This window comes from Saccoglossus kowalevskii, chromosome 22 (genome assembly GCF_978046115.1).
Source record: "Saccoglossus kowalevskii chromosome 22, keSacKowa6.1, whole genome shotgun sequence".
NCBI lineage: Eukaryota > Metazoa > Hemichordata > Enteropneusta > Harrimaniidae > Saccoglossus > Saccoglossus kowalevskii.
This window is the reverse complement of record NC_140662.1, coordinates 3,708,554-3,817,897: the sequence shown is the minus strand read 5'-3', so window position 1 is coordinate 3,817,897 and position 109,344 is coordinate 3,708,554. Positions and strand designations below refer to the sequence as shown.

The following is a 109,344-nucleotide window of genomic DNA, read 5'->3' as shown; positions in this document are numbered from 1 at the left end:
GTGGATTGGATTCGGCAACGTAACATTGGTGTATTCATGCTGCCATTTCTCTCGTAAAAATACGGTCACGTGATACATTGCATTTCCCGTGAAAATAACTCTTATGTCACTATGAAACTATAAAACTCTATGAAATACTGAAAAATGTTGCTTTCCTTCAACTATTTTGCTCATGTGCATGTGTCGGTGTACGAGAGCTTCACGAACCCACAGCGAACGAGTATATGTTGATGACGTAATTGATCACGTGTTGATGACGTAATGGATCACGTGCACAGGTAACCCACAAAAGCTCAATAGGGTTGGAACAGCAAGTCCAGCTGTTTTGTAATCAATATACTGAGTTTTTTAGTTTAATAATTCAGATTTCGTTGGAGATTTTCCAATATAAGTTACAATATGCACGTCAATGGAGTTTACTAGAGATAAAAAAACAAAACTCCTCGAATACAGGACTATAAACTTACCATGCATTGTTTACAACCATGTTGAATGCCATTTTGTTTTGTTTTTGTAAGTGTCACGTGACATCAAAACCAGCCAATACTAGTAGTGTACACCTGCATCAAGTTACCATGACCACGCACGTACCATTGACGCCGCACTAACATGTAAGTACGTCCATGACATACAATTATAGTAACGACACAAAACAGTTTTGTTATTCTGTAACATGCGTTTATTATATGGGGGGAATGAATGTACTCTTTTAAAATAAAATAAATCGTCCTGCATATAACGCAGAGAGAAAAACATCATCTATGTACACGACCTTTAACCCCGAAATGTACAATTTGTGTGTAAGATAATTGTCATCATTAATGTACAATCCCGTGAATAGCTACGTACAAGGTCATACATCGGCACAAAATAGTAACTTGATCTGTCTCAAGACTGAAGAATACATTAAGTAACAATGAATAAATACTTATGACATTAAGTTGATTAATTGAGTATCGTAATTTTAACTACATGTATTAACAACTAAGTCCCGGTATGTGAAAGCGTAAACTTGTTTCGATCCACCCTGATTTTCAACAGCTGTGAATATACAACAAATATAACCTGTTATTAACTGTCAGTGAGTGTCCGACGCCCCGGTAGGTATTACCGTGGAAACAAATCGGTATAGTTGAAACGCATGTACCTCTGCTACATACTGATACACAATATGAAAATGAAAATTGGTTCGTTGCAATGTGTGCCTAAACGCGAGGACAGAATAAAATAACGGTTTCTTGTACTACTGACTGTGGGACGCTTGTCAACGAATTCTGATCAACGTAGTATGAAAAATATTAATTAATCGTCGAATATCCCAAACATCGTGACGCACACAACCTGTGTAAAAACATTCAAACGCGCTGCGTTAATTGATACTCAGAAAGCCTTACCTGTCCGAATTTGCAAGCCAAGTTTTTGAAAAACGATCCATATATCTCTTGGTTTCCTGAAGGGGAATAGTTTTCCATTCGCCGTTCTCCTTGTATCGTAGATCGTCTTCTTTGTCACCATTGAAGTTTCCTAAAATACCGGTGACCTTTCCAGACAGCTCGGCACTTGCATTGATGTTCACATGACCTTCATAGCCATTCCAGACTACGGAGAAGACATTCGGCCCGAAGTTAACAAGAACAAATTTTTTATGTAGATTTTTCCATTCAATCGAAATGTTCTCGAACGAGGTTGGACGTGTTGATAGCTTGTCAGTCACGTTCTTGCCATCGACCTAGCAAGATAATTAATACACATACATATTCATTACTTACTAGTATGTAAATATTCTGTATGGGCCCTAATTAGTATTAGTATTCTCTACAATAAATATATATAATTGGGGATGTTTTGGATTTTGCAAATAAAATACGATATTTTTTTCTACTTCATTTGCAAATTTCAATTGTTTGTAACAATTTAAACATCAAACTTTAACGGAAGTAGAAGAACTTAAAGCGGGAGGCTCGTCACCTGCACACGCGCGGGAATTGAGTCCCAAGCGATGATAACAACACACGCTAAGAACGCAAAGGCTCATGGGTAGACGCTTGTTTGTAAACAATGACACGCTATTGCGACTCCCCACTTTAACAGAACATTTATAAGCTTGGAGGGATGCATGCATATTTCTGGACACACTGTTCCTATTTCGACGATTACCTTGATTATATTCCCTTCTTGAAGCTGCACGTGTTGACCGTTAAAATCAACGGCAACATGTCCGATGAAGTACGCCTTTTTCCCTAGTATTGAACCACCCACGTGGCGTGAGACCACGCGGAAGCTGGGTTCCTCAACGTCTTCTTGAAACATGATATACTCACACGCATCACCCTCGAACCTGAACCTGAATCCATCGCCAGTTTCCATTATTGGGTCACCAAATCCACCAGCGCCTGTACGCCGATTTTAATTTTATAAGTAGCACATTCATACATATTTATTTCATGAACGAACAAATAATGATCACGTGCGTTGAAAAATATTTAAGTTGACCGCATCGATTACTTACTGCACACATACCATATTTTATTTAATCACACACGACAAAAGCTAATACAATTTCAATCTCATTACATGAGAATTGTTTATGCATTCCAATTAAAACGTATATAAAATATTTATCTTATTGTCAATGTGAAAAAAATGAATGTAAGTATGTATAACTATCCTGTTGTCTTTAGAACAATGTCGCATGGCTACTCACCACCTCCATCACCTACATCAAAAAAATAAAACGGAAAAACGCGTTTTAATATTTTGCACTATGTTTTCCGGACATAACATGGATATACAGCGATTAACAAATCCGAATTCACATTTAGTCCGACTTATTTTCAAAGTTTAACAAGAACAATATTGTCGATCATTGGAACGAGAAAACAAACGTGAACAATTCACTCACCGTGGCCTAGATTCTCTGGAACAGTAAGCCCTGGAATATAATTCACAATTATACATAATAAAATAAATGACACTGTAATATATAGTTCAAATATGATGTTTTCATAGGATAACGACTATGTATGATTGTTTTGGATTGTCTCTTCATAAAATATGTAATTGCGTGCCAGCTGGGGGTAGGTGTACTAACTATACGTCGTTGGGAAATCTACGCCAGCGTCTGTGGTATTTTCGCCTACCTCCAAGGGATTCTCCAAATGGTGCCAAATCATCTGCAAGATTGGGAAAGGGAAGATCAATTAATCAATAAATGCAGTTAGTTAACTTTTACTTCAATACGCAAACACAAATCCCGAAACAGGGCAAACTGTATAATAATATATCGTTCTATCGTATACACTTATTCAATGCTTTACCTTTAACTGCTGCGCCCTCTCCAGGAGGTCCTGCCATAAAAAGTCGACAGAATTAAAAGTTAGTTGAAGCTCAGACAGCTTGCACCAGCTCATGACACATATTCACAATTACATACAGTGTGTAATCCGTGCGTGCACGAAAAGATTTAGCCCCATAAAGACTGCGAATTGTAAGGCGATGGCCTAATAATCCTGTTATAGTCTTTTCTTTGAATCATTATGTATGTTTCAATTCACTTCAAAATGTTTTGAATATGTGTATATCCTTGAAGCGTAATAATTGAGTACAAAACCAATTGTGCCCGTGAATTGTCCGTTGGACAGCCTGTGCAAAGATATTGTGCACATGTACCTATGGTACAATGTTCGTTATAATGATCGCTACTTAAAGGGGAATTACGTTGAAACACATGTTATGATTTATATGTGGGATATATTTAATCTCCCCCATTACCAGCATATACATTTGTATAAGCAGAGATTTGACCCAACTTTGGGAATCATCAATTCATGTGTATTCTACTGCAAGTGTTAAATGTGCACCATGCCAAGCTCACCTGTTCCAGTGGCCTCGGCAGCAGTTTCGGGAGGATCTGAAAATATGCAGGCGGCATTTCAATTGACGTACACTTGTTCTCGTAATGGTATACAGCCAGGGACAGAATAGCATGTTCATTGCATGTACGCTGCGAACCTGTTTGAACGCGTGCATGAAAAAATACACGTTATCAGTACTGACTTTCGGTTATTTACCGCCACGTCTCATTTACGCGGCAGCGCTCTTGAATGCCACGCAAAACACCCTTGGTTCGCGAACCTTAGAAGTGTTTATAGAGTACGGGATTGACCACACTATTCTGTCCTCGATTGTATCAATGTCCAATACAACACTGTAACAGTGGATGACGTAATAATGTAATATTGTAACATATTTGATTTAGAAATGTCAAGATTCCTGTGAATACGTTTTGTACAACGATATTATATTCTACGTACATGAGACAGGTTTGCTTAAAATAAAATCACAATCACTTTAATGTGAAGCACATGATCGGTAGCTAGCATACGAGTATCGTATCGAGTGACATATTTAATAATAATTGAAAAACAAAGACAGTTTAAAATGGTCTAGCAATACGTACTCTCTGGATCTATTGCTGGTGTTATTTCCTCTGCGAAAAAAGTAAAATAAAACATACTTATCATTACACTGAAATACATATAGATATATATTGTATAAATGTCACCGAGGTGTACACACACGCATATGACAAATAATGCATCTGACTCACCTCCATTCACTTCAACAGGGTCCGGGTTGTAGTCTGCAAAGCAGAAATATAAGAATTAATATAACTTGTAAACGTAAATTGATTTGGTCGTAGACGGGAATTTATAAGTCGGGAAACCACAGAGGCAAAGGCCTGACTAGCGTTCCACAAGCACATACATTATGAATATATAGTATACTTACACCCTTCTCCAGGAATGCCTATGTAAAGATACATAAAAGAAGTTATTGTAATTTACATACAATAGTCTACCGATTGACCATAGTTGCAAATGGCCGCCGAGGTCTCGTTGATATTCATTCCAGACGAGATCTCAACGAGAATTTGCCTTTATGGTATATTGGATAAAATGTTATTCTATTTTTCGCTACTTTCCGACCATAGTGATAGTAACAAAACAATCGACTTCATTCTGTAATGATTGGTTGAACACGACCAATTAAATTATAAGAGTATCGCCACTCACGTCTTGGTTTACAACACTCGCGTGTTTCTGGCCACCCTTCACAGAAGGCAGAGTCATCAAGGGCTACCATAGACTCCTGGCATTTGGGGTAACAAAATGCTCCAAAATGCGACGTTGAACACAGGTCTGTAAAATAACGACAATTAGACCAGTTGCTTATAAGCTCATGCCTTGTTTGGAAATAGTGTGGTGTCAGTAGTAATGGCTAGTGGAGCCCACCTAAAAAATTAGCATACCAATAAAAACAACCCTGAATAACCTATTGAATAATAACTTAGGTATATACGATATATTGTACGATCCGGAGGCGAACACATTGTCGACTGTATACTACTATCTACTCTACGTTCATTATAGTACTATTGGGAGGGGGTGATTATTGTTATAATAATTATGGAACGCGAATATGCACGCGCATGTTGTTCTGCCAAGTCACGTAGATGATCTGAGTAGATCAAATTGCATTGATGTAAACAGACCACGCGTTATTCATAAAAGAAATATGTATATAACAACTTACCCGTTGATGGATGGCAGCAAAAGCACTCTTTAGGACAGAGTAGTTTATTCATAGCTAAATTTTCGCCCTCTTCACATGAGGATTTGCACATACCACCGATTAGTGAACACTCTGGGGTAACAGCTTTTATGAATGTAAATTAAATCAGAAAAAAATATAGTAAAGCATGGAAATAGAAATTGAAATGACAGCCACGAGACAGAAGTCCGTCATTAAATCATTTTTAATACCAGTGCCACTGATCATGGGAAATTGAGCTGTCTGGCTGAATGACTGATGATGGAAAATCATATTAAAACGCATTATATGGCTTTGCGAGACTAGTTGGTCTTCACTGGTCGAATAAAAGTAAAATACTCACAGATTAGTATAGTAACAAAGCAAACAACTATTGTTTAAATTGGAATGAACAAGATAAACACGAATATTCACCAACTAGTGGTTATGAAACAAATACTACGTGGTATAAACCTGCAGAATTATGTCACGGGACCCACTACCTGCTTTCAATTAAAAACAGAACAGTTTTCATAAATAACAGTCTCACCTGAGGCTGCGCATTTGTCGATTGCTGCAACAAAACAAATTGCATTTTGTAGAATAATTAATTAATATTATACGTTTATGATTTGTTGTATTTGTATTTTTTGTGCACGTACGTGATGTTCGTCTCTATAACGCCAGCAATTTGTATGCAGTTCCTGGGCACTGGGCTTTGTTAATCATGCGACTAACATTGTGTCATACTTCGCTACAATCAGATATATCTCTATTTTTTCGAAAGATTGCTAATTCAGATATATCATTTTTTACGAGAGATTGCTAATTGTGGAGGGCCAGTACCACAACGCGATATGCTATGAAAGAGGAGAAAACATACTTGGATTCCGGAACCCGCACACACGTGACACCGAAACATACATATAGGCTACACTTTCAATATCACTGAAACTGACATGTGAACACTGTTTATTAAAAACGAAATATGGTACTCACGTGTACAGGTAAATCCATCGCCCTCATATCCATCACGACAAACACAAGTATAAACACCGTCCACGGGTACACATGCAGAGTTTTCATCACATTGAATATCGGTACAATTACTTCCATCCTCTGTGCAGATACATGTATGGGTGCAGCTGGAGTCGGTCCATGTCTCATCTCTCTAAAACGACATAATGGCCACCAATGTATTAGTCGTTTCTGACAGCTTACATTTTATACGCGCGGCGTCGTGTTCGACATCAATCCCACACAAAGTACACGCCCCGGGGGGGGGGGCAGTTGATACATAGCTGGGTAGGGAGCTGCCCCTGAGTGCTCAAAAGTGTGACCATTTTTATACCTGGATAGTGGCAAAATCTGTACCCATATTTATACCAAATTACTATTTCTGTCATCACTGTTTATTCCAAATAAAACAGTTACCGTATTGCTCTATTAAAAGAGCATCTCCAATAGAAGCACATGTAAGCCAATTCACTGAGGAATGTGCGCCCTCTTCTAATTCGTGTTAAATCTCCGTTTAAATGCTTGTTTGATTTCCAGGTTGATGTGTATATGGATCTGAGGCCGGGATCTAAGTTGGAGATATTCGCTCATATTACTGATATTTATACCTATCTAGACCAGAAATAAGACCGATGCTTATACCTTAAATCCAAAAAAAGAGACCAATTACAGGGACACGTCCCCATTAGGCAAGTTCTATGTATTGCCTCCGGGAGTACACAAAGGTGTAAAACTTGAATACGTTAAAATTCGAAAACGTGCTGCGCAACAAACACCGCCATTCAAATACAGAACAGTCTTGTTCATCTTATATTATTGATATTTGATTTTCAGAAAGAATAATTTAGTGTGCCATCCCTGTCGTTAGCGACCGCTGTCAACAATAGACTTGTACAACGTGAATTGGTTAAAAGAAGTTAGTTGACAGCTTCGAAATTTATTTACGCGATTACAAATAATGTTTTTGAAATTTTTACTATATTTTAAATGCCGTCATTACTTTCCGGCGGCAGGTCACGGCGGTTCTGTCCAAGCCTTCTATATGGCAGTACTGGTCCAGAAACACTAGTACTTTTCCACTTTTTAATCCCGCATGAAGAATTGGAATGTTTTAGTTGCATTACAACAGTGAGTGCGCCTGAGTGAGTGCACAATGTTATAAGCTAAAACTAACCACGCGATATATGTTATCGGCTCCAAAGCAACCACACTCAGTAGAAGGAACACACTCATATCCGCTGCGAACATATCCCTCTATGCATAAACACATCTCCATATTCTTGTCGGGACAGGACTCAGCAGCTGTCGGCTCAGCACAGGTATTCTCACAGGGAGGTGCACTGGGGTTGTATACACTGTTGTTTGGGCATTCGAGCGCTACAAGAAAGAGACCACGTTACCTAATGAAATGCTGTAAATTATATGCAATTTCAGCTCCAACAAAATTCAAGTTCGAGTTGCAAGTTTAGATTGAACATATGCCGAAAAACTGCAAATCGATATATTCTTTCAAAATGTCCAATAGTATACTATTTATTTATGAACAGTTCCTGGCATTGCGTAAAGTTGGAGGGAGTCCAACTATTGCATAGTCAAATCAAAATAACATATGCTTTGAATATTTTACTTTGAATACAATTGCGACGATGCTGCTAAGGTAGTGTATATACCTAACTTCCTGAACGCTAATATTCACGCGAAAAAGTATATGTATATATATATATATATATATTTGATAGTTTCTTTGTTCGTTTAAGACAAAGTTTGTTATATGCTATACGTTTTGCTGAGAACTGTTTGAACAATATTGAGTGAAGGTTTTCTTCTGTCTTTAGCGTTCACTGGGATAAACAGGTTCAGGTGAGTATGACGGGGATACTTTTTTCTTATATATATGTATTATAATATTGTATATATATTTCAGCAAAATAACATCAATACAACTTACGACAAAATGTGGCAGATCGGAAGGTCTCAATCTCGATTTCATTATATAGACATTCGTCATAGAAGGAACCAATGCTTTGACATAGCGTATCGTCTCCGCCAATGTAACACATGTCATAGATACAGTTTTGCAGGAATTCGTCAACAACTTCCTGACCAAGGCCGTTGATGCAGTTGGCGAAGTGACCCGAGGTGTCTCCTATCTTGCCACACTTATCGTTCTCACCGTAAAGAGCCACGCGTTCTGGTATACATTCATCAACTTCCTGATCGGTATCCGGACAGCTACGGTCATGGAAAAAAATGGCAAAAGCTCCGACTAAATGAAAATAACTTAAATCTGTCAATAAATCTGACTGGCGAGATATCCTCTATAACTCATGGCCATACCATATGTGTAAAGTTAATATTCTATATATGTAATATAATTTCATAATTGTGAAAACATATGACGGTTCATTATGAGCGATGGCTATATTCCTGTTGATATGGGACATTGCCATTCGGTATAAGACGGTTCATTTCTATTTTCCCCGAGTCCGTAGTATTAGGGAAATGTGTGTACAATAAGTGTATATAACCAACGCCACACATGTGCTGCATTTATGTTAAAACACATGTATTCACTCAAAAGTGAAAATACATCAATTCAGTTGCATGCCGATCAATACTTTCTTGTTTCACGGAAACACGTAACACAAGGTTATATAGCTGATTTGTGTACCCGGGCAGCTTTCTCGTCTACATCATGTAAGATTTCAGTTTACTGAAACGCGCCCACGGTAATTTCTCATGAATCCATATCACAATACGATGGTTTACACCTCTCGTATATTGATCTGGGTGAACTAGTACTCACAAGGAACACAAACATTACTAACATTGACGCTCACGCAGATGGATGCTTACTTAACTTTACGCGACCAGGACTGGCTAATCACATCGCATAATTAGTATACTCGAATTAGTTTGCATATCTTAAATCATAGTTACTTACCTTGTACCCGATTTCCAACTGTTCCCATACATATTTGAAGTTGAGGTGAGGCTACCGTCCGGGGCGAAGTAGTCATTGTCGGGATTGCCATCACAGTTTCCACACATGCCTCCGATGTTGTTCCGGTACTCTGGTGGTGCTCTCATTTCCGTGCGGCTCACGAAGTCCCAAGTCATCCAAAATCCAAACACTGTTTGAAGCATTATCTTTTTCCCAACTGAAGTCAGCAGTATACCTTCTTCGGGATTTGACGGTGGTGAAACATTGACTCCATTGAGCTGTGGATAAACCCAGACACTACTTTCAATATCCATAGAACGGGAATAGTCGCCAAGTTCGCGAGCGAGATTGCTACGCGAATTGTTTTTATGTCACCCGAAATGTGTTTCATCTCTCCTGTGATTGTATCAATTGTTCCAATCAGGAAAACAGTGGACGAGACCGCGGGCGAATGAAACATTATTTGGAAGACTAAAATACGACTCCTGGCTCTCTCTTGCTTTCAACGCGGCCTCGGCGTGTATATACAAAATGCCCAAAGATGAGGGATTATATAATATGTAATCGATCATCATGATCATGAAGTCACACTGATGTCGTTCCAGGCCAGCTCAATAGTTTCTAACTGACAAATGCCAAAATCAACTAAAACAGAATTATTGGTGGGGGGGGGGGGGTGGCAATATAAAATGCTAAGAATCATTAGGATTTGTGGATAATACTTCGGAGTACATTTGGAGTACGATACCTCGGGCTATTGGACAGCTGATTGAAAGAAAACAATATAAACAAATCAGTGCAGGAAAAAAACACAGAGCAGGACACAGCCATAAATGTATTCGCAAAATGTTATTATAGTTCCAAGTTGATTGGTGTGTAGTAAACGCAATGATTTTATATTTCCCAAAAGCAGAGGAAAATGTGTTTTGTCGCTTTTTATAACCCTTTATGTGGTGCGCCATTTTGGTAAGCATGTCAATATTATGTAATTGGCAGGAAAGAGTGCTTGTGAGGAGATAAGATAAGACTCGTGATCTCGGAGTTTTTGATTACATGTAAGACATAAAATTAGCTAATTAAAACCAACTTTGAACAGAAACCTCCATACAGATGTCATGAGAAAATCCATTATTTGCTGCATTTGAGTTTAGCACTTTTAGGTCGCCTGTGTATGTCGAGCCAAAACGTTGGACATTAACAAGATGTGTATAATTCGCACTCTCTTCAATTATATATTTGGTCGGATCAGATATATTGTGAGATGTTTATTATACCGCCTCCACAAAACGAGTATAACGGGTTTATTGTAGATAGGATAAAAGCCAAACGGATTGTTGAAAAGTGTGGTGAGGTATGGTAGAAAAACGTGTTGTGTGGCGTGGTGAGGTATGGTATAGCATGGTGGGGTCATGGGAAGTATGGTGTGATGTAATGCTGTGTGGAAATTCAATGTGGTTCGCTGAGTGTGTGTCTTATGGTTTTGTGGAGTGGTGATGTGTGCGGTATGGTATGTGGTCGGCATGATGAGGCTTGGTAGTTTGGTGTGCGTGGTGGTATGTGTGGTGCGATATATTTGATTGTATATGTAATATATTTTGTGAACTCACGTGCACGACGTTGTCCCTGGAGAAACTGAAAGTATAGCTCTGAGTGAAGCTTGGGTGAAATATTTCCACGGTAATATGCTCCTGTAATGTCACCATCTTCTTCTTTTTCGGGTCATACGAGTTTTTAGCCATTACTTTGAAATATGGTTGATCAGGGTGTAAGTTGTCAAGAAAAGTTATGTACGTGCAGTTTCCTTGAAAGTCATGTTTTTTCCCATCGCAGGTCATGTAGTGAGGGTCACCGCTTACCATACACTTGCATCCGCCTGGAAATAAAATACACCGGCTTTTTACTTTTTTTTCATAGTATGCTGATATATGCGTACGTTCTGTCGTGTTCATTGTAAGCTTTAATCGGGATGTCAACATACTCAGGAGATGGATATTGCATATTATAAAATAACGTTTTATCATTTTTATGAAAACAAATTACCTGATTCCATTGCGTATCTATTTTGTGGCGTGTTTCCTATAGCGAAAAAAATGAAACACACAAAAATATGAAGTTAATAATACCTTAATTGAATCTAACTTTAAACTGTTTAGATTTCCTGCTGGGGCTATCATGTTACTACACCACTATGGCATTACAATGGGGCACCAGTCGGCAAATGACTGAACCGTGACCACGCGTTTTTAGTCACTATTCCGACAAGTCCCGACAGCGACTCACATTGGGTATTTGAGCCAGCCGATTTCGGAGCGTGAAGCGGCGTTTGAACAAATATAAAATCAAATCTGTGGAAGAATTTCTATATTTAATCATCAACAACACTCCATAAACGTGCATGTAACACTCACCTCTCTCACAGATGAATCCTTGATAATGACCTCGACATTTCAAGTTAACAAGATAATAGTCATCATCGGGGGACATGCTTCCGCAATTGCGATTTCTTTTACTAGTAGGTTTCCCATGAACCCAGTACTTGTTTTTAATTTTTTCCCCAGTGACCCACCGCCACTTGTGGCGTTGGTTTATAGCTCCTGTCCAGTAACTTAATCCGTCAAGATTGGGATCCATTTTTATGGTATCTTTCAAGAAATCGAATTCTTCATCCGAGGAGAACGAGACCAATTCGCCACCATAATTTTCACACAAACCTTTAGTGACATCGCCCAATACCTTTTCCGTGGAAAAAAGGTAACACTTGTCACGGAAAAAAAATTCGTTTTCCCCACATGCTGTAAATTGAGTGACACAAATATGAAATAGAATACGATTAGTTTGTAACATGCAACACTTATAAACGAGTAATTGGAGAGCCGTTACAAATATATACTCATTATTTGCATTATGTGATTTACCGATGAACTGGTTTCATATTTTAATCTTGCGATTCTTTTGTTATATTAGAAATATCATAATATTTCATAAGAATTGTAATTCTTCCAGCGCATTTAATTAGGATGCATTTACAGACAACCGATCATATATACATCACAACGCTGGATTCGAAATCGTGATTACGCCACGCGCCGCGCCACACCATTTTAAGCAGACATGCGTCTGACCACGCAGCAAATGTCATGTAATAAGCATGGGCCCATGGCCACTTACACTAGCCGACTTTCGAACGAGCAACGTACAGTATATAAATATACAGATATAAACCTTGTTTATACGCTTCATTACGAACCCGGACAGTTAATGATTATTCTTCGGGACAGCTATGTTCTCCAGAGAAGACAATCACCTTTTGACATATACGTTTTTAATAAATTGATCAAATAACAAAAGTGATAACTTCATGAAAATGTGCACACATTTCATTGAGTTAATATATATGAAGGAATGAATGCGAAATTTACAGTTATAACACTAGTTTTATTTTTTTTATAAAAATTAAACTTTATCATCGATGCGATTGACAAAACCCATTTCACCAAATATTTGTTCATCATTTAATATACTGCATAAATATTTAATTGCAATATTGTTCACATTTTTATAATTTTACAATATGCTTATAAACATCACGAACACGATTCTTCCCATTTTTGACAATGGTGTGCGGAACATTTACCATAACAAGTTGTCATACGTAGTTACATGATTCGTATAAAAGAGTAATTTAACAGTGACAGCATGTTTATAATGAATAACCCTTTCTCGTATGACTGTGTTTAATCTTCCATTTGCGAAAGCTCGCGCTTTCAATTTTTATAGAATTAGTGCAACAGATGTTGTCAAACAAGAAAAAAAAGTTTGACATTTTTGACCGCACATTCAAATAATCAGTGGGTAATTATAATCCTTTGTTGGATTGGCAAGGATTCAGCGGCTGTTGCCATTTTGTTGAATGCGCTCTTATACGTGGTAGGATATACTGTTCAAACATATAGACTGCATCGGAATACTAGAAAACGATATAACCGATTTGTGATTGTGTGTGTAAGTGTGTGTGTGCTGGAATGAGTGGATTCATTGTTAAGTCACTTGTTAGATAACAAGTTGCGAGTAAGTTGTGGCCAAGTGTGTCAACTGTGACGCCAATGCGTTTATGCTTGCACGGCTAGAACCCGTTATTTCTCCCACAGTAGTAAGTGACTATCGCATGTACTACATGTATTCGACGTTTGAGTTATTACCGAGCGATGCGCAATGTTATTATCAAAATAATTTTAAAAATTTAGTCTCGAATCACTATTGAGCAAGTTACCTTTTCCTCGAAAAAAACACGCTGTTCTAGTAATTTAGTGAAAAATATGTTTCCAGCTTGACTTTTTGTTTTTGATAAAAAAAAAAAAATAATTATCGTTTTGGCAATAAATAAGAAAAAATATGTTGTCCGATTATAGACAGCTGCAAATCGTGTAACGTAATATAACAGATTTTAATGAGGTGAAATTAGACAGAAAGTGAATACATATTAAATATCAAAGGAATAGCAATAATAGCTTACAAGACAGTGACGTCATGATCCTGTGCACTCACAAGTCAACTGTCAGCAGAGCTAACATTATAAAAATCCAATACGCAATTATTTTCAGTTTATCCGGTAACATGTCATTGTATCACATTCATGTAATTGGACATGACTCAATCCGATTTAGACAATATCCTAGTTTGGTTTTAATTTTTTCTCATTTTTCTTGAATATGTTTTTATTTAATTATTTATTTGTATTATACATGTTCTTTTACTTTATTTTATTTGATTCGAGTTTAATCAACAATGACTATAGAAATCACTTTCAAGCCACAGACACTCATAGCTAGTCTCTTATATTGGCCGACAGCATGCTCATGGGAGAAACAAGGCACGTGAAAAAGAGAGAGTGTTGCATGACGGGAATTTTATTTCGAAGACTACCACCTCAATTAAAAAGTTCGAAACTACCAGGAAAAGTTAGTCAGATACTACGGTCAATTTGTCTATTGCCTTTCATGTCTAAGCTCAAGAATTTCCATATGGGCTCGTGGGAGTAAACTTATAATTAACAAAAAATGCAATGCACAAGAAAAAAAAGATCTAGTTGCGTGACGGGGATTTGTATTTTGAATACAACCATCTCAATCAAAAGTTGACCGGCGGAACTACCAAGAAAAGTTAGTTAGGCACGCCGGTCAATTTTCCAATTGCCTTATAAGGCTAAGCTCGAGAATTTCCATATGGGCTACTGCTACCGTTCCGTTGCTCACTATTGCGACGAGCAGTATAATATTACATTGACTGCTGTATTTTAGTATTTTCACTCGTACCCCAAATTGGTAAATTGAGAGACGCGGACACTTCTTGCAGTTTGGCAAGATATTCGCGTCGGTATTGGTGATAATTTGTTGATTTCTGTCATGTCGATAAATTTTCTGCTCCATCAATGTTGATCTATGATAATTATCACCATTGATCAGTTAGAAGTTCGATTCGCCCCAATAAATTGGTGAGAATTTGGATTCTCGTATTCACCTGCCTTTTAGGTTTTATTTCAAAATTTCACATCACCTCCATGTGTGTCTACAGTTAAAACAACACAAAAAGCGATGTACGCAATAATAATAAAAACAATTATGAAATAATAAATACATATAGTGAAAATAAAATTAACTATATAAAATAAAATTAAATTCATGCCGTACAATACATCGGATTTTAATAAGATTAAACATGACACTGAAATAATAAAAGCGTATAAAGTTAGCTCACGTACGCTATATTACGCAGATAAAGCCATTTTAGAATGTAATGTTTAGTTAATTAATATTGCATTGTAAAAGTATTCTAAATGTTCTAACATTGTAATGTCAATCTCGATATTTATGTAACATATTGATAATGTACTTACGTAAAATACTAACTAGAATCACAACGCAATTAAAACAATATGTCTGGGTGTATATATATACACCCCGGTTGCATGATGCGTATAAGAAAAAAAAACTAAATCTGTGCAAAAGTAAATTAAATTGTGCCTATGTTGAAAAATTGAATAAATTGTAAAATACTAGTTTATGTCGATAGTGCAAAGAAAAAGAGGCCAGAAGCTATTGAACGCGACTGTCAAAATTAGAGATGAGACGTTTGTCGCAGCTGTACAAGAACCGGAGTACTGGGACAGATGCTTTCGTTAAACACCAGCCTACAATGTCGCGTTTTGGTGCACACTAATTTGCACACCGAAAAATAAAAAATCTAAACCTGTGCTAGTTTTAACTTTTGTGCTTTGCATATATACATACAAATTAAATGTACAAGTTGATAGGGCGATTGACATTCGAACTAAGTTTACTAGTGTTGTTGATTCATGGGATTACCTGTTGAGCAACTGAATGTGAAGACGACATAACCAAGTATATCGACAGAATATGTGTAAATTTTGTTAATTTGACACCATTTGTCCGCCGATATCCGCTGGTGTTATGTCTAATCTTTGCTTTTAACCAGAGTCGTCAAAGGTGTTTCAGAATTGGTTGCATGTTAACTCAAATTGACGCTATCATCACGCTGACCGTCTTTGGCAATGAACATTTTTTTCCAGCGATCGTTTATCATTGAGTCTCTTTTCGATATATATATATACAAGAGATGTTGATAGCTGTTTTGATGCACCACATTAAGGGCACATTTTTAAAGACGGCTCAATTTATAATTTATAACAATCGATGTAACACACGCTAATGTCAGAATGAATAGGCAGTAGGGTTATCTCAGAAACTTGCGTCAAATCATGTTCAATCAAAGTTGGATAAGGATAAGACCCTGACATGTGTAGTTTTTTTTGTAGAAACGTGATAATCCATGTGAGATTTTGTACAAAATGCAAGACACTTACACATTAGCCGTTTGGCTGACATGAGTGAACAAGTACATTTTGCGTATTTTTAAATAACTAAAAATGAATACAAATTAGCAGCGTATTAAAATAAAGGAATATAAGCGATCTAATACCAAATAGAGTGATTAAGTTTTTCCACCAACCCAATCTTTGTATAGTCAATGGTTAAATTCATTCCGCAGGGTATTCTCTGGACCTTGGTGTCGATGTATCAAGGTAATGGAATGTTATTTGACACAAATCTTCGGGAATTGAGTAATTAGGTTGATGTCAAAAATGGACGATATGATTACAAACGTGATAGTTTGCAGTTTGAATTTGTTTCTATTCTGGTGGTGTGTATTCTTCAATCTTTAAAACAGCATGGTATAAGGAACTATTATTTTTATAATATTGAAATCACTTTGTATATATTTGCTTGTATAATATTGTGGTGTACCGTTATATATGTGCGGTTAATACAAATATATGAGATAACATATATCTTACCAATATCACTTCGTTTAACTCTCGATGCACCTGAAGAGAAATACACAGGGTAATAATTTTTCATTATAACTGTACATGTTGTACTTTTTGAGAACTTTAATTGAAATTGCATATCAGTAGTACAGAGAGCACTAAAGGAACAATCGGTTATGTAAGGACATTTCGCACACAATTAATGAGAGCACGGATGCAGTTACGTATTATTAAGGATAATATGTTCAAATATGCCGAGTACTTTATACTACAGGTTATAATATCAGCGCGTTATTACGCAGACACGTCCGTGAACTGCAACACCCGCAACAGCAAATCAACAGATTCATCCATCTTCGCAAGTAACTGGTAGCGATTGGAGATTTGCACGTGTGGCAAGTAGGTGTATTATGATTTGAAGCTTGCCATGATATACACCGATATTTTCATAGTCGACACCTTTATGTCGCAGTACGATGCAATTCTCGCGTATTAACGACACTCTCTCACTAAATTACACCTTAATACACATGAATATATCACATACAACACTACGACATGCATGCATAAACACAGTATATTTACGTAAAGTCATCAAGTCCAAACTTACCTTCCCTTATTCCTCTTTTCTGCAAACAAAACAAAATAAAATATCCACTATAATGTGTGTAGGTATTTGTTTATTACATATATAACAGTAAATTCAATGATACACACTGATACCCTGCAATTGATTGTGTAAATATGAACTAAGACAATAAACTGTTCACCAACGTGTACAGATTTTCAACAAACAGCTTTTACCTTGTTTGACGAGCCAGAAACGGCCAGACATGCCACAGCTAGAACTATTAACTTCAGCATGTTTGCATTCACCGGCAATCATTCAATAGTTGTTTTCTTTTCAGTTAACTGGCTGATCGGATTTCCCAAAAAACAGACCACTCGCTGAGAGTAGTTTTTTCAGTGAATGACGCGACGCATACGGTGATTGCGTTGTTTTATTTGAATCATAGGGTCACGTGATGTGATTGGTGATTTTAGTAGTTATTCTTTTATGGAAGGTCTAATCACTGTTTATACATTTAGCAAGTTGCCAACAAAGGGTAGCTCACCCCAGCTGTGGTTGAGTGTTTGTGATAGCATCTACCGCGAGTGACACCTAACTTCACATCGAATTAGCATCACCAAAAGTACACGGGAATGTTACTAGTAATTTATTAATACATAAACACAACGGGAAAGACTTTCCATTTTCGACATTGTGAAATTCTTTTGTTTTTAGGAGAAAAAAAACCCTGAAAAAACTAATTTTTAAAAAATAATTCAGAACTTTACATTAAGAGTAATTAATAACAAAATGTATTCTCTATGCACCCGTAAATAAATGTTACAATTACTGATTACACAATATAAATATAAATATAAATATAAATATAAATATAAATATAAATATAAATATAAATATAAATATAATTTGCTATATTATCTATATTTGTGCCATTTATTTGTCTTGAATCGTGACTGAAAGGAGCTGGATGAAATTACAAACTATGTAGTGTGTTCAACAACTCATGTATGAACAATAACTTCAATTAATATGATTTTACTTGATAATTTTTTTTTCTGCATAAAAACGAAAGAACTTCACAATGTCGAAAACGAAAAGTCTTTATCGCAGTGTTAATACCGATTTTTTACTCGTTAACCCCTTTTCACTACATTGTGTTAACAAATAAAAAAAGTTTAGCTATTACGAGAATAGAATGGGAGTTTTTTAAGCGCAGTGCAAATTTTCTGTAATTCAATACCAGTTAATTTGTTCATTAACAACAAACGAATGACTTCTTACAATTCGTAGTGTAACAGCAGGCATTGTAAATAACGAAAGGAAAGTTCCTCTTGCTCATTCTGTGGTGAATAATATGACTATATGTGTTTTATTCAAAACTTGTCATATTAAATGTGATCACAGGTAAATAAGCATCGTTTTTCAACCATTGTAGCAGTAATCAGTAACATCAACTTTCAACTAGATTCATTGCTCGTCAAACATTCGACTGAATTTATTTGTTAGCATTTTTGTAGTTATTTTGTCGTACAAAATCGTAAAACCCAGAGCCGTCGCTATAAGTCGGGCATTGCTAATATAATATATTACATGTCACCTGTATCATATTCTCGTAAAAATAATGGTTCACAGGCTCCCGCAAGCCTTTTAACAAAATTGGGTTAATCTGTATATACTATATTTATATTTTCTTTTAGGAAAAACAACAAGTTTCAGGAATGTAGCATTATTTGGTAAATACCCACCCCGGTAATGATGTAAGTTTGCTAATATTGCTAATCGTTCGTAATGCTCATAATTTGCGTTTTAGCACTATTTTCATAATCTCATAAACATAATTTCTAAACTATGGTTCATTTATTGTTTCATTAATTTATTAACTAAATACCTGCACGCTAAAGCTCCTTCGAGAACTTGCATGAATGGTAGGAATAACTATGTCGCATAAAACAGCTACAATTGGAAGAGCGCACGAAACCAACATGTCTCCATTCGTAGTACGTCATTCTCCTGAATCTGCCACTGAGTGAGACGTCGATTGAGGTATTTGAACCTACATCCTTCCTGGAGTAGGTCGAAAAAAAACTAACCCCTTGTCAATATTGGCCATAATGGTCTCAGTTACCTGACAAATGAAACGATAATGACAAATTGAATGACTACTTATATGAAGACAACATAAAAAATGGCAAACTATGATTACGTAATGACAGCAGTTACAACAACATTAATTTCACTGATCCCCAATTCCAGCTGTGACATCAACCATTTTCAGGTGCCATAATATTTTTCTATGATTTTTTTGTTTAAAATTTATTATTCTACCGGGAAATTATTATACCAGAAACACTTGATTCAATTGACGCATCTGTGAGAATTTTCTTTTTCATTTTTTATCTATATGCATTGTAAAGTGCATTATAAGCTTAACAATAGCATCCTTTGTCGGTGGTGAAAGGCATTGTATTATTGAGCAATAAATAAAAAAGTATTTTACTAAATATGATTGATTTGATGCACATACTGACTGTTGATGATGTAGTATGTAGAACAAAACGAATGAATATTGTAGCTATGTTAGACGGGACTCAGATATGATTTTTTAAAACAAATTTATTTTTGTGAAACATCTATCAGTCAAGAAGACAAGATTTGTGTGTGCATTTACTTATACATCATTCGACCGTAACCTTTCAGGTCAATAACCTAGGTTGTTCAGGGTACATTAAAAGATATTTTGCCCCAGACAACATTCAATCCGGTGAATAAATTTGATTTATTCAGAAACACGACAAACCTTGTTGTAATGTTGTATGATGTAATACTCGGAACCAAATTCTAAAATAACATGTAACCTATGGCGCTGAAAACTACAATAATTTTCGTTATTGTACTTATATTGTACTCGAGATATTGAGATATTGACCTCTAGAAATGATCAATTAAAACACAGACAAAATAATCGCGGATCGAATATGTCGACACGTACAGTGTACAAGAACCTGAATTCCGATATTTTATTTTTGCACATTTTTTTTGGAAGAAGGTAAGCTGGAAAGAAAGGGTCAGCTAAAATCTCGATTTCAGTTTCAGAGAAACTTTTCCACCAGACGCTGTCAGAGACGTATTCAAAATTTGCGCAATCGAAAGCACCACACAACTGACTTTTTCTCGCTCGATTAAACCAGAATGATTGTTCTCTTATGCTTCCATAAAACTATTTACCAAATGTATTTCTGCAGTCACGTTGCGAATATATTCAGAAAGTCATATAACGTGTATATAAATCATTGACAGTTTTCAAAAAGTTCTACAAACGCAGCTTCAGACTGCCCTGTTTAGTTTTGTATTGTCTATTCCATGTGCGTATAACAATAAGGTTTTACACAAAATACCGGAATATATGTCCCCATGCATGTACCCTACGATATTGTTCAAGACGCTTATGCATAACCCACAACGACAAAAATCCCAGTACTGGCGGGGAGTGGTAGAATTACAAAAAATGTTCAATATCACTTTATTATTCAAACGAAGGATGATCTACATATATGATTTATGGATGCTGCATGGCTATTGAATTGTTTCACATTTAGCACTGAAAAACATGGTCGTATTGGAATAATTATTGTACAAAGCTGTTGATATCAAATACATCGATTATGCGTATGTATGTACAGCGGTGACTAGTCACATGTTCATCTGAACCCAATACACGAGTTCATTTACAGCAAGTCTCAGAAGTATTGGGGCTAGCGAATTGGCTAACTGCTTTTGTTTTGGCTAAACGGTTGGCTTTCGAATCTCGATGGCGCCGTCGTGCGGTCACGCCCACTTAAGGCGAATCTATGTAACAGTAGAGGACGATCCTCATACTTAAGGAGCTAATCAGCGACGGTTTTACAGTTGGATGGCGATTTCGCTTTGAAATATATACCAGGGAAAGTGTTCTATGCTCGTGTTCACACAAAAACGACGAATGAGGTCGATTTTTTCCAGCGGTTGGCTTAATGTTACCCCAACGGATCGTTTTCGTGTGAAAGTTTGTTATTTTCTCCTTGATTTGTAGGAAACTGTATCTCAACTTGTCTATTTAGTTTCAATCAGTGTTCAAGATGGTTACCCTAATATAATAAATATCGGTGGATTAATCGCATTTATAATATTATCACGCCAGCTGACTGTGACCATTTTCGGGCTCAAATCATTCAGGGGAATCCAGACATGTACCAGCCTGAGGATGCATAAAAACATTCTATGTCTCCTCATGCATTATAGACTCGCCAAGAGTGGACGCGATCACTAACCGGCGCCAGCGATATTGGCAGTTAGCAGTTAGCTAATTCGCGAGCAAACTGGCTGCCCCGATACTTCTGAGACTTGCTGTAACAGACTTTTTTTATTAACACACAGAACAGGGTGATGAATATATATATAACTATAAATAAATTGTTTCACTTTCAATCTTGCTTCATCTGTGATTTGTCAGCATTTAAATCATTCTGTACTATGTTTGTGCGTAAATGTAAAATAATTGTCTTTTTCGTTCTCAAGATACCTTTTCAATTACCTTCCTGATTGTGGTGTCGTTACAATCGATCTATGTCGATTGTTATAATAATAAATGTTTGTTTGGTACATAGATCCATGGATTGGTTCGTGATGGGTCAATCCACAATTAAGGGTCTTGTGAAATGTATAACATTTGTAAGTAGTAAGAACACAAGTAGCTAACCCAAGTATTTTTGTATTTAAACAAAGTACGTGCTGTAATATATCCTTACAATTCACAAACAGTGTTGAGATTGAGATTTGAGATCATATACATTGTATACATTGGGTATGCTTCTGCTAATATAGTTCCGGGTAATCTGACAATGCACGATTAAAATCGATAAATATTAACATTTCGAAAAGTGAGGCCTTACTGTAAATACCAAACGCAGGGTGTTTATAGGTACCATTATAAACTTTATAATTGGTAGAGGTATATTGGCTAAGAATATGACAACATAGCAAAAAACAATAGATATATGTATTGTATTCACAACTAAAAGTTGACGCTTAAAATTCGTCAGTTTTCAAAATCTCTTAAACATTTTGGTTTATTATGAGACTTTTTAATTAGTGACATTCGTGATTTTAACATCCCATCATTCTGCATGCGTTGACCTCCAAGTAATGCTTTATTGCGATATTATATACAACGCAATGGCATGGGTCAGTGGATAGTGTGAAATTGTTCCACCTCCAAAGTTCTAATATCAATATGAATTACGGTGAAAACATCAAAGTTTTATCCGCATGTCAAGTCTTTAATCAATTGTGATAGTACGTGTTGTCACTATGTAGTAGATTACATATTATATTACAAACACGCAAGATGATATTCGAATTCGCGATCACGGAAAAGCTTCTTGTAACTGGAAGCAAAACGCGTATATGTGAGAGATTTATGCATGTGTAACACATTCAATATTGACGTGTTTACGGATAGGCGCAATCAAATGCGTACACACTGACAGCACATGCGAAGAAAATAATTGGAAAGATGTAGTTAATACAAAAAGATCAGTATATTTTTCAATTTGAACATTAATCACTTCTCCCATCAATCTAAATGCATTTTTTTCTAACCTTAACCTTAAACCTAAATCGATTAATCATGATTCAACATAACGATATCTGTCTAATGTATTCAGTCGCTCGTGTGGCAATGTGATCATCCTTATGTTGTTCGGATTAGTTTCGGATTCGTGACAACATTCAAATTTCTATATTCTATGCTTTGCATTGACGGCTTCCTAAAGTATTCTTTGCTCCCTCTACCCCAAAATATTTCTCATATGACGCAGATAACATATGACATTGGAAATACCACTCTGCGGCTAGCGTGTCGTCAGCTGGCTTGGGAATGTATCCAAATCATATGTTGCAATTATTATTTGACACCAAACACAATAAACCAAACTATAGAGTCGCCATTTGGTTTATGTGCTTCTAGTTTAAACGCTGTCAAGGACACTTCATTGTTTGTGGAATGCCGTAAACGTGCAAACTAATTTCTCTGAAGCGTGTGGAATTAGTAAACGCTGGCGCCAAAATGAGACATTGATACTCTAAATGTAATGGATCTTCACGCCGGCACGTTCACGCAACAAATACATATTTTTACCTATTGCAATTTTTTTTAATTTGATGGACTTCTATGCATGAAGTCCTAAACGCCCGAAAATTCGATAATGGTACGGTTCAAACGATTTTACTTACGTTTTAACTTTTTCCAAAATAGATGCAAATACGACGAAAGCACCATCGCTTACTGATTCAATAGCTATATTTGTAATACCTTCAATGTCATATGTTTGCACTCGCAATTGCGGTAATTGTTTATAACCATTAAATGGGCGTCACATTGATTGGAGCCCGAATATTTGTCTTCATTCACTGATCTGACGTTTTCTTGGTTGCAATTTTAACATACAAGTCGACAAGTAAATACATATAGCCGGGATATCATTGCTGACATTGTGCTCCAGAGTCAGACTATGAGTAAGGTAGAAGCCGTCATACAGCAATTCCGAGATTGTTTCAGATGTACATACGGTATGACATTTACATTAAAATATATTCTGCACCAGACAACATTTAATCCGACGAGTATATTTGATATTGTCACAGTGCATACTTGTCGTTTTAGAAATACGATTTAACTTGCGAGCAGATAATTGAATATTAATATTGCTATTCAATAAAATAAATAAAACTGAACTTATTTTCTATTGTCAAAGCAAAATAGTAATCCAAATTATGAAATTACAACATAGAATAGAAAACCCATTTTACGAAACCAGAAGTTGGGAGTTACCGCAAAGATATCTTCATGTAAACGGCCAGTTGTAAACTTTAAATCTCATTCACCACGATTGCTTATCGATACAGCTAGAAGTAATAACTCGTTTCTTTGAAAGTGAATGCACTATTAATGGCAAGGGAAAGCCATGATATCATTTTTAAGTTATAAAATAAATTCTCTCAGCATTAGGTGAATATTTTTGTGTAATAATTACATCGATTAAAATTATCAAACATAACTAATATATTAGTGGGTGAGGAAATAATCGCGTGTCCATTTTCGATACATGAAAAACAACAAAATGACCCCTAATGGATTAGAAAAATGGGAAATTTCAGAACTCTTTCCTTTTAAGGAGTGTGATTGCCATCCACCCAAACTAAAATTTGTACATATACATATATTTTCAAGAAAGCCGTTCATCGTAAAATGTCAGATTTGTTAATGATGAAATACTACAATTGATTGACCTATGTAATTTATGATATCCACTGATCTCACATGTTGTCTTGGTTATAAATACAATTGAGACGACAATTTACATAATTAACAGCTCATTCATAAAATGGCGTTATTGGAATGATTTTATTCTTAAAAATTAGTTCGTTCCCAATTGATAAATAAATGCACGTATTCCGATGTAACTGTGCATTTTACCTACACTCTAATGCTCTAGAAGTACAATGAACTGTACCATGTTTCGCGACGTAATATCAGCTGTGCTCGGCATGCAACAGACCGCAGTGACACTGGTATTGAAATGTTAGCATTCTCGTCTGCACGAGACCCTCGATTTAACGACGTGTATGTATACAAAAACAACCACATATTCGTATCGCGATAACCGGGAAATACTAATATTACAACGTTTGTTTCTTATTCACATTAGGCATATAAAGAACGTATCTCCCACTCACTGATAATTCAATACGTGCCACATCGAATGCGTTTTGTTTGCACCATTTAAATTTATATTTAAAACAAAATACCGCCCTCTATCGATCAAGCATTCTTATAGCGTTAGTGGTTTGATCTGTTGGCTGGTTCCCGCCTCAAGTGTCATGGCGTACCAAGCCACAAGAGGCCGGTAACTAGTAACGGCACCGGCATTCTGATTGATCCGTCATTTTCTCGTTGCTTGTTCTATTTCCCTTGGTTACCTGACGTCAGCGCTTAAGGTAGCGAGAGGGGAAACATAATTTATAGTTTAACGGAGTTTAGGACTTTCCTCACCAATTACTAAGCATGCAGTTATGGCAATGTATATGTTTTCAGAAAGCTGAGATATAGCAAAATACGATCATATATGTTTCGTCTTGATATTTGCACAGGGGATTAAGTTACGATCGTTCGAGTTTTTTTGCGGGATTGGCCGTTTCTCGGTGTTCCTTTTTTCTATATTTCTGATCTTTGAGAATGCGTCTCGAAATTCGTATGTGCCCCATAGTTCTGGAGATAAAGCCTGTTGAACTTTGTGGACTAACTTTTACGAACGTCTTCCTGTTCCCAAGGCCGTAACTCAACGTCAACGGCTCACATAAACGTTCATGAGACATCATATTTTAGCCAATTTTGTGGCGAATAGATTGTGTAATTTATACATCGTTAGCGTAGAGAAAGTGTTGAAAAATGACATCTTCAATAGTTATAATAGTCAAAAATTAGTTTCCGTAAAAACTCAATAAAACGTTTTTTCGAATTTGGCCACAGATAAACAGCTAATTAATGACAAAATGTCGACCATTTCGATCATACTTTGTAAATATACAAGTATCTGATATGCGTGGAATGTTAAATCGTGAAAAATTGGTCGGTTGTTTCCTAAAACGTGACAAAACTTAGCAGTTTCGTTGAAAGTGGGTGCTAACTTGAGCAAGATGGCGTACCGCGCAATTAATTTATTCAAGTCCCTTTGTTATGTTGAACAGCGTCAACAGTACAATCGGTTCTCTAAACACAGGGCGGGCCATCATGACAGCATATATTTACTTACGTGATATACATGCCTTCAAGTACAGATATGTTTGAATTACTCTCAGCCTATACAGAGTGTACCGTTATCGGATTTGTTATAATCAGTTAGCTCTAAGTCAGCACTACCAGATTCGGCCGATACCCCGCCCGGGCGATCTTATGGAGGATTCGATTTTTTTTAGAAAAATGTGGACCAAAAGTACGCCCGGGCGATGTTATGGCAAATATTACGAAGCCCATCTTGTCTGAAAAAATAACCCTGCGTTGATAAAAATGGTCTCAGAAAATGTTTAGAAAAAATAATGTTTCGCGTTGACCAAATATAATCATTCAAAGTATAAATTCAAAGTGTTTTAATACGTTGGTGAGAGGTCGCATTTTACGTGAACAAGAACATGCACTAAGCAGGAAAAGCAAGCCAAAGTCGAAACGGGGTGCATCATGGACATGACATGACACAACACACGATGCAACAACTGAGTGATCAGTGACATCATTTTGGGGTGCAATTGAACTTCAAGTACTTCTTTGCGAAACTTGCTGCGCGGCGATGCTGATGTCATGAATTTGTTTTTGCGTATCTGTTGACCGACTTAATTAGCTGATTATTAGCTGAATTGCTGTGTTATGTCTGTCATCGTTTAGGCCTATTTGAAGTTTTGGACGGAACTTGGCTCAGTGATTTGGAACTAATTACGAGATAACCGTCGCTATTCTGACAGTTGGTATCCGTAGTTATTAATGTAGTGAACGATTAATCAAAAGATATGACGTATTCAGTACTTAGTGTGATTGGCTTTATGATTGAAGGTTACGCCCTAGAGTCTTTTTACTGTTTTGTAATTGGTTAGAGTTTTGAAAATGAATAAAGAGAGTTTGAGTTGGTCTTGGGGAGCACAGCACGATAGACGCAGTAGGGAGAGTCCAGTCCTGGAGAGCTTTGGGGCGAGTGTTGACGCAGTCTAAGAGAGTCTTGGGTCAGCCTTGCGATAGTCTTGGGGATTTTTCCCCAGGGCGCTGTGTCTTATAGAGTGCTCGATTGATCGACTAAGACGAGAGCTGAAACGTATTTCGTTGTGTGTGTCTTATTAGATTGTAAAGTTAAAGTGACTTTCCCGATCCCGTACCTCAAGGGGACGAGATATAGAGACGAGACGAGATTCCCCCCTGGCAAGTGTGGAGAACCCCGATGAGAAGAGATTTTCCCCGTGATACTGACATCAAGTGTATGTTGACCGAAGTTTGACCCCAAATCACGCACTGAACTGGCGCGTTATCTTAGCAACTTTTTTCTTTCATGCTCCGCGGGTCGATCTAGTAAACTTATATCCGACGGTACTGTAATTACGCAACTTGTATGCAACTCTGTACTTTGAATATATCAACATCGTTTACTTGGTGCACTGCTTTTCTAATTACGCAAATTTGTTTACAATATTGTACCAGCTCTGAATATTTCAACTTTGTAATGTATTGCTTTCATGATAACTACGCAAAATTCATTTTATCTTTGACTATTGTTAGGGCACTGACCCGGGGTATTGGGTCTGTGAATATTTCAATATTACTGACTTGATAATGCATTGCATTCGTAATAATTACGCAAACATAAACATGGGCGCATTTAAGTCATTAAAAATGATAGTAGTCGGGTATCTACGGAAAGTCAAGAAAATATTTTAAATACTTGTGATTCATTGATGTTCCAATGGTGAATTATTTTATTCGAAATGAAGTGAACATGTAATATAAACCATACCGTGCGTCATATTAAATTTTATCATAATATAATAAACTCTGGGCAGCGCACTTCGATCGCATTATTCACGTACATTTCGACTGAATTCTACTAACCACGTGTTTGAATTACGTGCGGCATTGGGTAATGACCTCCAGAGTTCCCGCACTGATATTTGAATTCGGACTGGGACCACCCAACTTGACCCGTCGACAGAAACTGCTATATCCACGTCTATCTCCGCCAATTTTGTTTTGAGTTTTCTTATTTCATTGGCGGCATCTTGAAATTCTTGTCCTTATAGTCTTTTAGCAACGTCTAAAACTTTCCGAGAGTTTTCTCTGAATGTGGTTCCAGATATAATAGAGGAGGCGGTAATCCCATATAGCTACTAAATTTACGCATTGCGCGACTACCCTTTCCAATGCCACGAGCCGCGATCACCAGCTTACGATTCACATCAAAAGAATGTCCACTCTTTTTTGACGCAGGAAAAATGTCAGTCACGGAGTTACATTTTTGATTCCACTCTGCGAGCTGACTGTAATATGAGCCTAGGCCACTTTCATTTAGATATCTTTTAACGGCGTCAGACATTTTTCGGCGACCAGTTTTTTTTTCATCTTAGAACTCCTTCCCACGATATATTAGTTTATTAAAACACCGAGAAAATCTTTAAATACTATAGTGTAATGTTTGTTTGTGCTTCGACCGCGTAACGACACTACTTATAGATTACACAGGATATAATAAAGCCGGATGGTCAACAAATCAGTATGCAAATTAAATCCTTTGTCTTCAGTCTGTCATTCAACATGATATGTAAATGCATGAAGGACGTGTTCACCTACAACTAAGTTTCCGGGAATAAATTGAAATTACTCAACAAATGCATCGTGCACTGTAAATTCGGACCAAAGATAAAGAAAGTACACAATATAAGGTTGCATAATCCGGGATTTTTAGAAAGAAGTTTTTTTTTTTCTAGTTTTTCCCCTCTCGCTACCTTAAGCTCGTTAGATCCCTTTACTCTCGAAAGTTGGGAGAATAAAAAACTGTTTCTTTTGTTATAAATTTTCACAGAAACAGCGAGGAATGTCAGAAACATCTCAAATATGTAAGTCTAAGCAGGCATAATGTATTGGTTCGGCGTAATAAAGACTTTTTTTTTTACAAAAAACGAATATTAGAATGTTTTCAAATTACGTCACTTAATCACGTGATTTTGGGCCAGAATCCTGGCCCATTGGAGCAATATTGCGATTACTAGTACCTGCGTCCTACCTGCCATTCGCAAGGGACGCCGGGAACCAGCGAAAGTTAGTGGTTTGATCTGTGGTTCGCAATTACAAACTAATCTATTTGGGGAGTCGTTCTGTATTCTAGATTACGAACGTATACGTACTAACCAAACACAGATGGCGCTGTACGTGATATTGTTCCCACCCTTCTACGTCATGATTTCCTCGTCATTTGAGAATACGACGTCTTTGAAAAGTGTGAATCGTTTGCGGATATTCCAATATAGCCAGTATTCCGTTCCTTCAATTCTCCTCAACTCCAACTTCGCGAATTGCGAAGTACGTGTACTATCTTTATGCAAATAATGCTTGATTGAACATAATTTATTCATAATACTAATACATAGATATAAACATCTGATGTAAAATGTAATCTTTCACCCATAGTACAACAGCGCCCCCTGTATGCTAATTAGTTTGTGAGTTTACGCGCGTAATCGTTTTAGTGAATAACTTCTGAAATAGAGGGTTTATGCAATGTATATTTAAAGTAGTTTTTTCAAAGTAAATTTATAGACTATTTAACCCCCCACCCCAGCAAGTTTTGTGACTCACGAAAAAAAGAATTGTGTCTAACATGAGTTTCACAGTGACGTACTATACAACGCTAGTTAAATACAATATTTATTAACACGCAGACCACCGCCCTTTAACGGACACAATAAAAGCAGTTTCCTGTAAATCCAATCTGATTAAAATAAGATTCTGGTTGGCTTATTTTTTCTTTTATATAATTACTATAATTATTATCTATTTTAATTATTTACTATTATTTATTATAATTATTTTTGACGTTACAATTATTTTACTGCAAGAATGGTTTAGTTCTGAAAGCCACCGGGAGATCAAGGTGGCTTTCACAAACAAAACCATTCCTGCAGCAAAATAATTGTAACGTCAAAAAATAATTAAAATAATTAATAATTATAGTAAATAATTAAAATAAATAATACTTGTAAGTAATTATATAAAAAAAAAAATTAAGCCAACCAGGATCTTATTTTAATCAGATTGTTGTAAATCGCGCCCTCTTTTGACGACGTAAAATTGTGCATGGCATATGTAGTGTTTCGTTTTGTATACATTTAGCATTCCACATGTAGGAATGTGTCAACTCCATAGGGGTGCATTATTACAGTTGAAATTGTAACTTCCCTAGATACAACATTGTTAACTTTTGAAACGCAGGTTATTTTACACCAATGAGGTTTCCAAAATTCGAATAGTAAATAAGATCATCAAAAATGTTAAAAGATTTTTACGAATTACTCATCTGACGCTTATACGCTGAACGCATCGCTTTAAATAATAGTATTTTATATCATATCCACACCTGCGTCAATGACGCCAGCTGCTGCTATTGTTCGCACATCAATGCATTTATTGAAACCTTTATTTGAACAGCGCCGCCACCGTCACATTTGCCGGATGCAGTACTATAACATATTTTCATATTTGTTTAACAGCCATTCGCTATATATCAAAATGTTTGCACGTACAGTTCGCTTCGAATCATTCCAGCGAGAATATAATCAGTTATTTTGATTCTAACCGCAGATTACAACCTGGAAGATAACCCAATAAATTCATGTATTTTTGTATGTGTACATCGCCAAAACATACGACCATGTGATTACATTTGTTAATTAAAACTCGAATTCAATGTACAATACTATAATTTAAACTGTAAGCATAATATTTGTTTCCACTTCGACAAATGTACATTTTTACATATGTGTCGCTCGTAATGTTATTGAACTGCTTCTAGAGGGCTACGTTCGAGACAAAAACAAAATGCACAAATGCAATAATTTATATTTTATTGATCTGAATGTTTATCCGATATGATTGAAAAAAAAAATCACTCCCACCACCTTCTCATCGACTACGATATATCATACACATATGAACTATGACGTGTTTTGGATTTCAGGTATTGGTTTCAAATATTTACATCTTATTCTCTGGTTCACTGCTGATTTAAGAACAGCTGTTGAAGAAAAAAAATACCAGGCTTATAACAAACAACATACATAATAATGCACGTAGAATCAAGTACACATACTTCACGCACGTGGAAACTACCACAATGTTGAATTGTACATCTAGGAATATTGTTTATAGTGAATGTTATGTAACTGTTGTATGCTCATCCGCGCGCGGTCTGTCTCCGTATTGCGATTGTTAAATAGCTGAATACTAGGCGATTTCGTAAACTCGTGTTTACTGCTTTTATGTATAAATACATTTCAATCGATATTAGACAGAGAAACATCTCGCTAGGTTAATTAGAGTACTGTAGACCAACCTGTTAGGATCCAGAAGCCAGCCGCTTGCAAACGCCGCCATGTCTTCGCTGGAAGCGTCTAATGTCAAGGTCTTCCAGACTCCATTGTCTTTGTATTGTAAATCATCCAACTGGTCCTCATTAAAATTACCAAGCAGACCAGTTACTTGTTTGGAAAAGTCAGCACTCGGGTGGACGAGCACGTGACCTTTGTAACCATTCCACACAATCTCAAAGAGTCCAGGTCCAATGTCAACGGTCACGAATTTCTGTACGTGGTTGTTCCAGCGCAGACTGATCCCATCAAAAGATGCATAATCTACTGTGAGATCGGCTGTGACGTCAACCGCGTCGACCTGTAGTTAGTGAAGACAAAGAATTTACTGTGAATAAGATGAAAGATAAAATTAAAACCACTCAAATTACCTAGACTCAATAGTCAGACTTCATACATACAACTAGATTTCTTTCTTTTTTTTTTACATTCATATTATTATTCCCATTAATACAAACAAGACTTTAACACGTCATAGCCTCAACATTCTGACGTCACGCCGTCTTACGTCCACTGACATACGTCATCTGCTTGTTTATATCACTCCCGCGTTTTGTGCGACTATTAATACCACGTTTTAGCTCAACCACAAAATTTATTACGTTCAGACACATGTATGGCACTAACCTTAATAACATTACCTTCCAAGAGTTCTACAACCTGGCCGTTATACTCCACTTTCACCGACCCGACAAAACTTGCCTCCTCTCCGAACACTGTCCCACCGACATGATTGGTTATTACTCTGAAACTCGGAGTTGCGGAGTCCTCCTGGAACATAATATACTCACAGGGCTTGCCAAGAAGTTTGTATCTGAAACCATCCCCAGTAGTTACAAGCGGGTCTCCCTGTTCACCGGGTCCTGTAATTTAACATTCAAATGTGGAAATAGGGTTGAACAATAATATGCAACATGGCACGACCGGGATCGCATCACCAAATATGTTCTGCTTCAAAAAAAAACAAAATTTGTTATACTTACCGCCGCCTTTGCCTGAAAATGATAAGAGAACCGACTGTTAATACTACATACACATTCACGTTGTTTCAATACTACTGAACCATTTTTATTAATATGCTACATTATATATGCATTACATATATCAGGTTTCACGCTTTGTCACAAGAAATGTATAAATATATTTTTATATATTAAAATGTGAAACTCACCACCTAACGAAAACTCTGGAATGATGATTCCTACAATAAAATAAATCACACATTTAGTAAATTGACCTTAAACACTTCCCAGTTATTGTATAATACGTGGGCGGCACGTGAAACCGATTGACCAATAATATTTTAATAATTAGCAGCGCAAGATATTACAACTATTAATGAGACAAAATAACTAATAATCAAACTGCCCATACCTGCGATAATCTCACCAGAGAATGCAAAGTTGTCTGAAAAAAAGGCAATTGTCATATGGTGTTAATGAATACATGAATACTATAATATCTGTCTATTGATTAAAAGAGAAACACATGACTGCTTGAGGTACTCACCACGCCACGTTCCTTCACCTGGAGGCCCTGCATAAATCATTAAATACTGTTATTAGTAATACAGCCAGAATATATAGTTTCGCAAAAGGGGTATTATAAATACACAATGCGCATACCACTTGTATTCTTTTGTATGAATATGCGGATACATGTCAGTACTAATATATGGAATATTATTTATAGAAATGAAAAGTAATACGTACCATATCCGACACCAGCTCCAGGCGATGGCATGTCTGAAATATAATAAGCAATAATAAAGCCATAGGTGACGTCATCGAGTTGATCTAGGCGTCCACCATGATTTCAAATGGTTGACCCCAGCTTAAAACTGTCTCTTTCAATTTTAGAGACGTCTTTATGTAAAATGGGATGTTACAGTTAATCCGACAACACTTCCTAGAGTCTGGGTTCCCTAATCCCCTTTTAGTCGATAGTGGTTGTATGCAGCATTATATAATGGGTAGTGCTCAAGACAATAATTGTTCATTCTTTATAAAACTGATTTCATCTTAGAAGCATTTATCTTGAAACTATCCGACATAGGGAGAGATGTGTTTTGTTATTCATTGTGACAAACTTAGCAGAAGGTACAGGTATACAAACCATATGCTGTCGACTGTTCATAGCCCATCAAATTGTCTGCTTTCTGATTGGTTAGAATGTAAGAATCGGATTCGCTAGACAGGAATACTGTGCATCGCGTTAATTTCACAAGACTATTATTCAAAATTTCAATCAGACTTTAGATCAGCTAGTTTGAAATCACAAAATAAGTTGAGAAAACAAAAATTTAGTCCCAAGCGATGATAACAAGTCACACTAAAAATGCAAAGGCTCGTGGGTAGACGCTTGTTTGTAAACAATGACACGCTATGGCCATCTGACGCATGCGCAGGTGATGACTCCACCTCTTTAACTATTGATTTTGTGTTTGTCATTGTACATATGTAACATTCAATTGAAATGCTAGATATAGTAATAAGAAGTAGCAAGATCTTATTACATGGAGCATGTTTGCCTTACCTTCCGGTAAAAGTGGAGGTAGAATAGCCACTGTAATGTAAAACAAATACATAATATGAACACAATATACAATACAATATAGAAAAAACACAAATATTCGTAAACAAAAGTAAAAATAGAAAACAAATACGAGTAACTCACCGCCATTTTCATCAATGGGTAAAGGATTGTAGACTGTTGAAAAACAAAAACAAAAAGTGCATATATTACGAACTAAATGTTTTCCCAAGCTAATGCATTGATTGTGATATGAATTCGTAGTGATGTTCATAAACGTCGATAATCAACCTATGTGGTTATCTTTGCAAACAAAAAAACATAACACTTACATCCGATTCCAGGGATTCCTGCAAAGGTGAAACAAAGGATACCATAATGTAACTTGTGTATTTGCGGGAAAATAAATAACTTAAACTGCGTGTCATTAACGCAATTTATCCACAAGATTGAATGAAATAATTACAATAACGCATACTGCGATTATTCGAGTTTATATATATAACGCATGAAAAGCGTTGTAGCACGATTGTATATGTGGTTATCAGTGTAGACAATAATTACAGCTACTTATTCATCCTACCATACGTTCACTCAATCGAGTAAAACATTAGCATAAATACAGGCGTAGTGATTTATCACATTATTATATACTTACGTTTTGGTTTGCAGCACTTTCGATTTTCGTGCGATGGCCATCCTTCGCACAGAACAGGGTCGTCAATGGCAACCATGCTGTCATCACATTCGCTCGCACAGAACGCACCAAAATTATCATTACATAGATCTATTATGAAACAAGTGAACCAGTGAATCATTAGTTTTTTTCAGTTGATATTTGTTATACATTTTTCTTATTATTGGAAGACTTACCAGTGCGCTGGTGACAGCAATAACAACCTTCGGGGCAGAGCAAGGTATTCAGAGCAAGAGTTTCGTCTGGTCCACATATGCCTTTACATTGACCATCAACACTCGAACACGCTGTAGTTTCTCCTAATATAATAATACACATGTAAATATCAATGCGCGATATATTATATTTATGTGTTTAATATAGTCATGTTAAGTCTCATTGTCCGATGTTTAAGAACCCGCAGTAATTTTCCAAATACACCCCTGGTTATTTGTTACGTATACATACAATATACATGCCTGAAATTGAATAACATGGTATAATTCTTACCTACTGCTGGACACTGTTCCGTGTCTGGACTGTCTTGTTCTGTATATATACACATAACAATATACAAAATAGGTTGTTAGTTACGTTGAATGACTAATAGTGATTCGACATTGGATAATTGATTATAGAGGCATGTGTAAATTTCGTTCATTTACAACATCGCATGCAACTATGGTTGAAGCAAAATACGATCATGTTTACTCACGTTCACAGGTCTCCCCGTCCCCTATATATCCTGGAGCACATTCACACTGGCGTGTGCCACCAATTGTAACGCATATACTGTGTTCATCACATGGTATCTCTTCACACTCTGAATCGCCGTCACCCGTACACGTGCAAAATTGTCTGCAGTCACTTGATACCCACGTGTCACCTTTCTGTAGGGTTATGATAAGATTGTATATTGATTTTTAAACCAATAATACAGCACAATTTTACGTATATGCGATACAGTAGCAACAGCCCACAGAAGATCATATTGGATCGTATATTATTGAAGTACGAAATAACGTGTCAAATACACCATCATTATTCACGCAATAGCGTCTTTCTTTTGATACATTTTGTTGATTGTAAAACCCATTTGTTTATATGATAATGATACAAGTTACTGCAGCCAAGAAGATGTATTGTGCTACTTTTAACATAGTATCTCGCAGTTTCACATATTTTTAAACAATATAATGGTAATTATGCTAACCAAAAGCACGTTTGACTATAAATCACTCGCGTTAACGGAAAATATACAGCGCCACTAAATCGTGCGCTATGTCAATATTGTGCTGGTGAAAGAATTACAAATTCTTCTTATCACAACTATCGATATAGGTATCAGTTTGAGATAGTTTTGATTCTAGCTTAATCATGAGTAATAGTCGTTTCAGCAGTCTTACTTTATGATATGAACCGTCAAGACCGAAACATCCACAGTCAGCTAGAGGCACGCACTCGAGACCACTACGGACAAATCCTTCTTCGCATTCACAACCCTCGGCCAGGGGGTCGAGGCACGCCGAAGCTGCCGTTGGATCAACACAGCTGTTTTGACACGGAGGCATGCTCGGGTTATATATACTGTTGTTTGGACATTCCAAAGCTGAAGAATGAGGAAACGTTTCTAGTGAAGTAATATTCTATTGTACCTTGGGGGTAATCAGGTAGTTCAAGATTGTGTCCCCATAGTATGTGTTCTTTCTAAAGGGGCATTATGTACTACTTAAGTGACACGAATATATGCATATATTGCAACAATATGACAGAGAACTCAATATATTATATTTCTAACAAAATATGTCGTTATACCCGTTCACTAGTGGGACTTACCACAAAATGAAGACGTGCGGAAAGTAGGAATTTCAACCCCGTTCAGTAAGCAGTCGTCATATAAAGCACCAATGTTGTCACATAGATCTGCATCATCACCAAGGTAACACATGTCAAACATGCATGTGTCGAAGTGCTCAGTAACCAAGGCAGGGTCCAACGCCGATATGCAGTCAGCGAAGATGCCTAAGGGGTCCTTTATCATTCCACACTGATCACTCTGAGAGTACCAACTCATGATAGCAGCATCGCATTCAGGCAGATCATCTACAACGTCGGGGCAGCTGGTGGGGTACAACAGAAAAAGCAATGCGTAACGCTGGAGTGCACTTAACGCTCGGGCAAACATTCATCATAATTGTTGAGAAAAGTCATCATCATTGTTTCAGGTTCTGTAATGATTTAGGGGTGTAGAACCGAATGACTAGATGTTGCAACAGCTCAAGTGGAAGGTAGTTTAGAATTCACAGCCAGTCGCCGTAAAAAGAATAATTGAAAACACTTAACATACAAAAATTCTATAACTCCCCCAATCCTACTACGAGTCCTTGTGTATACTTGACTATAAGTGTTTAGTGGGGATGTGTTAATGGTGTTAATAACACAAAACAGCTACACCAACCTTGTACCAGCTTTCCAACTGTTCCCTAATTCGTAAGCGGATGATGCTTGGCTGCCGTCAGGCATGACGTAATCGTTGTGTCGATTGCCGTCACAGTTCCCGCACATTCCCCCAATCATGTTCGCATACTCTGGTGGTGCTCGCATTTCAGTGCGATGTTCAAAATCGTATGTCATCCAGAACCCGTATCCTGTTGTGAGAATGACCCCCATGCCTATGGTATCAAGGAGTAAATCGTTTTCCGGACTGATGGGAGGGGTAACTGGTAATCCATCCATCTGGAATGAAACGAGAGAATTTATGTAGATAACATTACATATAATAATTCCCATTTTCTCTTTTTTATACATTATCACATACCAAATTTCGATTTCATTGGGTGGTTTGAATTAAGTAGATTCACACATTTTTTGCTCAATTTCATGATTTTTTAAATATTTCAATAAAAAATTCCATATCATTTTCGTGGCATGTGAAGACTTTCCATCTGACAGACTACGTTAACTACGTACTATAACCAGGTTCTAAAAGGTTAATATTGTTGATGCTAAAGCCAAATTACCAAATTAGCCAAAACACGGGACCTATATGTCTGTAAAAGACATTTGAGTTCACGAATTTGTTAGCCTGTGTTGAATGATGCAATATATATATATAAAATGCATAGAAATGGATCATTTCCATAATTGTTTAGCATAACTGAACAAGACTTACATTCACTGTCCTGTTTCTGAAGAATTGGAATGTATGAGAACGTGTATAGAGTGGGTGTTTCACATGAACAGTGATCTTCTCTTGAAAGGAGACTGGGTTTTTACGGTTTTCGGCGAACGAGTTCTTGGCCTTCACCTCAAAATAGGGATCAGGATGTAGTTGGTCAAGGAAAGTTGTATAGGTACAGTTCCCTTGGAAGTCATGTTTCAACCCGTCGCAGGTTAAGTAGTGTGGATCTCCCCAAGCAATACATTTGCAGCCATCTAGAGACAAGAATAAATTATACAACACGTGTAAGTTTAACACATATAATTAGAAATCTACTATTTGTCTTTCAATGAATTTAACAATCTGCAAGCAATTACAAATTACTTTAGCTACAATGACGTAACATCTTTTTATATTTAAGCCTCTAGGTGCACATCGTACCTGTCGCAATCGGGGTTCTTCTCTCAGGTGACGCTTTTCCAGACCCACCTGTTATACGAATAAAATAAACACAATCTATGAGAATCAGAGTTATTCTCATTCTGGTGTGAATTGTTAACAATAGGCAATTCTTGTTGGGTACCAACCTGAAATCACCAAAAGAAGAAGGAGAGTGACGTCATACTTACATCTGTAAATTACATCCAGATACTTATCGGTTCCCGCACATGGTTCACCGAAGACATCCGTCGTGGCGGGAACGATGCACTGTGTTTTCCCTTCGCAAAATTCTTGTACTTTCGCCAATGAAACTTCATTCCAGCAATCTTGGTTTTGAATATTACTACTTGGACACACGTTATTTCCCGCTGTCCTTCCAAAGTTGGCTTCAATGATGTTGATTGCACCTTCTTCGCATTGTAGATTCAAGTCCTCTCCCTCGCACGCCCTCATCCTGTACGGTATGCCTGTTAATGACATAGATAGTTGTACACATACGCATTTGAGAAACATACACGCCCTAGTATTTTTTTTTGAACATTGATATTTTACGACAAGCTGTTTATACAGATCACATGGTTTTGAAAACTACTTTATTTCTTTAAAGTCGAAAATATACTAATTACTGTTTGCGTGGAATGATATATGTTTGTATGAAGTGTATTTGTAGTTATAGTTTTTGATTCGGTCGGTTTGAATTTTCGAATATCACGTTTTAATAGCACGGGAATGGTATAAACGATGACCATATACAAATAAAAGTGGTTTTCAGGTATAAGCAAATCACGTGTATCTGAAACATCTTGCGACAAAGTATAGTATACTGAAAATAATTAGATCTTAGTCTTTAGCAATATAATTATTTTTACTAAATATATGTGTCTATCCCTGTTTACTCGTTACACCATTGGATATTCAGTGATACCATTATTAAGGCAATACATCGGTTTTATGCATCAGTTAAGAACAAGTTATATTCAAAGACCGAATGTACAGCGGTGCTCAGACGTGTAGAGTAATCAGCTTTTGTATCACAGAATATTTGTTTTAATATATCGATAACTGATTCGTAATACTAAAATATATCGTCATACAATGCGAATTGGGGAAAATTCGCAAGGGTATATGTCTCAGTATTCAGATTAGAATTGATAAATGTACAATTATGCTGAAATTATCGTATACTTCTTGGCAAATACCCCTTTTTGTATACTAGTAGGTTTAAGGTGCTTCAATAATGTGACAAACAGGCTGGCGATAAGAGGGTGCAACAGTGTATGTGTGAGACGATTTTATTGAGATATTTTGTGCGGGTCTATGGAGGACGTTCACACTGATAATGGTGTCTAAACGCATCATTAACTTAGTTTAACAAAAATGTGACAGTATACTTACTTCTCTCACAAATATAAGTGTACTTCTTGGAACATTTGTTCTTACGAAGGTAATAATCTTTTTTGCGACGCATAGAAGAACATGCCATCTCTGCCTGTTTCACCTTTGGAGAGCCGGTATCACCCCAACTTTCTCTGAGCCATGTACCGCCTGACAGCCATTCAAAACCACCGTACCCAGGCATGGAAACCCCACCGATCCATATATCGTTGTTGCCATCATCACTGCCAAGACCACGAACAAAGTTGAGTTCATCAACGGTATTAGCACCAGCAAGATAATAACCCATCTGTTCACAGGTACTGTAAGCACCGTCCAGATTTCTTTTGCTAGTACTGACTGTGTAGCAGTGGTCGCCATGCCTGAATTCACCACCTTCGCAGGATCCAATATGGGAAACACTGGCAAGTTTGCTAGGAGGTTCTCCTTGATCTGCAAGTGGAATTGGTACACTTGAAGATGCAGTAAAGTTTTACATTTGTTACTGTTGGAGGTATGTAAACGGAAAGGAGACCTACGCTAGTTAGTCAGGCACAAATTGCACATGGTGGAAATACAACTACTGGCTATGTACTATATGGATCCTTTCCAAAGAATCCCGTAAATACCGCTTCAGTTGGCATATGTATATTGTCGCACTGTTGTAGTTATGATACAGCAGTCTTTTTGAAAAACTAAGATGTGCTCGCAATTCACTTGCAATGGAATATTGTTTGAATGATCCCGATTCTCATCGCCTGGAACAAATAATTGGTGTCCCGGTTTGTCTCTTTGCAAACTCTCGAATTGTTTTAGTCGGGTTAAAATGTATCGGTATATGGTTGTATGAATGGTGCACATACTGCATAGTGAAAATACACGTAATATTGACAAACATTGTAATTATTTCTAATAATGATCTCATATAATAATAAGCTAAAATACAATTTGCGGTTTATTGGTGCGCGCTATATTCTTTCTGATTGCGCTAGCAGCCTGTAGACTCGTTTGTAGTTTATAAAATGCAGAAACACATCCTGTGCACACACACACACACCCACATTCACACTCCAACTTGCAGAAAACGAGACGGCAAATTTTATGTTGTAATCGGTGAAAAAAGTACACGATAATAAAACCCTGAAGCCATCTTTTCAACTCACCTCTCTCACATATATATCTAGCTGTGAACTTATTGCATCGTTTTCTATTGGAGAGTTTGAATTTTTGTGGGTAAATATATGCACAGTCACGAAGTTTTGTGCTTATAGGTTGGCCGCCACCCCAGTAGCTGTCGACAAATTCTTCACCCGAGTCCCACGTCCACACTCCATCAACACGCGTTGCACCAACCCAGTATACGTTCCCACTCAAACTACTATCAGCCTGAATGGTATTCTTCAGGAACTGCCTCTCATCTTCACTCGAGATCGAAGCTAGGCCGTACCCATGTTCTTCACACATTGCTTTCGCCGTGTCGTGAGTTTGCTTGTCAGTTACAAATAGATAACAATGATTCTTGTAGATAATGTCGTCTTCGTCGCAAGGACCAGCTGTTATAAATTAAAAGAAGTCAAGTACATAGGATCGCTCATGTTTTCTTTTGTTTATTTAATTAATTGTCTTTCAAAGTCGAAATCAACTGTCTGTCATATGTATAGTCTAGTACTGTAGTGATAAATTAGATAAATAGACGACATAAATCTGTGTAAATAAACTAAAAAATGCCAGGTGCATAATGTTCGTATTACTTTTTACGAGGAAAAGTACACTATCAAATCGCTGCTTACGTAATCATGATGAAAACTACCTAAGATATGTTTGTTCTCTGGCTAAGAATTCAGATATATACAGGGAACACCATGCATAGCTCAGCAAACTGTAAGTTGATTGATTTAAACTATTCACAATTCAAAATTAAATACTTTTTGAATCAATTTATGAACTGAAATATGTTTTACGTAGTTACTATCCGAGTTACTACATAGCTACTTGTTATACCTATATTTTTTTAAAGCAACAGCAATAAAATGTAGAAAGTTAGGTACTTTAATTTAGAACCAGTCTGTATATTTCAGCGCATCAGAATAATACGGAAACGTTGTTAGATTTTAGGAACGAGGAAGAAGAAAAATCGAGTATCTAAATACAATGTCGCTGATTATTTTTTGTACAGTTTGCAGAGAACTGGAAAATGTCAATAACCTAATCTGAAATGCCAGCGCAAAAAAATGATTGACACATCGCATGTGCCACATACGTATAATTTAAAATAATCGCGACGTCACCAAACGCATTGTATAGTGTCCAATAACAAATCGATACCATCTGTTAATTCATCACTGGTTTAGTTGATTTAAGAGTGTCACAGATGGGATAATCTTATTTATTTTCAAGCACTGAAACAAGACACCACACTTTTGTTTCATCAATTGTTTGTACGGCACATATTCCTGTCATTACTGTATTAGTGGCCGACACAGCACCAGCGTACCCGTACACAATAACTTATATGTAGCTTATAGTATAGTCGGTGTCATACAATCTGCTATCATCATTAAACATCATCGAGAATTGTATCCGCTACAACACCGAGACAGTGGTAGTGTTATCGGTATTAAAACTGTTAGATGTTGGTGATGGTCTAACCCACGGTGATATGCTTTTCAAATATGCGCATATACATGTTAAAATGTTATGCAGGGTCGAAAATGTGAGAATCAGAGCCTAGAATATATTTAACACGTGACACGTCAATAGTAATATGATCTCTCGTATTGGTTTAACATACATTTCAATAATGTTTTGCTCAAGACGACGTATGGATAAGCTAGTAGCTATAAATAATGAACTATAACGGAATTGTATTGCTCATATTCAAGTTAGGCGTCCAGCAATTAGGAATACAATACATAAAATACATACAACAAAGTTATCTTAACAATTTTCAACGACAAATATTTTGATGGATGTTCTTACCAAGTAATTCTGTACGGCGTACCAAAGCTTGACAAAAAATAAAACAAGAATTATTGGATTATCTGCATGTGAGACATACTAACACACCTTGTTGCAATTTAACGTCACAGAATAATATTCACACACTGCTGTAGATATTATTGCAGGGGAAGTTGAGTTGGAATCCACATAATCAAGGATTTGAGTGTTTTTTTACGGTAGATCACATGTTTATTTCATGTATGCATCGCATATTATAGTTTCGTTTGAGTGTAGCATGACGTCATCATACCACGATCATGGAGGGACACAGCTGGTCCCAATAAGTGCTTACACATGCAAAGCTAAAATCAAACATAACTAATATTTAGAGTTGATATTAAAGTATGTGTACATTTCTGCTTATTCCACGGCAATGCACTTGACCTCGGGCATGCGACAGCTGTTGCAAAGTATATGGTATCGCGTTTCCGGTTTTTAGATAGGAATTCATTCCGATACGTTTTATCGATACCTATCAAGCTCATTACTTACCTCGTGCAGATCTTCCATTCAACTGAAATGAATATACGACACATTTAAAAATAATAATTTTAGATAACAGTTTTAGAATTGTGTTTAATTCTCACACAGCTAGTTTATATTTTGCACGGTATGTACGTCTGTTTCAAGTAGAGCACTTGAGAATATTTGTAATGCTCGTGTTTATAACTCAATTATCTGCGCCTGCCAACTAGTCAACTTTATACATCGTTTGACAAGATTACGTGTGCAGATAACAAAGACATGTTCAACCCCAACGGATACTTTACTAGGACTTTCAGTGATTTGATAAATATACCAAGAATATGTATTGTCTGAACTTTACACAAACATTACTTGTAACAACAGTTATAATGTAATGGTCTTTATTGTAGTCGTATCCTAAAAATGGACATAGACCTAAGTACAATAAAGCATGGTTGTCATTCCATGTCAGAAACATGTTTTGTCTTAAATTTCTAGTCAGTCATTTTGTTTTGTCCGAATCGAACAGGGTGTAATAATTAGTGACGTAATTTGAACAAGTCATATTTATGTTCGCTATATCGAATCGTAGATTTTATATGCAAGCAGAAACAAGTTATGAAATGTAAAGAATTATTAGGGTGCAGACACATGTAGTTATTATTTGAGTTTTCTTTAACAATAAAAAAAATACTGCTACATATATTTATCACGACACACACCTTTGTAATGTAGCTTCATATATTCAAAGAAATTTCAGTAAAGATGTATTACCTTTTGACTTGATACATAGGCGGCTAGTGTGACCCATATTAAAATGGCGAACTTCATTATGGACTATTCTCGCAATGAAAAAGTCAATTAAAAAAATGATTAGTGTTAGAAAATCATTTATATTTGCATGTACATTTCCACTAATGAGATAAGCATGATTGCGTTGAATGTAATTTTACAGCCTGAATAGAGCTATAAAATATTTTAAAATCCACGGTCATATTTGTGAATTTCTATCCCTACTCCCGGAATTCAATAATCGGAAACATTAAAATCGCCATCTCAACATTTATCATTTTCGCAAAAATGCAATTTAAGTAGCAATATAAAAATGCGCTAAACATCTAAAACATAAATGTACGTATATTTTGTATATGCTCACATGAATACAACGTAATTGTTCTTCCAGCGACAACTAAGAGATTTTGAAAAGAAAAAAACCAAAGATGAAAAAGTACTTCCAGTGTTCGGAATAAATGAAAATATGTTCTTACCTCTTGTCGCTGCGTGATCGCAATAACTATTAGCAAAATGCGCGATCGTTAATGTACTATTATTTTTGTTTGAATATCACACATTGTCGATTAAATGCGTGCAGATTGCATATAAGATTATATCTGTGAAACATGAGAAAGTCTGTCAATTTGAACAAATTCTTTTCAGATTACTGTTTCTTTCAAAGGCGATCCGGGAGTCAAGTTACAGATCCCAGTAAATACCAGTACTGTTGGACTCTTTTCATTTGCTAATTTTATTTTACAAACCACTTAGTCGAACTTATTGACTTTATGAAGTGAACTCCACTTGAACTTTTACTTGAACCCCAAACAGTGGTACCAATGGAAATTGAGTGTGTATCTTTAACCCATTATATTATATTCTGAGATATAACATTCCAGATTACTATTAGCCATTCGATTGAATCTATGTTCAATGTTCTGCATAGTTACTGGGACAATATTTTGTTCATATTTTTTTGTCTTATTCATGTTTTGTACGTGTGTATAATTTTATAACTGATAATTTTCCAAACGCTGGCACTAAGAGTTAATTGAATTCGCCTTTACCAGAATTAGAGGCTTTTTGAAGGCACTATGATACGCAAACAAAACTACAAATTAAAATTCTTTGTTTTATATCTTGCTATAGACCCTTCTCGTCGTCCCATATGTCGCTGTAGGAGGGGATGTTATTGTTTAAAAGAAACTACTAATATAGTGTTGGCAATACACCATTGTTATATTCATACAATTAAGAAATAACTAATTTGCTAGATGTGAGACAGAAATATCGTAATTTCTATTACAAAGCAATTTACATCATCAATCCATATCGAAATCCAATTTGGTGACGAAGACATTAATCAACAATTCAACAAGTAGAGATAAGCTTCCTCGGTCCGAAGAACAGCTCTGATATCCCCATAATAACCCATGTATTGAAAAAGGCGTGGACATATTTTAAGTATATATATACATACTATATGTGATTTGTAAAAAAATAACTGCATGTTTGAAAATTCGTATCAAGTATTAACAGTATGAACGAAATTATCCCTTGAAATGATCTGTATCTATTTCTTCAACGTTATGGTGGAGATAACAAATTGTTCATCCAATTGAGACGCAGAACACATCGGAAAAAACATATCATGTAAGCTAAAATATATGGGGTTTGTCCATAGATTCTACTCTGCTGTGTGGGATGGGTATGTGGGAGGACGTTGTTCTTGACACATTGAAGAAGATATTCATAATTCTGATGAATTATAATTCACAGTTAACGAAGATTGAATCTGTATAACATTGAGTACCAAACACTCCTACGTGTTTACTACTTCTTCCAGAAGGTAAAAAGCCCATTTTTCCTGAATAATCAAAACGTTTCATTTTTGAGTTTTAAAACGTCGTCAAATTCGAGTATTTTTTTTCAAGTCAAATATATTACATGTAGTTCCCATACATTGTGCATACATTGACGTTTTTATGCTCTTCTCATACATTTTGCGAAGACCACCATATAGCATCAAAAGACAGCTCACTAAATGTCTTCAAACCTATGTATGAGAAATGGCCAAAAATATCTTTTTTTGGTACTGGGTTTTATATTCGAATATCTGTCTAAATATTTTAACTCGAGTAGGATGCTATGTCCCGGAAGTGTCCTCGTACGAAGGCAGTATCCTGTAAGTAAAAACTGAGCTAAACAAGACCTAGGAAGGAAGCAGCAAACGTCACAGATGGTTTATATTGTCACCATGCGATAGAACGATATCGTGTTTATTATTTTTTGCGCAGTTAGCAGTCAGCTTGTGTGGGCTCTGGGATTCATGTCATGAACGCCCCCGCCCCCAGCGACTAGACGAATTCGCACAGGCTTGATCTTTGACATCAACGACATACATCAACAGAACATTCGGGGTCGGTATACCCTATCTAGTTGAAATTGCCCTCAGGCAAACGTACATGTTAAGCGCCATCTGGATCGAAACAAAGTAAACTGAGAACATATGTTGAATTCGAACTAACGACGACAACATGCTTTACCGTTGTAGGCAGGCACGTATCTCACTGCGCACCTCTAACTGTCCCCCAAAATAAGCCACGAAGTAGGGTGTAATGAACGCGTGACTAATACTCGCAGCCAATAATTCTGCATCGCACACGAGGCAAGAAGCTGGTAAGTTATAACTCAGTCAAGAAATAGAATAAAATGATCTCCTTTTACTTGGTGAAAATCATTGTTTTCAAGTGACGTTTTTAAGCATTTCAGTTAGAAATTTTAGGACTCATTACAAATCCACTAATGCAGCTACCTTATATTTAACACACCAATAACATGACGCCCCGCTAATGCGTTCAATAATACACACACATACTGTTGATACAGATTGTTATAATTAAATGACGTCACAATAAACAAATAGTGTATTGTGATTTGTTATTGTTGATCCCGGCAATCGAAAAGTGATCACGAACAATGATGTAATCTGTGTCGATTACAATGTCTTTGCGAAGATGGGTGTCCGTAGTTAATTTACGTTACGGATCATATCAAACACAATCGAACCAATTTCCTGCCTCGTGTTGTATGATTTCTTTTAATTTTAGTAAACACCAAAGTAAACGCTTACTGAATATATAAAAATGTTTGGAATTATTTTAAAATGCTATCAAAGTAACGCTTTGGTGTAGCGTCAGATATTGCGCTGTGTTACTACGCTTCATAGTGGCAGCGCTGCATGCCTGCACTATTGAATGTATTTTTTCTGAATTATTGATTTACATATCTTTACAAACGTAACTAAATAAAATAATTTAATTAAATAAATATTATGTTTAAGTTTGTCTTTAAAAATTATTGTGATTGGGAAACATTTGTGACGAAGATCTGAATGAGACATTTTTAAATAATTTGTACCTACCCCACGCTCGTACAGTAAATTGTATAAAATTTGCATCCCTAGTTCAGTCTAGGCATAACATTTAGAACCCTACCGTACCCCGACTCAGTCTAGCGGACAGGAAATACATTGAAGGAGCGTGACGTCTAGAATTCTTTGTAAATTGAGCCACATGAGCATATTTTTGTAGTTATAATCCAGTAGCATTTCGCTAGCTGACAATGTTTTGGTCTTGAAACAAAATATGAAATATGTCCAAGTCTGGTTAAAAACACGTACGAACTGACGTCAATGCGTCGTACAAACGTTATCACATGATTTAGAGTGAAAAAAAAACTCCGTTTCATTTTTACATGAAGTAACGATGACTTAGCATTGTCAGTGCTTCGTTTTATTTGTATTTCTAAATCATTCTTCTGCAAATCGACGCATGCGTTGGCCAAATAAAACACTAATGTGACACAAGAAAAACCTCCCACCAATTAACCCGACATCGTAAATATCATATTTCAACTCAGATACCATAGCCGTAGAATTGAAGTAGCATAGTTTTTGTTATATCTTCATACTAGCTCATGAAAATACTAGTACTTTAAACTTGTTCCTAATTGCAAACACATTAACTTCTGTATCTTCTAGTCCTCGGATAAGCAACAAGCATTTTTAACACCAATGTAGTATATCAATTTGTATTTTTTTTGAAAATGAAGCCCATTTAAAAGTAGAACTTTGAATTTAGTTAGAAAATAGCATAGTTAGTATATTTTGAGCAATGAAAATTCAAAGATCAGACGTAAAATCGAACAAAAATATTCTTTTTATACTGTCCATGTATGAAGTTAAAAATAGATTAACATTTCCTGAAGAACTGATGCATTGTTTTGTTCTCAATCAAGACACAGTCTTCAAAGTCCAAAATGTTATTGTTTGTTTCCATTCTGTGCCCTTATATCACAAAATACGTGGAGCCAGCAATTTAATAAATCAAAAAGACCATTTATGAAATGTCAACAAGAACATAGATTTAAAGTGTGGTTTACATGAGGAATCTGTGTGGGTAACATCTGCGACGGTGTATGTGCAATTAATGCCAGGCGCCACATGAGTTAGGGAACAAGTATGTCTACAAACAGCAAGTGATATACGGACCTATTGTTCATTTATGTTTTGTTTCGGCTACATCTGTTGCCCCTGGGTTTGCGTATGGGTCATTAATCGTACGTACCGTGTCATTGTAAAACGAAGGATTATTAAAGTAACATTCCACTTTTAGTTACTATTATATAGTTGATTTTGACTATTCAAAATGAACTTCAAGATATCTCATTGGATATGCGGGTCACGATATCATTAACAATGACTTTTATTCGTTGTTGTTTCATGTAACATAATCTTAGTTGTATTCCAGAGTACGTGTTGCATGTATATATATGCATTTGTGGGTCCAAATGAAACGATGGAATCGCTAATTCACATGGAATGATATGAGTTCATTAACAACTCTTGTAGTAGAAAACTAAAAAACATAAAAAAACACCCTTACGTAACATTCCAATATAGGTTCGGTACCTCATTTGTAGGTCAATTTGTCGGGATTTATGGCATTTATGTGATTTAGAGGCATTTCAATCATAATGTATGAAATACTGCTGACCAGAAACTCGTAGTTTCTGACATCAATGTGTTTAAGCTGGTCATACTTTTTAATTAATATGTAAGCACTGTATCGATTAAAACTAACAATTGAATACTGAGGCCTCTCCCTTAGTATTAGTTGGGTTAGAAACATTTAAATTTGTTTTTATTTGTCGGACAGTCTGTGACGAAGTGCTATCTATTTATAGACATGTTGCATCAGCTCAGATAGTTTAATACAAACGACTTCTCTCTCTCACAACATGTTACGTTTAATTTATTACATTTTTCGTTTGTGTTTATGGAGCACTATATAAACAGATAAAAAACAATACTAGATGCATTGTCTGACTGTCAATCGGTAAGTATGGATATCGCATTTTGCTTATATTTGCTATATCCTGAACGGTTATTCGTCTAATATTTAGGTTGTATTTTGAATGGCAACGAAACATTCGGTTTGTTTTCTGGCCCCGAACAAACACATAAAGACAATTCTTGATATATATTTATTAATGTGGAAATTCTCATACGACACCGTCACGTATTACCTATTATTTATTTTCAATTAATGATCACCTCTCGGTACATTTATTCAATGGTACATACACTATTCTGTTTTTTCCGGTGTCATTCGTACGCATTGGGTAGTTTGAAAATCATTTGAAAAGTTATTTCCAACAATTGTGCTATGTCGATCGTCTATCACCAACCATAATAGTAACAATAATGTACAATTTATCTTACAGATATTGACAATGTGGATAAAATTAATATTATTGACTGTGGTGGCAGCATATAGCGTCGCTGCAGAAAAGGAGGCAAGTTTATTTCCTTTATTTGTGATATTGATTCAATAATATTAATACAACTTTCGTAGCACATGTCATCCATTGTCATCCATTTCCCTCCAGAAACGTTATTAACACTGAAATATGCTTTTTGCTTCGTAACATTCAGACAAAATAAATACATTTATTACTGACCATAGTCTTGGTCAACATTTCAGTAAAAATAAAAACTGTAAACAATTATGTTATTTTATTTTAATTAGGGAAAAATTATAAAATTATATTTCAGCGTTCCAATGGTTAACATACTTTTTTGTGTTTAATTCGTGTTCTGCCATTCATTTTGCTTACACAAGGACCGCAAATATGAACTCAACGTACACGGTAAGCCATTTATTTTATATATATTATATTGATACACATGTAACATTGTACATATATACTTGAAAAAATCAATGATCTTAATTTAGTGAGTAATCCTTGATTATGAGAGGTAAAGGCAGTAACACATCCATACCATTGAGATATCATCTGATATCACTTATTTGTAAAACGAGTGTATCCGAGTAACGCCGTGGGCTAGTATTAACAATACGCCTGCTGTGAGTGTATAATACTGCCCATTACTTTCAAGAGTGTCAACAACCAGCCTAATGGTATTAGGCGATGGGCTTGTTATCACGAGACCAGCTCGCACTATCAAAATGACACATAAATTATGATTTTTTGGTATTACGCTTACGAATCTTATGCAAGCTCACGTTAGTTTAGGCGGTGATGGTCGCGCACTTGCAGTTAAGGCCGTTGTAGGTTTTTGAAATTGTCAGAAATATTATCGTTATATATTTAACAAGTTGCCCAATTCAGTTTGTATGTGTTATTAATAGAATTTCCATGGTTATTTTAATGTTATCGTTCAGTTCATATACATTTGTATATTTGAATCTTTTTGAGGCTGGTTCCACTGAAAATTAGTCTCGGCTAAAAATAATAGGAAACAATTCCCCTGTTTGGCAATATCTTCTAAATAAACTGTTATTTCGTTATTACTATCAGTTAAAAATAAAAATAAAAATAATAATAAAAAAACGGCACCGTCGCATTACTTGGTTTTCGTCGCGTATTGTTTGTTCGACAATGCTGTGAATGATAAAATATTTCAAATTCGTCATTTCGAATTCGCTGAATAAAATCATGAAAACCATGTTCGTAATATATTTCCAGAGGACGTTGTATGTGATTGGAAATTGAACGAAATTCTTATTAGAGTTTGACAAATCTTAAGTTTCACACACACGAATTTTTAAATGTACTACTTGCACTTCACATTGCAATTGATACATGTATATATCTATGTGTAATCAAATAGATTCCGTGCTGAGGCGACGAAACACTGGAGAAAACTGTAATGAAGTGGGAGGAATATGTCAAGCCAGATGCGATACAGGGAACACTATTGGCAGAGTTGCCATTTACTCACTACTTTGCAATGAAGGGGATGTATGTTGCCTCACTGAAGATTGTAAGTCTTTTTTTTTCTATTTTCACTCCACACAAGTCGACGGTCGAAATAGATCCGCTGTCATCATTATCATGGAACAAAAATCAGTAAAGTCGCACTGTGGTTGACGGTTTCGGACTAATTGTCGAAAGTAACATTTTTGCTTATTTTGACAAAATTTAACAAATCTGAGAGAGGAACACCCCAAGTACCATTGCTGTAAATATCAAAGCATTTGGACTTACGGTTTCGGGTTAGTTGCCGAAAATAACATTTTTTACCAAAAATGACAAAAATATTCACTAAAAATCCAAATTTGCATACTTTGAGACAAATTTCACGGAGGACCAACCCACGTGTCCTTGCTGCAAATAAGGAAGCAATTGGACTTACGGTTTTGGACTAGTTGTTGAAAATATTTTTTTTACCGAAAATGACAAAAATATATACTAAAAATCCAAATTTCCATATTTTGACACGAATTTGACAAATCTGAAAGAGGACCACCCCAAGTACCTTTAGTACGAATATGAATATAATTGGTCAAGTACTTTTGAAGAAGAAGTCGTTTAAAGGAGAACTTCACGCGGGACACGGTACGGACGACGCCATGAAAGACGCCCATACCGACAGCTCCGCTGGGTAATCTGTGATGACAGCGGAGTTAATAAAATCTGTATAGGAGCACACGAACCTAGTGTATAATCACCAAATGTTCACTAAAATTAATTTGAATTTTGTTTTCTCATGCTTTATTTAAAATGATTCTTATAATTTCGATTTCGGGAAATGTTCAAGACTAAACTGTGCAAATTCCAAAGCGTTAGAATGTTTACATGAGTCAAGGTTTTAAAGGTTTTATGCAAACCATAAAAAGTGGGAATACAATTTATAACTAATTTGAAGTATGTCATATGATGCTGACAATTGCCGATAAAATAAACAAACTAGTCATTCCGAAAAGACTGTTGATGAATATTACCCACGAATTTGCTAGTTTAGATTAGCTCTGTAAAGCCTGTAAAATCCATCAATCAATCACCAATGTATGGCACAGCTCGTGAAACGACTAACGAAACTCTGATTCATTTTTTTAACTAGATATGTGCAGTGAAAACATATTTGGTGCGTTTTGTAGTGTCGAATGTGACGATTCAATGAATTCGATACATGATCCAACACTGTGTAGTGGATTTCCCGAAACATACTTTTGTTGCAAACCTCCATGTAAGTATGGGATACAGTTTAGATATAGATACAACTTCGTAGAAACTCGAAGTCCTAATTTTTGGTTTATATTTTTTATAAATAAGCTTGTCTATGCTCTGTGAATATACGGTTGCGTATGGTGTATTTCTTAGTTCTTAGCGATACGACAGTTGTGTGGCTTGTGTTTTAGTCGGCAACCCAGCAATCGCGTGCCCGCACACCAAATCGTGTGGTATGTAAATTATGTATGATATGTAAATATGTGACGTCATGTAACGTCAACTTCCAAATTAAGTCTCTTGTTTGTTTTGCGAGAACCCTCTTTTCGTTATAGCCCGGCTTTCTTCATTTATTTAAACATTCAAATAATATTTTAATTTGAAAAAAAAACGCTAACAAAGCAAGTGATTGTATGAAAGTTTACTTTTTGTAAGTCAGTTGGAGATGGAATGTAAAAAGAACAGCAACAACAATATCTCGTGTAAAACAGCACAACTTGAACTTTTAACATTTTGGCTTTACTTGCCAAATCATTTTATGAGCAAGTGCGTCTGCCAAAAGTTCATGATTACCCTTTACGGACGGAGAACTGTTTAGGAAAGGGATGTGAGTCGCACGGAGCAGAAATTTAAACAAGACAAGATCTGAAAAACCTGAAGAGCCACCATACTTTCTAATATCAAACTGAATTTCTCAAACGATACTGTACCAATTAATTCAACAGTATGTCTTGATAAATTGAATAAGAAAATGAATAACTTACAACGGCACGTCTGTTTGTGTATGACACAGTACCAGATGGGCCAACAGTCACCACAAATCAAAACAGCGGATCCCTGAACTGACAGGTCACATGACAATCAATGCTAGTGCTCATTGGTTTTAACATCGGCAAGTAACATGCTCAGATCTTTCACTGTCCTCCCACCACTTAATATAAATATCTCAGTGGACGTGCATTGTATATTATATAGACGTAGAGTAAATCCAGAGGTTGTCACTATTATTGAACGATGACTGTAATGTTGTATGGTTTGTAAATTATGTAACAACGTTTCCTTTTTTCACAGATGTCAGAGGTATTGGAGGTTGGTAGAAAGATATATTTTTTTAATTCACCAAATACCAAAAAGAAGTCATAAGATATACAGATAATAGACAATCCATATGTTCAATTTGTTTTAAGTAACTTATCGATTTTGGAATATTGGATCATTGGTTTTAAAATACATTAACCAGGGTACTTAAAGTTTGGTGTATTGTCTGTCAATTAATCACTGTATTTTATTTCCACTATAGTGTATGCACCAGATCCAGTAGAAGATGAAAATGGAGGTCAGTTTTTCTGATACACTATATTGTTTGTCATTATTCATTAATCCATCCATTCACCCACACCCACCCACCCTTACTCAACACCCAACCCACTCACTCACTCACTCATTCACTCGGACGCTCGATCGCTCACTCACTCACTCACTCACTCACTCACTCACTCACTCACTCACTCACTCACTCACTCACTCACTCACTCACTCACTCACTCACTCACTCATTCACTCGGACGCTCGCTCACTCACTTTCTGCGTTAAATGAATGTCTACCTCTGGTTTTTTGTGTCGAATAATATTTGTTTGCTTTGCATTGGTTTACAGAGCTTGACGTTCCACGGCTGAAGGCAAAAGGTAATTATTGCATGCGATTAGCGCTCTACAGTAACTTAGTAAACGTCTTCTGCTTAAATAGTCCACCTTTGTATAACTATTTGTACATTCAATCTATACCTCTAGACCGAGAAGGCATATGTGTGTATTCATATTACAATTCAAGTATTTGCTATGAACTCACAAGTTGGTTATAATCACATTTATACAATTATATATAGAATACGATTATCCCACTCTCTATTTGAGAGGAGTTGCTGTGAAGCTTCGAACATGTACTTGTATATTGGTGGGTGCAATTACACGAATCGAATTAACTGCCAACAGTTTTGTTTTACTGAAAACAGTTGAACTTTGGTTTATTTTTTTGTGATTCTACAGATGATAAACGCCACTGTGAATGTTATTATATACTAAATAATACTATTATGTGGGTTTGCATCAGATTTCAATGTTCTTTTGAACCTTTTTCTTTTGTTTCTTTGTAACTATTTCAAAATTGCTTTGCATTTTTTTTTATAGATGTGCCACCACCTGAAGAACGAGAAGCTATAGGTAAGGTACACTGAATGCGTTAAGTACACGAACACCTCCAGCCATTTGGGTATGTAAACGAAAAGCCGCGCAATTTCTTGGTATAAATTTCAAGAAATCTTCATAAAATATCTCATGACAATCTTTCATATTTTCTCCAGGTCCTAACGACGGAGACGAACCCCCACCAGGTAATGCTTTAATGTTTTATTTACGAAGTTGAATTCAGCTGATTGATGGTTTACTGATACACGTATGAATATTTTATTATTAATTTTTCAGATGGATTTATTTTAAGTGGTGAAACGTATGGAGGTGCGTCTCATCTGTTGTTATTCGTTAATTACCATTCACGGTTATGATCGTTCTGCTTGTCACTGAGCCCAACTGTTTCCACTCATAATGTTCGTTATTACGTTGCTTTAAGTTCACACATATTGCTGGCATTCACTGTAGTTTATATTGAAATTTATCTGTGTTTATTAACAGGTATTGAAGTTCCAGATTTCCCCATTAGTGGTAAGTTCAACATATACACTTATATTGATTAAGATTTTTCACCCTGGTGAGCAGCTCATTCGTTTATTTTTCATATCCACATTTATCTCTTTGTTTGTTCGTAGATTAGTAAATCGTCACAGTATACATAAGTTGAATTGTACACTGCGCCAATCTATATGCATGTTTTAGCATATGATCTTGCGAGATTTATTTAGATAATGAATGTAAATATGCCTTCCATTTTATTACTGGTTAGCCGTCCAGTTTAAAATATATAAATTAACCGAGACTTGAAACAGACCATAACATTAAACAATACAAATGACGCTTCAACAAATCCACCTTGGCATTCCAATTGCGCATTGAAATGCCCAAAACAATCTCAACTTTGGAAAGGAGTATTTTTGCATATTTTGTTTGCAGTCATTATCAATATTATTTAACAAGCTTGTACCCTATGACACCGCAGTACACGTGTAAAAATGTTCAAAATATTCGTGTAATTTATTCTGATAATATTTCTGATATGTCGCACATTCGTGCCTATGTTGGAACAGTGTACTCCTACCATCATGTAATATCATTTAGCTGTTACTGTATTTTATTGTATTTATTATATATATACTGATATTAATTTTTCCACTGATTACATACACAGGGAATGTGCAAGCAAGTAAGTTAGAACATTCATTCCTTCATTGATTTATCTATATGTCTATCTAGTAGATTTGGAGCAGTATCTTCTTCAAGGTTTTACAAATGTGTTTACATTTCTGTTTCGCAAAAAAACAAAAAAAAAAAAAAAACAGAACAAAATGTGATTGACTATTATATATTGAATACTATTACACCAACTGCCACAGGTCCCGGCGAATTCGGAGATCCTCTGATAACAACGTTGGATGGTCTTCAGTACAAATTCTTAGGAAGGCCATGTAACTACATACTGATGCAGAGAACAAAAGAGCCTCCCTTCAGGGTCGTTAGCCATCACACTGAAGCGACACAATTTGGTCAACCTGCCACTATTCTCACACGAACATACATTTACTATCAAGACGTTATGTTAGAATTGCTAGAAGGAAATCGTATGAGGGTACGTATTATTTATGTGCAGCGTGCCTTTTAGTGTATCTCGTGTCGATGAGCGTTCTTTCTAGTTTTTTTCGGTTATTACAGAGCAATGTTACTTACAGGATTGCGAGACCGAATTTGTATATGTTTCACATGGAGGGGGTAATCTTTTTACACTATTCAGGGGTGTCTGAACAACTATTCCAATGTACCATTTTCTGACACATTTCGGCCTTTCTTTTCACTGTAATGGTTGCCAGGCGGCGAAACAGCCCGGATGTCCGCCCCGAGAATACCCACAAACTATTGATAATATTTTACGATGTGGCAACTGGCACAACAGTTATAACTACTTATCATATATGTACTTTCTTAGGTTGATGGCTCTAACGTCACCGAATTTATAAGCACCAACGCAACAACGTTCGGAAATGGCGGAATTGAAATTAAGTGGAATAACAAGAATAAAGATTTTGTCACGCTTTACTTCGGTCCCGGTGAATTTTCTGTTATTTGGAACGGGCTCTTGGGACACGTGATTGTAGAGACAGATTTAACGGATATATCCGGTCTTATTGGGAATAACAATGGGGTTATGAGTGACGACTTACATTATACAGGCGATGATGGAAAAGAGGTGTGGCTCGACGAGACTTCGTCGACGGAGGAAATGAACAAGTTCGGCGAACATTGGCTTGACAGGTATATGTTGTTTTTTTAACTCAAGACGCGTAAACATGCGACGCATGAGAATGTAACTTACTTTCTAACAGTTATCGCGCTGTGTTTCAAACGCGTTGCACGCGACATAAACAATGCAAATTATGCTTACAATGGCAGCGCTTAAATATAAATATATACAAATAGGTCCCAATTTACTCTTATTGAACAATATACCTTTGGCGCAATGCACAGCGAGATCTCGTTGAAATCTCGTTGAAATCTATCTCGTCTACTGTTCTAAATGTAATGGTTACATAATGTAATAAAATAACCGAACCCCACACCCTGCCCGTGGCTTTCGTTGCGTATGGAAGTTATTTTCACGAGTGATGCGGTGTATCCTGTGGCCGTACTTTCACGAGCGAATATGTTCCAAGATAGTGTTACGCCATAGCAACGCGTGTTAGTGTAGCACGCGTGTCACTGTGTGGAAATAAAATAATCAAACGTCTAATCTGAGCCACTGTCCGAATAAATATCTCGTGGACGTTTAGTTGGGGCCACGACAGGACCAAAAATTGAACTGGACGACTATGATACACAGTTTATGTTGAAGTTAAAAGTACCTCCACAGAATGCGGTACTCCACTGACGGGATAACTCGTCGACATCGGTCGACGCTGAGCTGCACACTACAAATTCGTTTGTGATGTTGCTTGCTGATCGTGGATTGACTGAGTCTTGGTTACCGGTTAAATGTTGCTCATTTGGCGTTGGTAATCTTTATTTGGAACTGAGTAACGCCGCAACGTCGCCAGCAGAAACCTTCTGATATATTGATGTTGATGTTTGCGGATCCGTAGTAATTACTGATTTCACTGCGGGTCCCGGCTGTGGGTGGATCTTCCGAGGGCCTTCAAAGTTTATAGAACTCAGTGTGCATGTGGTCAACATACATTAGATTCTCCCAAACGTAGTATGTGATGTACACCTAACATGCCAAAAATGAGCTATTTGAACCGGACAAAAATAGCAGACGAAAATGTTTCTACAAGGAAAATGTCATGTTCATTTGCATTTTGACCGTGAAAATACCCAAAAACATCATTGCATGGATGATACGCAAATTAGTTTTAGTCAAAATAAGTGACTGACTAAAATTACCATTACTGTTGTTCAAATTTCATTTCACTCGGCAAGTATATTCATGTACCCCAAGGGAAAAATATCGCACTTCTGAATATTGTTTATTTCTGCTATGTTTCGAAAAACGGTACTCCTGAAATGACTACTTTATTTGCTCTCCGACCTCATTTGCATATAAGGTGTGGAAATACCGATTTTGATTTTGACTGCAGTACATATAATAATAATAATAATAATAGTAATAATAATAATAATAATAATAATAATAATAATAATAATAATAATAATAATAATAATAATAATAATAATAATAATAATGTTTATATTTTTGCAGTTGTTGAAGTAAGCTGAACGAAGCATTGGAGATACGCACAGACCTGACTGATATACTATAATCCTTTACGACGAAATAAAAACTATGAAGAATTTGAAGATACCGATTTTGTCACAAACATATACCCTCATATCGTTAGTGTGGCTGTAGATGGTTGTAGATTCTTGTCAAAATAAAACCCCTTTCTGTAGTTTAAAGATTAGTTGGGAATAAACCATGAACATCTAGACGTGTTTTTGTATCATTACTCGCACAAAACAATATTTGTATGTACATGTATATATAGTTTTATGTTAAGGTTTGTGAACTGTACATTGTCATTAGAAGAACGAAATTGGTCAAATATAGTTTTCGTATTTATTAGTGCATCATAAAAAGGGCATCATAAAACACAAAGACCAGAAGAATGCAATAATGTGGTTTAACAGGCTGTCCTGTATGTCTTTGGAAATACGTCCCCTAATGGTGCGTTTCAATGTCTCGCATTTTCAATCATTCTCAATATGTTTGATCAGTCATTTGGACTGGTCACCTTCTTGGATTTTGTGTGAAACGTGTTGATCATTGCCGTTTTGTTGTCGAGCCATTTTTTTGCTGGGGTTACATCGCTTGCTGTAGCAATTGACGCTGATTTAAGCTGGTGAACGTGGCTGTGAGTTCCCAAATGCATCATTAAGGTGTCATGAATTTGTTTTCGCGTATCTGTTGACCGACGTAATTAACTGATTATTAGCGAATTGCTGTGTTTATGTCTGTCATCGTTTAGGCCTATTTGAGGTTTTGGACGGAACTTGGCTCAGTGATTTGGAACTAATTACGAGATAACCGTCGCTACTCTGACAGTTGGTATTCGTAGTTTTAATGTAGTGAACGATTAATCAAAAAATATGACGTATTCAGTACTTAGTGTGATTGGCTTTATGATTGAAGGTTACGCCCTAGAGTCTTTTTACTGTTTTGTAATGGGTTAGAGTTTTGAAAATGAATAAAGAGAGTTTGAGTTGGTCTTGGAGAGTAAGTACAGCACGATAGACGCAGTCCAGTGGAGAGTCCAGTCCTGGGGAGCCTTGGGGCGAGTGTTGACTCAGTCTAAGAGAGTCTTGGGTCAGCCTTGTGATAGTCTTGGGGATTTTTCCCCAGGGCGCTGTGTCCTATATAGAGCTCGACTGATCGGCTAAGACGAGAGTTGAAACGTATTTCGCTGTGTGTGGGACGAGATATAGAGACGAGACGAGTTTCCTCCCTGGCACGTGTGAAGACCCCATAGGGAAGATCCCCCCCCGTTTGATTAATAGCTTGTTTATTCATTGTTTATTAGTTACCGCTTTGCAATGCTTTAACCGAGAGACGCATCCCTGGTAATCACGCGATCATGCTATCGACTGCAGCGATTGGCTGATCGCTTGGTTACACCGCCACGCCTTAGTTTTTTTGACCTTTTGATATAGAGTTTGTAACCTTAATAACGGAGACAGAGCAGCGAAGGGTTACCTCAGCGAACTGTTTGAGAAAAGTGAGTCGATTGGTAGCATCTCCCTTGTTTTATTTGAGACTTTATAACCATTGTATTTAGACATTATAATCATTGTACTTAATTAGTGTGTTTTAATCTTTTGATTTATACTTTTATTAGTATTGTATTTAACCCGTATGACGATGAGTAGAGGACGGTATCTTAGATTTGTGAACGTGCAATGCCGGGAGGCATAATCTCAGTTTGGGTGAAGGGATATGTCATGAATTTATTTTCGCGTATCTGTTGACCGACTCAATTAGCTGATTATTAGCGAATTGCTGTGTTATGTCTGTCATCGTTTAGGCCTATTTGAGGTTTTGGACGGAATTTGGCTTAGTGATTTGGAACTAATTACGAGATAACCGTCGCTATTCAGACTACTATTTCTGACAGTTGGTATTCGTAGTTATTAATGTAGTGAACGATTAATCAAAAGATATGACGTATTCAATACTTAGTGTGATTGGCTTTATGATTGAAGGTTACGCCCTAGAGTCTTTTTACTGTTTTGTAATTGGTTAGAGTTTTGAAAATGAATAAAGAGAGTTTGAGTTGGTCTTGGAGAGTACAGCACGATAAACGCAGTCCAGTGGAGATTCCAGTTCTGGAGAGCCTTGGGGCGAGTGTTGACGCAGTCTAAGAGAGTCTTGGATCAGCCTTGCGATAGTATTGGGGATTTTTCCCCAGGGCGCTGTGTCTTATATAGTGCTCGACTGATCGGCTAAGACGAGAGTTGAAACGTATTTCGCTGTGTGTGTCTTATTTCACTGTAAAGTATAAGTGACTTTCCCGAACCCGCACCTCAAGGGGACGAGATATAGAGACGAGACGAGTTTCCCCCTGGCACGTGTGGAGACCCCATAGAGAAGATTTCCCCCCCCCCCGTGATAAAGGTGTGAAATTTTGATATTTTTTTTCCTGATTTGTAGGAATCTGAAAAACCGGTTTCATAAATTTTCTTTTTATTTAGTCTCAAGCCGTATTCATGATAGTAAATACTAGCAAAGTGCTTGCATTTATTTTATTACCACGTGTACGCTAGTTGACTGTGGTCTACGTATTCTGATTTCGTTGTCAAATTATTGACATTAGGCTACATACGCATAAAAACATCCGCGGACTCGTGCCTTTTCAAATGTATTACAGACGGGGAATGAATTGCGAAATACATTTTAAAATGTATTGCATTGTTTAGTAAAATGCATATACAAAATCGTTTAGTTTATCATTCATAGACAAACCAGAATGCATACGCTAATCTAGAATATTCTGCTGGTAATCTAATACTAAAGTGTATTCAAATCTCCACATCAAATACTTAAAACAAAAAAAATCGAAAAAAAACCAACAAAAAAACGATTTGTTGAGTTTCAAGAAAATACATTTCTTCTGGTCTCTTTGAGACGTTTGAATTTGCCAAGAAACCCAAACCAATAGTTCGTGATGATTTTACCATATTAAGTGCATGACACATGCATTGCTTCACCTTTTCAATGGAAAATGTCGATTGCGGTAGGAATGGGGCGAGGCAACGATCTTTTTTTTTCAATTTTACTGATGATGTTTTATTATTTATTGTGTTTTTCAAATACTTTCAGTGCAGCAGAAACCAACCCCCAAACTTAAATGTATGAGTGGGTATTTAACAAGTACTTTAAAGTGTCAAACTAGTGGTATGATCCTTAATATTTAAAGGAAATAATATGCAGAATAATTTGCATAATCATACATTCATTCAGTAAAATATGAGGCGTTTGGCACCATCTTTTAATGCCACAATATACTATTTGAATTCATGACAACGTAATGCCTAATATTGTGTGTCATAAATCACCACTATCCGAATTGTTATATGTTTTTAGGACGTTATTGGTTTGGGATTTGGGATTATCATATAATATTGCGATTTATAACAACAATAATGAATTATCCAACAGTGTAATATTGGATTCGAAAAAGGGTCTAGACGAGATTATATGTTCGATTCACCGGTCAGCTGCTAATGATGACCATGAGAATTTTTAATATTTTCTGGAATTTAACACATTGGTTTTGGTGTGATTTCGACTGATGAAATGGCGTTAACAATCGAAATTTAAAATAAAAAGTCTCGAAGTTATGCCTGTGATGGCAACATTTAGTTTTCAACAATACGATTTGAGACTGATCGTTTTATTGACGCTCTAGGGGATATTGTCAGTTTTGTTGTGCAGCGAATCGGCGACCACAAGCCCAGCTAAAATAATAATACTTAAATGCAGGTGGAATCAACCTCGGTACTGATCTGCAATTTAAACTATGAAACTAAAATATTTGTCATTGTCCGTAATTTTGTAGATAATTATGAATCAGAATAACGTTGGGGAAGTCAGAGTAATTTTCTCGTATGTTAAGACAATGCGTGCAGAATTTTAATAACAACAAAAGTAATGAATAAAAAAACGTCACGGTTCCCACCTGACGTATGAACGGGGCATTAATCAACGGTAGTTTAGTCGTCGAATCGTGCAACGTCCATCTGTATTTGCATTTTCTGTGAAGTATTTGAGCTAAAAGTGGGCGTTGGTGTTTTTATTAGTACACTGGTTGTGGGTTTCTGAATTCCCACAGACGCTAAAGAACAGACCTGACTGGGAAAATTATAGTTTTCGCTTGTCTTAGCGAATCAATAAAATGAAACCGCCGATTCATCAATTAAAATTACGTCAAAAGCCAAAATTTTAGATTCTTTAGATGCCACGTTCGAAATTCACATGCGTTAATAATATATTATATTAGCAATCATTCTAAATAGTTAGTCAGTCAGAATATGGTTGTTTTTTGGGAATTTACAATGTAGTAGCGTTGCCAACATCGAATTTATTCTTGCAAGCATTTTCATTATGTACCAACCATTGGACAATATGATGGCGCTGTGCTGTTTATATAAGGACTCACTGTGTGAATTTTTAGGGACTGACTATGCCAGATGCTGTAACTACAGGACGAATTGTAACTTTGTTTTGAGCTTGTGTGTTTGATTGAGAGTATAACAAAAATATATTTAAAATCTTCTACATATCTCTTGTTCCCGTGTATATAATCGTTCCGAGGCTCCCACTGGCCCGTGAAAATGTAAATAATAATTTGTACGGCTGTGAGTATCCTCAATCCTGTACCTACACTGTCTTTAGTTAGGAATAATGCAAGTGTGTCTCTACAGTAGATCTGTTTCTGGTGGCGGATATACTTCGGTGTGAAGAAGTCGAAGTCACCATGATCCTTGTTACCCAAATACCGTTACCAATTGAGACTATGATACCTTCACAATAAAGCCGCGAGTAATCGGTGAAATAATTAAACATTTTAATTTGAACAGCTCGATTACATCTGCCCCGGGATTCCGGGTGATACACTTTGTTAATAGGCAGTATAAAATAGTGCACTTTCTTTTCCAACATGCTTGTATACTGCTGTGGGATTCAGGCAAACTCAGTACCCGATTTCTTTAAATCGCGCCTCTGGTTACAGAGCTCTCACGTGACGTCACACTATTATTAATGGGTGAAGGCAATATCGTTCAACTCAACAACTGTGTATGGTCGTGTAATCATATAGAATATACAAATATCCGTTAAAAGCCTAGTTTTTTATCGGTTGTCCACTGCAGATCAAAAAACGATGACGCGTTTAACGGCCTTGTTAGGGGTCATTTCTCGGTAACTTAACTTTAATTTTTTGAATGTATATTATTCCAGTTTGTTAATTAAGTTTAATCATTTTGACCAGAGTTGGCGCTGTATTTAACACTTTAATAGGTGTGAATAACCCATCTGAAAATCCGAAACCTTCCTGAATAAATTAACTTGTCACATGGCGTAAAAAAGGGATCACTTCTCCCTGCTGTTTGTCACAGTTAACGTCTTGAGAATTTTGTTGCCAGTTCCTGATACTTTGTCTTGGAAACCCTATGACCAACTCCACTATGGTATTCTACATGGTGAAGTCGCCGAGTCTTCATAGCCGTGCCCCAACTTATTTGTCAAATCGTCATCGGGAAGAAATTCCTAGCAGATTGTCAAACCATCATCGAGACATTAAATCGTGACACACGAACACTGTGTATTAAACTGGGTCAACTACAAAATCTAAGTAGTCTATGGCGTTGTTATTTCTACGTCGTCATACAGTTCGTCGTAACGGTACAGTGATTGATGACGTTATTTATTTGTATTTACGGATTATGTACTTATTACGTTGTTTAGTGCATTAATCATGGTTATTTGCATTTAAATGGTTATGTAATTATTGCTTTAATTCTTTATGCTCAAATATAGTGATTTCATTACAAATAATAATAGAGATTATCCCGTATTAAACATTTCGTTGACCACATGAACTTGTGTTTTTTGAAGTGCGTGTGAAGTGAAGTGCGTGTTCTATCCCAAAGTTCTACACTGGCATTACTGCGTATTGATATATATCAATACCAATATATCCATACATTATTTACATTGTGTATTTTTGGGTGAAGAACTCAACCACAAGGTTGGTGACGGTACTTTATTTTGGCCGTTCTATTTCTGTATTACGTTTGGCGATTCTACCACACCATAGCATCTCACTGTGTGGTTTACCTTGTGACAGACCTTCGTGCCATCTATTTACCTGTTAGAAGCTCTTCGCCACTAAAGGTGTGTTATTAGCTCAGACGAGATTCAATCCATGATTATTGTTTGTCAGTCTTTCACGGATATTTAAATATCACATTTTATCTTTCGTATTATGTAATAGTACTATAAAGCACACTCCTTGAATAATTTTGCATATTGCTCTTATAATTTATTAGGATTTTCAGTTCGAACTAAATTTATATACTACTAAACAAAAATTCGAATTCCTGCATGCACCGTTAGTTGATTCTACCATTAAAGCTAGCTGCTACATATACGACAGTCTGAGCCGTGTTGTTCCATAGTTATTTTCTCATGGGAGTTGTTTTCGGAGAAGTTATTTTGTGGTTCCCTGTGAATGAATGAATGAATAAATAAATAAATAAATAAATAAATAAATAAACGAATGAATGAATGAATGAATGAATGAATGAATGAATGAATGAATGAATGAATGAATGAATAAATAAATAAATAAATAAATAAATAAATAAATAAATAAATAAATAAATAAATAAATGAATGAATGAATGAGAAAAAAATATGATATATGACGTAAATGTGATAAAACAAACTTACACATGGACCCACTCTGTTGGCTATTTCAAATTCCCGTAATTGTTCTTCAGTAACGGTCTTGGGATCGAGTATTACCAACTCTCCATCTTTCATGTAGTTCAGATCGTTGCTACTATTGCCGTCGTTGTCTCCCAAAAGACCAGACAATCCTGTCAACGTGGTGTAGACCTTAACACGGTTGAAGTGGCCTCTCCAAACTACTGCAAGTTCAGAGCCAAACGAAAGCAATAATGTTTCCCTTGTCGGAGTAGCCCATTGTATTTCTACAAGTCCGTTTGCAAACGACGTTGGTGATTCCACAGAGATCTGATCTTTCACATTCACACCGTTAATCTAATAATAATTAAAAACAACAATAAGTAATAACACAAATGCAAAAATGTCTTTCATTTCCATGCATTATGATGGTTATGATAAAAAAGAAAGCAGACAAATTACCTCAACATCATTGTCTTGAAGTAACCTAAACTTAACCCCTTCATATTCTATGTATATCTTAGAAACAAATGTAGCTTTCTCTCCTGCTGTGGTTCCCGGAACATGGTGGGTTATGATATCGACACTGGGATTAGTTGAGCGAAGTAGGTAATAATCACATGCATCTTTATCACCAATGAACGTGTAGCGTAATCCATCGTGTGTCTTTTCTCTAGGGTCGCCTTGTTCCCCGGCAGCTGTGGTATAGTAATCAATGCAAAACATTAGATTTGTAGTTATATTACTATACTACTGACGATATAACGTCTTTGCATGTATAAATCATATAGTGTACATCTATTTATATTTAACATATTCATCTACATATATCATATATTAGGTATATTGTATATCACCACATCGCCTTCTCATAAAAAGCATATATTTGCTGCCTCTTATTCGCCGGTTATTAAAGTAGAGAAGGGCGTATATGAACGCAAAATCAGAAAAGGAAGATAACTTACCAGTTGGATCGCCTGTTGGCAGAAAAATTGAAAAGAAATATATGAAATTAGTCTCATTCGTGCTAGGCGGGTACGTCAATTGCACCTGTCCAGTAAGCTACTCAATTCGATAACTACTCAATAACTTGAGCCTACTAACTTCACTACAAAACGTCTAACTTTGCATATGTCATTTGGCATTCTGCGATGAATGTTCGATGAAGGCTGTACTATTTGATTTAAATTACAAAACACAAAATTTACAAGTAATTCTATTCTATGATTGCATTAGTTTGTGACACATTTCCGCAGTATTTACTCACCATGTTGACCGAAGGATGGAACTGGAATACCTATAAAAACAAAACAGTATATTTAATTGTACCCACATTTGTAAGCATACATTTCTTTTTCATATACATACAAATATTGTACAAAGAATGTTTGTGATTTCATTGGAGTGAACAACAGTGGATCATGATTACAATTTTAATTATTAATAGCGCTTTGAAATACTTGAGATAATTTTATCAGTTTTGATGATTTGTTTCATACGTATAGGAATCCCGACTAATCAAAGCCTATGTGAAAACACAGCGTGGTAAAAGTATATTCAACGTACCTCCTATGGTGTCTTCACTAGCAACGTAATTCTCTGAACAAAATAATAAAACAGTGTTATGAATAAGTTTAAAAGTAAAATATCACATTTTGAAGAAAAAAAAATCATTCATCGATTCCAATATAGACCAGCATGCACACAATTGTTGTGTTAATAATAACTAACTACAAGATTAGATTTGTATGGAACATGTTGGTGAATTAAAAACTGTTGTCTGCCTTCATACATATTTTGTGTGTGTTTATCAACTTTACCAGAAACACAATATTTATTTTACATGTTATTCGAATTAATGTTTTGATTTCGATGTTTAATTGCACGTTTGTTCAGTTGAATTCTATATATTTTCTATCAAAATTGAATTCAAAACAACTTTTGCAAAATTGTATGTATTTTTCAATAATATTAATTTTGAACCACATTTATTCAATTTTCTCACGGCGTGCTTGACAAGAATAACACGATCGCATAGCAAGCGCACCGGCGATGCTTGCTTTGTAATTAGACTGAGTGCATCTACGACGGGTCGTGCCACGATAAAAATAGCCAAGATTGTTTAACATGAATTATTAGCGATGGGTTTGATGTTTAAACGATCCGTACACATAAGCGAAACGGTTGGACAAATTTGGTTCACATACTCGTCCGTTCGTTACATTGCCCTCAAGCACTGTCCAGTTATTGTTTGATAACTGGGCAGCACGTGGTACCCATTGACTAATAAAAACGCTCGTTTCAATAATCGGTCATAATAATGACCAGCATTTCCAATTGGCTACAAAAGATATAAATTTCTGAAAAATGAAAAAAACAAATGTGACTGGCGATAAAGGATTGAAGTCAAATAGGCAATGGTATTGACGATAGCAAACAAATAAATAAAAGCTAATATTGTTTGATATGTTATGGTAAGAAATGCATGGTCTTACCTGGTGCAGGAGCACCTTCGCCTGGTGGACCTAAGTTCAAACGAATAATAAATATCAGTCAAAGGTAAACTAATTGCACCATATAGTGATTAACATCGTTATATTTGTACGTGCGACAATACTGCTAATGTTAAAAGTGTCTTACCAACTGCTGCAAGTTCCTCGTCGGGAGGTAAATCTGTTTAAAAAAAATAGGACGATTAATAAAGGTCGGTGGTCGGTAGCCGCAATCGTGTGCGATGGATGTGAGCCGATCTCTACGAACAACAACGAATATTCATGCAGTACATATACATGTTTTCTTCCCGACAACCAGTGCCCCTAAGTATGTATATTTCAAGTGATAAATGTATGCGTGAAGAATAGGATCCAAATATTACATGACTATAATTTGTATAGTACGAAGTATTGACATTTTTAGAGTAGTTAGCATATTTCAAATCCGTATCATGCTATTGTATATGACATACGGGCAGTTGTTACCATAGATATTAAATGTTAACAATATTTACCCTCGGGCGATGGTTTTTCAACACCAAGCTCTGTCGGAATGAAAGAAAGCGATAGTTTAGTGTACAATTTCATTAACCGTGAAATTAAAAATTAAATAATCATCGTGTATAATTATTAAGTATGAAACCATTTGTGTTGTCATTGATGCTCGCGGGATTATGGTAAAACGAATGAGACACATTATTTATGGGATCACACAGCTGTGATCAAAACTAGTCACGTACCTCCGTCAACAATTGCTGGCTCCGGAAAGTAAACTGTAATTTAAAAAAAAAAACGACCAACATTAACTTCAATGCAGTTATTTTATAATTCTACAAAAACAATTACGAAGGGTTGTTTACGAAGGGGTACTTACGTCCAATTCTTCTTTCAACTGTGGGAGAAAAACAAAACAAGGAAGAGTTAATAAGGAAAAACGATTTCTCAACTTACACGTCACAGATACTCAGGTCATGGAAACAATCGCCCTGGAGCACATCGGCTTGTTTCCTGTGTACAGTATTGGCTTCTAATGGAGATTTATACCTTTTCCCTTCTCACAAAACCCGTCACGCCGCTAGTGAATATTTATTCAAAATTCACGCACTCGTAGCGTTCATTTAAAATTGTCTCAACACTGCTCACGCAAAACGCCACGGAAAGCGTAATATAGATACAACTCAAGTGTCTGGTGGGTGGTAACTATACAATACTTACCTATTGGCTTGCAACACACGTAACCTGTTGGGAAACCTTCGCACAGCTCGGGATCGTTTATAGAATTCAAGCCGTCGTTACATGTTATATCACAGAAACCACCGTAATGGTCCTTACTGCACAGAGCTAGCGAAAGAATAGGTAACAATGCACCGATGAGTTAGTCATTATAAATGCACAATGATTTAAAGTTATTTAAAAAAACGCCAGCACTATTTGGGCATGTTATAGAATGGCAAATTCACAGAATATGGTAATAAACGTACATTGCTGAACAATACAACACGTAAGACCCGTAATACACAGCATGTTGTCTGCTGCTAGTTCACCAAGAGGGGTGTTCGCACAGGATACCGAGCAGATACCTCCGACGGTGTTACACTCTTCTTCGCTCAAAATATCGGGGGCGGCTCGCACCTCTACGGAACCTATAGGAATAATGAATGAATAAAACAGTGTTAGTACACGTATATGCAATGACAGATGGATACAAATTCAACAATTTGGTGATGGTATGAGTTATAGAACAAAGAGGAATGAACAACTTGTAAATCGCAAAATTTGTGTGTATCAGTATATACAATATATTTCTTGCTGTCTTTGTTTTTGTTTCTTTTGTTGGCGCTGCTGTCCACGCTCCATGTGATAAACGTATTTACGACACGGACGCGCAATATAGACCATTTGATGACTGTTTGAATAAATATTGATGTTGATCATCCGAGATTTTATTTATCGATGCCCAAATTTTTTTTATTTGCACTTCACAATTTAGTGTAAGGAAAATAGTTAAATGGAATCCAGGGGCTATGATTATCTGCCAACCGCATTTGTTTGGAGAACCCCTGCAATGTACTCAAGTGCAATCGACAAGGTCACGTTTACGCGGACTGTATATAAAATATATAAACAAATATTTAAACAAAATGACTGGTACACTACGTGTACAACTTTGCGCTATGGTCTATTTGGCTTGAAACGTTGTGCTTTGCTGCATCGACAGATTTAGAATTCAACAACACCTTTGGATATCGCTTTTGCAAAAACTTGTGATTTTATGTATTTTGTTTAACAAACTCTCAATGACAATTACCCGCATTTATGTTGGTATTTATAAAAATAGATTGGAAACTTACTGATGCAATGGTAGCCTCCATCTTTAATTTCACATTCCTCGTCTATATCGCATCCAAATGTCTCACACTCAATAGTCTCTGGGCCCGTTACAATGCACATTTCGGAGCAGCCTTCAGTAACCCAGCGATCGTCCAGCTGTTGAACCAAATATTCGATGAGGACATTAATTTCCGCTTTTTGCAAGGAAAAGGGATGTAATTCAAAACGCCAAATACACAGGATCAGTTGCGTGCGGAATTAAGAGGGTTTAAATCTAGCAACAAATTATAAATAAATAAAAACTTGCTTTTTACACTGTGTAGAAGTTGTGACTTGTCATCGGATCTTCACATTTTCTATGAAATGAATCAAATGTCATACCAAATGCGAACTCCGATGGTGAGTGTTTGTCTATACGCATCGTATGAAATACTATCGACAAGGTTAATGACATGACGGATCACACTACCATCCGAATAAGCGAAGTAGATACAATTTGATATATACCTTGTGGTACATGTAGTTCTCGTCAACAGCTCCACAATTCTCGGGCAGGACGCACTCATCACCGCTCAATAGGTAATTGTCGATGCAACTGCAACCTTCAGTAGGGTCATCGGGGCATTCAGTTGAAGCCAAGGGGTTTAAGCAAGTGTTAGGACACGCAGGTGCATCCTCGGCGTACCGTGCATAGTTTTGGCACCGTAGGGCTGCAGAAAAGGGGAAACAGGTGATCAAAAAATAGTATGATACATGTGGGACCCTGGAGTGTAAAGGTGATCAATAGGTGGTCCTCGCGGCAAATAAACACTCGTTTTCAATACGAGTCGGTTTCAGATCTACTCCAAAAACTTTGCAAAATTTCATTCCAATATTTCGCATGTTTTTGTCATTAGTCGCAGTGACAGCAGTATGCTGATTTAAAGCTATGGAATACGGAAGAATACGGATCATCTGTGAAGATAGCAGAAAATGGTTCTAAAACCCCGCGTCAAATACAGCAATCAACGCGAGAAACAAATCAAGTGACCACAGTGTATAAGTAACAGAAACGCAGAGCAATATGCTGTAGCTCCTAATTTAAAATCTTGACAATGCAAGCGAATAATTGACGTTTCTCTGAATAAAAACCAAAACAAAGTATAGTAATATCACTTACCGCAGAATGTATCGGTTCGGAATTCTCCGGGAGTATAACCGTTCAATTTGCATTCGTCATAGGCTGTACCCAAGTTGTCACAAAGTGCCTCGTCTCTATTTGTTTTTGTGTAGCACATATCGAACATACATGATTCATACAAGCTAGATACAAGGTCAGGATCATTCAACCCACAGTCGTTGAATGGTCCATTGGGATCGATTATCATACCACACTGGTCATCAGCACGGTGCTCGAGTTCCATTTCGCTGGTGCAAGGTCTGGCTGTGTCAGTGACATCAAGGCAACTGAATGAACATATAAAGTGCAAGTGTGAACAAAAACTGAATCAATTGGCCAATGTTCTTAGGTGTATGATTATCTGCGAAGATTCGAGTTGATTCAGTCGTTTTTTCTCGATTCATGCACCTATTGAAATGAGAACTACTATATCTCCATTCACAGTATGCTACCTAACTCAAATGTAATTAATAAGCGTTTATCGTAATTGCGTCTTTTTTAACGAGACGTGATAATTAGTTTTATTCTACTTGATTAGTTCTGTGGCGTACATAGGTTTAACGAAATGTGTTCACATCGATAATGTTTAGATCTGTTATAGCTGATTACTTACACTGCTCCCACTCATATCCGTTATTTTAGGCCATATAACCGTGTTCGCCGCTAGACTTTGTGTTTATATCAAGTGATGATCGTTTTCAAAAAAAAGTCATGTCAGATATTTTTTTTTTAAATTTAGTAGCAGCTTGCTGTCACAGCCATGTGATGATAATGGCTACCACAGGACAAATTGTGTGGCTATCTGTTTTTTAATAAATGGTGCTCGCTGAACTGTACTCACGAGCTGTCCGTCTTCCAGCTATTACCAAATGTTACCCAGTCTTCCGCTATCGAGTTATCTGGCATCAATAAATCGTCGGACGTGAAGTCACAATTTCCGCACATACCGACCAGTTTCCCTTCGTATTCAGCAGGGGCTCCCATCTCAGCGCGGTTTTTGAAATCCCACGTCATCCAGAAACCGTAGTCCGATATGAGAATAACCCCCTTACCGTAATGGTCAAGACTATAATGCTCATTGATTTGAATCGGGGGTATCGTGTCAATTCCATCAATCTGTAATAATAAAAACGATCTTCAGTTTGGCTTGACATATACATATTAATTAAGGCAAATTAATATTAGGGTGTCGTACATTATGTACGAAGAGATACAGTTTTAAACCAAAGCAGTCACACCTCTAGTAAAGTTGATCGGAAAAGCGTCGGAGAATCGTTCGGTGAACAATCTCTCTATATATGTCTATATTGGTGAGCTATGATGTATGTTGTTCTTCATAAATGCACACTATAGTAAATTTGACATAAACGTTTTTGTGAACGACGATGCATGCGCAAATTTTTACAAGTGAATGAAACGTCGATGTTTGAGGGAGTTATTTTGAATGTGGAATAATTATTGTTAATACTCACACGAACTACGTTATTTTGGAACATCTTAACCTCTATGTAATAATCGTATTCTGAATCATAAAGTAAAACAGTGACCATTTCCGTCAATGTGACCACATCATCTTCATCTCGAAACTGATTTTTGGCAGTCACTATGAAGAGCGGGTTGTCGTGATCGGGGTCATTATCTTTAAAAAGCAGGTATTCGCAATCCCCCTGGAAATCAATTTTAGTCCCCTTCGTGTTGATGTAATGCGGATCTCCCCATGCGGCGCAGTTGCAAACGGCTGTAGTGAGAAATATTTCAAGGATATCAAAATACGTTCATAGCAGTATTGAATAAATAATAAAACACGACTGTCAGAAATGCAGTTCATAACCTATCGCGGAAGATGTTTAATGCATTCACACTGACATCGTGGTCGCATTTCCGAACGTAAGTGCCACCATTGTACGGCGCCGCACATGCAAAAATGTGTGCCTTCTCTAAGTCTAAAATATAAAATGACAAGCAAGATGTTTGAGATATGGATGCGCATCCAAAGTGACATCAAAACTCGCGCAATACGATATTTGCAGAAGATGTGAAATGAACACACGATAAAGGCAAGTTTGTGATTCCACAATACCATATTTATTGGAAGAGTATAGTTATATTCATTTAATAAATCTGTAGGGTCACTCATATATAAATATATATCATAGAATTGTCAAACATGAATATTGTCAATGCACAATGAATCATTTATTACCACCACCAACAACAATCGATTATACATACTATGACCGTGACAATACTTACTGTCTGGTAATGGCAGTCGCTTCTTACTGGGTTTGAATTTGCGAGCTTGAATAAGAAAAATATTCTCAGTTATTCAAAGCCTAAGACATGAACATATTACATTGTATTATATTTGTAAAATGCCTAATTTCACAATACACTTCGGGGAGGGGGGGTTCTAATTGTATATAGCCCAGTCAATAAAATTCAATACAAAATATAACACACGTACATGAATGCAGGAAATTCTTTCTTGAATCAATCGCCAAAATTAAAACAAGATGAAAGACCATTAAGTTTGGAGTACATGGTTTGAATCACATGAAGTCAATGAATTTTCTTGAAGCGATAATTCGCCATAGTTCCTACCTCCTTTTTTTGTTTTTTCTTTTTTTTCATGACTGCCTTTGCCGTGCTTTTTTTCTTTACTGCCTTTGCCGTGCTTTTTTTCTTTACTGCCTTTGCCGTGCTCTTTTTCTTCTTTTTCTTTTTTGTCTTTGCTTGCAGAGCCAGCTTCCTCGGCGGCTACGCCATCGTTCTCTTTACTATCTTTTTTCTAGTGTTTCATTGGAAACGAGAACATAAATAAAATAAGCCAATATAGTAATTATGATATATTTATAAAAATATTATCAAAAGCATAATTTCTATTCGCTTGCCTCTTTTTCTTTTTTGTCTTTGCTTGCGGAGCCAGCTTCCTCGACGGCTGCGTCAGCGGCTTCGTCAGTGGCCACGTCAGTGTTCTCTTCACTATCTTTTTTCTAGTGTTTCATTGGAAATGAGAACATAATTAAAATAGGCCAATATAGTAATTATGATATTATATATAAAATATTATGAAAAGCATAATTAATAATAATTAATAATAATTAGTAATAACAAAATCTATTAAAAGAGTGAGAGTGATAATCATTTTGTAATGAACATTGCATCACTTGACAAAAATCAATATCTTCGAGACGATAATTGCATGTAAAGAAGACATTTGATAACTATTCATAGAGCAGAGAAATCTTTAAAACCTCTCTAAATACGGAAATTAGGACAAAGCTCATTTGATCAAGTTCGATTAAACCTGAGCAAAATTATCGCGAATTGTATTGGTGCCTTGAATTCTGAAATATGTGTGCTTTCTAAACAGCTTGCAGTTCATCGCCCACTATTGAATATAGACCAAGAAACAGCACACCACCACTTGTTGAAGGGGTTTTCAATAGTCGGCATTTAGCTGAATGCGTTCAAGACACCCCAGTTTTCCAAACTTTATGCATAATGTATGAGCTGTCATGAATTTGTTTTTGCGTATCTGTTGACTGACTTAATTAGTTGATTATTAGCTGAATTGCTGTGTTATGTCTGTCATCGTTTAGGCCTATTTGAAGTTTTGGACGGAACTTGGCTCAGTGATTTGAAACTAATTACCAGATAACCGCCGCTATTCAGACTACTCATTCTGACAGTTGGTATTCGTAGTTGTTAATGTAGTGAACGATTAATCAAAAGATATGACGTATTCAGTACTTAGTGTTATTGGCTTTATGATTGAAGGTTACGCCCTAGAGTCTTTTTACTGCTTTGTAATTGGTTAGAGTTTTGAAAATGAATAAAGAGAGTTTGAGTTGGTCTTGAGGAGTACACAAGAACAGACTCAGTCCTGGAGATACTTGGGGCGAGCCCTGACGCAGTCTAAAAGAGTCTTGGGTCAGCCTTGCGATAGTCTTGGGGACTTTTCCCCAGGGCGCTGTGTCTTGTAGAGTACTCGACTGATCGACTAAGACGAGAGTTGAAACGTATTTCGTTGTGTGTGTCTTATTTGACTGTAAAGTATAAGTGACTTTCCCGATCCCATACCTCAAGGGGACGAGATATAGAGACGAGACGAGATTCCCCCTGACAAGTGTGGAGACCCCCGTGGAGAAGAATTCCCCCCTGATAGAGCTTTCAAAACACTACCTATCATTCCATACACCGTACCCGTATTCGTTTGTATATTGTTTGTACTAGCGCTTGTACTACTAATTCCTAACTCACAAGAAACAATTGTAGCAGTCAATTAATGAACAATGCATTGCAAAGCCGTGCGAGTCGTTCCACTACAATCGCTATATCCACACGTATCAAGGCATTTATATCAAAACAGGAGTTTCTATTTCCATGAAACGATGGGACCGGAAATGCATGTTCGAGCAAATAGGATTAATTGTGTGATCGCAGTAAAAATGAATGTTTTGAGAAAGAACGCAAACAACCTTACCAACTCAACTAAAAAATATAACAATGCTATTTGTCTTGGTACTGGTCGCCTGAATACTTGTGATTTTATCTATAAAATTATTGCCAACTGAAAGCTATACTAGCAACTTTGCTCCAAGGAAAAGACGAGAAAATAGCCAATCAAGACAATCTTACGTACTAACCTTTTTAGCAGCAACCACGCTGCAAACTGCCAACAGGACTAGCAAAATTACCAGTCTTGAATCCATAGTGAATATTTCTGTGGGAAGTAAATTAAGAATTTGACGGTACTCGAAAGCAAGCATTAACACCAATGTTAGGATATGTAACGAAACATGGCAATTATACATTTAAAAAAAACAACATCTAAAAACTGAAATTAGTTACTGTATATACACTTATACCCGAGTGCGTTAACGGCAATATTTCATCTAATCGTTCAATTTCTGAGCGTGTACGGAACCTTCTTCGTCGGTAGTCTCTCTCATCTACATACAAACTGGTCAAATAATCATCGATGGTGTTCACACTCACCTGTCTGTAGTCCCGAATGATTAGTCTCCGCAATGCAATACGTTATATAAGAACTATCTGGATTATTCCGAATAATAGACAACAGAAAATAAAATGATTGGCATCTGAATTATGTGGTAACACGTTGCGCGAAATGTGTCATTTTCATACAAAAATGTTCTACACAAAATTCAATCGTAATCTTTTTCCTTTAATTCCTTTAAAAATTGTGTAATGATTCCCATTCAACCAATTATATTGAGGAACGCCATCTGTGTGACTTGTTTCCTTTCAACGCACATTGTACATTTCTAATCTGAATGAAAATTAACATACATACATTTATGTACATATCCTTGGTTAAATAATTTACTAACTAGTACATTCATGACATAACAACCTGTGGTAGTTTGCTCGATAACATTCTCATCTTAAATCCGGTTCATGGTCAAGGTTTCTTTAGGTGAGCGAGAATTTTGGCTAACAAAATACTTTTCTCCGAATTCGACTACCTAATTATTTGAAAAATTTCTATAATTTACTGGCTTTTAAAATGTTTACCGAATACATATTTATGTTGCTTTTTGTTATTGTTTCTTTTACTTGGTTGGTTCGTTGCTTATATAGGCTGTAACTAATGAGACCAAACACCGGTAAATGACAGTACGCGGTATTCGAAACTTGCAATGGAAGGATCAAATGTACCATATGGGACTATCTAGATCATAGACGTACATACAAAAATAACATTTTTTTATTTATCGCAAGCACATTTTAATAAAGGTGATATCCGCCATAATTTTTCTGCTAAGAGTTGTCCTGCCCGGACGAATTTCGCTGTTTTTTTGAACTAGAAGCCCTGTTAGATGCATGTATTCTGTAGGCGTACCACACATGACATGTAGACGCATCCGCTCTTGATCGAAGTTTGTGGAACACTTTTGTAGTTGACAGGGAACCGTGATACTGCATACACTCAATTTAATTGATTTAATTTATAACCATGAATACTAACGAAAAGTGTCAAATGAGTCAGAAACAAAGGGGTTCATCGATATGCGGTTTGAAAAAATGTGATTAACTTTCGAAAACGTTACTTCTCGTTGATTACTCGTTATCGCCCGACCTTGAACAGGCGCAGTACATAACATATTGCAATAAACAGTTAGAACACGGCGTTAATGTAACTGGTGATTACACATCAATTGCTAGGATGAACAATAAACTTATTTAGCTCATCGGACGAAACGTCTATACCACACGTAGCATGTGCGACAATGCTTTGTAACTCACAGCTTGCTACTGACCTTTGTAATATTTAGTTGACAATCTTTCTTTGAATGCATATGCATCATCAGACCGACTCCAACCTTCAGTAGACTGTCACAGGTGCTACTGATGATTATATATAGTCCTGATTTTACAAAATCACTTAATAGTTGAATGTATGTCTCTACATTTAAATCATTATTGGAACTGAGCGATTTTCTTATTCAATGATGAGGCAGTATAATTAAAATATGATATGTTAAAAAAATGTCTGAACAACACATTTTTAAATACGTTAAAACAACATGTTTTGAAAATGTTTATTTTAAAAAACAATTAATGTCCACAACTCAATATACATGTGTAAATTCAGGTGAACGGGTTATAAAATCAATAAATACAAAAGTAACAAATTCTGTAATGCCACGAGTTGTCGATCCATTTGAAGCAGTTATAGTCAAAACATTAATTATATTATATATAATATGGCCAAATTAGATATACCAATTGATTATAGATAATTTAAATGCGGTTCCTATATAGAACATACCAAATTCGAATTACCGTTCGAAATGAAAAAAATGTACATGTTAACAAATTATATTACAGCAAAAATGTTAATGCCCGGAAATATGCGTTATTGTTTTAATGAAATAGGATTTAAAAGGCAATACAATATAACGTCCAGTTTCCTTATGCTTGTGCTACTGGATTAAAGTGAAATTATTGTATCAAACTGAAAGCACTGATTGTAAGGGAATGAAGCATATGTTACTGTACAATGCTTAGGCATGAACACCACAATTATTGCGATCCCAGACAAATCTAGTCATTTCATTTCTTTGGATGAAACGTATTGAATTAAAAAAAGCCCTGTTTATGTGTTTCTGGAACACCCATTTATCTGACTATGCAAGACCCCCGCTTCTTCCAAGCCTTCATTAAGCTTGGACATTGCGCTGAACAATATTAATATTTCGGCGATCAGGGCTTGTGGTATTTGATTGTGCTAATATATTAGCGTATTTAGGTTAATGTAAACTATAATGTTATAAATCCTACTTTCCATCATTGTAGAAATATAGTATTCTAACACAGTCGGACTCATTCAAATGCCAACCGAGAATACGTTATTACGAGAATACCTCAAAGTATACACGAAGAGAGTACAGCTGGAGAATTACTGCAGCTTACTGTCATTTCCGTACATCTTTTCCTTCCAATAATACGCCATGAGAATGCCGAAATCCAAAAAGTGTAGAACTTCTTTGTGTAGTCCGATCAAACCCTGATGGTAGCCATTTTTATTTTGATTATTGAAAGGACGCTTACGCGCGTAATCTTTCCATATTTTAAATTCGCATTCTAGACCATAGACATGCATACAATCATAACAGTCTTTTTTGTTACCCACAGATTGTTTTATTTGTAGCCTTATTTTATAAAGAGAAAAGGTTATAAAAAGATCATATACGCCATCATGGTTTGTGGAACACTTTATAGGAGTACGATGATACTGCATACACTCAATTTAATTGATTTAATTTATAACAATGAATGTTAATAATTAATTTAGGAAGTGTTAAAATAGTTAGAAACAAATTAACTGGTTCGTCGATATGACGTTTAGTTACACCTTTGTCATTAACTTTCGAAATTTGTGTATGTCATATTGTTTACTCGTTTTCATTCGACTATGGATTGCCTGATTGAGCATGCCAAGTACGCAACATATGGTCAATAAACAGTTCGAACACGCCAACACCCGTCTTGGTCGTCCTGCTTGGTGATTACAAATCAATAGTTAGGATGTACAACAAACATATTCAGCTTATTCGACGAAACGTCGATAACAGTACCATGCCCGACAATGCTTTTCAGCTCCCAGTTTGCTACTGTGCTCTACGTGGTCGACTTGTTAACATTGCTGGCACATTATTAAGTATGCGTGTGATAGCCACTTCATCATGCGTACATGATTGGATTGAGTATGCATAATAACTATGGCTATAACAGACTTTCGAACAATATGGTTACATAAGGGAGTCAAATATTGAATTTCATCTAGATATCGAGGCGCATGCGTAATAGCATATTGCGGTTACCTATATTCGCCGAACGTTGTATATAGGAATGCAACGCACGTTGTGTTGTCTCTTAAAATGTAGTCAAATTATCTATAATAATGATAATACATCAATCACTGTAAAATATGTTAACTTAAAGTCGTTAAATTCTAACGCACACATCAAATACTTAAAAAGCCCAAATGGCATAAAATCTTGATGTTTCAATGTTGTGAGAGAACGTCACTTGATAATGTTTACATCTGTTGAAGCTTAATCAGCTTTTATTGGAGGGACGATGGGTGTGACGTAAGATGGAACACGAATATATAACCTGGGACGAAACAAACAATCATTGTATATGTTCTTAATTGCCGATTTTGCGATTTGCATTTTGTTGGTATGTTACATATTAAATGCACAATGCTTTAGTAGTATCATTCAATATGGTAATGTTGTGATTTTCAAATTGTTTTGGTGGAATCATTCAATATGGTAATGTTGTGATTTTCAAATTGTTTTGGTGGAATCATTCAATATGGTGATGTTGTGATTTTCACAATGTTTTAGTGGAATCATTCAATATGGTAATGTTGTGATTTTCAAATTGTTTTGGTGGAATCATTCAATATGGTGATGTTGTGATTTTCACAATGTTTTAGTGGAATCATTCAATATGGTAATGTTGTGATTTTCACATTGTTTTAGTGGAATCATTCAATATGGTAATGTTGTGATTTTCACATTGTTTTAGTGGAATCATTCATTATGGTAATGTGATTTTCACATTGTTTTGGTGGAATCATTCAATATGGTAATGTTGTAATTTCAATAAACAGTTCGAACACGCCAACACCCGTCTTGGTCGTACTGCTTGGTGATTACAAATCAATAGTTAGGATGTACAACAAACATATTCAGCTTATTCGACGAAACGTCGATAACAGTACCATGCCCGACAATGCTTTTCAGCTCCCAGTTTGCTACTGTGCTCTACGTGGTCGACTTGTTAACATTGCTGGCACATTATTAAGTATGCGTGTGATAGCCACTTCATCATGCGTACATGATTGGATTGAGTATGCATAATAACTATGGCTATAACAGACTTTCGAACAATATGGTTACATAAGGGAGTCAAATATTGAATTTCATCTAGATATCGAGGCGCATGCGTAATAGCATATTGCGGTTACCTATATTCGCCGAACGTTGTATATAGGAATGCAACGCACGTTGTGTTGTCTCTTAAAATGTAGTCAAATTATCTATAATAATGATAATACATCAATCACTGTAAAATATGTTAACTTAAAGTCGTTAAATTCTAACGCACACATCAAATACTTAAAAAGCCCAAATGGCATAAAATCTTGATGTTTCAATGTTGTGAGAGAACGTCACTTGATAATGTTTACATCTGTTGAAGCTTAATCAGCTTTTATTGGAGGGACGATGGGTGTGACGTAAGATGGAACACGAATATATAACCTGGGACGAAACAAACAATCATTGTATATGTTCTTAATTGCCGATTTTGCGATTTGCATTTTGTTGGTATGTTACATATTAAATGCACAATGCTTTAGTAGTATCATTCAATATGGTAATGTTGTGATTTTCAAATTGTTTTGGTGGAATCATTCAATATGGTAATGTTGTGATTTTCAAATTGTTTTGGTGGAATCATTCAATATGGTGATGTTGTGATTTTCACAATGTTTTAGTGGAATCATTCAATATGGTAATGTTGTGATTTTCAAATTGTTTTGGTGGAATCATTCAATATGGTGATGTTGTGATTTTCACAATGTTTTAGTGGAATCATTCAATATGGTAATGTTGTGATTTTCACATTGTTTTAGTGGAATCATTCAATATGGTAATGTTGTGATTTTCACATTGTTTTAGTGGAATCATTCATTATGGTAATGTGATTTTCACATTGTTTTGGTGGAATCATTCAATATGGTAATGTTGTAATTTCACATTGTTTTGGTGGAATCATTCAATATGGTAATGTTGTGATTTTCAAATTGTTTTGGTGGAATCATTCAATATGGTGATGTTGTGATTTTCACAATGTTTTAGTGGAATCATTCAATATGGTAATGTTGTGATTTTCACATTGTTTTAGTGGAATCATTCAATATGGTAATGTTGTGATTTTCACATTGTTTTAGTGGAATCATTCATTATGGTAATGTGATTTTCACATTGTTTTGGTGGAATCATTCAATATGGTAATGTTGTAATTTTCACATTGTTTTGGTGGAATCATTCAATATGGTAATGTTGTAATTTCACATTGTTTTGGTGGAATCATTCAATATGGTAATGTTGTGATTTTCACATTGTTTTGATGGAATCATTCAATATGGTAATGTTGTGATTTTCACATTGTTTTGGTGGAATCATTCAATACGGTAATGTTGTGATTTTCACATTGTTTTAGTGGAATCATTCAATATGGTAATGTTGTAATTTCCACATTGTTTTGGTGGAATCATTCAATACGGTAATGTGATTTTCACATTGTTTTCGTGGAATCATTCAATACGGTTATGTTGTGATTTTCACATTGTTTTAGTGGAATCATTCAAAATGGTAATGTTGTAATTTCCACATTGTTTTGGTGGAATCATTCAATACGGTAATGTGATTTTCACATTGTTTTCGTGGAATCATTCAATATGATAATGTTGTGATTTTCACATTGTTTTGGTGGAATCATTCAATACGGTAATGTTGTGATTTTCACATTGTTTTAGTGAAATCATTCAATACGGTAATGTTGTAATTTTCACATTGTTTTAGTGGAATCATTCAATATGGTAATGTTGTGATTTTCACATTGTTTTCGTGGAATCATTCAATATGGTAATGTTGTAATTTTCACATTGTTTTAGTGGAATCATTCAATACGGTATTGTTGTGATTTTCACATTGTTTTAGTGTAATCATTCAATATGGTAATGTTGTAATTTTCACATGGTTTTAGTGGAATCATTCCACAACGTAATATTGTGATTTCCACATTGTTTGGTGGAATCATTCAATACGGTAATGTTGTAATTTTCACATTGTTTTGTTGGAATCATTCAATATGGTAATGTTGTAATTTTCACATTGTTTTAGTGGAAGCATTCAATATGGTAATCTTGTGATTTTCACATTGTTTTAGTGGAATCATTCATTATGGTAATGTGATTTTCACATTGTTTTGGTGGAATCATTCAATATGGTAATGTTGTAATTTCACATTGTTTTGGTGGAATCATTCAATATGGTAATGTTGTGATTTTCACATTGTTTTGATGGAATCATTCAATATGGTAATGTTGTGATTTTCACATTGTTTTAGTGGAATCATTCAATATGGTAATGTTGTAATTTCCACATTGTTTTGGTGGAATCATTCAATACGGTAATGTGATTTTCACATTGTTTTCGTCGAATCATTCAATATGGTAATGTTGTAATTTTCACATTGTTTTAGTGGAATCATTCAATATGGTAATGTTGTAATTTTCACATTGTTTTAGTGGAATCATTCAATACGGTATTGTTGTGATTTTCACATTGTTTTAGTGTAATCATTCAATATGGTAATGTTGTAATTTTCACATTGTTTTAGTGGAATCATTCCACAACGTAAAATTGTGATTTCCACATTGTTTGGTGGAATCATTCAATATGGTAATGTTGTGATTTTCACATTGTTTTAGTGGAATCATTCAATATGGTAATGTTGTAATTTTCACATTGTTTTAGTGGAATCATTCAATACGGTATTGTTGTGATTTTCACATTGTTTTAGTGTAATCATTCAATATGGTAATGTTGTAATTTTCACATTGTTTTAGTGGAATCATTCCACAACGTAAAATTGTGATTTCCACATTGTTTGGTGGAATCATTCAATACGGTAATGTTGTAATTTTCACATTGTTTTGTTGGAATCATTCAATATGGTAATTTTGTAATTTTCACATTGTTTTAGTGGAATCATTCAATACGGTAATGTTGTGATTTTCACATTGTGTTGGTGGAATCATTCAATAAGGTAATGTTGTAATTTTCACATTGTTTTGATGGAATCATTCAATATGGTAATGTTGTGATTTTCACATTGTTTTGATGGAATCATTCAATATGGTAATGTTGTGATTTTCACATTGTTTTAGTGGAATCATTCAATATGGTAATGTTGTAATTTTCACATTGTTTTAGTGGAATCATTCCATAACGTAATGTTGTGATTTTCACATTGTTTTGTTGGAATCATTCAATATGGTAATGTTGTAATTTTCACATTGTTTTGATGGAATCATTCAATATGGTAATGTTGTGATTTTCACATTGTTTTGATGGAATCATTCAATATGGTAATGTAGTGATTTTCACATTGTTTTAGTGGAATCATTCAATATGGTAATGTTGTGATTTTCACATTGTATTGGTGGAATCATTCAATACGGTAATGTTGTAATTTTCACATTGTTTTAGTGGAATCATTCATTACGGTAATGTTGTGATTTCACATTGTTTTGGTGGAACCCTTCAATATCATAATGTTGTAATTTTCACATTGTTTTAGTGGAATCATTCAATATGGTAATGTTGTGATTTTCACATTGTTTTAGTGGAATCATTCAATACGGTAATGTTGTAATTTTCACATTGTTTTAGTGGAATCATTCAATATGGTAATGTTGTAATTTTCACATTGTTTTTGTGGAATCATTCAATATGGTAATGTTGTAATTTTCACATTGTTTTAAAGGAATCATTCAATACGGTAATGTTGTAATTTTCACATTGTTTTGATGAAATCATTCAATACGGTAATGTTGTGATTTTCACATTGTTTTAGTGGAATCATTCAATATGGTAATGTTGTGATTTTCACATTGTTTTGGTGGAATCTTTCAATATGGTAATGTTGTGATTTTCACATTGTTTTAGTGGAATCATTCAATACGGCAATGTTGTGATTTTCACATTGTTTTAGTCGAATCATTCAATACGATAATGTTGTGATTTTCCCTTTGTTTTGGTGGAATCATTCAATATGGTAATGTTGTGATTTTCTCATTGTTTTGATGGAATCATTCAATATGGTAATGTTGTGATTTTCATATTGTTTTGGTGGAATCATTCAATATGGTAATGTTGTGATTTTCACTTTGTTTGGGTGGAATCCTTCAATATGGTAATGTGATTTTCACATTGTATTGGTGGAATCATTCCATAACGTTGTGTTGTGATTTTCACATTGTTTTAGTGGAAACATTCAGTACGGTAATCTTGTGATTTTCACATTGTTTTAGTGGAATCATTCAATATGGTAATGTTGTAATTTCCACATTGTTTTGGTGGAATCATTCAATACGGTAATGTGATTTTCACATTGTTTTAGTGTAATCATTCAATATGGTAATGTTGTGATTTACACTTTGTTTTGGTGGAATCATTCAATATGGTAATGTTGTGATTTTCACATTGTTTTGATGGAATCATTTAATATGGTAATGTTGTAATTTTCACATTGTTTTTGTGGAATCCTTCAATATGGTAATGTTGTAATTTTCACATTGTTTTGATGGAATCATTCAATATTGTAATGTTGTGATTTTCACTTTGTTTGGGTGGAATCCTTCAATATGGTAATGTTGTGATTTTCACATTGTTTTGGTGGAATCATTCAATATGGTAATGTTGTGATTTTCACATTGTTTTAGTGAAATCATTCAATAAGGTAATGTTGTAATTTTCACATTGTTTTAGTGGAATCATTCAATATGGTAATGTTGTGATTTTCACATTGTTTTCGTGGAATCATTCAATATGGTAATGTTGTAATTTTCACATTGTTTTAGTGGAATCATTCAATACGGTATTGTTGTGATTTTCACATTGTTTTAGTGTAATCATTCAATATGGTAATGTTGTAATTTTCACATGGTTTTAGTGGAATCATTCCACAACGTAATATTGTGATTTCCACATTGTTTGGTGGAATCATTCAATACGGTAATGTTGTAATTTTCACTTTGTTTTGTTGGAATCATTCAATATGGTAATGTTGTAATTTTCACATTGTTTTAGTGGAATCATTCAATATGGTAGTGTTGTGATTTTCACATTGTTTTGTTGGTATCATTCAATACGGTAATGTTGTAATTTTCACATTGTTTTAGTGGAATCATTCAATATGGCAATGTTGTAATTTTCACATTGTTTTGATGGAATCATTCAATATGGTAATGTTGTGATTTTCACAATGTTTTGGTGGAATCCTTCAATACGATAATGTTGTGATTTTCACATTGTTTTGATGGAATCATTCAATACGATAATGTTGTAATCTTCACATTGTTTTAGTGGAATCATTCAATATGGTAATGTTGTGATTTTCACATTGTTTTGATGGAATCATTCAATATGGTAATGTTGTAATTTTCACATTGTTTTGATAGAATCCTTCAATACGGTAATGTTGTAATTTTCACATTGTTTTGAAGGAATCATTCAATACGGTAATGTTGTGATTTTCACATTGTTTTTATGGAATCATTCAATATGGTAATGTTGTAATTTTCACATTGTTTTAGTGGAATCATTCAATATTGTAATGTTGTGATTTTCATATTGTTTTGGTGGAATCATTCAATATGGTAATGTTGTAATTTTCACATTGTTTTGATGGAATCATTCAATACGGTAATGTTGTAATTTTCACATTGTTTTGATGGAATCATTCAATACGGTAATGTTGTGAATTTCACATTGTTTAGGTGGAATCATTCAATATGGTAATGTTGTAATTTTCGCATTGTTTTGATGGAATCATTCAATACGGTAATGTTGTAATTTTCACATTGTTTTAGTGGAATCATTCCATAACGTAGTGTTGTAATTTTCACATTGTTTTAGTGGAATCATTCCATAACGTAATGTTGTGATTTTCACATTGTTTTGATGAAATCATTCAATACAGTAATGTTGTAATTTTCACATTGTTTTGGTGGAATCATTCAATATGGTAATGTTGTGATTTTCACATTGTTTTGGTAGAATCCTTCAATACGGTAATGTTGTGATTTTCACATTGTTTTAGTGGAATCATTCAATATGGTAATGTTGTGATTTTCACATTGTTTTGATGGAATCCTTCAATATGGTAATGTTGTGATTATCACATTGTTTTAGTGGAATCATTCCCAACGGTAATTTTGTGATTTTCACATTCTTTTAGTGGAATCATTCAATATGATAATGTTGTTATTTTCACATTGTTTTGATGGAATCCTTCAATACGGTAATGTTGTGATTTTCACATTGTTATGGTGGAATCCTTCAATACGGTAATGTTGTAATTTTCACATTGTTTTAGTGGAATCATTCAATATTGTAATGTTGTGATTTTCACATTGTTTTGGTGGAAACATTCAATACGGTAATGTTGTGATTTTCACATTGTTTTAGTGGAATCATTCAATATGGCAAGGTTGTGATTTTCACATTGTTTTGATGGAATCATTCAATACGGTAATGTTGTGATTTTCACATTGTTTTAGTGTAATCATTCAATACGGTAATGTTGTGATTTTCACATTGTTTTAGTGGAATCATTCAATACGGTAATGTTGTGATTTTCACATTGTTTTAGTGTAATCATTCAATACGGTAATGTTGTGATTTTCACATTGTTTTGGTGGAATCATTCAATATGGTAATGTTGTGATTTTCACATTGTTTTAGTAGTATCATTCAATACGGTAATGTTGTGATTTTCACAGTATGTGATGGATTCAACATTGTCGAGATTATAGCGCACAAATCTAAATTGAAAACTGATATATTGAAATCAAAATTTCAATATTCAATTTTTATTTGTAGGACCCGACCTAGTTTCGCGTATACGCAAAGGGACCGACATATCCTGTGGCAGGGTTCAACCAACAACATTTCAACATAGGTATTGGGGTAGAGGGCGTGTTTATTGCTATTAAATGCTTCACCTCCAAATTTATTTTGTGGATGTAATGTGGAGTATTTCTTATGAGTACAGCGGTACTGTGTTCACATCATTTTTCTTCTCAGTTTGATCTTGATACGACTGTTTTATTAATAATGTTGTGACATTCATTTTATTAACAACAAAAGACAATATATGAAACCAGTGAAACGAGTACAGCGCGTATCACTGTATTCCGTGCGAACTTGCTGCCGCATTTCCTAATCATGGCATTATATTACGCACCTTCCTGCACCTTGATATTAACCGACATACTGCACGCACCAACCACCGTGACAATTACGAGCGAAATTCGTACTGTTCTATGCGCTGTGTCGTCTTGTGTCAGTGCAAGTCATGTCGACATATTTCAACTTCCAGCCAATAGAAAACGCCGTAATATTAGTGACGGCGTGGCTTAAACTTTTTCAGTTTTCAGCTGGCTTGGTTCTCTGTCCGGTTCCCCCGCCGAGAATGTTTCCATGTCAAAGGGCCGGATAGCCGGATATGGCAATGCTACCTTGTATAAAATCCCGCAGGTTGTTCTTTTTTTGTTTATCTTGAAAACAGGTGAAAGACCCAGACCCAGATGAAATAATGAAATTTGACTCCAATATTCCAATTTTCAATTTGTCATAGTACGCTCTCAGTCCAATTTAATTTATTAAGCTCGTATTTTGAAAGTTTGACTGGGTAATGAAAATAAAATAATGAATGGCCACACTATGTAGGGCAGATTTAGGGGTAATTTCAAATGGAATAAAACCGCTGTGGCTTTATTACATGAAGCATTAAATATGGATATTTTTCATAGTCTAAGTGTAAATTTCAAAGATGAAACATGACGCTTTGCCATAATTCCATCTCGTTTATTTGATACATATATCTGTCGGGAGAAATCAAACAATTATTAGAAAACTTACTACTTCATAATAATAATTATTGTGTAGAAAAGGTTTATGTTATAATCGAATATATTTTAACTAAATACTTCAAATATTCAATCTGGGAAGATGCATGGAACTGCGATATAGACACTTACCAGTTGACCCGCGTGCAATTACGTGTTGTATGATGCTGCTGAATTTATAAAGCCATGGATATTTTGTTAACAACTAAATAGTGATTGACAGAACTATTGATTGACGTACACATTTAATTCATCCATGTCATTATCACCGGTAATTCCGTGCGCCCCAAATCGCTCTATTCAACCGGAACGACAACGGCAAAACAGCTGTAAATGTGTCAATTGGTAATGACGCTTCAGTTGATGCGTTGCAATGTTAATCCTGATGTGAATAATGGTTACGTTAAATGTCTTTTGTTGTTAACCTCTTTCTGTGTTAAGACAGATTGTTTGAATTGAATTTATGGCACCATATGCTACTGAACTTCCCTTTCAATATATATATATTTATAAATTATATGAAATGTTCGGTTTCGAATTAGTTATTTATATATATATATATCATCTTGTGATTTGTTGTGATGTAGTGAAGATTTTCAGGAGGTAAAATACACACTAATTGACCGCAACGTAAAATATAACATGCACATGGAAGTCAGTGCAAGAGAATTATAATCATCTTTTAAAAATAAAATACAAACGCTGTCTTCGTTCAGTCATACTGTGGTACTGAAATGTTTTTGAATGATAATGAGCTGAAAACGGACGTGTTTTAGAATTCTAAGCCAGTCTTCGAGTTATGGCAACATATTCAAGAATATATCGTACAAATTATTTAGATTTTTTAATTTCCAAAATGCTTGACCAATTTTTGTTCTATCAGACAATAATTCAATAATTCGATCCCATGTGTAACGGAAGAGGTCTGATGAGGCAGAACATTTCAAAATAGGATCCACAAAGCCGGATGAAATTATTAATAAGAATCGGCTATCAGATGGATAATTCACGCGACACAAAGATCTATATTTTAAAATACTAATACGATTTAATTACACATGAACTTGTAAGCACATATAAGAAATCAATATTAGCTTAGATGGATTATATAAACAAGCAGTGAGACCAAAGTAGGGTGGGGATGTGACCACTGGCAAGGTGTTCAGAGTTTCCCAGCTCTGGCGCAATATCCAACAAACATAGCTTGTAGGTAAACCCCAGAGAAGACCACTCCAGTGAATCTTGGTGGTACGGGTTCACGTCTATAAGGTCCTACTTCCGGATACTATACGAGTGAGGGCCCATTTGGACTTTTATAATATACTTGTCAGTATTGAACTGTCAGTAGGTGTCACTGTTACTGTTGTACCGACTAGCTCTGAATGTCGATTGTATCTCTGCAAATTCAACTCCCATGTATACTGAAATTCAGGGTATTACTTATTTGTTTGTGTGTATTTTTTACTTTGTTTTAGAATAAATATATTATATTATTATACATCTGCCACGGTAACTTTTAGCGTGCCGTAATTTTGCGGTATTGCACTTGGTATTTTCATCCTACCATATTAGAAAATGCAAATATAGAACGATAGAGCTGTGATAATACAAACTCCACACAAAGAAGTTTGCTGATTGTGTTCTACAATTTTTTCGATTTTGGCATTCCCATGATGTATCCTCGGGAGAAAAAGATGTATAATAATAAGGTTATTACGAGGATATGGCAAAGTATGCGCTCAGACAGTAAGCCGTCGCATCTGCCTCCGCTGCGCATCAGTCGATCCGATGTACTGTCGTCGTTCATACATTTCGGTATCCTCAATCACATAGGTATATAATAACACCATCCACTTGAAACTTTCATCATACTTTTTCTCACGCTAATTCTAAAGTACTATACACATTTATATAGATATACAACAATATAGATCAGACACTACGGCGTCTCACTTAATCTGTGTCATCAAGCCAACAATGCATACTACCACCAGTGTATACTTTTAGTCTATCATAGTTGACTAATCATGGTGCAGTTCTAGCACTTTTCTGTATACGATAAATAACATATCTGATTATGTATCAAATATGGGCCCTCCCAAATTAGTCTTAATTTAGTAGACACAGATACAAGATACTTAATGTTCATTACTGACTCTGTCACACTTAGTACCCCCTTATACAAACAAGAAAAGGGAGAAATCTACAAGTTCATTACCTTTTCACAGTTTTACTCTAAATTACCAGATCATATAGACACCATTTGGAGGGATCTGCAATCCGTGTCCATCTTCATCGAGCCTAAGTTTACAGGTTGCTACATCCTCCCGATATCAAAGAGAGAAGGTGACCTATTATGGCGACTCTTACACGGTTCATATCAAACCGGAAGCTACCTACTATCATGTAACTATCGTGAAAGCAATAAATGTCCATTCTGTGAAAATCCAGACGATCTCTCACATATATTCCTCCAATGTGACCGTCTAAATTCACTATTCAAATTACTCAATGCCCTGTGTAAAAGGTTTTTTGACGATGACTTTAACCCACCTCACTGGTGGTACATACTTGGTCCGCCTGCCCCACCAAAAAAAGTCTACATGTCGAAAAGCATGCACATGCACTTTTAAACTTTGTAATGTCAACTGCAAAAATGTCAATACACCTATTTCGACGCAATGCACTTAATGTAGATGGCTCTACCGATGCTGTACAAATATTCAAACAAAAACTGTGCTCCAGGATTTGTGGTGAATTCATCTACTATCAACATACATCGAGTTTACAGCGCTTCATGGATATATGGTGTTGCAATGATGCACTGGCAACCATCAATGACAACATTATTATTTTAACAGAACTAATTGCAAACTAAGTAAATATTTTCACTACTCGTACTATATATATATACTCGTACTTTTCAATATATGTCGTACTGTTGCGATACATGACAACTGTACTATCAATACTATTCTGATGCTTATTAAAACTCGCATCTTCAAGAAAATTTGTATACATGTACGCACTCTGCACTATATATAGTGTAATGTAAGTTTTAATAAAATAAACGTTCATATTTAAAAATCAAATCTTCTTCTTCTTGGCTGCGGTACAGCAGGATCTGACTCACCTTTGAACTCCTCTTCATCTGACTCGCTGTCAGACTCACTAGATCTTTTTGACAAATCATCAGCCAGCTCGAAATTTGATACCTCATAAATACTGATGAAAATAGTGAAAATAATGTGTTACACTGTAAATGCATTCTTCTTTCGACAGTGCTTTACTAGCATAGGAAATTAATCACCTTTTCTAAACCATTTTGCACTTGTAACTAGGCTGCCTTAATTGGCTAATAACAACCCCTTCTTCCTATTACATACTCACTCTCAGGCAATAGTTTAATATCACAGCTCGCATCAGTTTCTCTTTCAAGGTCTGAAGAAGATGTAATGGTTTTGATATACTCGAAAAACCCTGGATAAAACCTAGGTATCGGCCAGTCACGAACAGCCTCCCCCTTGGTGGGATCTCTTGTGGGATTTTCTGCTGAAACTTAATGCATTAAAAACATATATTTTTAGCTTTGACCTTAGGTCCTGCATTCCTCAATCTCAGAGGACTTGAATTGGCACTTGAATCTTCTACACTTTCACCAAACATATTAATGGAATCTAGATACAGTAGCAAGATTTACAACTCTAATCCTGCCATTATTCACTCGAACAGTATTTGAAACGTGCCAGGTGCATTGGAAATCCCAAAAGACATGAAGAAAACATCACATATTATACATTTGTGTTTCGCATCATCACCTAATTCTATCAGCCAATACCACTAGCTAAATCTAACTTACTAAAAAAATTGGCAGACTTTCATCGATTCATGGCAAATGTCGTGGGCCGCCTGTTGCATGTGCTTAACCAAGTTTGTTCGCCCAATGTCATCATCATTTTTTGAGATTATATCTTGATGCTGCGTCAAGAATTCAGCAATCTTCGTAGAAGTGTCTTCATCCGAAGGTATTTTACATGCGCTGGTGGAGTTTTTCCACAACCCACCATTATTATGATAGCCTCCCATTTTAATGCTGAATTCACGACTTCCGTATCCACCATAATCCCAGTTACATCTTTTTTCAAAAAAAAAACAGACCATTCCAGGCTTTGAGATTAATAGAAAGTATCATTCATTGGCATGTCACTACTGTTGATCTAGCTACTTTAATTGGCCAACACGCTTGTTTTTTGTAGGTTCTGCCATACTCAAATCTCCAAGCTTCATTGCACGTTTGGTCTTAACTACAAGTACTTATTCAAGTCCTCCAGGAGAATTTTAACCGAATTGCTCAAATATATTCTAGCACAAGTTTGAGCAGTTATTTACAGTTTTACAGAGAATAGTCTCTCTGTTAGCTTTTACACATTTACCTCGTGCATCAAACAAGCTGTACATTATAGCCATACAATCGATGACCTGTAAATTCATTTTCTAGTGTCTACTCAGATTGGCAAAGCTGCTTCCAAAATAACTCTAAGGCAAGTAGATCGAGGGTGATTCTTTGTAGGGGTACTTATATAAGAATCTATGGAAACTGTACAAACTTTCGCACATGTGTCCAAACAGAATGATGCTTTTACACCACATATGTGTACAGGCACATATGTGGGTGAAAAGGAACGGTATGTACAAGACGTTTTCACTGTGGTGGTCAATTAACTGGTTTATTAACTACGATTAAACAACAGTACAAGCACGTGATATCATGTGGAATAACATAAACAGGATCCAGGTGTCGAGAGGGGTATCAAGTAAAGCCATTTGGCCTTGTATCTGATAGTTCTCGTATAGTTGTCTCTAGAGAATCATAGAATGAGCAAATATTTGCAATACTAGTGGTCGGTTTTTGTAGTTGCTACAGCGTTGTGAGGCGTGAGATGAACTTGTGTGGCTGTCCATAGCGCTAGTTAGTTGCAATCATTCTATTGTTCTATTGCATCGCCTTCTACTTGTGTCATTGGGTACTTATATTTTGGTATATCTTCCAATCAGTTGATAAACGTTGTCCATTCCAGGAATGTCAAATTTCCATTTAATTTCGGTAATTGAAGGTTTGGTAAGTTGACTTCACTGCTTGACTGTGATATTGACGATGATAATTCATTGGATATCGATACATACATCGATACAGATATTGGAGGAGAATTTATTGTCTGGAGATAGTACCGACCTCTTCAAAACGCCTGTAGTATATACTATCATCTGAAGTGTTTTCAAGAATTATATCGTCCAATTGTTCTATTCTTTGCATTCTTTGTTTGAGTTTGGTGGTTTTTGAAGTCAGGTGACCTAGGTCGGAATGGTCTTGTGATAGCACGTGATAGCACGTTAAATAGCGAATAAACGTAAACGTGATCCAGGTGTCGGGGATCGGGTAAAGTCATATGAACTTGTATCGGATAATACTGTGGTTACGTAATTGTAATGCAGACATCATATCTATTCCCGAAAACACAGAGTCTTCGTATTACTCTCACTCACATTTGCCATAGTAGTGTCTGATTTCTACCTACTCCTTTGACTCTACGATTTGGATGTGGTTTACAGTCAACCCTCTTTGTGACTCAAGTTCAATCGACTGGCATTTTCCCATCTCTTTTTACCTTTAGTGGATGAGCATACATTATGACCTACTCCACTACAGTTATTACACATACTTCTTTGCTCAACTTTCAATATTGTATTCTCATATGGTAGGAAAAATGACTATCATATGAACTTTGCTCTTCTCAGCATCTATATCTTTTTGTATGCTTGAACTCATTTCAGGCTCTTTTAAGTTCAAATGGGTCTGAACGCCTGCTTTACTTCTGCTTGCTGTACGGACATTTTATTTATCATTTATTCCACATAGGCTAATCATACTCGATGCCTGAGAGCATATCCAAATACAGCAAGAGATTCGTTAGGCATACGTCTACGAGATAGAAACTCAGACAGATACTGGTAACTACATTGTCTGTGTGTATTCATGGTAGTATCATATAGTAACAACGGGGTTCTTTACAAATGCAAGCAGTAGCAGTAACACACAGAATACACAGTAGAAATGATGGACCAAAACTGTCTTTAGTGAGCCAATCACAATGTGCAGCTGTCTCACGTGGTAGATCAGTAGATCAGTAGTATGACCTGTCAATCACCTTTATGACAGTTCTCACCCGGAAATGTTTCTTCCCATGATCCCATGCACACTTCTATTTGCAAGGTTTGAGGTAATATGAACACAATTATAGAATAAAGGATGCTGACAGTGTAACCATTAACTTTGTTTTACCTTTCATCACATCAAGTATTTAATTTGGAAAGGTGTCTACTGTTTTCACACATATATTCTATTGAGAAATGCGCAGACGACACATGCCATGTTGCGCAAATTTGTTCATTTGTAAACCAACTCTCATGAATACCACACATTTCCACTAAATCGCCCAAGCATGTTTATAAAAATATTTATTTCAAATCTTTATCGTGTGTTGGGTACACATGCTACACTAATACCCGTATTCTGTGCGTTTTAAAATAGTTTTTTTTTTATTCACAAATTTGTGTTTAGGGTTACGCATTCGTTAATGTTAATACGATTTCCCTTTTGTTTTTAAATAATATGCAGATTGTAAACGGGTTCCGTTTTCGCATTCAGGGTAATACTGACAATAACCAATTAAATCGACTGGCCGGTCCAAATAAACAAATTTGAACGATTTTTTTATTATCTTTCATGGAACGTTCACATTCACGCTCTCCTTGTTTTCGACAGTAAGGCAGATGTGATCTCGTATTTGATGACTATTATTATTTTTTAATTGTGTGGCTTTAAACTATAAAATGACATCCGCCTTACACTTGACTTCAAGACTATGTGTTTATAACCGATCTGTAAAATTAGTTTCAATTTAATGTTTGCGCGTAGTTCAATTTATTTCATAACAAACAGTCAGCAATGACACAGGATTTTTTTCCCTTAGGCGTTAAAAGCTTTGGTGGGTGTACGGGAAATCTTTAAACACGTGGTGTATTCTTTTATTTTGATCGTCGCTCGTACTACCGAGCCGAAACAAAGTGATAACATTCATCGCGCAATCAGTTGCAATAAACACACTTTCCACTGTTCGCTAGTTCTATTTCTGGTCCTGGCACGAAGTTTTAGTAATGGCGCGTGTGCATTTCTTTTCCCCATCATTTTGTAACATTTACCATTATCGACCTTGCCTGTTAACAATTCCGTGTCTTCTAAATACTACGATAACACGCAATGGTCTAAATCACACACAATAACTTACATTAAATGGTTTGATTGTTTTGTATACACATTGCGTTTGGTACCATATGTGTCCAGCTGCTAATGTGGTTATTTAATATAAACATTCTAGGTCAATATGGTATTTGCAATCAGTTTATAATAAGTATTAATAAGGATTCTACCAACTTAGTCAATCAGTTCATGCTACTCCATATACTAACTACTGAGCTGGCCCGGATGTAACTACGTAAATATGTTAGGTTTTAAAAAGTTCATAAAATGTTTATGACGTGTAATCTTGATTATTTTGTCGAATTGTTTAAACGTCATTCGCACCTTCTAATTGACTTTGGGTGTATGTTATTGCGGAGAGGCAAATAAATAGCTAAAATAAATGCCTAGAAATTATACCTTTTTAGAAGAAATGTTTCGATGGTGTGTTATATAGACACTACTGCCATGACGTCACAGATCAAATTTCCGTAATATACGTCTAATAATATCCTCTTTATGAGTGACAGTTGTGTTAGAGACGATTGTAAACTGCTCGGGGCAAGCTTATCGAGTTTCGTTATTAGCACATAACCTATTTGAACGACTTTGTCGCACGGAGATTCAACGCCCAAAGTGTTGTACGTCACACACAATCCCGCAAAAAAACCCTATGCTAAATAGTATTTGTTTAACACGCGACCTCATCACTCACTTTGCTTTCCCAGCCGTTCGTCACGACAGAATTTGTCCCTGAATACTAGCGCACAACAAGTTGTTTTCCTTCTTCACCACAATTGAATAACACATGTGCGAACATCCGGCGAAAAGCGACAAAGCAGTTAGAAATGGAACGACTGGTGGCATGAAGCAAATGTGCAGCGGCTGTGCTTTTGTCTGGAGATTATGTAGCGACAAATTAAAAGCATTACCTTCCGCTATTGAATATTGACCGGATTAAACAAAATGCGGTATTACTTGTATTTATTCATATATGTAGCGAATTGTAGTATTTGAGCTTACAATGAACGTTTTGATAACTTTGAAATAATCATTATTTGCGTACGTTGAATGTTATATACTATTGCTAATAATGCATACAACTTGGTTATTAAAAGGGGAATTGTCATTATAAGCTGTTTTATAGATAGGAGTAATTGTAGTTACGCGAAATGTTCCAATGTGGAGACACATTCTATGCCGCATATACTACTATTCCTACACCCTTCTATTCCGACACCCTCTATTCCTACACTCTCCTATTCCGACACCCTCTATTCCTACACCCTTCTATTCCGACACCCTCTATTCCTACACCCTTCTATTCCGACACCCTCTATTCCTACACCCTTCTATTCCGACACCCTCTATTCCTACACCCTTCTATTCCGACACCCTCTATTCCTACACCCTTCTATTCCGACACCTTCTATTCCTACACCCTTCTATTCCGACACCCTCTATTCCTACACCCTTCTATTCCGACATCCTCTATTCCTACACCCTTCTATTCCGACACCCTCTATTCCGACACCCTCTATTCCTACACCCTTCTTTTCCGACACCCTCTATTCCTACACCCTTCTATTCCGACACCCTATATTCTGACACCCTTCTATTCTGACAACCTTCTATTCTGACACGCTTCTATTTTGACAAACTTTTATTCCGACACTCTTTATTCCTACACCCTTCTATTCCGACACCCTCTATTCTGACACCCTTCTATTCTGACACCCTTCTATTTTGACAACCTTTTATTCTGACAACCCTTTATTCCGACACCTCTTTATTTTGACAAATCTATTCCGACACCCTCTATTCCTACACCCTTCTATTCCGACACCCTCTATTCCTACACCCTTCTATTCCGACACCCTCTTTTCCTACACCCTTCTATTCCGACACCCTCAATTCCTACAACCTTCTATTCCGACACCCTTCTATTCCGACACCCTCTATTCCTACACCCTTCTATTCCTACACCCTTCTATTCCGACAACCTTCTATTCCGACACCCTTCTATTCCGACACCCTCTATTCCTACACCCTTCTATTCTGACACCCTTCTATTCCGACACCCACTATTCCGACACCTTTCTATTCCGACACCCTCTATTCCTACACCCTTCTATTCCGACACCCTTCTATTCCTACAACCTTCTATTCCGATACCCTCTATTCCTACACCCTTCTATTCCGACACCCTCTATGCCTACACCCTCTATTCCTACACCCTTCTATTCCGACACCTTTCTATTCCTACACCCTCTATTCCTACACCCTTCTATTCCGACACCCTCTATTCCTACACCCTTCTATTCCGACACCCTCTATTCCTACACCCTTCTATTCCGACACCCTCTATTCCTACACCCTTCTATTCCGACACCCGCTATTCCTACACCCTTCTATTCCGACACCCTCTATTCCTACACCCTTCTATTCCGACACCCTCTATTCCTACACCCTATATTCAGACACCCTTCTATTCCAACACCCTCTATTCCTACACCCTTCTATTCCGACACCCTCTATTCCTACACCCTATATTACTACACGCTTCTATTCCGACACCCTCTATTCGTACACCCTTCTATTCCGACACCCTCTATTCCTACATCCTTCTATTCCGACACCCTCTATTACTACACCCTTCTATTCCTACACCCTTCTATTCCGACACCCTCTATTCCTACATCCTTCTATTCCGACATCCTCTATACCTACACCCTTCTATTCCGACACCCTCTATTCCTACACCCTTCTATTCCGACACCCTCTATTCCTACACCCTTCTATTCCGACACCTTTCTATTCCTACACCCTTCTATTCCGACACCCTCTATTCCTACACCCTTCTATTCCGACACCTTTCTATTCCTACACCCTTCTATTCCGACACCCTCTATTCCTACACCCTTCTATTCCGGCACCCTCTATTCCTACACCCTTCTATTCCGACGCCCTCTATTCCTACACCATTCTATTCCGACACCCTCTATTCCTACACCCTTCTATTCCGACACCATCTATTCCTACACCCGTCTATTCCTACACCCTCTATTCCTACACCCTTCTATTCCGACACCCTCTATTCCTACACCCTTCTATTCCTACACCCTCGATTCCTACACCCTCTATTCCGACACCCTCTATTCCTACACCCTTCTATTCCGACACCCTCTGTTCCTACACCCTTCTATTCCGAACCCTCTATTCCTACACCCTTCTATTCCGAACCCTCTATTCCTACACCCTTCTATTCCGACACCCTCTATTCCTACACCCTTCTATTCCTACACCCTCTATTCCTACACCCTTCTATTCCGACACCCTCTATTCCTACACCCTTCTATTCCTACACCCTCTATTCCTACACCGTTCTATTCCGACACCCTCTATTCCTACACCCTTCTATTCCTACACCCTCTATTCCTACACCCTCTATTCCGACACCCTCTATTCCTACACCCTTCTATTCCGACACCCTCTATTCCTACACCCTTCTATTCCGACACCCACTATTCCGACACCTTTCTATTCCGACACCCTCTATTCCTACACCCTTCTATTCCGACACCCTCTATTCCTACACCCTTCTATTCCGACACCCTCTATTCCTACACATTTCTACTCCTACACCCTCTATTCCTACACGCTTCTATTCCTACACCCTCTATTCCTACACCTTTCTATTCCGACACCCTCTATTCCTACACCCTTCTATTCCGACACCCTCTATTCCTACACCCTTCTATTCCGACACCCTCTATTCCTACACCCTTCTATTCCGACACCCTCTATTCCTACACCCTTCTATATCGACACCCTCTATTCCTACACCCTTCTATTCCAACACCTTTCTATTCCGACACCCTCTATTCCTACACCCTTCTATTCCGATACCCTCTATTCCTACACCCTTCTATTCCGACACCCTCTATTCCTACACCCTTCTATTCCGACACCCTCTATTCCTACACCCTTCTATTCCTACACCCTCTATTCCTACACCCTTCTATTCCGACACCCTCTATTCCTACACCCTTCTATTCCGACACCCTTCTATTCCTACACCCTTCTATTCCTACACCCTCTATTCCTACACCCTCTATTCCTACACCCTTCTATTCCGACACCCTCTATTCCTACACCCTCTATTCCTACACCCTCTATTCCTACACCCTTCTATTGCGACACCCTCTATTCCTACATCCTTCTATTCCGACACCCTCTATTACTACACCCTTCTATTCCTACACCCTTCTATTCCGACACCCTCTATTCCTACATCTTTCTATTCCGACATCCTCTATTCCTACACCCTTCTATTCCGACACCCTCTATTCCTGCACCCTTCTATTCCGACACCCTCTACTCCTACACCCTTATATTCCGACACCCTCTATTCCTACACCCTTCTATTCCGACACCCTCTATTCCTACACCCTTCTATTCCGACACCTTTCTATTCCTACACCCTTCTATTCCGACACCCTCTATTCCTACACCCTTCTATTCCGACACCTTTCTATTCCTACACCCTTCTATTCCGACACCATCTATTCCTACACCCTTCTATTCCTACACCCTCTATTCCTACACCCTTCTATTCCGACAACCTCTATTCCTACACCCTTCTATTCCTACACCCTCGATTCCTACACCCTCTATTCCGACACCCTCTATTCCTACACCCTTCTATTCCGACACCCTCTGTTCCTACACCCTTCTATTCCGAACCCTCTATTCCTACACCCTTCTATTCCGAACCCTCTATTCCTACACCCTTCTATTCCGACACCCTCTATTCCTACACCCTTCTATTCCTACACCCTCTATTCCTACACCCTTCTATTCCGACACCCTCTATTCCTACACCCTTCTATTCCTACACCCTCTATTCCTACACCCTCTATTCCTACACCGTTCTATTCCGACACCCTCTATTCCTACACACTTCTATTCCTACACCCTCTATTCCTACACCCTCTATTCCGACACCCTCTATTCCTACACCCTTCTATTCTTACACCCTCTATTCCTACACCCTTCTATTCCGACATCCTCTATTCCTACACCCTTCTATTCCGACACCCACTATTCCGACACCTTTCTATTCCGACACCCTCTATTCCTACACCCTTCTATTCCGACACCCTCTATTCCTACACCCTTCTATTCCGACACCCTCTATTCCTACACCCTTCTATTCCTACACCCTCTATTCCTACACCCTTCTATTCCTACACCCTCTATTCCTACACCTTTCTATTCCGACACCCTCTATTCCTACACCCTTCTATTCCGACACCCTCTATTCCTACACCCTTCTATTCCGACTCCCTCTATTCCTACACCCTTCTATTCCGACACCCTCTATTCCTACACCCTTCTATATCGACACCTTCTATTCCTACACCCTTCTATTCCAACACCTTTCTATTCCGACACCCTCTATTCCTACACCCTTCTATTCCGACACCCTCTATTCCTACACCCTTCTATTCCGACACCCTCTATTCCTACACCCTTCTATTCCGACACCCTCTATTCCTACACCCTTCTATTCCTACACCCTCTATTCCTACACCCTTCTATTCCGACACCCTCTATTCCTACACCCTTCTATTCCGACACCCTTCTATTCCTACACCCTTCTATTCCTACACCCTCTATTCCTACACCCTCTATTCCTACACCCTTCTATTCCGACATCCTCTATTCCTACACCCTCTATTCCTACACTCTCTATTCCTACACCCTTCTATTGCGACACCCTCTATTCCTACACCCTTCTATTCCGACACCCTCTATTCCTACACCCTTCCATTCCTACACCCTCTATTCCTACACCCTTCTATTCCGACACCCTCTATTCCTACACCCTTCTATTCCGACACCCTCTATTCTTACACCCTTCTGTTCCGACACCCTCTATTCCTACACCCTTCTATTCCGACACCCTCTATTCCTACACCCTCTATTCCGACACCCTCTATTCCTACACCCTCTATTCCTACACCCTCTATTCCTACACCCTTCTATTGCGACACCCTCTATTCCTACACCCTTCTATTCCGACACCCTCTATTCCTACACCCTTCTATTCCGACACGCTCTATTCCTACACTCTTCTATTCCGACACCCTCTATTCCTACACCCTCTATTCCTACACCCTTCTATTCCGACACCCTCTGTTCCTACACCCTTCTATTCCGAACCCTCTATTCCTACACCCATCTATTCCGAACCCTCTATTACTACACCCTTCTATTCCGACACCCTCTATTCCTACACCCTTCTATTCCTACACCCTCTATTCCTACACCCTTCTATTCCGACACCCTCTATTCCTACACCCTTCTATTCCTACACCCTCTATTCCTACACCCTCTATTCCTACACCATTCTATTCCGACACCCTCTATTCCTACACCCTTCTATTCCTACACCCTCTATTCCTACACCCTCTATTCCGACACCCTCTATTCCTACACCCTTCTATTCCGACACCCTCTATTCCTATACCCTTCTATTCCGACACCCACTATTCCGACACCTTTCTATTCCGACACCCTCTATTCCTACACCCTTCTATTCCGACACCCTCTATTCCGACACCCTCTATTCCTACACCCTTCTATTCCGACACCCTCTATTCCTACACCCTTCTATTCCGACACCCTCTATTCCTACACCCATCTATTCCGACACCCTCTATTCCTACACCCTTCTATATCGACACCCTCTATTCCTACACCCTTCTATTCCAACACCTTTCTATTCCGACACCCTCTATTCCTACACCCTTCTATTCCGACACCCTCTATTCCTACACCCTTCTATTCCGACACCCTCTATTCCTACACCCTTCTATTCCTACACCCTCTATTCCTACACCCTTCTATTCCGACACCCTCTATTCCTACACCCTTCTATTCCGACACCCTTCTATTCCTACACCCTTCTATTCCTACACCCTTCTATTCCTACACCCTCTATTCCTACACCCTCTATTCCTACACCCTTCTATTCCGACACCCTCTATTCCTACACCCTCTATTCCTACACCCTCTATTCCTACACCCTTCTATTGCGACACCCTCTATTCCTACACCCTTATATTCCGACACCCTCTATTCCTACACCCTTCCATTCCTACACACTCTATTCCTACACCCTTCTATTCCGACACCCTCTATTCCTACACCCTTCTATTACGACACCCTCTATTCTTACACCCTTCTATTCCGACACCCTCTATTCCTACACCCTTCTATTCCGACACCCTCTATTCCTACACCCTCTATTCCGACACCCTCTATTCCTACACCCTCTATTCCTACACCCTCTATTCCTACACCCTTCTATTGCGACACCCTCTATTCCTACACCCTTCTATTCCGACACCCTCTATTCCTACACCCTTCTATTCCGACACGCTCTATTCCTACACTCTTCTATTCCGACACCCTCTATTCCTACACCCTCTATTCCTACACCCTTCTATTCAGACACCCTCTATTCCGACACCCTCTATTTCTACACCCTTCTATTCCGACACCTCTATTCCTACACCCTTCTATTCCGACACCCTCTATTCCCACACCCTTCTATTCCGATACCCTCTATTCCTACACCCTTCTATTCCGACACCCTCTATTCCGACATTCTCCTATTCCGACACCCTCTATTCCTAGACTCTCCTATTCCGACACCCTCTATTCCTACACCTTTCTATTCCAACACCCTTCTATTCCTACACCCTCTATTTCTATACTCTCCTATTCCGACACCCTCTATTCCTACACCCTTCTATTCTTACACCCTCTATTCCTACACCCTCTATTCCTACACCCTTCTATTCCGACACCTTTCTATTCCGACACCCTCTATTCCTAAACCCTTCTATTCCTACACCCTTCTATTCCGACACCTTTCTATTCCGACACCCTCTATTCCTACACACTCTATTCCTACACCCTTCTATTCCGACACCCTCTATTCCTACACCCTTCTATTCTGACACCCTCTATTCCTACATTCTCCTATTCCGACACCCTCTATTCCTACACCCTTCTATTCCGACACCCTCTATTCCTACACCCTTCTATTCCGACACCCTCTATTCCTAGACTCTCCTATTCCGACACCCTCTATTCCTACACCCTTCTATTCCGACACCCTTCCATTCCTACAACCTCTATTTCTATACTCTCCTATTCCAACACCCTCTATTCCTACACCCTTCTATTCCTACACCCTCTATTCCTACACCCTTCTATTACTACACCCTTCTATTCCTACACCCTCTATTCCTACACCTTTCTATTCCGACACCCTCTATTCCTACACCTTTCTATTCCGACACCCTCTATTCCTACACCCTTCTATTCCGACTCCCTCTATTCCTACACCCTTCTATTCCGACACCCTCTATTCCTACACCCTTCTATATCGACACCCTCTATTCCTACACCCTTCTATTCCAACACCTTTCTATTCCGACACCCTCTATACCTACACCCTTCTATTCCGACACCCTCTATTCCTACACCCTTCTATTCCGACACCCTCTATTCCTACACCCTTCTATTCCGACACCCTCTATTCCTACACCCTTCTATTCCGACACCCTTCTATTCCTACACCCTTCTATTCCTACACCCTCTATTCCTACACCCTCTATTCCTACACCCTTCTATTCCGACATCCTCTATTCCTACACCCTCTATTCCTACACTCTCTATTCCTACACCCTTCTATTGCGACACCCTCTATTCCTACACCCTTCTATTCCGACACCCTCTATTCCTACACCCTTCCATTCCTACACCCGCTATTCCTACACCCTTCTATTCCGACACCCTCAATTCCTACACCCTTCTATTCCGACACCCTCTATTCTTGCACCCTTCTATTCCGACACCCTCTATTCCTACACCCTTCTATTCCGACACGCTCTATTCCTACACTCTTCTATTCCGACACCCTCTATTCCTACACCCTCTATTCCTACACCCTTCTATTCCGACACCCTCTGTTCCTACACCCTTCTATTCCGAACCCTCTATTCCTACACCCATCTATTCCGAACACTCTATTCCTACACCCTTCTATTCCGACACCCTCTATTCCTACACCCTTCTATTCCTACACCCTCTATTACTACACCCTTCTATTCCGACACCCTCTATTCCTACACCCTTCTATTCCTACACCCTCTATTCCTACACCCTCTATTCCTACACCATTCTATTCCGACACCCTCTATTCCTACACCCTTCTATTCCTACACCCTCTATTCCTACACCCTCTATTCCGACACCCTCTATTCCTACACCCTTCTATTCCGACACCCTCTATTCCTACACCCTTCTATTCCGACACCCACTATTCCGACACCTTTCTATTCCGAAACCCTCTATTCCTACACCCTTCTATTCCGACACCCGCTATTCCTACACCCTTCTATTCCGACACCCTCTATTCCTACACCCTTCTATTCCTACACCCTCTATTCCTACACCCTTCTATTCCTACACCCTCTATTCATACACCTTTCTATTCCGACACCCTCTATTCCTACACCCTTCTATTCCGACACCCTCTACTCCTACACCTTCTATTCCGACACCCTCTATTCCTACACCCTTCTACTCCGACACCCTCTATTCCTACACCCTTCTATATCGACACCCTCTATTCCTACACCCTTCTATTCCAACACCTTTCTATTCCGACACCCTCTATTCCTACACCCTTCTATTCCGACACCCTCTATTCCTACACCCTTCTATTCCGATACCCTCTATTCCTACACCCTTCTATTCCGACACCTTCTATTCCTACACCCTTCTATTCCTACACCCTCTATTCCTACACCCTTCTATTCCGACACCCTCTATTCCTACACCCTTCTATTCCGACACCCTTCTATTCCTACACCCTTCTATTCCTACACCCTTCTATTCCTACACCCTCTATTCCTACACCCTCTATTCCTACACCCTTCTATTCCGACACCCTCTATTCCTACACTCTCTATTCCTACACCCTTCTACTCCGACACCCTCTATTCCTACACCCTCTATTCCTACACCCTCTATTCCTACACCCTCTATTCCTACACCCTTCTATTGCGACACCCTCTATTCCTACACCCTTCTATTCCGACACCCTCTATTCCTACACCCTTCCATTCCTACACACTCTATTCCTACACCCTTCTATTCCGACACCCTCTATTCCTACACCCTTCTATTACGACACCCTCTATTCTTACACCCTTCTATTCCGACACCCTCTATTCCTACACCCTTCTATTCCGACACCCTCTATTCCGACACCCTCTATTCCTACACCCTCTATTCCTACACCCTCTATTCCTACACCCTTCTATTGCGACACCCTCTATTCCTACACCCTTCTATTCCGACACCCTCTATTCCTACACCCTTCTATTCCGACACGCTCTATTCCTACACTCTTCTATTCCGACACCCTCTATTCCTACACCCTCTATTCCTACACCCTTCTATTCAGACACACTCTATTCCGACACCCTCTATTCCTACACCCTTCTATTCCGACACCCTCTATTCCTACATTCTCCTATTCCGACACCCTCTATTCCTACACCCTTCTATTCCGACACCCTCTATTCCTACACCCTTCTATTCCGACACCCTCTATTCCTAGACTCTCCTATTCCGACACCCTCTATTCCTACACCCTTCTATTCCGACACCCTTCTATTCCTACACCCTCTATTTCTATACTCTCCTATTCCGACACCCTCTATTCCTACACCCTTCTATTCCTACACCCTCTATTCCTACACCCTCTATTCCTACACCCTTCTATTCCGACACCCTCTATTCCTACACCCTTCTATTCCGACGCCTTTCTATTCCGACACCCTCTATTCCTACACCCTCTATTCTTACACACTTCTATTCCGACACCTTTCTATTCCGACACCCTCTATTCCTACACCCTTCTATTCCTACACCCTTCTATTCCGCCACCCTCTATTCCTACACCCTTCTATTCCAACACCCTCTATTCCTACACCCTTCTATTCCGACACCCTCTATTCCTATACCCTCTATTCCTACACCCTTCTATTCCGACACCCTCAATTCCTACACCCTTCTATTCCGACACCCTCTATTCCTACACCCTTCTATTCCGACACCCTCTTTTCCTACACCCTTCTATTCCGACACCCTCTATTCCTACACCCTTCTATTCCGACACCCTCTATTCCTACACCCTTCTATTCCGACACCCTCTATTCCTACACCCTTCTATTCCGACACCCTCTATTCCTACATCCTTCTATTCCGACACCCTCTATTCCTACACCCTTCTATTCCGACACCCTCTATTCCTACATCCTTCTATTCCGACACCCTCTATTCCTACACCCTTCCATTCCTACACACTCTATTCCTACACCCTTCTATTCCGACACCCTCTATTCCTACACCCTTCTATTACGACACTCTCTATTCTTACACCCTTCTATTCCGACACCCTCTATTCCTACACCCTTCTATTCCGACACCCTCTATTCCTACACCCTCTATTCCGACACCCTCTATTCCTACACCCTCTATTCCTACACCCTCTATTCCTACACCCTTCTATTGCGACACCCTCTATTCCTACACCCTTCTATTCCGACACCCTCTATTCCTACACCCTTCTATTCCGACACGCTCTATTCCTACACTCTTCTATTCCGACACCCTCTATTCCTACACCCTCTATTCCTACACCCTTCTATTCAGACACCCTCTATTCCGACACCCTCTATTCCTACACCCTTCTATTCCGACACCTCTATTCCTACACCCTTCTATTCCGACACCCTCTATTCCTACACCCTTCTATTCCGATACCCTCTATTCCTACACCCTTCTATTCCGACACCCTCTATTCCTACATTCTCCTATTCCGACACCCTCTATTCCTACACCCTTCTATTCCGACACCCTCTATTCCTACACCCTTCTATTCCGACACCCTCTATTCCTAGACTCTCCTATTCCGACACCCTCTATTCCTACACCCTTCTATTCCGACACCCTTCTATTCCTACACCCTCTATTTCTATACTCTCCTATTCCGACACCCTCTATTCCTACACCCTTCTATTCCTACACCCTCTATTCCTACACCCTCTATTCCTACACCCTTCTATTCCGAAACCTTTCTATTCCGACACCCTCTATTCCTAAACCCTTCTATTCCTACACCCTTCTATTCCGACACCTTTCTATTCCGACACCCTCTATTCCTACACACTCTATTCCTACACCCTCTATTCCTACACCCTCTATTCCTACACCCTTCTATTCCGACACCCTCTATTCCTACACCCTTCTATTCCGACACCTTTCTATTCCGACACCCTCTATTCCTACACCCTCTATTCCTACACACTTCTATTCCGACACCTTTCTATTCCGACACCCTCTATTCCTACACCCTTCTATTCCTACACCCTTCTATTCCGCCACCCTCTATTCCTACACCCTTCTATTCCGACACCCTCTATTCCTACACCCTTCTATTCCGACACCCTCTATTCCTATACCCTCTATTCCTACACCCTTCTATTCCGACACCCTCATTTCCTACACCCTTCTATTCCGACACCCTCTATTCCTACACCCTTCTATTCCGACACCCTCTTTTCCTACACCCTTCTATTCCGACACCCTCTATTCCTACACCCTTCTATTCCGACACCCTCTATTCCTACACCCTTCTATTCCGACACCCTCTATTCCTACACCCTTCTATTCCGACACCCTCTATTCCTACATCCTTCTATTCTGACACCCTCTATTCCTACACCCTTCTATTCCGACACCCTCTATTCCTACATCCTTCTATTCCGACACCCTCTATTCCTACACCCTTCTATTCCGACACCCTCTATTCCTACACCCTTCTATTCCGACACCCTCTATTCCTACACCCTTCTATTCCGACACCCTCTATTCCTACACCCTTCTATTCCGACACCTTTCTATTCCGACACCCTCTATTCCTACACCCTTCTATTCCGACACCCTCTATTCCTACACCCTTCTATTCCGACGCCCTCTATTCCTACACCCTTCTATTCTGACACACTCTATTCCTACACTCTCCTATTCCGACACCCTCTATTCCTACACCCTCTATTCCGACACCCTCTATTCCTACACCCTCTATTCCTACACCCTCTATTCCTACACCCTTCTATTGCGACACCCTCTATTCCTACACCCTTCTATTCCGACACCCTCTATTCCTACACCCTTCTATTCCGACACCCTCTATTCCTACACTCTTCTATTCCGACACCCTCTATTCCTACACCCTCTATTCCTACACCCTTCTATTCCGACACCCTCTATTCCTACACCCTTCTATTCCGACACCCTCTATTTCTTCACCCTTCTATTCCGACACCCTCTATTCCGGACCTACACCCCTCTATTTTGACACCCTTCTATTCCAACATTCCTC

The 109,344-nt window shown here is 37.1% G+C and overlaps 4 protein-coding genes across 4 annotated transcripts; 1 reads left to right on the top strand and 3 right to left on the bottom strand.

Moving 5' to 3' along the window:
* Positions 1–656: 656 nt before the first annotated feature.
* LOC102804700 (mucin-6-like) lies at positions 657–17,943 on the bottom strand. The gene is made up of 24 exons (XM_085496073.1): positions 17,703–17,943; positions 17,509–17,527; positions 16,926–16,955; positions 11,962–12,345; positions 11,594–11,629; positions 11,161–11,426; positions 9,554–9,831; positions 8,558–8,841; positions 7,784–7,986; positions 6,592–6,763; positions 6,143–6,166; positions 5,596–5,718; positions 5,076–5,201; positions 4,792–4,809; positions 4,610–4,642; positions 4,460–4,489; positions 3,875–3,910; positions 3,318–3,347; positions 3,141–3,173; positions 2,903–2,932; positions 2,705–2,716; positions 2,158–2,393; positions 1,395–1,729; positions 657–1,041 (listed from the first exon to the last, which is right to left on the bottom strand). The coding sequence occupies exons 1-24, from the start codon at positions 17,760–17,762 to the stop codon at positions 1,035–1,037; spliced, it is 2,805 nt and encodes a 934-aa protein (XP_085352199.1). The 5' UTR covers positions 17,763–17,943; the 3' UTR covers positions 657–1,034.
* Positions 17,944–31,141: 13,198 nt separating this feature from the next.
* Positions 31,142–44,632, bottom strand: LOC100369913 (von Willebrand factor-like). The gene is made up of 27 exons (XM_085496072.1): positions 44,597–44,632; positions 44,103–44,165; positions 43,356–43,377; positions 42,843–42,869; positions 41,027–41,416; positions 39,885–40,316; positions 38,678–38,956; positions 38,490–38,537; positions 38,061–38,323; positions 37,347–37,624; positions 36,725–37,008; positions 36,295–36,497; positions 35,604–35,778; positions 35,399–35,437; positions 35,086–35,208; positions 34,871–34,999; positions 34,545–34,562; positions 34,357–34,389; positions 34,216–34,245; positions 33,393–33,425; positions 33,190–33,216; positions 33,055–33,087; positions 32,852–32,881; positions 32,664–32,675; positions 32,308–32,543; positions 31,647–31,981; positions 31,142–31,328 (listed from the first exon to the last, which is right to left on the bottom strand). The coding sequence occupies exons 2-27, from the start codon at positions 44,157–44,159 to the stop codon at positions 31,319–31,321; spliced, it is 3,546 nt and encodes a 1,181-aa protein (XP_085352198.1). The 5' UTR covers positions 44,160–44,165; positions 44,597–44,632; the 3' UTR covers positions 31,142–31,318.
* A 4,852-nt stretch (positions 44,633–49,484) lies between these two features.
* Positions 49,485–58,786, top strand: LOC102804475 (uncharacterized). The gene is made up of 16 exons (XM_006815617.2): positions 49,485–49,501; positions 49,890–49,961; positions 50,288–50,315; positions 51,301–51,453; positions 52,534–52,659; positions 53,712–53,729; positions 53,941–53,976; positions 54,297–54,326; positions 54,828–54,860; positions 55,001–55,030; positions 55,122–55,154; positions 55,329–55,358; positions 55,999–56,013; positions 56,204–56,436; positions 56,791–57,116; positions 58,558–58,786. Exons 2-16 carry the CDS (start codon positions 49,899–49,901, stop codon positions 58,562–58,564), a joined length of 1,161 nt encoding a protein of 386 aa, XP_006815680.2. The 5' UTR covers positions 49,485–49,501; positions 49,890–49,898; the 3' UTR covers positions 58,565–58,786.
* Positions 58,787–64,869: 6,083 nt separating this feature from the next.
* On the bottom strand, positions 64,870–76,320 carry LOC100369764 (uncharacterized). The gene is made up of 23 exons (XM_078008640.1): positions 76,264–76,320; positions 75,912–75,988; positions 74,154–74,255; positions 73,864–74,050; positions 73,516–73,560; positions 72,735–73,000; positions 72,104–72,378; positions 71,263–71,549; positions 70,611–70,813; positions 70,124–70,259; positions 69,254–69,415; positions 68,988–69,113; positions 68,647–68,664; positions 68,513–68,545; positions 68,288–68,317; positions 67,921–67,953; positions 67,776–67,805; positions 66,847–66,879; positions 66,548–66,577; positions 66,246–66,257; positions 65,743–65,978; positions 65,305–65,637; positions 64,870–65,077 (listed from the first exon to the last, which is right to left on the bottom strand). The coding sequence occupies exons 2-23, from the start codon at positions 75,975–75,977 to the stop codon at positions 65,063–65,065; spliced, it is 2,658 nt and encodes an 885-aa protein (XP_077864766.1). The 5' UTR covers positions 75,978–75,988; positions 76,264–76,320; the 3' UTR covers positions 64,870–65,062.
* Between the last annotated feature and the right edge of the window lie 33,024 nt (positions 76,321–109,344).

Bases quoted from the DNA above. Each gene is read 5' to 3' on its own strand.
- LOC102804700 (XM_085496073.1), bottom strand. From the start codon at position 17,762: ATGCTGAAGTTAATAGTTCTAGCTGTGGCATGTCTGGCCGTTTCTGGC. The intron at 11,427-11,593 runs GTAATTTGTTTT...TTTTATTTCCAG, and splicing joins TAGATACGCAATGGAATCAG to GCGGATGCAAGTGTATGGTA. The intron at 3,174-3,317 runs GTAAAGCATTGA...CCAATCTTGCAG, and splicing joins AGAGGGCGCAGCAGTTAAAG to ATGATTTGGCACCATTTGGA.
- LOC100369913 (XM_085496072.1), bottom strand. From the start codon at position 44,159: ATGAAGTTCGCCATTTTAATATGGGTCACACTAGCCGCCTATGTATCA. The intron at 40,317-41,026 runs GTGAGTTGAAAA...TTCCACTTGCAG, and splicing joins TAGATATATATGTGAGAGAG to ATCAAGGAGAACCTCCTAGC. The intron at 34,246-34,356 runs GTGAGTTACTCG...TTTACATTACAG, and splicing joins ACCCATTGATGAAAATGGCG to TGGCTATTCTACCTCCACTT.
- LOC102804475 (XM_006815617.2), top strand. From the start codon at position 49,899: ATGTGGATAAAATTAATATTATTGACTGTGGTGGCAGCATATAGCGTC. The intron at 50,316-51,300 runs GTAAGCCATTTA...GTAATCAAATAG, and splicing joins ATATGAACTCAACGTACACG to ATTCCGTGCTGAGGCGACGA. The intron at 51,454-52,533 runs GTAAGTCTTTTT...TTTTTTAACTAG, and splicing joins ATGTTGCCTCACTGAAGATT to ATATGTGCAGTGAAAACATA.
- LOC100369764 (XM_078008640.1), bottom strand. From the start codon at position 75,977: ATGGATTCAAGACTGGTAATTTTGCTAGTCCTGTTGGCAGTTTGCAGC. The intron at 69,114-69,253 runs GTACGTTTATTA...TTCTTTCGCTAG, and splicing joins GTGTTGTATTGTTCAGCAAT to CTCTGTGCAGTAAGGACCAT. The intron at 66,578-66,846 runs GTACGTTGAATA...TTGTTTTTATAG, and splicing joins TAGTGAAGACACCATAGGAG to GTATTCCAGTTCCATCCTTC.